The sequence below is a fragment of the Melanotaenia boesemani genome, chromosome 22, assembly GCF_017639745.1.
Source record: "Melanotaenia boesemani isolate fMelBoe1 chromosome 22, fMelBoe1.pri, whole genome shotgun sequence".
Taxonomy (NCBI): Eukaryota; Metazoa; Chordata; class Actinopteri; order Atheriniformes; family Melanotaeniidae; genus Melanotaenia; species Melanotaenia boesemani.
Window position 1 is genome coordinate 28,611,202 of NC_055703.1, and position 127,034 is coordinate 28,738,235.

Genomic DNA, 127,034 nt, shown 5'->3' on the forward strand with positions numbered 1-127,034 from the left:
GTCCTTGAGACCTATTATCCTGCAACTTTTAGATCTAACCCTTCTCCAACACTCCAGATCCTAAGACCAGAAAAGTAGATCCTAGAACTCCAGTCCTCACTAAGACCAGAAAAGTAGATCCTAGAACTCCAGTCCTCACTAAGACCAGGAAAGTAGATCCTAGAACTCCAGTCCTCACTAAGACCAGGAAAGTAGATCCTAGACCTCCAGTCCTCACTAAGACCAGGAAAGTAGATCCTAGAACTCCAGTCCTCACTAAGACCAGGAAGGTAGATCCTAGAACTCCAGTCCTCACTAAGACCAGGAAAGTAGATCCTAGAACTCCAGTCCTCACTAAGACCAGGAAAGTAGATCCTAGAACTCCAGTCCTCACTAAGACCAGGAAAGTAGATCCTAGAACTCCAGTCCTCACTAAGACCAGGAAAGTAGATCCTAGAACTCCAGTCCTCATTAAGACCAGGAAGGTAGATCCTAGAACTCCAGTCCTCATTAAGACCAGGAAGGTAGATCCTAGAACTCCAGTCCTCATTAAGACCAGGAAAGTAGATCCTAGAACTCCAGTCCTCATTAAGACCAGGAAAGTAGATCCTAGAACTCCAGTCCTCATTAAGACCAGGAAGGTAGATCCTAGAACTCCAGTCCTCATTAAGACCAGGAAAGTAGATCCTAGAACTCCAGTCCTCATTAAGACCAGGAAAGTAGATCCTAGAACTCCAGTCCTCACTAAGACCAGGAAAGTAGATCCTAGACCTCCAGTCCTCACTAAGACCAGGAAAGTAGATCCTAGAACTCCAGTCCTCATTAAGACCAGGAAAGTAGATCCTAGAACTCCAGTCCTCATTAAGACCAGGAAAGTAGATCCTAGAACTCCAGTCCTCACTAAGACCAGGAAAGTAGATCCTAGACCTCCAGTCCTCACTAAGACCAGGAAAGTAGATCCTAGAACTCCAGTCCTCATTAAGACCAGGAAAGTAGATCCTAGAACTCCAGTCCTCATTAAGACCAGGAAAGTAGATCCTAGAACTCCAGTCCTCACTAAGACCAGGAAAGTACCTGCAGGTCCCCTGACTCAGCGTCATATCAGCGTTAAAACTTTTCTCTTTACTCCCCGCTGTGATGCTTTAATGTTTTATGTAAATCACTTTGAATCGTCTTGTACATGAAATGTGATGTTCAGATAAACTTGCTGTGGGAGGAGTTCATCACCTGTTCAGACCTTGATAACATGTTTATCCCCCAGGCTGCTTTCAGAAGATCTCTGTAGACCAAATTATTTTAATTCCACATGTCATCTTTCTGAAAGAAATCTGAAATTTACACTGGAGACTTTTCAGAATGAGTTCAGTCTACTAAAATCCAGAAAGCAGCAGCAGAAATGTATAAAAAATACTAATGCCTCCTCCTCATTCTGATTCTTTCCGTGGGACGTATGTCCCTCCAGGGTTACCGTATTGTAGACAGTGGTGGAGCCGTTAGCCCAGTAAACCCAGTTACATCATTATTATTTATCTATTAAATTAGAAGTTTCCACATAATAATGAAGCTACGAAAAGATCCCCCTCTGGAATAAAATACCTTCCCTTTCATGTCACTTCTGTATCCATGTGACCAGCAGTTAATGATCTCCCTCCCACCAGTTAATAACTAGTTAATAATCAGTTAATAACCATGTAATAATCAGCCAGTGTTTATTATGGATTAATCAGTTAATCACTAGTTATTAATAAGTTAATAATATGTTTATAACCCGATCTATTGTATGGAAATAAGACTATTGTCCTCATATTAGATTTAAATTTCTCTAAAATGGGACTCAGTACAGGTTTCAGCCAGAACTCCTACTTCATTTGGTGGATCTGGTACTGACTAGTCCGGACTGGTGATGCTGGATCAGGTCTGTACCGGATGGGACCAATTTGAGGAAATCTACTCGGCATTTAATGGAAACTTTTTCTCTTCTTCTGCTTTCAGTTGCCAGGGGAACGGGACCACCAGGCCGGACCCCCCCACCAGGTCCTGTTCAGCCACCTGCCCCTCCACTCCCAGCTGCAGGTATTCTCCTTCTTTCCTGCTGTTTTTTTTGTCTCCACCTCTGGAACCAACATCCAGGAATAAAAGATCTTTCTCTTCCTGCACAGCTTATGACATTAGCACAAATCATCAGTCACATGTTTGTTTTTAACCGGCGGTAGAAAAACGTAACCAGGACGTGGTTGGAAGTCAGAGGAAAAGCAGGTGGTGTTCCAGAGAAACTTTCAGATTTGCCTCTGACGTCTGATTTCTTCCTTTCTTCCTTCCAGGTGCGTTCACCTTTCCCAATGATCCCCATCGGAGGGATCCAGATGGTACACTCCGTCCCCCTAGCTGTCGCCTCGCCACTGGTCCAGCAGGGGGCGGAGCCTATAGCCTCCCGCCTGTCGCTGCAGAAGAGCGTGTCGGAGGACTCCACCAGCAGCGAGGCTGCCTCCTCACATCTCACTGAGCAAAGAGGCGCGGTGAGGGTGGCTCTCCAACACTGTTCAGAGGACAGGGAAGTGGGCGGAGTCCACCAGCATCAGGAGGAGAGCATCCAGACCTGCACCAAGGCCATCGCCTCCCTCTGCATCGACTCAGAGGAGTCCATCGTTAGGCCAGGAGGACACAGAGAGGTGGAGGAGAAAGGAGAAGGCGGAGCCTCATCTTCACCCCCCGACCCCACCACCATGTCGTCAACGCCACGTCCCCACCCCTCCCCGTCTCCCCCTCAAGGTCCTGGGATTCAGCACTTTAGTGGCCTGGAGCTCGGGCCTCCCCTCCTCCCCTCCCCCTCCTTCCCCCTTCAGCCCCCCAGCTCCAGATCTGACTCCCTCCCTCCTCCATCGGCGTCCAAACCCGTCCATCAAGACAGCGAGTGGGAGGACAAAAGCTCACAGACACGTAAAGACTCGTCCTAAAACTAGAAACATGGACGTCCTCTAGTCTGGACGAAAGGGAGTGATGAATGGGGAGGGAGGGATGACGAGAGAAAGAAAGAAAGACTTGTACTCCTCCATTTTCTCTCATTCAGCTCAAACTTTTAAACATTTAAAATCAAACTGAGAAGAAATTCTGTAGTTTCGTGCACTTGCACGTGCACAGCATGCCTGTCTCAGCCAGACTTCTTATTTAAAGACGGATCTGCGTGCATGTGTTGCTGAGCGTGCACGTGTTGCTGAGCGCTCAGAGACGATGCATTCAATGGTACGTAGGAAAAAGGGACTTCTACGTGTGCCTTTTTCCGTTTTGTTGTTTTTTGTTTATTATAAACAAACAAAGCAGGAAGGTCAATGTAAATATGACATCATCACATTTCTGCGTATCAGCTTTGTAATACCCCCCCATCACCTTAACGTGGATGTGAAGTTCTGGACATTAATATTACGTACGGTTGCACTAAAACATATTTTTCTATGAGTGAAAAGGCTTTGTGTACAGCAGCGATTCTATAAACTATTTATTATTATTATTATTGGTTTAATGTTTCATAAATTGTACTTTTTTTCTTAAATGTGGTGGATGCCTTTTTCTATGTGAAGCATGGGGGGTTTGCTTACATTAGGGGAGGATGTACACTGTAATATGGCTTTATATGTTAGACCTATTTATATACGTCTAAGTAAGCCCCGCCCCCTTGCCACCCCCTATATACACTTAGATTTACTAGCATATCTAGCCAGTATCTAGCATCAAGCCGTCTCTCTGCGCTCATCCCTCAGCAGGACGTTTTCAGACATTGACTTGTACTTTCATGGTGTTACTTCCTGGTTTTTGCCTTTTACAGGAGCAGGTCTGCTCTCAGCATTATGTGAATGAACACACCCCCCACCCCCCTGAGTAAATGTAGCTCCCCCTTCTTGAATGAATCAATGTGGGGAGGGGGGGAACATTCCAGTCGCCACCCAAACCTCAAATTTTACACATCCACCTTTCTAGAAGTTTCTGTTCCAACTGTCTGAAAATGCACCTTAAAGTCTCCTCAGATTTCTGCAGACTTGAGCTGGAGCATTTGGGATGGTTTAAATGGGAATAATTCTTACTCTGGGCTGCATTTCCCTTTTATAGCTAAGCAATATTTAGCCAAACTCTGCTCACCAGCAGGGGGGGATTCTGTTGCAAGGCAACAACTTACAACTCTTCAAATCAGGAGCAGAAGGGAGCAGCTCTGGGTTGAGTCGGGCAGGCTGCAATGTGAGTGTGTGTATTCTATATCGGTGTCTATTCCACCAGTATATCCTCTTATGATGTTTTTCTATTTTCATCCTCCCTCTGTTATATACCCTTTTCATGACGACGATGATGTCTTTAAAAATCTTTCTCTCTTATCAAAGCACAAGTCATTACATAGAGATGACAGTAAAAGCAGAAAAAGGTAACCGTTGGTAGAAAGGGTAACTTTGTGATGGTGTCCTGTGGAATTAATACAAATATCATGTGTAACTCAAGCTGCAACGAGGAAGTAGAAGTGAAAGAAATGGATTGTTGTTTCCAAATAAAGATGAATACAAACATCGAAGTCTCTGCAGTTTTTTCCCACAGTTTAAATCATTCAGGATTTTCTCTCTGGGAGCAAAAGAAAATGATGAATCTGCAACTTAAACGTTGAAACTTAAAACCCTTAAAGAGAACCTGTTATCCTGTGGTGTTCTAGTTGTGAAGTGAGCGGCACCATTTTTCATCACATAAACGCATGTTTGAGTTTTTCAGTGTGTTTTGACCTTCAGTTTCCATGGCGATTTTAGAGGGGGGCGGGGTCAGTGATTGGTCATCTTTTCTGGTGGAGCATGTTCATGAGCAGAAAGGCCCGCCCACTTTCACTTCCAGCTTCGGCTGTGATTTGTTCAAGTTCCTGAAGGAAGCAACGGTCAGACCGCCGTGGACGCAGGTTTTTCTGGGAGCCAGACTCAGAGTTGCACCAGCGTTTGTATCTGTGACCGGCGCTTCACCGAAGATGCTGGATGAATGAGGGCCGGGACAGCCGGGGATCTGCCACCAGGCTGTAGCTGATAGGAGGATCTGTTCCCACAACCATGGACCCAACTTGGGAAGAGTTCTCATGGACTCCAGCCAAGCATCCACATCAGGAATAGAACCAGCAACCACAATAAGGCGGTCTACTATGGCTACTATGTATATGTGTATATACATACATATATATATATATATATATATATATATATATATATATATATATATACACACATATATACTGGAAACACAAATTTCCCTGAGGAATTCCAAAGGGATTAATATCTGATTCTGATATATACATATATATATATATATATATACATATATATATATATATATATATATATATATATATATATATATATATATATATGGAGAGGGAAGTCTGGGTTTCCCTGCTTAGGCAGCTGCCCCCGCGACCCGACTCCGGATAAGCGGAAGAGAATGGATGGATGGATGGATATATATATATATATATATCTATATATATATATATACATACATACATATATATGTATATATATATAGATATATACATACATACATATGTATGTATATATATATATAGATATATACATACATATATATGTATGCTACGTCTCTGCTCTTTGCAGATGATGTGGCTCTGTTGGCCTCGTCGGGCCGTGATCTTCAGCTCTCACTGGAGTGATTTGCAGGAGAATCAGCACCTCCAAATCCGAGACCATGGTCCTCAGCCGGAAAAGGGTGGAGTGCTCTCTCTGGATCTGCAATAGGGTCCTGCCCAAGGTGGAGCAGTTCATGTATCTCGGGGTCTTGTTCAGGAGTAAGGGAAGGATGGAGGGAGATGGACAGGTGGATCGGTGCGGCGTCTGCAATGATGTGGACTCTGCATCGGTCTGTCGTGGTGAAGAAGGAGCTGAGCCAAAAGGAAAAGCTCTCGATTTATCGGTCGATCTACGTTCCTACCCTCACCTATGGCCATGAGCTGTGGGTAGTGACCGAAAGAACAAGATCATTAATACAAGCGGCCGAAATGAGTTTTCTTTGCAGGGTGGCCGGGCTCTCCCTTAGAGATAGGGTGAGACGCTCGGTGGACGGACGGATGGATGGATGGACGGATGGACGGATGGACTCAAGGATGGACAGATGGACGGATGGACGGATGGATGGACAGATGGACGGATGAACAGATGGACGGATGGATGGCAGATGGATGGCAGATGGATGGATAGATGGACGGACGGATGGATGGTTGGATGGATGGATGGACAGATGGATGGATGGATGGAAGGATGGACGGATGGACAGACGGATGGATGGCAGATGAATGGATAGATGGACGGATGGACGGTTGGATTGATGGATGGATGGACAGATGTATGGACGGACGGGTAGGTGGATGGATGGATGGATAGATTGAAGGACGGATGGATGTATGGACGGATGGACGGTTGGGTGGATGGATGGATGGATGGATTGATTGATGGATGGACGAATGGATGGACGGATGGACGGATGGACAGTTGGGTGGATGGATGGATGGATAGATGGATGGACGGATGGACAGATGGATGGATGGATGGACGGATGGACGGAAGGATGGACAGATGGACGGATGGACGGATGGATGGCAGATGGATGGATAGATGGACGGACGGATGGACGGTTGGATGGATGGATAGATGGATGGATGGACAGATGGATGGATGATGGACAGATGAATAGAAGGATGGACGGATGGATGGCAGATGAATGGATAGATGGACGGATGGACGGTTGGATTGATGGATGTATGGACGGACGGACGGACGGACGGGTGGGTGGGTGGATGGATGGATGGATGGATGGATGGATGGATGGATGGATGGATGGGTGGATGGACAGATGGACGGACAGATGGAGGGATGGATGGATGGATGGATAGATGGATGGACACATGGATGGATGGATGAACGGACGGACAGACGGACGGGTGGATGGATGGATGGATAGATGGATGGACAGATGGACGGACGGATGGATGGATGGGATTACTTTGGCTACTTTCATTTTATTAGGAAATGTTCCAGACTGGAAAGATAAATTACAGATATGTGTGAGTGGTTTTGAGATTCCATTGATAACTTTCATATCAACCTCATCAGTTTACAGAAGTTTATTTTTACATTTTAGAGCTGTTTCAGTTAGAATTTATGTTTCTATCAACCAGACAGGGATTACCTGTCTTACCTGTCCTACGTCAGGGATGCTTTCTGCCAGTTCTGGCCCATATAAGTACAGACCATTTACCATTTACAATAAAACATGTAGGGTAGCTTATCTGACTAGAAGATTTTTTATTACTGTCTTCAGGATTTTCCATGTTTCTCTGACATTGTTCTTGTTATTATCTAATAGATAATTTAGGAATTTTAGGGTTTTTATTAATTTATTCTTATATTTTTTATATTTACTTTCAGCCTCTTTAGTTCTTTGTTTTATAAATTTTTTGTAGATTGAATTCTTATTTTCTGCAAGCTTTACGCAGTCCCTTTGTTATCCAAGGAAGACCTACATGTATTAGTTTTTTATTCACTTTCTTTAAGGGACAGTTTTTGTCATAGAGAAATTTAAATGCTATCATAAATTCATAAATTTAAAAAGTTCTTGATGTTAGTGAAGTTTGGATAAAGACTTCTATGTCAGAGCTGCAATCATGATGATCTCCTACACCTGCCCTGATTGTGATTCCCCTCACCTGCTCCCTGCCCTACTTATACACTCTTCACTCTCTGCTTCCCTGCCAGATGGTCAACAGTACTACCCTTGTTGAGATCCAGCTATTTTCTTGTTCCAGACTTCCTTGTCATCGACCCTGTTATGTCCGTGGATATTCTCTTGCCTGACCCCTGCCGGATCCCTTCAAGTGCCCGCCTGGATTGACCCTTGCCCGTATGACCATGGAGATTGCCTGTCCCTCTGGATAAGTACTGCACTGAGCCTCACTGTGAATGAACATTGCCTGCCCTGACTACGTCTTTTGGATTTGTGGACTGATATTCCTGTTTGAAGTTTGTTTCAGGAGTCCTCACCCACAGATCCGGGATTGCCTGACTCCTCCTGCTAAACACAACTGGTTTCACTCCCTCCATCCCCTGGCCCTAAATAAACCTTATTCTTTTCAAAACCATCTGTTCTACATGTGGCTGAATTTCCAGGTCTTCAGGAGCAAACCTGACATTCTACTGTTTATATGTATATAGAATAAGGTTTTATTGTCCTTGTGTAGTGTCAGTGACAATGAAGTCTTTCCACCCTTTTTTGTAAAAATGTTACAAAAGCAGAAAAATAAAAATATAAAGGTGGTATAAAGAACGGGTTAAAATACTGAGGACAACGAAGGATAATGTTTAAAGTGTGGAGTTTATGTGAAATGAAAGTGGAAGGCGTCTTAATGCTGTTTTTCTTTTTTTTTTCTTTTTTCTTTTTTTCTCTGCACATGCTAATTTAATAGAATTTCTGGGTGGTGGAGGGGCTGCCACTGAAACAAAAAGTGTGTGTGGGGGGTGGGGGGGGGGCTTGATCTGAAAATACTATGAGATCAGTTAACATGACTGTTTCTTCTACCTCCGCTCTCTCTCATCTCCTCATGTTTCTAATTTTAATGCCATCCCTGTCATTAGCCATGTCCCACATATGTCTACCTGTCTACGTCTTTCTTCTTAGTGCTGACACAACTGGGTTGGTGTCAGCTTCCATTTGTTCTGTCAGCCTGTCCACATGTCGGTGAGTACCTGATCTTGGATAGGAGATGATCAAACGAGTTATTCTGGTCCTGACTAGTGTTTGGAGGAATCTCTTTCATCACTGGTTTGTAGGGGGTGGGTCTGACTGGTTTTCATGGTTAAGTACTGCAAGCATATAGAAGCATCCCCTGAGACATGAATGAGTTTCATAGCATGAAGAGATCTCAGTTCTTTGTATCTGCATGTCTCCACGATATCTGAATATCTACATGATATGTCTCTTCATGTTTACATGATATCATCATGATGTCTTCGTGATGCCTGTATGTCTACATAAAGTCTCCATGTCTCCCAGTGATGTCTTGCTGATAGTGCCATGATGACTGTATAATGCCTCTATGATATATCCATGATGTCTTCGATCAACATGTCTGCCTAATGTCTCCATGATGTCTACATCATATAGTCTGTCTCCATGATTTTTGCATTATGTCTTCATGACATCTACAGGATGTCTACATGTTGTTTATGTGCTACCTACATGACGTTTACACAATGTTTACAGGATGTTTACAGGATGTTTACGTGTTTTTTACGTGCTATCTACATGACGTTTACACAATGTTTACAGGATGTCTACATGTTTTTTTTACGTGCTATCTACATGACGTTTACACAATGTTTACAGCATGTCTACGTGTTTTTTTTTACGTGCTACCTACATGACGTTTACACAATGTTTACAGGATGTTTACGTGTTTTTTACGTGCTATCTACATGACGTTTACACAATGTTTACAGGATGTCTACGTGTTTTTTTATGTGCTATCTACATGACGTTTACACAATGTTTACAGGATGTTTACGTGTTTTTTACGTGCTATCTACATGACGTTTACACAATGTTTACAGAATGTCTAGATGTTGTTTGTGTGCTATTTACATGACGTGTACGCGATGTTTACATGATGTCTGCGTGTTGTTTGCTTGCTATTTACATGACGTGTACGCGATGTTTACATGATGTCTGCGTGTTGTTTGCTTGCTATTTACATGATGTGTACGCAATGTGTACATGATGTCTGCGTGTTGTTTGCTTGCTATTTACATGACGTGTACGCAATGTGTACATGATGTCTACCTGTTGTTTGCTTGCTATTTACATGACGTGTACGCGATGTTTACATGATGTCTATGTGTTTGCGTGCTATTTACATGACGTGTACGCGATGTTTACATGTCTGCGTGTTGTTTGCTTGCTATTTAAATGATGTGTACGCAATGTGTACATGATGTCTACGTGTTGTTTGCTTGCTTGCTATTTACATGACGTGTACGCGATGTTTACATGATGTCTATGTGTTGTTTGCATGCTATTTACATGACGTGTAGGCGATGTTTACATGATGTCTGCGTGTTGTTTGCGTGCTATTTACATGACGTGCACGTGATGTGTACAGGATGCCTGCATGTTGTTTACGTGCTATCTACATGACGTTTACACACTGTTTACATGATGTCTACGTGTTTTTTTTACGTGCTATCTACATGACGTTTACACAATGTTTACAGGATGTTTACATGTTTTTTACGTGCTATCTACATGACGTTTACACAATGTTTACAGAATGTCTAGATGTTTGTGTGCTATTTACATGACGTGTACGCGATGTTTACATGATGTCTGCGTGTTGTTTGCTTGCTATTTACATGACGTGTACGTGATGTTTACATGATGTCTGCGTGTTGTTTGCTTGCTATTTACATGATGTGTACGCAATGTGTACATGATGTCTACGTGTTGTTTGCGTGCTATTTACATGACGTGCACGTGATGTGTACAGGATGCCTGCATGTTGTTTACGTGCTACCTACATGACGTTTACACAATGTTTACAGGATGTCAACAGGTTTTTTACGTGCTATCTACATGACGTTTACACACTGTTTACATGATGTCTACGTGTTTTTTTTTACGTGCTATCTACATGACGTTTACACAATGTTTACAGGATGTTTACATGTTTTTTACGTGCTATCTACATGACGTTTACACAATGTTTACAGAATGTCTAGATGTTGTTTGTGTGCTATTTACATGACATCTACGCAATGTTTACAGGGTGTATGTGTGTTGTTTACGTGCTATCTACATGACGTGTACGCGATGATTACATGATGTCTACGTGTTGTTTGCGTGCTATTTACATGACCTGCACGCAATGTGTACAGGATGTCTGCATGTTGTGTGCGTGCTATCTAGATAACATGTATGCAATGTTTACATGATGTCTACGTGTTGTTTGCGTGCTATTTACATGACATGTACGCGATGATTACATAATGTCTGCTTGTTGTTTGCTTGCTATTTACATGACGTGTACGCGATGTTTACATGATGTCTACGTGTTGTTTGCGTGCTATTTACATGACGTGCATGCAATGTGTACAGGATGTCTGCATGTTGTGTGCGTGCTATCTAGATAACATGTATGCAATGTTTACATGATGTCTACGTGTTGTTTGCGTGCTATTTACATGACGTGTACGTGATGTTTACATGATATCTACGTGTTATTTGCGTGCTATTTACATGACGTGCATGCGATGTGTACAGGATGTCTGCATGTTGTGTGCGTGCTATCTAGATGACTTGTATGCAATGTTTACATGATGTCTGCATGTTGTTTGTGTGCTGTTTACATGACGTGTACATGATGTTTACATGATATCTACGTGTTATTTGCGTGCTATTTACATGACCTGCATGCGATGTGTACAGGATGTCTGCATGTTGTGTGCGTGCTATCTACATGACATGTATGCAATGTTTACATGATGTCTACGTGTTGTTTGCTTGCTATTTACATGACGTGTACGCGATGTTTACATGATGTCTACGTGTTGTTTGCTTGCTATTTACATGACGTGTACGCGATGTTTACATGATGTCTACGTGTTGTTTGCGTGCTATTTACATGACGTGTACGTGATGTTTACATGATATCTACGTGTTATTTGCGTGCTATTTACATGACGTGCATGCGATGTGTACAGGATGTCTGCATGTTGTGTGCGTGCTATCTAGATGACTTGTACGCGATGTTTACATGATGTCTGCATATTGTTTGCGTGCTATTTACATGACGTGTACGTGATGTTTACATGATATCTACGTGTTATTTGCGTGCTATTTACATGACCTGCATGCGATGTGTACAGGATGTCTGCATGTTGTGTGCGTGCTATCTACATGACATGTATGCAATGTTTACATGATGTCTACGTGTTGTTTGCTTGCTATTTACATGACGTGTACGCGATGTTTACATGATGTCTGCGTGTTGTTTGCTTGCTATTTACATGACGTGTACGCGATGTTTACATGATGTCTGCGTGTTGTTTGCTTGCTATTTTCATGACGTGTACGCGATGTTTACATGATGTCTACGTGTTGTTTGCGTGCTATTTACATGACGTGCATGCAATGTGTACAGGATGTCTGCATGTTGTGTGCGTGCTATCTAGATAACATGTATGCAATGTTTACATGATGTCTACGTGTTGTTTGCGTGCTATTTACATGACGTGTACGTGATGTTTACATGATATCTACGTGTTATTTGCGTGCTATTTACATGACGTGCATGCGATGTGTACAGGATGTCTGCATGTTGTGTGCGTGCTATCTAGATGACATGTATGCAATTTTTACATGATGTCTGCATGTTGTTTGCTTGCTATTTACATGACGTGTACGCGATGTTTACATGATGTCTACGTGTTGTTTGCTTGCTATTTACATGACGTGTACGCGATGTCTACATGATGTCTCCATGATATATCCATGATGTCTCCATGATATATCCATGATGTCTACATGATGTCTACATGATATATCCATGATGTCTACATGATGTCTACATGATATATCCATGATGTCTCCATGATATATCCATGATGTCTCCATGATGTCTCCATGATATATCCATGATGTCTACATGATATATCCATGATGTCTCCATGATATATCCATGATATATCCATGATGTCTCCATGATGTCTCCATGATATATCCATGATGTCTACATGATGTCTCCATGATATATCCATGATGTCTCCATGATATATCCATGATGTCTACATGATGTCTACATGATATATCCATGATGTCTCCATGATATATCCATGATGTCTCCATGATGTCTCCATGATATATCCATGATGTCTCCATGATATATCCATGATGTCTCCATGATATATCCATGATGTCTCCATGATGTCTCCATGATGTCTCTATGATGTCTCCATGATATATCCATGATGTCTACATGATATATCCATGATGTCTACATGATGTCTCCATGATGTCTCCATGATGTCTCCATGATGTCTCCATGATGTCTACATGATGTCTCCATGATGTCTACATGATATCTCCATGATGTCTACATGATATATCCATGATGTCTACATGATATATCCATGATGTCTCCATGATATATCCATGATGTCTACATGATATATCCATGATGTCTACATGATGTCTCCATGATGTATAGATGATGTATTCAAGATGTTTAGATGATGTGTCCGTGTTGTATCCATGATGTATACATAATGTTTACATCATGTATCTATTAGGTTTCCATGATGTATCCATGATGTCATGGCTCAAGCTCCCTCACATCTCCTGCTTCCTGTTGACCTTATTTGGAACGCGAAGTGACACTTCTATTAGGACGGCGCATCTGGAAGTCATCTGACGGATTACTCTTCACGCATAACCTTGTCCTTGCGCAGCTGCTTCGTCAGCCTCCTTTTTTTTTCGTTTTTTCCTTTTTTCTGTCCCAGATAATTCCTCTTCATAATGCCCATAAACCACTCACTGAAACAACCTTCTTCTATAGGGGGTCCCCTAGTGGTGCAGGGCCCTAATCGGTCACTTAGTCTCCTTAGTGGCTCTGCGCTGGTCACCGCTGAAGTCTGCCTGGATACCCAACATCCACCACAGGTGATTGACAGGTCATCAGAGGAGGACAGAAAAGTCATTCCTAGCATGCATGGTTCACCAGTATCACTACACAGTTTCAAGTAAATTTTAATTTCCTAACTAGTCATTCTTTTAAAATATTGACATCTAGCTGCACATTTCTACAAGAGATTTTGTCCCTGTTCAAGAACAACTACTAATGTTTTTTTACAATGTGGGGAAACATGTCATATTTAGATTTCAGGGTATTTACACATCGTTTCCGTTAATCTCGGTTTTTTTATTTATTTGTTTGCTTAAAATGAGATGCTCCTCAACATTTTGCTGTGCTTGCATAATGACAATATAGATCTTGAATTTTGAACTTTAAATCTTAAAAAAATAGTTTTCATATTGGAGCTTTTCAGCGTTCGAGGAAGGTGGATGCTTTTTCTTTCTCTCCCTCCCCACACTCTGTCCTGCTTCTTGTTCTGTCTTATCTGAGCCTTTCTCCACAATTCTGTTCTAAATCTTGAACCGTGGATCTGATCAGCTGATCTCTCAATGCAAGATTTAAGTTTTTGTGTTGATGTTTAAACAACAGGAGTTCCCTACAATATTAAAACTGGGGCTTCCTGTTTAGTTCAGATGTGCAGTAATAAATATCAACCACTCATTACTTACAGCTGCTGTTATTCATGATCTATCTGTTGAGCCTGAAAAAAGACTTTCTTGATCAATAAGTTATGCCTACAGAGACTGGGGGCAGGGACGTTGCCAGACATAGGGCTCTACAGGGGCCCAGACCCCTCATTACTCATTTTTATGAGCGTTGTAGAATTAACAGTGTTATGTTCCATCTGCTTCCCTTTGCTAATCTGACTGTTACTGTTGCTTCCAAACCACTGAAACAATAAACAACAACAACGTTGAAATAGACTTTCTGGAAAAAAAAAATCCTCCTTTTGTGAGTTGTCAAACCAAAGTAAAACATACAAATAGAGATTTATAATCTAATCAAAGGTAAGTCAGCTGACATCATTTTGAGCTCTTACATGAATTTGGAGGTTTGCATTAAAAAAATCCAGCATAAGCTTTATATAGTCTGACTTTACTCATATTTATTTATTTTTACAGAAAGACATTATAAGTGATTGTTGTAAATGTGCTCCAACAAAATTTTTATATTGAAATTTATTATCCAATATATGTCACAGAGTCTGGGAACTGTCTGGCTGGGAACTGTCTGACTCGGTACTGTGTGACTGGGAACTGTCTGGCTGGGAACTGTCTGGCTTGGAACTGTCTGGCTGGGAACTGTCTGATTGGGAACTGTCTGGCTGGGAACTGTCTGACTCGGTATTGTGTGACTGGGAACTGTCTGGCTGAGAACTGTCTGACTCGGTACTGTGTGACTGGGAACTGTCTGGCTGGGAACTGTCTGGCTGGGAACTGTCTGATTGGGAACTGTCTGGCTGGGAACTGTCTGACTCGGTACTGTGTGGCTGGGAACTGTCTGACAGGGAACTGTCTGGCTGTGAACTGTCTGACTCGGTACTGTGTGACTGGGAACTGTCTGGCTGGGAACTGTCTGGCTGGGAACTGTCTGATTGGGAACTGTCTGGCTGAGAACTGTCTGACTCGGTACTGTGTGACTGGGAACTGTCTGGCTGAGAACTGTCTGACTCGGTACTGTGTGACTGGGAACTGTCTGGCTGGGAACTGTCTGGCTGGGAACTGTCTGGCTGGGAACTGTCTGACTCGGTACTGTGTGGCTGGGAACTGTCTGGCTGGGAAAGGGATAAAATATCAACACAAAGCTGAACTGGTTTTGCTGCGACGCCTCAGTGTCAAATGATTAGTGGTAACAGCTTTAGTTTAGTATAACACACATACTTTTTGCTGTTGTGGTTGTTGTTTATGTTCATGATTTTCCCAGTGTGTCTTTCTGCAGGTGCTCCTGATGATTGTCTGCTATGTTTTCATATAGAGGCTGTAGGATATTTTCTGTTTCTCTACAGGTGTTGAAGCTGGTTGTCCTGTTGTTTGTTTTTTTCTATTTTTGTGTCCTCTCTCCACTTTTTACTGTCCTTTTCTCTTCTGTTTAATTCAGTTCATCTTTATTTGCATAGCAACGCTTTGAAACATTGTCGTCTCAGGGCTCTGGTTTCTTTCATGAGTCAGGGCCAGCTTTTAAATCTATATTCAACAAAAACTACTTTAAACAAATTTAATAATACTTAAGTATCACGAGGAGCCTTATATGTCATGGTCATAGGTTATGTTCTCGGTTTTGTCATGTTTAGTTTTGTTTGCAGTTTTGTTCATTCCCTTGTGTGTTCTGTGTTTTCTGTGTCTGGCTCGTTAGTTCACCTGGTCTGATTCACCTGTTCCCTGTTAGTCACCCTCTGTATATATAAACCCCTTTGTTTCTCTTACTCGGTGCCAGATCATTGTTGTTGTTTCCTTGTGTTCAGTCTGTATCGGCTACCTTGTTCCTTGATATTAAATCCTGGATAGTCACATTCGTCTGTCTCTTCAGTCTGTGTTTGGTCCTCACCTCTGCTGTCCTGTGACCTTATATCCATAACGCTCTCCTCAAGGCAGGAGAGAACTTGTTTTATCTTTTATATATTTCTTACTTAATAAATCTGACTTCTGTATGTATTATAAGGTGAGTCAGTTTAGGTGGTGAGGATTACTACACACATGTGGAAGTGTACACGTATGTTAATTTAAGGGTAACTCTTAGCTCGTGACAATTTAATCATAACGTGAAATACTGGATTTTTCATTTCCAGATATCAGCTAATAAAGGTTTTGTGATTTTGTAGATCCATTGTGATCCGTAAACTAATGTATGGAGAGCAGTTTAATTTATAATTAAATAAATATATAAATGCCGAAAATTAATCTATTTCATTCAATAAACAAATGTGCCAATGAAATGCTTTAAAAAGAAATGAATAAAATGTAAAAATAATAATGTAGTTGCAAGTCGTGACGATGTTTACGGTACAATGTTTATGGGATAGTGAAAAAAAGTGAATCTGGAAAATTTAAAATATTATGCATAGCAAAAAAGTACAACTTTCAATGGTACTTTTATTTATTGATTGACACTTCTATATATCGTTTTATGTATTTACAATTTTATTTATACATGAACCATGAAAGGACGGCTCAATCTGAAGTCTGTCTGGGCTGCTCAGCTGTTAAGACGACAGGTTTTCGTTGCTGAAGATGTGATCAAAGCTCTGAAGTCAGCTCCTGAATTAAAGAGTCAAACCTGCTCAGAAACTCTGAGGATCCTGTGACCGGGCAGCTCAGGATGTTGGTTGCAGTTGAAATCTTCTAAATGTTGTAGAAAGATCATTGTTAGTTTTTTTGAGGCCAACAGAAAAATATACAGAGAGTGAAACGCCTGAGGTTTGTCAGTGTGTCTGGCAGAAAGGCTCCTTCAGATGGATGAAACCCTGGATTATCAGAAGAACTGTGTTTGAACCCTCTGATGGACTTTTTAAAATCTTTTTTAAACCCTTTGGATGCCAAATGAAAAGACTTAGAAAAACTGACAAACATGTAAGTGTGTTTAAGAGGATAGCTCAGTGGCACGGAGACCTGGCTGCTGTTCAGTAAGCTGTGGGTTTGAATCCTGCAGGTGCAGAATTATGCTTCAAAACACAATTTAAAGCTTCTTAATTCCTGTAAGAGTCCAGTCTAAAGTAAAGAGTGAAAAGCTTCAATGTAGAACTTCCACATATGTGGAAGAATAGCTGAGGCTGGTAAGAGAACACTCTGGAGATACGAGGACCTGGGATCGAACCTCTTAATTCACCACATCAATTTTCACGGCCAATGGCCAAAATGAAAAGATAAAAGCACCACGAGAACAAGTCTGAGTGTGAAGGGCCTCGGTGGCGTGGTGGGGTTGGCAGAGAACCGTAAGTCGCCAGTGGTGCAGCGTCTAGTTCGAATCCTGCCCGTTGCCGGTACCTGGATCATAAAACCATCCTGCTCCGGTGGGTTGGGGAGGGGGCCGTGTCCCCTCCCTGTACTCTGGGGAGGTAACAAGTAGGGGTTATAAATCAGAAAACTAGAACAGGCTAATATTTTACTGGGTACATGAAACACCAGATGTCCCGCTACTTAAATAGCAGGATGCAGGATGTAATCTTACATCTTCACACACAATTTTAGACAGTTGCTGACCATTGAAGTTTGGAAAGATGATTTATTAGAAACAGCACAACATGACAACAAACTATTTTAGATATTTACAGAAAGGAAGAACAACATCATGACTGACTTCTCTAAGACAACAAAACTGTTTAAGACAGATGGGAATAGGTTTGTCAGCTACTGAAGTAAAACAGAAGGAAGGTGAAAGAACTTTAATGATTACAGTCAATGAAAACTTCTTTCTGCCCACTGAACTTCTATTGTAACAGAATCTTTCTACTAGAGCATACTTCACTACATGTTAGAGGTACTATTAGCCCTACTACTAAAGTATACGGTATGGAAGTAAAAGTAAAAGAGAGTCATGTAGAATTCAACTACTGAACACAGAAATTCCCTCACCAGTAAACTGTATTTGGCTGCTACTTTGGCCAGCCCTCTCTTGTAAAAGATATTCTGAATCACAATGGAACTTCTATTGGTTGGTAAAGTTAAAGTAAATTAAAAAAACCAAGCCACTCCATAACAGGATATATCAACGTATAGATGACACCTGTGGTGCAACCCTTTTAAGCACGCACATACATACCCTACAGAACTGACCTATCAACCCATTACACTCCAGGCCTGTATGTGTATTCAACATTCATCATTCAGATACATCATTCCAGACCTGGGGGCGTATCTCTATCCTATCCTTCCTTCTATACATACGGCACATACATACATCAACATCTCATAGTGTCACAGGTGTCATCTGTGTTGATATATCCCTACTATCTACTATAAAACAACCTATTTCAAGGGGGGAAGTTAACTCCCCCTTGTGTTCTGGCGTCCTGGCTCCCCCTTGCCGTAGCATTTAGTGGCCTCACACCCAGAGTTGAACTCAGGTCTCCCAAGTGGGAGGCGGAAACCCCACCAGCTGAGCTAGTCAGTGGCTCGATGTGAAACGTTTGATCTGTGTACAAATCATCTACGGATAGATGTGTTGCTATAAATGTTTGCAAGTACGATAGTGAAAAGTGTGACCGTTCTGTGTTTGGTACAAACAGTTAGGATTTACAGGTGTTTCTGAGCAATTCAACTCAGATAGGATAGGTTACTGGGGACTTGAACCTGGTACTCCTGGACTATAAAGCAGTGAAGTTACCACTACACTAGCTCACTGCTTCAAAGATGGTTGGAATTATTGACTTTTCCCTGCACTCTCTCCTCCTTGGACCCTTACACCAGCCCTGACACATGATGTCTACATGATGTGTATATGACTTTTCTATGACGTCTACATAATGTATCCATGTCGTATCCATGATGTATTCATGTTGACTTCATGGTGAATGTATAATGTCTACATCAGTGTTTCTCAGACCTGAGGGGTATTGCACGAAACCAGAATAAAGAAATCCAGGATAATTAAACAAGCCCAGCTTGACCTAGCTTGCGCGGCCTATCCTGGCTTAATTGGTTGCACGTTTGCTGAGCCAGGATGAGAAGGTGCGGCTAGGTTAAGCCAGGTGAAGATAGTTGGGATAAGTGCGTGTGCGCGGCATACTGAAGCAGACCTCGTGATCGCTCACAGAATCACCGATGGGGAAATGGATAAAAGTCGCGCGTCCTACGTCACGGCCGCTGAACAACAGCTCCTGACGGAGTTCTCTGACGAAGTTAAGGATATTATAAGGAAAAAAGGCAATACCAATGCCATAAGTAAAGAACGCGAGAGAGCCTGGCAGACAATAGCCGACCGGCTCAATGCGTAAGTAGTCAAAAACTGTACAATTAATAAACAGTGCTCCACTGGAACTGTCATAATTAGGCTACAATTAAAGGAGTTACTTTTCAAATCCACTAACTGTTGTATACTTTAAGAGTGACAAGCAGGTGCATGTTACTCAGGAAATGTAGAGTATGATTAGGTGCAAACAATTATCCACAATGTGCCATTTAATCTATTTTCCTCATGTAACGTTTTTATCTATTTTATCTTTCTGTCCTTCATAAAGGACAAACCTGTCTGGCCATAAAAGGACCAGGCAGCAAGTAAAAATTAAATATAAGAACATTTTGCAGGCTGGTAAGTGACTCCAAAGTAGATAACCGTGAACAAATGAGGTGAATAGATGAGGTGTCTGCTGACATGTTCAATGTCTGTATGATTGTAGCAGTTAAAAAAAGGCCTATAGAACTGGCACAGGGGGCGGCCCACCAAGCCAGGATGTGACTCCAGCAGAGGAACTGGCCTCCATTTAAATAAAGGGAGGCCAGTGATGGAGGGGATCCAGGGAGGGACAATAACTGACTCTGTCCCAGCCACAGAAACTGTCCGCTTCATACAAGGTACACAAAGTACTGCAATTCTACTGCACATGGAACACAATCACATATAATATAGTGTCTGACTTTGGATAACCTTGCAGTGTCTGGGAACACAATTACACTTTTGGAGCCACCAGAAGATGATCCGGTTAGTACAGTGTCTCCAAATCACAGGCTTGGTATGTTCTGTGAAATCTTAATCCGAGTCCTCTCGCTGCATGTATACGGCAGGGGGAAGGCACATCTGCAGCTGCAGAATGCACGTCTGCAGATGAGGAGACTGTGTCAGTGGAGTCCAGAAGGTTTGAGACATGTCAGTTTTATGGGATTGGCCTGCTTATTTATTCCATGAAGGATATGAAGTCAGTGATGTGGTGCTAATAGAAAATGTGTAACAGGACCCGGATGCTGCACAGTCTCCTAAGCGGCCTGGTAACATTGTGAGTATTGGCTAAAGTAAATCTACGTTATGCACAAATCCTGCTGTGCTAACTGACATTTCCTTTACAGACCTCACAAACTGTCAGAACGCTTTATTCAGGGCACCTGGAGAGAGAGAGAGAGCTGGCAGATGTTAAAAGCTGACTCAAAAAGAGCAAGCTCCAAGAAATAGAGCTGGATCTTGAGATTAAACGCCAGACACTCAGAAAACTGGACCTGGAAATCCAGTAACCGAAAATCTGTATCTCTCAATGACATAGTCATCTCCAAAGGCCAGGGGATGTGAGCTGTCCCTGAAGACTCGTTCACGTCTGAATGCTCTTCTGAGGATGCGGGCTTCCTCGTCCAGCACATCCTCCGATAAAGGGCAAGCCATTATGAAGAGGGAACAGGTGAAGGGGAGTTGGACCAGAATATTCTACATTGCCCTCGTCACGGATTTCTTTGAATACACCTTTGTAACCTCATCCGCTGTGTTTTGTAATCTCAATTAATGCAATAAAACACATATTTATAAAACCTCTGACAGCAATTTGACGAGCAGTCTTCATTAGCATAGCAATATAACACTTGGCCTGAGTAATAATACTACAACTCGAATCCATATAAAAAGGCTGCTGCGATTACGAACAGATTTGGATTAAATGTACAGTGACTGTATATGTAATATTTTAATACTGGATGATTAAAATGACGCGCCATACTTAGGAAGACCATGGACATGCTGTAAAACACATTAATTCCTCACAGAATTGACGTTGGACATGCAGGTGACTCGCTAGGATTAATCTTCCGGCAGTTAGCCTGGTCTGGAGCAGGCTAGCTGCAGCGGATAAATCACCACAGTAACTTGGCCGGGTTTAGTTTGAGCTGCTTTCATGCAACCGACTTAGGGCTAAATTCAGCCAGGATAACCAACATATCCCGGCTTAATCGCTTATCTTGGTTTCGTGCAATAACCCCTCCAGTCCTCAGTTTTAGTTCCTTCCAACTCCAGTACACCTGATTCAGATTACTTAAACTTAAGCCTGCTAACAAGCCATTCAATGGAGTCAGGTGTGTTAAAGATGGACACCTCTAAAACATCCAGGGCAGTGGTCCCCGAGGACCAGGATTGTGAAACACCGATCTACATGCTGTAACCATGATGTTTTCATTACGTGTCCATGATCTATTCATGATATATCCATGATGTATCTATGATGTTTACATGATGTCTCCATGAAGTATCTGTGGGGGGGACAGTGGAAGAAGCAAACAGGCTGAACATCTTCTTTAACCGCTTTGACCAGCCCACGGTCCCCCCTCCCCCACTGCAGTACACATCCTCCCTGACTTCATCCCCTGTGCAGCCCCCCTGTCAACCTTTACCCCTCCCCCATCTCAACACCCTCCACACATAACAGCAGAACAGGTGAGTGGAGAACTGAGGAAGCTCCACCCATGGAAAGCAGCAGGCCCTGATGGAGTGCCTCCTCGTCTGCTTAGGACCTGCGCTGCTGAACTGGGGAAACCACTCCAGCATGTCTTCAACCACAGCCTACAGCTGGGGAAAGTGCCTACCCTGTGGAAAACATCCTGTATTGTTCCAGTTCCAAAGAAAAAACGTCCTGGTGAGCTGAACGATTACAGACCGGTGGCACTTACATCCCAGCTGATGAAGACGATGGAGCGGTTCATCCTCAATCTCCTCAAGCCCCAAGTGCAACAGGCCCAGGACCCCCTACAGGTTGTCTATCGCGCAGGTGTGGGTGTGGAGGATGCTATTCTCTACCTCCTACACCGTGTCCAAGTTAATCTGGATAAGGGGAGGGGCACAGTGAGGATCCTCTTCTTGGATTTTTCAAGTGCCTCCAACACAATCCAGCCCCTGATACTTCTGGACAAACTGAGGGAGATGCAGGTGGACCCCTGCTTGGTGTCCTGGATTGGTAACTACCTCACAGAGAGACCGCAGTACGTCAGGCTAAAGGACATCACATCTGACACTGTTATTAGCAGCACAGGAGCATCCCAGGGGACGGTGCTGGTCCCCTCCTCTTCACACTCTACACCTCAGACTTCTGTTACAACTCTGAGCTGTGTCACATCCAGAAGTTTGCAGATGACACAGCCATCGTGGGGTGTGTCAGGGATGATGGAGAGGACGAGTACAGGAATCTGGTCAGTGACTTTGTCACCTGGAGTCAGAGGAACCATCTCCAGCTTAACACCTCAAAGACTAAGGAGCTGGTTATTGACTTCAGGAAGTCCAGCCCACAACCACGTCCAGTGACCATCAGGGAGGAAAAGGTGGAGATTGTAGACAACTACAGGTACCTCGGGTTGTGGCTGGATAACAAGCTGGACTGGACATGCTGTACAGATCACCTGTACAAGAAGGGCCAAAGCCGTCTGTACTTCCTGCGAAGACTGAGATCTTTTAACATCTGCAGGAAACTCCTGTGTATGTTCTATCAGTCTGTGGTGGCTAGTACGCTTTTTTTATACTGTTGTCTGCTGGGGGGGTAACATGACAAAAAGGTGCTAACAGGCTGGAAAAACTCATCAGGCGGGCGGGCTCTGTGGTTGGCATGAAGCTGGACTCCCTGGTGACAGTGGCAAAAAGGAGAACACTAAAAAAACTACTGGCTATTGTGAATGATGCCAGTCACCCTCTGCACACTGTCATCAGTGCACAGAGAAGCCTGACCAGTAACAGGCTGCTCCTCCCCAAGAGTAGGACCAACCGGCTCAGAGACTCCTTTGTCCCCCGAGCCATCAAACTGTACAACTCTGCATTAGGCAGGAGGGGGAGAAGGAGGGGGGAGAGGGAGGGGGGGAGAGGGAGGGGGAGAAGGAGGGGGGAGAGGGAGGGGGGAGAGGGAGGGGGGAGAGGGAGGTGTGCAGTCCGCCTGATACAACACATGCACAATAACCCATACAAACAGTTGCTATAACTTATACGTGCAATAGTAAACGGGGTTCTGTACCACCTCTACTGTGTGCAATGCTTGTTTATATTGTTTTATTTAACTTATCTTATTGTTATTATTGTTATATTTATTGCATTCTATTTGCCTCTATTTTGCTTTGTACTTGTATATATTATGTCTTGTGCTTGTCCTGCTTTACTGTTGGTGTTGTATTGCTGCTGGTACCCACATTTCCCTGAGGACTCTCCAAAGGGATTAATAAAGTATTTCTATTCTATTCTATTCTATTCTATTCTATTCTATTCTATTCTATTCTTATGTCTACATGATATATCTATGATAGCTCCCTGAGGCTCTGTGGAAGACCCAGGAAATTCTGGATGGACTATATCTCTTGGTTGGCCTGCGAAGTCAGCTCATCAGGGATCCTCCTACATACCTCCTACAGTTAGTCCAGAACGCTGCTGCTCTAGTCCTCACTAAGACCAGGATAGTAGATCCTAGAACTCCAGTCCTCACTAAGACCAGGATAGTAGATCCTAGAACTCCAGTCCTCACTAAGACCAGGAAGATAAATCCTAGAACTCCAGTCCTCACTAAGACCAGGAAAGTAGATCCTAGAAGTCCAGTTTACGACCAGAATTCATTCAGGATCTTCTGGTTTTTTATGAACCAGATCCCTCAGGTCATCAGGGTCAGGTCTACTTTCTGTTCCCAGAGTCAGAAGTGAACGTGGAGAGGCAGCGTTCAGCTTTATGCTCCTCATATGTGGAACAAACTCCCAGAAACCTGCAAACCTGCTGCAGTTTTACATCAAGGTTAAAACTTTTCTATTTGATGCCTTTTATCAGAACAGCTTTTTGTTCCCACACTGGAGCTTTATTCCTATTTTATTTTAGCTTTTTTCTTTGTTTTAATGCTCGTGTTAGTGCTTGCTGCTCCCTGCCGTGATGCTTTTAATGTTTTATGTAAAGCACTTTGAACTGTGTTGTACATGAAAAGCGACGTTCAGATAAACTTATATGACGTCTACGTTACATCTGAACTATCTCAGCAGATTATGTTATTAACAGTTAAATTTTTCAGTCTAGCTCAGCAAACCGCCTTCATACTAATCTGACATGTCAAATCATGTCTGATTCAACCTTATTGGGTTTTTAATTGGAAAACTTTGGTCCGAACAAGGAGATCCCCTGTTTTCAACTGAACCAAGGTTGGTTTACAGGGACTAAACAGCTCCAGCACAAAATGCTTCCTGTCTGCGCGTCATGTTAAGTAAAAGCAGGACTGGGACCTTGATGCAGCCATTGTGGGTAAAAACAACCAAATCAGATGCGCGTACGTAACGATAGCTGGTGGACATTGCAGAACGCAGTAAAATGATGTTTTTCTACTTATTTTTGTAAATTTATTTCTACCCACATTTTTACTATGTTTTCTACCTTTTCTCTTTGTGCTGGAACCTTTGTTCCGCCTCTGCGTGGTGAATAAAGTTTCTTGGACGGAAACATCTTCAAGTTGCAGCTTCATCACAGATGCTTTTCTCTTCATTCCTACACGCAGCAAAATTTCAGGAAGAGTTTCTGCAGATGCACGTCAGCTGATTTATAAATCACTCCTTCAAATGTATTCAAGTTTCCCAAAATGCTGGAAAACTAAACAGATGGAAAACCAGCAATTTTCTGCTGTGGGGGGTGACCACCTCCATGTATATAATTTTACATTCCTCATCACACACGGACCACAATGATTTATCATGAAGCATTTTGCAGGCGATAATCACACCGAGCACGTTGCCGAGCATATCATTTAACAACTGGGAGTTATTTAGGAAAGTCACGCCATCATGGCCGCTCCATCAGAACCACCAGCAACGGGCTCGGGAGGGACCCTGGGAACGCTCCGAGCTCTGGTCGGATGTCACCCAAAGCACTTGTTTACATGCCGTAATGGTTAGCAGCAAACAGCCTGTGGTGGGCTGGCCGCATGCATGTGTGTGTGTGTGTGTGTTTCTCAGCTGTAATTAGCTGTAAAGCAGCTGGAATTTTTGAGTTTTGGGAAGATTTCTATGCAAATCTTTCAGATGTTTTACAAGCAGCACAAATTCAGAAAGTTTTTTATTATATTTTTATTTTCTTTCATCTATTTTTTTATGTTCTTTTACAAATATAAAGGTTTCATACTTTTTAACTGTGGTTTTGTTTTCATTTTCTTAATTTTATTTCAAATCCTCTCGTCTTTAAAAGCGTCATCAGTTAGAGAATAAAACCGATGAAAAATAAGACTGAAACATAGCAGCCTGAACTAGAACCAGCGTTGGTTTACAATCAGTCTGAAATCTGAACATCAGGAACAGACGTACCTGCAGCACTTTCATAGACCTGGTAGGTCACCAGGTCGCCGTCGTAGGGCGCTGTTGCACCACCACATCTGAGTTTATCACAAAAAAGTATTTTCTTCTCTACTTCTCATAAACATAAAAAGGAAACGGACCTTAGAGTTTTCTCCTCTAAAAACAAGCTACAGCTGAAGGCCGATGGTTTGAGGCCACATCTGTTATCATTTAACAAGGAACACTTGCACATCTGGATTTTTTTAATCTAAACTCTCTTCACTTGTGGTTGGAAAGGTTCGAATAGAAGTGTACCAGCAGAACAAGCCTTTAAAATTCAATCTATAGATAAATCCACCCATCTCTGTTTGTATGATAAATAAATATGTTTGTATAGGAATAAATTTAAGCAATTTCATGTTTTTGTACATTTAAAAGCAAAAAATGACTGAATTTGGAGATTAATGTGTTTTACACAAAGACCTGAAAATGTAACCAAGTCCTCTTCACCTCCCCCTGTTTAAATTCCTGTTTCTACTAATATCCAACCAGCCAATCACACGGCAGCATGTAGGCACGTAGACGTGGTGAAGAGGACCGGCCGAAGGTCAACCTGAGCATCAGAACAAGGAGGAAAGGGGATTTAAGAGACTTTGAACGTAGCATGGTTGTTGGTATTTTAGGAAGAGTCCTCTAGAAGTAGTTCAGTAAAATAGTATTTTATCCTTTTTAGGATGAAAATAATAATAATAAAAAAAAGTTTGTACCACCACAGCCGACAGAGTCCATCCCAAACCTGGAGAAAACCTCTGAGGAAGGTTTCCACCACCTGCTTCATCTATCACACCAGGATTAAAAAGGTCCGACCCGGTACTAGAAGGTGGACCCGATGAAGAGGACGACCCGGTACTAGAAGGTGGACCCGATGAAGAGGACGACCCGGTACTAGAAGGTGGACCCGATGAAGAGGACGACACGGTACTAGAAGGTAAACCTGATGAAGAGGACGACCCGGTACTAGAAGGTGGACCCGATGAAGAGGACGACCCGGTACTAGAAGGTGGACCCGATGAAGAGGACGACACGGTACTAGAAGGTGGACCCGATGAAGAGGACGACACGGTACTAGAAGGTAAACCTGATGAAGAGGACGACCCGGTACTAGAAGGTGGACCCGATGAAGAGGACGACCCGGTACTAGAAGGTGGACCCGATGAAGAGGACGACACGGTACTAGAAGGTGGACCCGATGAAGAGGACGACCCGGTACTAGAAGGTGGACCCGATGAAGAGGACGACCCGGTACTAGAAGGTGGACCCGATGAAGAGGACGACCCGGTACTAGAAGGCGGACCCGATGAAGAGGACGACCCGGTACTAGAAGGCGGACACGATGAAGAGGACGACCCGGTACTAGAAGGCGGACCCGATGAAGAGGACGACCCGGTACTAGAAGGCAGACCCGATGAAGAGGACGACCCGGTACTAGAAGGTGGACCTGATGAAGAGGACGACCCGGTACTAGAAGGCGGACACGATGAAAAGGACGACCCGGTACTAGAAGGCGGACACGATGAAAAGGACGACCCGGTACTAGAAGGCGGACCTGATGAAGAGGACGACCCGGTACTAGAAGGTGGACCCGATGAAGAGGACGACCCGGTACTAGAAGGTGGACCTGATGAAGAGGACGACCCGGTACTAGAAGGCGGACACGATGAAGAGGACGACCCGGTACTAGAAGGCGGACACGATGAAAAGGACGACCCGGTACTAGAAGGTGGACCCGATGAAGAGGACGACCCGGTACTAGAAGGTGGACCTGATGAAGAGGACGACCCGGTACTAGAAGGCGGACACGATGAAAAGGACGACCCGGTACTAGAAGGCGGACCCGATGAAGAGGACGACCCGGTACTAGAAGGTGGACCTGATGAAGAGGACGACCCGGTACTAGAAGGCGGACCCGATGAAGAGGACGACCCGGTACTAGAAGGCGGACCCGATGAAGAGGACGACCCGGTACTAGAAGGCGGACACGATGAAAAGGACGACCCGGTACTAGAAGGCGGACCCGATGAAGAGGACGACCCGGTACTAGAAGGTGGACCCGATGAAGAGGACGACCCGGTACTAGAAGGTGGACCCGATGAAGAGGACGACCCGGTACTAGAAGGTGGACCAGATGAAAAGGACGACCCGGTACTAGAAGGTGGACCCGATGAAGAGGACGACCCGGTACTAGAAGGCGGACCCGATGAAGAGGACGACCCGGTACTAGAAGGCGGACACGATGAAAAGGACGACCCGGTACTAGAAGGTGGACCCGATGAAGAGGACGACCCGGTACTAGAAGGCGGACACGATGAAAAGGACGACCCGGTACTAGAAGGCGGACACGATGAAAAGGACGACCCGGTACTAGAAGGCGGACACGATGAAAAGGACGACCCGGTACTAGAAGGCGGACCCGATGAAGAGGACGACCCGGTACTAGAAGGCGGACCCGATGAAGAGGACGACCCGGTACTAGAAGGCGGACCCGATGAAGAGGACGACCCGGTACTAGAAGGTGGTCCTGATGAAGAGGACGACCCGGTACTAGAAGGTGGACACGATGAAGAGGACGACCCGGTACTAGAAGGCGGACACGATGAAAAGGACGACCCGGTACTAGAAGGCGGACACGATGAAGAGGACGACCCGGTACTAGAAGGCGGACCCGATGAAGAGGACGACCCGGTACTAGAAGGCGGACACGATGAAAAGGACGACCCGGTACTAGAAGGCGGACACGATGAAAAGGACGACCCGGTACTAGAAGGCGGACACGATGAAAAGGACGACCCGGTACTAGAAGGCGGACACGATGAAGAGGACGACCCGGTACTAGAAGGCGGACCCGATGAAGAGGACGACCCGGTACTAGAAGGTGGACCCGATGAAGAGGACGACCCGGTACTAGAAGGTGGACCTGATGAAGAGGACGACCCGGTACTAGAAGGCGGACACGATGAAAAGGACGACCCGGTACTAGAAGGCGGACACGATGAAGAGGACGACCCGGTACTAGAAGGCGGACCCGATGAAGAGGACGACCCGGTACTAGAAGGCGGACCCGATGAAGAGGACGACCCGGTACTAGAAGGCGGACCCGATGAAGAGGACGACCCGGTACTAGAAGGTGGACCTGATGAAGAGGACGACCCGGTACTAGAAGGCGGACACGATGAAAAGGACGACCCGGTACTAGAAGGTGGACCCGATGAAGAGGACGACCCGGTACTAGAAGGCGGACCCGATGAAGAGGACGACCCGGTACTAGAAGGTGGACCTGATGAAGAGGACGACCCGGTACTAGAAGGCGGACACGATGAAAAGGACGACCCGGTACTAGAAGGCGGACCCGATGAAGAGGACGACCCGGTACTAGAAGGTGGACCCGATGAAGAGGACGACCCGGTACTAGAAGGTGGACCCGATGAAGAGGACGACCCGGTACTAGAAGGTCTGGGGAACACACGTACTTGGGTGTTTGTGCACGTCTGCAGGATCCCACAGCAGTGTGTGTGCGTGCGCTCCTTAAGTGGTCCGTGCACATGTGTGGAAGTTTGTTTCTTCTGTTCGGAGTAAACTTTCTATTTTTAACTGGAGGAAAGACTGAAATAAATCATCAGTCGTTTCTAAAATTAAATCTTCTGTTTTGAAGCGAAGGTCAAAGCAAGCGAGAAAAAACTCCTTAAGGAAGAAAGAGAAGTAGAAATGAAAGAGGGCAGAACTGCTCTGGTAAAGAAAAAGTGACAGAGGAGAGGAGGATGGGCGGAGGAAAAGCTGCAGAAGGTCAAAGATGAAATGATGAAAAGATAAATTAAGGAATGACAGGAACATCTCTGCTGGAGACCTGATAGACGACATGTCTGAGGGGAGGTGGAGAAATCTGGAGGAGGGAAAAAAGAGGATAAACGGGGTTGAGAGGAAGATGGAGAAACAACCACAAAGGAACCGGTTGAGGTAGAAGAGACGATGAAGCCAAGGACACCTCAAATGTGTCCTCCAGAGACATGGACGTTTCCAGGAAGGAGGAGGAAAGAAAGAGGAGAGTAAACTAAAAGCTTCCTGGTTATTAATGTCCCAAATAAAAAGATGTAAACAAAGCAAAGAGGAAAGAAAAGGATGTAAAGATGAGAAAACAGACACAGGTAAAGATGGACAGATGAAGATAAACTGAGATTTCCATTCCCCCCGAGGGAAATCCAACCTAAATGATGTTTTATAGAAAATGAAAGTGTGAGAGGAAAAGAAATGTTGTTTTCTAGCCTGTAAAAGAAGAAAAAAGTGGACAAACAGGAAATGAGTGGATTGCAGGAGCACAGTGACCCCTGCTGGCCGATCGGTGAACTGCAGGTAGGGACGAACGAGGACAAATGTTTTCCGTTCATTTCTTGGAAGAAATTTATATCTGAATTTATTTGCAGTTTGTTTTCAAATGAAAGTGATGAAAAATTTAACAGAAAGGAGCTTGATTTGCATAAAAACAACAACAACCAAAGAGTCATCATCTGAATCTGTTTGTTGTTTACAAGCAAAGCTGACGGTGCCTCCCGACCATCTGGATGTCCTCCAGGTGGACACTGGCAGCTCCATGTTGTCCAGATTGTTCCTCACAGCTGATGTAATGTGGACAGTATCACAGTTGCGCTGCCACAGATTTTGGGCCCCATGAAAAGAAACTGAAGTGCTCTGTTTCTACTGCAAAGCAGGAGGACGAGTCCCAAACTACTGACCTGGCCTACATTACAGAGAAAGCTGAGAAACATTCAAATCAGTCTAAAATAAATACAAACTAGTTTTATTTACACAACTTTCTATCAGACGAACTCGACTTTGAAAGAACTGGTGACGTACTGTCCACCCCTCTGTCTCTCTCCAGTCACGTTTTTTTTTCATTTCTTTTTAAACTTCTGGGCCCCTAAAATCCTTCACCTTTACGCCCCTTTTCGGAGCCCCAGCGGTATCAAAGACCCACCACAAACAGCAGCTGGCCTCTGAAAGGAGGTTTCTTATCAGAGTCCAGCAGAGCCAACACGCCTCTCCAACACGTTTTCAGGCTTTTATGACCAAACTCAGCAGGTAAAACAAGGGGGATTGCTGCAATTCATCTTAGGAAAAAAAAACCAAAACAACGAGCTGAAAATATGGGGTAAGACGTCCGGAGGCCTCCAACGTCTGGCCATGATGTGAGTTCATCGTACGTCAAACACAAAGCTGGAGGTGGCTTCAGCTCAGCTGGAGGGACAAAATGTCCTGTTCTGAGACAGACTAGGGACATGCTCAGAAACACAAACTCTGTCCAGTTTAACAGCTTCAGGAAGAAAAACTTCCAATTAGTCCAGTTTTCATAAGTAATTGATTCATGAACATGTAAGAGAGCAGGAATCTAGATCTCAGAAAAAAGTGAAATAAGGAAACATAATCCTAAGAATGAATAAAGTAATCCTAGAATGAGTAAAGTAATCCTAGAATGAGTAAAGTAATCCTAGAATGAGTAAAGTAATCCTAGAATGAGTAAAGTAATCCTAGGAATGAGTAAAGTAATCCTAGAATGAGTAAAGTAATCCTAGAATGAGTAAAGTAATCCTAGGAATGAGTAAAGTAATCCTAGAATGAGTAAAGTAATCCTAGGAATGAGTAAAGTAATCCCAGGAATGAGTAAAGTAGTCCTAGGAATGAGTAAAGTAATCCTAGGAATGAGTAAAGTAGTCCTAGGAATGAGTAAAGTAGTCCTAGGAATGAGTAAAGTAGTCCTAGGAATGAGTAAAGTAATCCTAGGAATGAGTAAAGTAGTCCCAGGAATGAGTAAAGTAATCCTAGAATGAGTAAAGTAATCCTAGGAATGAGTAAAGTAATTCTAGAATGAGTAAAGTAATCCTAGAATGAGTAAAGTAATCCTAGGAATGAGTAAAGTAATCCCAGGAATGAGTAAAGTAATCCTAGGAATGAGTAAAGTAATCCTAGGAATGAGTAAAGTAGTCCTAGGAATGAGTAAAGTAATCCTAGGAATGAGTAAAGTAGTCCCAGGAATGAGTAAAGTCATCCTAGGAATGAGTAAAGTAATCCTAGAATGAGTAAAGTAATCCTAGGAATGAGTAAAGTAGTCCCAGGAATGAGTAACGTAATCCTAGGAATGAGTAAAGTAATCCTAGGAATGAGTAAAGTAGTCCCAGGAATGAGTAACGTAATCCTAGGAATGAGTAAAGTAATCCTAGGAATGAGTAAAGTAATCCTAGAATGAGTAAAGTAATCCTAGGAATGAGTAAAGTAGTCCCAGGAATGAGTAACGTAATCCTAGGAATGAGTAAAGTAATCCTAGGAATGAGTAAAGTAGTCCCAGGAATGAGTAATGTAATCCTAGGAATGAGTAAAGTAATCCTAGGAATGAGTAAAGTAGTCCTAGGAATGAGTAAAGTAGTCCTAGGAATGAGTAAAGTAATCCTAGGAATGAGTAACGTAGTCCTAGGAATGAGTAAAGTAATCCTAGGAATGAGTAAAGTAATCCCAGGAATGAGTAAAGTAATCCTAGAATGAGTAAAGTAGTCCTAGGAATGAGTAAAGTAATCCTAGGAATGAGTAAAGTAGTCCCAGGAATGAGTAACGTAATCCTAGGAATGAGTAACGTAGTCCTAGGAATGAGTAAAGTAATCCTAGAATGAGTAAAGTAATCCTAGAATGAGTAAAGTAGTCCTAGGAATGAGTAAAGTAATCCTAGGAATGAGTAAAGTAGTCCTAGGAATGAGTAAAGTAATCCTAGGAATGAGTAAAGTAATCCTAGGAATGAGTAAAGTAGTCCCAGGAATGAGTAACGTAATCCTAGGAATGAGTAAAGTAATCCTAGGGATGAGCAAAGTAATCCTAGGAATGAGTAAAGTAGTACTAGGAATGAGTAAAGTAGTCCCAGGAATGAGTAAAGTAATCCTAGGAATGAGTAAAGTAATCCTAGGAATGAGTAATACCTGAGGATGAACTGTGCTACAGTAGAAGGTAAAAGTGAACCTGAGCAGGTTTCCAGGTGTTTAGTAGAGGTGTTACACAGGTAAATACTCAGGAAGCTATCGGCCAATGATGATGATGATGGACGGAGGATGCCGATGCTTGGTGGAGTCTTTTAGCTGAGTTTCCCCGGTCATGTTGCTATGCTACATGCTAACCATCAGCACACTACATGGATGCAACCCAGACATCCCATAAACACAAATTAGTTTAAACTCAGAATTCTCAGTAGACTGATGAAAGCAGGTCTACTGGTTGACATTTCATATATTACATTTAAAATATACGTTTGGATTGTAAAAACAATTAGATGATGTCAGAAAATAACGTTTTTTCTTCATTGAGGGGATCAAGGAGGGGAAATGATGAAATAAAGTAAAACCAGTTCCATCCAAACAGCTGCAGTAACCCTGCAGATCAGTGCACATCGGCACGGCCTCCAGACACGACGACGTCGTGGTCAAAAGTCAAACTGTGAATAAAATTTTTCAGGTATGACGTTGGTTAATCAATGAGTCTATTCATTGATTAACTGATGATAACATTTTAAATAATTACATAGAATTTCTATGAAAATAACCCAAATATACCAAATTAAAGTAAAACTTGGCAGGTTGAAGTAGGTGGGGAGTGGGGGGAGGGGGCTGCTGATAGCACCCTGGTTCCCGGGGTGTGCGGCTGTAACATCGGGGTGTGTGCTGGCCTACGCCGGGTGGCTGTCTGGGGGGGCCTGGTCCTCCTGGGCATGTTGCGGGCCCTCTGCCTTTGGGGGGTGGGGCGGCCGCCTCTGGGCTCCTGGGGCCCTGGGCCCTTCGCTTGGGCTGCCCTGGGTGGCCGGTCCCTGGCGGGGCCGGCGGCTGCTGATCTTGGCCCACTGGGGCCTGTGCCCCGGGACCGTGGGGGGCTCTTGCTGGGGCTCTCCTCTGCCGCCCTTCGGGTGGGGCTGGAGTCGTCTTTGTGGTGGGGTGGCTTGGGTTAGTGCTCCGGGTCTGCTGCTGAGGGCCAGGGTCTCTGGCCCTGGTCTGCCTCTGGCCTCCGTGGAGGCGTGGTCGCATTTGCATGATCTCACTCACCACTCTTCATCACTGATCACTCCTCTTTCTCATGCTCTGCATGCTGACACAGTCACTGAGTTGTCCAGTGTGTTTTTATACTAAGAGATAATTATTAAAAAATAAAAAAAATAAAAAAAAAAATTTGTATTTTTCCTGTGAGTTAGTATCTGGTCGCTGTTATGTCTTTTTGATTTGATTTGGTTATTATTTAAAAACTCTTAATGACTAGCAGCCCTGTTTTTTCTGTGTGTGTGTTTCTGCTTTTGTAAAAGTTGTAGGAAACTTTCTGGTGTGTTCATGTACAGGTGTAACAGTTTGTTGTCTGGTGATGGTGTGGATTGAAGGGTTGTTTTCCTTCTGTCTGTGATCTTTTTGTCTCCTTTCTTCTTTCCCTTTTGCTCTTTTTGCTATTTTCCATCTTTTTCTGTCCCCTCCGGTCAGGTCCAGTAACATTACATAGATTCCGTGATTCAAAGTAAATAAATAAATAAATGAATCACATTATCAAGAGGAGCCTTACCCATAGGCCTCCCCTTGGCAGAGCAAATTTGTTCAGCACGATACAGAAACCAGATTATCATTTTGCTGCTATGATGCTGGACAGGACAAGTTAAAAAAAAAAAAGAGTAAAACTTGTCTTTTATATTGAGAAAGAATATTTTATATTGAAACATCTATTGATTTGGTTTCAAAAAACACAAAGAAACTGATCAGTACCCCTAAATATTCAATATTCAGTTCAGTTCAGCTTTATTTGTACGGACTGGTTCACAGCGAGGTCATCTTCGTCCTTCCAGGCATGTTTGTCCCAGACAGACTCCACGAGTTTCACAAACCGTCCACAGAAAAGCTGCAGAGGAAACGAAAAATTCTGCCTCAGACTCTGAAATGAAGAGATTCTGTTTTTTTTATTCCGGAAGAATCATCCTGGAAACCAAACAACTTATATTCACAGATTTATTTAACCAGGTAAAAACAAAGATCAGAGACGGCGAACTGAAGTCATGTGAAGTCATTTTATTTGTTTTAAATAAAGACTTTTCTCCGTGTTGTACATTTTCTATTGTTATTTCTGTGATTTGATCTGACCTGTGAATTTACTTTACTTTATTTACTGAGTGTTTACATGCAGAAGTTTCCAGTTCGGATCAATAAGTTGGTGCAACAGACGCCACATCAGAAGCTCTGGTGAAGGAAGCTTTATTTCCTGATGAGTCATCAGCTGCCAGTTTTCTGCTTTTATTCGTTCCCATAATAAAATATTATATAAACACGTTATTTAGAAAAAGGAAAACAAAAACAGATCTTAGTTAAAATGCTGTAATTTTCTTTCCATTTCATGAAAACAGAGCAGAAATGAAGCCGGACCGGCTGCCAAACCAACATGAAGCCATCTGTCTCAACGTTACATGCAGACCAGTTATTTTCCATCGCGAGAGCCAGAAATCTGGATGCCAACTGTCTCAACATGTTTTCAGCGTGTCCACTGAGCATCAAAAACGTCCCTGCAGGACCTCCCACCAGCCCCAGACCCTCATTAAACCAAAAAGAGCCCCTGCTCTGAGTTCAGAGAGGACTCGATGGGCTGGAACTGCAGGAACACACGAGGAAGCACAACGTCCCCGAGAGTGAACCCATGTTCAGCCACGCTGCTTAACCCGCTCAGAAACGCTCCGGAACAAGCCAGTCTCCCAAAAAGGACATGGTTTCCACACTATCTCCATCAGAATGAAAAAAGAAAGAAACCTGAACAGATAAAAAATAACAGCTTATTTTCTAGTGTTCAGTTATTTAAATCCTAGAGTAACAGCGACAGATTATAATGCTGGAAGAACCAGGTTACCGTGGTAACACATCCAGCTCATCAGTGGCTTTTTCACACAATCAGAGATGATTTCATCACAGAGGAAGCTGCTGATCCGTCCTCCCGGCAGCGTTTTAGTCTGGATGACAAGATGTTTCCAGCAAAGTTGTATATGATGACAAGGATGATTACGATAATAACAAGGATGATTACGATGATGAGGATGATTACGATGATAACGAGGATGATTACGATGATGAGGATGATTACGATGATAACGAGGATGATTATGATAACGAGGATGATTATGATGATTACAATGAGGAGGATAATGAGGATGATTATGATAATGAGGATGATGATGAGTACGATGAGGAGGATGATTATGATTACGATGATGAGGATGATTATGATGATAACGAGGATGAGGATGATTACGATGATAACGAGGATGATTACGATGATGAGGATGATTACGATGATGAGGATGATTACGATGATAACGAGGATGATTATGATGATAACGAGGATGATAATGATGATGAGTACGATGAGAAGGATGATTATGATTACGATGAGGATGATTACGATGATAACGATGATGAGGATGATTACGATGATGAAGATGATTACGATGATAACGAGGATGAGGATGATTACGATGATAACGAGGATGATTATGATGATGAGGATGATTACGATAACGAGGATGATTACGATGATGACGAGGATGATTATGATAATGAGGATGATTACGATGATGAGGATGATTACGATGATAACGAGGATGATAATGATGATGAGTACGATGATGAGGATGATTATGATGATGATAATTATGATGAGGATGATTACGATAATGAGGATGACTACGATGATGAGGATGATTACGATGAGGATGATGATGAGGATGATTATGATGATGATGATTACGATGAGGAGGATGATGAGGATGATTATGATGATGACGTACCATATGTACGTATCACTTTCTGTTTCAGCTTGTTCTTTTTTTATTTGATCACTTTTATTCCTTTTCTTTAGTTTTATTCTTCTTTGAATGCTTTAAGTTCTTCTACATGCTTTGTCGGCTGTATAGTACGTTAACATATTGAGAGATTTTAAGAAATACTTCGAAGATATTCCCAACATCAGCAACACTGGGTTGGTTGCCATTGTGATATTTCCTCTGCTGTTTTCAGGTTTGCAGTGGTAGAGGAGACTCTTTCTTACAGCTCACAGAAAGATGCAAATGAGTCTAGTCCCAGTCCAAATCCAACATAGAGGGGTGGAGCTAATGTGTCGTGGAAGGTGTAGAGCGAAAAGAGCTTGCCATGATCGACCTGGTAGAAGGAAATGGTGCCGACAGAATAATCCACGTACACTGCGACTCTGTCAGAGAAGGCAGCGAATGGAAGCCTCTCTTCTTTCTTCTCTTTCCAGACACAGTAACCGGTGACACTGCACTCCAGCGTCCAGGATGGAACATCTGCTTCAAACCAATGGTCTTCCTCAAGGATACTTGATGGTGCCATTGTTTTATACCGCGCCCTACCATTCTTTATGACTGGTCTAATGGTCACTCCTATGAACACACGTCCTTTCCACTCAACTTCCCAGTAGCAGCGAGCAGCCACCGGATTTATACTGAGAATCTGACTGTAGTTACTGGAAACTGCAAGTCTCGTTCTCAGTATTCTTCCTACATGAATCACTTTAGTGTTGTTGTCAAACGTCTGGAGGTCTGGAGAAGCCGTCGGAGGGTCCAGTTTGAATTCAGAAGCATCTGAAGAAGAAGAAGAAATGGATTTGTGTGAAACACCCATTAATGGATTGTTTTTTTTAACTTTATGGATAACGAGTAGTTTTATATGTAAGACTGAAGACACTTACACTTTCTCAGACCAGGTTTCAGTCTCTGCTCTCCACCAGAGTCCAAGCTGTAGGAATAAAAACACGTCAGAACCTTCATGTGCAGGAACAAAAAGTTCAGTAGATAAAGGAAGAACGTTTCTTATTTCTCATTAAACACGTCGCCTTGATGAGGTTGAGTTAAAAAATATATCAGGTCATCAACGTGAAGAAGAATCCAGACGAGTAGGCGTACTTGACTGAGTCCAGTTTACAGTTTGGATCTTTTTGCTTGTCAGAAAGCATCTTCGCTCCTGAGTCTCTGGGGTGGTTGTAGCTCAGGTCCAGGTCTCTCAGGTGGCCTGGGTTGGACGTCAGAGCTGAGACCAGAGATGCACAACCTTCCTCGGAGACCTGGCAACCGGATAAACTACACACACACACAGACACGTGCACACACATGCACAAAAACAAAACTAATTCATTAAAAATATGAAAAGTGTGAATGTGTTAAAAGGTAAATGCTGAGTAAACTGGTACCAAACACGGAGTAACGATGAAACCAGATTTAACTTTGAGAGAAATAAACTTAAGTAAAAAGCTAAATAGAAAACTAAAGTGATGTTCAATTAAGTTTACTTTAAAATAGTACCAGCTGGGAATGTTGTGTACACGCTCTGTCATTCATGATGTTTAGTGACCGGGGATGTAGGGCGCATCAAACCAGCCTTTCTGACTTAAATCCAAGTCATATTTTATACAATATAAATGCTATTTGAGTTGACGTGTGCATCCTGCATGAGACACAGCAGACCAGGTTTCTAACCAGACTTCACAGAGTACATGTAGGAGGTGTGTTAGTAAGACTCAAGCCCCCCAGTGGAGGGCAGATACCTTACCTGTTCTCTACAGAAGCCAATGATCTAGTTAACACTGGAGCCTTGCTGTGCATGACAGCAACACTGAAACTTCCTCAGATGCAGGTAGGACAGGAAGGTAAACTCAGCATCCCTGAAAACCGGCGAATCCCTCACCTGAGAGTTTCCAGTCCACAGTGCAAACTCTCCAGTCCTGAAGAAAGCAGCTTCACCCCTGAGTCCTGCAGGTCATTATTACTCAGATCCAGTTGTTTCAGACATGAAGACTGGGATCTGAGAACTGAAGCCAGGACTTCACAGCTTCTGTCCGACAGCTTGCAACCTCTCAGCCTACAAACAAGGACGGAAAACGTGGTTATTTACGAGTATTTGTTTAACTTGTTAGCTCGTAGTAAATTATTATCGCTCATTCTCTGTACCGCTTTGTCCATTACGGGTCACAGGTAAGCTGGAGCCGATCCCAGCATTTACCCGGTAAGAGGCATTTGTCTAAACTGGTTTCCAGTCCTGGAACCTGACCAGCTCCAGTCCTGGTACCTGACCAGCTCCAGTCCTGAAACCGAATAAGTTCCAGTCCAGGAACCTGACCAGCACCAGTCCTGATAAAACATATAAAGCTTTCTGTTCACATTAAAAGATCTGCGTTTCCTCAGAAAAAGAGTTGTGTGTGAGCCTTCTTGGAGACCACCTCCGGATTCTTTTTAAAATGTAATTTACCATCTAGAGCAACACCAGGGTACGTGTAGGATTCAACCACCTCAAGTTCGATGACCTTTAATGACAGTTAATGAGGGGGCCTCGTTCTTCGTCCTAAAATCTGTATTATACCAAGGCCTGGGTGAATACTCGATTCTGATTGGCTGTAGGTTAAAAAGTGTTATAGGAGACCTATAAAAAAAGTTCAGGTCAAATAGCCTTATTGTTGTAAAGTATTGTGCTGGCTAGTTGGTAACCGTGGCAACAGAAACTCAGAACATACCCTAACATAACGTTACATCTCCCTTCCCTCCACTGATCAGGTCTAACACAACAGCTGCTCTGTGTCAGAGCCGGTTACCTTGGCAACGCCCAGGGGTGTTTCCTGGACCTGGGAACACTGGGGGCTGAGCCCACACCCTCGTAAAGAAATCTCAGTAAACCAACACAGTAAAAACGACTTTTTATTTAAGCTTTCTTGAGAATTGTGTCACCTTGTTTAAAGCCAAATACTACAACATGCACTTCGATATGTATTTATTTTCAATCTTAAACGTGACAATCTAAAGAAGATCTCTAAAATCAGTATTAAACTTTTACTTTTCCAGACATCTGCTGTTTATCTCCACAACCTGCTCTTTACTGCACATCTTCTGCAACAAAAGGATGAACGTGAACTGTTTTCAGTCACTTATAATTTCCAGAATAAAGATGATGCTGTAGTATTTACTGTACCTCTATCATCTCATTCCTTCTTTCCCTACAAGCTTCATCACTTGTTTTCCTTCCATCATTTTCCTTCTTTCCTTCTTTCACTTGCTGTTTTCCATCTTTACCATTACTACTTTTTCAGTAGTATAGCCGAGTTTAAACTAGTGGTAAACTCTGATTTCTCCTCCCAGTCTCGAACACGCCTGTCCTGGAGCAACACACACATACAAGAACCACCAACCTCATTAATACATAAAGTAAACACACACACAAAGGTGAGACCATGAAAGACTGGTTTTTATTCCAAATATAAATGTATTGTGAGCAACATAAAATGTAAAACACTCTTTAAAACTCTTTAACTACTGACCAGCCAGGACCTGGAGGTAAACAAAAACATCAGTAAATAAATTTATAATAAAGCTGTTCTTCATTTATCAATCAATCAATCAATCAATCCTTATTTATAGAGCACTTTTCATACAAGAATGCAGCACAAAGTGCTTTCCATGGTTAAAACACCCCCCCCCCCCGCACACACACACACATAACCCCCTCCCTCCCCGCTTGTGTACAAGCAAGCATACACATACACACACACATACTTGCACATATTAAAAGACTAATGTGAGGTTGAGCACAGATGAGCCTGGTAAGGAAACACTATCACAGGGAGCCGTCTGCACCGGGAGCCGCCCACCGGCCACGACCGTCAGGACACCGACCCAGGGCACACGGCCAATTGAGAGGCAGAGGAGCCACCCAACCAGACCGAAAACCCACAGGACAGAGCCGCAGCAGCCACAGCCGATGAAAGCCCCCGGTGCAGAGAGCCCCCTCCGAGGAAACACTGGGGAAATAACCTAAAAATAATATAAATAGAATAAAAGCATAAAATAAATAAAAATGGGTTAACATAGAAAAATAAATAGGCTGGGGGAATAAAATAAATAAAATAAAATGAATAAATATCAAGTAAAAGCTAAATTAAAAAGGTGGGTCTTGAGCCTGCTCTTAAAAACATTAACATTCTCTGCAGCCCTGAGCTCCTCCGGCAGGCTGTTCCACAGACGAGGACCATACCACTGGAAAGCTGCCTCTCCATGAGTATGTGTCCTGACTTTAGGTACAGTCAGGAGGCCAGTACCGGAAGACCTCAGGGGCAGCGAGGGTTCATAAGGTAAAAGCAAAACTGAAAGATAAGAAGGCCCAAGACCATTAAGACATTTAAAAACCAATAAGAGAACCTTAAAATTGATCCTGAAACACACGGGGAGCCAATGCAGTGATTCTAAAACCGGTGTAATGTGGGCCTGCCCTCTGGTCTTCGTCAGCACACGAGCAGCTGAGTTCTGTAGGAGTTGTAGAGGTGCAATACTCTTTTTGGGAAGACCAGAGAGCAGGGCATTACAGTAGTCAATACGACTGGTGATAAAAGCATGCATCAGCATCTCCGTGTTGGCCCGAGAGAGAATGGGACGGACTCTGGCTATGTTTTTTAGGTGATAAAATCCTATTTTAGTAATATGTTTAATATGTGGAATAAAACCAAGCTCAGAGTCAAAAATAACGCCCAGGTTTTTTACTTGTGATGATGGGTTTAATGCGGATGCCTGTAATTTAGCTAAGAGTTTCTCTCTCTGAGCCTCAGGACCAATGATTAAAACTTCAGTTTTGTCCTGGTTAAGCTGTAAAAAGTTTTCTGCCATCCAGGATTTGATATCTAAAATACAGTTGAAAAGGGCATCCATTGGTCTAGTGTCATCAGGAGACATGGAGATGTACAGCTGAGTATCATCAGCATAACTGTGGAAGTTTACTCCATGCCTCTTGATGACGCTGCCAAGAGGGAGCATATACAAATTAAAAAGAACAGGGCCTAAAACTGACCCTTGGGGCACACCACATGTCATTTTATGGATCTTAGAGGAGCATGTATCCAAACTTACCATGTAAGTTCTGTCTGTGAGACAGGAAGTGAACCAGTTGTGAACAGCACCAGAGAGGCCCACCGGGTGTTTCAGTCTGTTTAAAAGAATAGTGTGGTCTACTGTGTCAAAGGCTGCGCTAAGATCCAGTAGCACCAAGACTGAGAGGTTCTGTGAGTCACAGTTAATCCTAAAATCATTTAAAACCTTCAGGAGAGCAGTCTCTGTGCTGTGGTTCACCCTAAATCCAGACTGATATATCTCAAGGATATTTCTACTATTTAAAAAATCATTAAGCTGAATAAAAACCATTTTTTCTAAAATTTTACTTAAAAATGGTAAGTTGAATACAGGTCTATAGTTATTATTTATTTATTATCTATATTTAAACTAAAACAGCATCTAGAAACCAAACATCCAACACTGGGAAAGCCATTTCCATCTACTACAACACACGCGTGCACACATACTCACAGCAGCAGGTAAACCAGCGAAATACGTAGACATGTAAATGTGTAGAACAGAAAAGGGCAGGGCTAACAATTTAGTACAGCTAGCTTAACCTTGGAAGTACCAAGTACTGTCACCAATGATCTGCCTAATGTTCATTTAATTTTAAGACAAACAGGGTTTGAATTATCTGTGGTTTACCTGTTTTGTGTGTTGGCCAGAGTCTTGCTGCCCATCGGCAGCGACCACAACTGAAGAGTTTCTCTCTTCTTTAAATAAAAAAAACCGTCTGATGTCCATTTTTGACCGCTAATAATGGGTGTGTCCCGAACCGCGCACTTCTATACTTCGAACACTACATTTAAGTGCTTAGTGCGCTGACACAGAAACCTCAGTAAAAACACTGAAAGTACCCGGATGCTGCCCTAAACTCGGCCAACAATCTAGTGCGAAACGATGGACCCTACACGCACTAAACGGACGCCATCTTGCTGACGTAGCGGAAGGGGAGGGACTTTCAGCCAGTTTTTCAGAGCTGGCAGCCACCGACTCAGCGGTACCGATGCAGGCGGAGGCTGTTTTCTACTGTTGTAAGTATGAAGATATTTGATTGTAATTCTAATATAAACTGCAGCATGCTTCTTATCTCTTCTATCCCTGATGACAGTTATGGATCTGATCATTTGTTGGAGGCTGCAGTAGAGTTAGCAACGTAAATGTTAGCAGTTTTATAGCCGATTTTGCGGATGTAGATGGGCTATAAGTGTTAAAAATGATTAATGCTATAGGTTCCGTATGTTTATTCATGATTGTTGAACCTCCAGATGAAGCACTGCGGGGTCTCTGGCGTAAACGAAATGGTCCTTGATTTGAAAACTGATTAGGAATCTAAAGTGATGTACAAAGTACCCATAAAGTACATAATAATGTTTGCTTTTATATAAACTGCCATTCTGTGTTCACCGTAGGTCACTGTGGCATCAAACTACCGAGCCAGCAGTGGCACTGAGGCATTTACCACCTGCGGGCTAGGACGCTGCTGTGGAGAAGAGGCGGCAAGAGAGAAATGTTTTAATAAAAAGTTTAAATGTTTTCTGCATCGCTGTTTTAGCGTCTTTATTACTGCATTTCATATTTTAAATGATGGTTTCTAGTAAAATCGGTTTCCTGTTGCAGACGTGAAGGTATCAGTGTAAACACCAATAAAAACACATGTATAATGTAAAATACTTTAATACAGTTAAGATATCTTTGCTTATTTAAAAGCTGTTTTAGCATAAAAGTATGACATGCAAACACGTATGTTGACGGTCATTTTGGATTTTGAAAGAAAAAAAGTATATTAACGCGGCGCTGCTAAGCTGGTACGTCACTACCGGTAAGTTCAAAACATTAGTGCTCAATTTGGATCAGGACTTACCCACGATGGTGTCACTACAGAAGGTAGAGCTTAGTGCGCACTACACACCACCTTCCAGTGCACTCATGTAAGTGCGCGGTTTGAGACACACTCCATGACTCTCATAACACCAGAGTTCAGATCAGGGATAAAACGCCGGGCAGTTAGCCAACACGGAGGATTCCCGCTTCCATGAAAGTCCTCTGTGATTGGTCATATTGTACCTGTGTTGCATTCACATAAGCCAGGAAATTACAAAACTACCATCTTCGTTAATGCCATAAGACGGCTGATAGAATGTAAACTTATTCCTTCTGGGATGAAAAACATTCGGGGCTTGATGTGAAATGTTCGGGGCTAGAGCCGGGAATGCCCAGGCCAGGGCACGCCCCTGGCAACGCCTCACAACGAGAGATATTAAATAGTCCACGCAGCCGCTTCCTGTGAAAAACGTATGATTTTAACGGTAAAAAACAACGTGTGTCGTAAGTGACCATGATATAAGCGAGATAATGCCCTTCGAGGTGTCCATTATCAGAAACCGTCCAGCCTCGAAGGGCATTATCCCTTACTTAAGCTCTTTTGCCTTCTCATTTTTTTTTTTTTGCATCACACCAGCTGACAGATGTTTTGACATCTCTTGTAGGCGTGGTCGTTGCCTCGGGTCAGATGGCCCTCCGGCTGTGTACAGAGTGAATAAAGAAGGGGATGAAACTGTTCCCTGTGGAGCTCCCGGTTGTGTTAAAATAGTATCAGACTGCTGACGACCAAGTCTGACACACTGAGGACGGGACAGATCATTTCAAATCCAAGCTGCAGTTTTGTTATGGAGTTTAAAGTTAATTAGCTTATTGGCTAAAATATGTGGCTGAATGGTGTTAAAAGCAGGAGAAAAATCATAAACCAGCATCCTCTCTGAGCCAGCAGAGGTTTCTAGATGCTTGCAGATGTTGTGAAGCATTTATAGAAGAGTGAAGATCTGCCTGAAGAGATCTCAGAGTACAGGTCGGATGAAGATGATGCTGGATTAGCCATTGTTAGGAAGTTCTTCAAGGAGATGACAGAAAGCTTCTGTGAGAGGCTTCCGACTGGGGAGAAAGATTCTGACTGACGCTAACAGCTGGAGAAAGGAGGGGTGGTGGAGTGTATGGGTGTTTACTTACAGAGCTCTTTTGGAGGCTTTGATGACGGGCAGCATCTTGAGAAGCACCTCCTCTGAAGCACCATATGTCTTCAGGTCCAACTGGTCCAGATCCTGTCCTGATGACAGTAGCATGAAGACCAGAGCAGACCACTGGGCCGGGGAGAGATCCTGGCTGCTGAGTTTTCCTGTATGGAGGATCTGCTGGATCTCCTCTATGAGAGAAAGGTCCTTTAGCTCAGCTATTCTCAAAGTGGGGTCCCCGGACCCCCGGGGGTCCGCGAACCTAAGCTTAGGGGTCCGTGAAAAATAAATAAATGAATAATAGCCTAGAAATAAATTCATTGCTTATCTTTGAGTAAGTGAATAGGATATTGGGACCACTATGCCAATTAAACGGGCGACTCTACTGAACCAATGACACCCCCTTTTACAAGATTTGGACCAATAAAGTAATATCATACTGACAGGTTACAGATTTGTCACCCTTGCCACACTGCTCTGGCCCAGTTCCGCGCCGCTCCAGCTAGCTTGCCACAATGGATAAGTTTTTAAATCCATCTACATCAAACTGTGCCGTAAGAGTTAAGTCAACTAAAATAAGAAAATATAACAATAGCTATCTTGAGTTTGGATTTATTGAGAGCAGCGACGGAAGGCCAACATGCGTCTTATGTCTTAAAACGCTAGCAAACGAAGCCATGAAGCCGGCTAAGTTAATGAGGCACCTGACGACAACTGCTGCAACTGGAAATCATCTCACAGGGAAAGCAGAAGAGCAGCTGTTGGAGCTGTCCAGTGACAGGACACAGAGAGTCCGATTTCAGCAGGTTAGTCATGCAAGTTTTTGGCCTTCTCTCTGTCATGAGTATCCCGAACTCACTGCTGAGGCCATGCAAATATTGCTCCCCTTTCCAACCACTTACCTCTGTGAATCGTCATTTTCCACTCTGACTGGCATGAAAAATAAATACAGGGCTCGTTTACAAGTGGAGGATGATCTTCGAGTTTGTTTGTCATCTATCGCTCCAAGAATAGATCAACTGTGTTGTGAAAGACAGGCTCATCCTTCTCATTAAGTGAGTTATTGGTGACGGATAGGTGATTTATGAGCAAGAGATCTTTGATAACAACCTGATGGAAATATTGTTGGCAAAGCTTATTTCATTTTCTTTATTTTTGTTATATTTCTTGCCAATAATCTCTAAAATGAGCCATAAACTCAAAATGCATTTTAGTTTTTTCCCCCCAATAATTTGTACAGGGAGCCATAATCTTAAAGTTTAATGATTTTTGTGAGCTTTACAATGTTCTGACTTTTCTGTTTTTGTTGAACTGGGCCCATTTGGAAGTAGCTAGTCCTACTACTGTTAATTTCTTTTAAGAACTTTAAGATCTTTTACATAAAAATGAAATGCTGTGAGTTCAAATTTAAACTCAAATAAAAACTCTATTCAAATGTTAATTGTACACATTTATTTGTAGTTCTGTTAAATTAATCTGAAATGTTAAAAATGCAATAGTTCCTTTGACTAATTAGTGGTACATATGGCAGGAAATATATTTTGACTGATGTCAGGATTATGATGAGGGTCCTTGAGAAATTTTCTAAGCTGAAAGGGGTCCTTGGCCTCAAAAAGTTTGAGAACCCCTGCTTTAGCTCATTCAGACAGTGGAAGAGATTCATGCAGCTCTCTGGAGGAAGATCGCTGCTGATCTTCTTCTTGATATGCTTCACGACTTTGCTGTTGTTGGACATGTTGACTTTCTTTCCTCTCTCTGTCATCAGGGGGTGCAGCAGACTCTGGGGCTGGTGTGGAAGACCCAGGAGGAAGCGCAGGAACATGTCCAGATGCCCACTGGGACTCTGCAAGGCCTTGTTCACAGCACGTTGGTGGAGATGCTCCAGATTCTCGTGTGGACACCACAGGGAGGATTTCTGTGTCTCTGCCAGCAAGTCGAGTCCAGACTTGATGAAGGTCAGATGGACGTGAAGAGCAGCCAGAAACTCCTGAACACTCAGATGGACGAAGCTGAACACCTTCTCCTGGTACAGTCCTCTCTCCTCTTTAAAGATCTGTGTGAACACTCCTGAGTAAACTGAGGCTGCTGTGATATCGATGCCACACTCTGTCAGGTCTGATTCATAGAAGATCAGGTTTCCTTTCTGCAGCTGATCAAAAGCCAGTTTTGCCAGATCGTCAATCATCTTCCTGTTCTCTGGACTCCAGTGTGGATCTGTCTCAGCTCCTCCATCATACTTGACCTTCTTGACTTTGGTCTGGACCACCAGGAAGTGGATGTACATCTCAGTCAGGGTCTTGGGCAGCTCTCCTCCCTCTCTGGTTTCCAGCACATCCTCCAGAACTGTAGCAGTGATCCAGCAGAAGACTGGGATGTGGCACATGATGTGGAGGCTTCGTGATGTCTTCATGTGGGAGATGATCCTGCTGGCCTGCTCCTCATCTCTAAACCTCTTCCTGAAGTACTCCTCCTTCTGTGGGTCAGTGAACCCTCTGACCTCTGTCACCATGCCAACACAGTTAGGAGGGATCTGATTGGCTGCTGCAGGTCGTGTGGTTATCCAGAGGCGAGCAGAGGGAAGCAGTTTCCCCCTGATGAGGTTAGTCAGCAGCACATCCAGAGAGGTGGACTCTGTAACATCAGTCAGGGTCTCATTGTTGTGGAAGTCCAGAGGAAGTCGACTCTCATCCAGACCGTCCAAGATGAAGACAACCTGGAACTCTTCAAAGCTGCAGATTCCTTTGGTTTCAGTAAAGAAGTGATGAACAAGTTCCACCAAGCTGAACTTTCTCTCTTTCAGCACATTCAGCTCTCTGAAAGTCAGTGGAAACAAGAACTGGATGTCCTGGTTGGCTTTGTCTTCAGCCCAGTCCAGAGTGAACTTCTGAGTCAGGACGGTTTTCCCGACTCCAGCCACTCCTGCTGTCAGCACGGTTCTGACTGGCTGGACTCTGTGGGCTGAGGGTCTAAAGATGCGTTCACATTGGATGGTTTTTTGGAGCTCAGCTGGTTTCCTGGATGCTGCTTCAATCTGTCTGACTTCATGCTGCTCGCTGAGCACTCCACCTCCTCCCTCCGTCATGTGGAGCTCCCTGTAGATCTGGTTCAGTAATGAGGGCTTTCCTGCTTTAGCGATGCCTTCAAACACACACTGGAACCGCTCCTTCAGGGCTGATTTCAGTTTCCGTTGGTACAAACTGGACTGACCTCCTAAAGGAAGAAACGTCAGATTAAATGAAAGTGGAAAGACGGACGATGAGTCCCTGCTGCCGCCGGATCCTTACTGCTCTGCAGACGCTCGGCCAGCTTCTCTTGCTTCAGTCTTCTCATGTGATGCAGGGTGATCGTCAACAACGATTCTCTGATCCTCCAGTCCGGTTCCACCCACTCATCCTGGACCTGGCCCGCTGAAGATCTCTGGTCTGAGCTCAAACAGGTGTGGAACACCTTCAGCTCAGCCTTCACGGAAAGCAGAATGTTCTTCTCCAGCAGCTGGAAAAACAAAAAAACATCTGTGTTCAGAAAAACTCATCGTCCAGATCCATTCCTCAGAACCAGGTCTGGGCAGGAAACATCTAAACACTGCTGGGCAGTGGACCTCGAAGACCAGATCTGAGGTTAAATGTACTCACCATGAAGATGGAGTCCAGGTCTGAGGCTTGATCCCGAGCAGACTCACCTTCTTTAGCTCTGCAGAGGAAACATGGCTGAGAACAGGAAACACCACCACCACCCCCACCACCACCACCCAAACCCAGTCCGAACACGACTGCATTACGCTGACTTACGTTGTTTCTGAAGAAAGCTGTCCTTTAAAGTTGATTGGTTCGTACATGGACCGATCAGTCTTCATGGACACACAGCTGGGTCCAGGATCTGGACCCTCCTGGATCTCTGGGCTTCAACACATACAGAGAATAATGGAGTCATTTCAGTTCGAAGTCTGACATGAAGAACAAGCCTGGACTGAGATGTCCTCACCTCTGAACTTTGTTCTGGTCCTCATCTTGTCCACATGGCGCTGTTTTAAAGGAAGCAAGTCCTCCCTCCATCCCCTCAGACTCGTCCATACCAGAACCCTGACACAGTCAAATATTAGTCAAGCCTGAAATTAGCCTCATGAACTTCTTCATGTTTTACATCCACCAGCTGGGAAGAGAGGGTCTACCATCTCCCCTGTAGGGACAACCTAGAATGAAACAGCTTGTAGGAAAGATCTGGTTGGAGGAAAGGTCAGGTTGGAGGAAAGATCAGGTTGTAGGAAAGGTCAGGTTGGAGGAAAGATCAGGGTTGGAGGAAAGATCTGGTTGGAGGAAAGATCTGGTTGGAGTAAAGATCAGGTTGGAGGAAAGATCAGGTTGTAGGAAAGATCAGGTTGGAGGAAAGATCAGGGTTGGAGGAAAGCTCTGGTTGGAGGAAAGCTCTGGGTTGGAGGAAAGATCTGGGTTGGAGGAAAGATCAGGTTGGAGGAAAGATCAGGTTGAAGGAAAGATCAGGTTGGAGGAAAGATCAGGTTGGAGGAAAGATCAGGTTGGAGGAAAGATCAGGTTGGAGGAAAGATCAGGGTTGGAGGAAAGATCAGGTTGGAGGAAAGATCAGGTTGGAGGAAAGATCTGGTTGGGGGAAAGATCTGGTTGGAGGAAAGATCATGTTGGAGGAAAGATCTGGGTTGGAGGAAAGATCAGGTTGGAGGAAAGATCAGGTTGCAGGAAAGATAAGGTTGGAGGAAAGATCTGGTTGGAGGAAAGATCTGGGTTGGAGGAAAGATCAGGTTGGAGGAAAGCTCTGGTTGGAGGAAAGATCTGGGTTGGAGGAAAGATCTGGGTTGGAGGAAAGATCAGGTTAAAGGAAAGATCAGGTTGGAGGAAAGATCTGGTTGGAGGAAAGATCTGGTTGGAGGAAAGATCAGGTTGGAGGAAAGATCTGGTTGGAGGCAAGATCTGGTTGGAGAAAAGATCTGGGTTGGAGGAAAGATCAGGTTGGAGGAAAGCTCTGGTTGGAGGAAATATCTGGTTGGAGGAAAGATCTGGTTGGAGGAAAGATCAGGTTGTAGGAAAGATCAGGTTGGAGGAACGATCAGGGTTGGAGGAAAGACCTGGTTGGAGGAAAGATCAGGTTGGAGGAAAGATCAGGCTGGAGGAAAGATCAGGTTGGAGGAAAGATCTGGGTTGGAGGAAAGCTTTGGTTGGAGGAAATATCTGGTTGGAGGAAAGATCAGGTTGGAGAAAAGATCTGGGTTGGAGGAAAGATCAGGTTGGAGGAAAGCTCTGGTTGGAGGAAATATCTGGTTGGAGGAAAGATCTGGTTGGAGGAAAGATCAGGTTGGAGAAAAGATCTGGGTTGGAGGAAAGATCAGGTTGGAGGAAAGCTCTGGTTGGAGGAAAGATCAGGTTGGAGGAAAGATCAGGTTGGAGGAAAGATCTGGTTGGAGGAAAGATCTGGTTGGGGGAAAGATCTGGTTGGAGGAAAGATCATGCTGGAGGAAAGATCTGGGTTGGAGGAAAGATCGGGTTGGAGGAAAGCTCTGGTTGGAGGAAAGATCTGGTTGGAGGAAAGATCTGGTTGGAGGAAAGATCAGGTTGGAGGAAAGATCTGGGTTGGAGGAAAGATCAGGTTGGAGGAAAGATCAGGTTGGAGGAAAGCTCTGGTTGGAGGAAAGATCTGGGTTGGAGGAAAGATCTGGGTTGGAGGAAAGATCAGGTTGGAGGAAAGATCAGGTTGAAGGAAAGATCAGGTTGGAGGAAAGATCAGGTTGTAGGAAAGATCAGGTTGGAGGAACGATCAGGGTTGGAGGAAAGATCAGGTTGGAGGAAAGATCTGGTTGGAGGAAAGATCAGGTTGGAGGAAAGATCAGGTTGGAGGAAAGATCTGGTTGGAGGAAAGCTTTGGTTGGAGGAAATATCTGGTTGGAGGAAAGCTTTGGTTGGAGGAAAGATCAGGTTGGAGAAAAGATCTGGGTTGGAGGAAAGATGAGGTTGGAGGAAAGCTCTGGTTGGAGGAAATATCTGGTTGGAGGAAAGATCTGGTTGGAGGAAAGATCTGGTTGGAGGAAAGATCAGGTTGGAGAAAAGATCTGGGTTGGAGGAAAGATCAGGTTGGAGGAAAGCTCTGGTTGGAGGAAATATCTGGTTGGAGGAAAGATCTGGTTGGAGGAAAGATCTGGTTGGAGGAAAGATCAGGTTGGAGAAAAGATCTGGGTTGGAGAAAAGATCAGGTTGGAGGAAAGCTCTGGTTGGAGGAAAGATCAGGTTGGAGGAAAGATCAGGTTGGAGGAAAGATCTGGTTGGAGGAAAGATCTGGTTGGAGGAAAGATCTGGTTGGAGGAAAGATCTGGGTTGGAGGAAAGATCAGGTTGGAGGAAAGATCTGGGTTGGAGGAAAGATCTGGGTTGGAGGAAAGATCAGGTTGGAGGAAAGCTCTGGTTGGAGGAAAGATCTGGTTGGAGGAAAGATCAGGAGAAAAATGGGTTTTTGAGGTGGACGCTGATTCAGTAGTTGCAGTTTTCAGACAGTTTTATCTGGAAACTGAAACTTGGTCTGGAGGACCTGCTGGTTGCAGTTTTCAGTCTTCCAGCAGATGGCACTGTCGCAGGTCTAGCGGTGTGGCTCCAGATCTGCTGGTCTTCTCAGGTGGAGTTTGTTCTCAGAATTAGTGCTACATACCTATCTACCCTACCCTACAACACACCCTACCTACCAACCTTACCCACCCTACCTACCCCACCCACCCTGCCCACCCTGCCTTGCCCACCCTACCTACCTACCCTCCTACCCTACCCACCCTACCTACCCTACACACCCTGCCTTGCCCACCCTACCTACCTACCCTCCTACCCTACCTACCTACCCTACACACCCTGCCTTGCCCACCCTACCTACCTACCCTACACACCCTGCCTTGCCCACCCTACCTACCCTCCTACCCTACACACCCTGCCCACCTACCCTACGCACCCTGCCTACTAGAGGCTTTAAAGAAATTGGGATAAGTGAACTAATGGGTGTTAAATTTTAATGTTTGGCCATGTTGATGCAGCTCGACATGTTTCAGCGTTTGTAAAAACTAGAAGGGTTTAAGGGAACTCGTTTCCATGAAACTTTCAGGTAAGCTTTGACTTTCACAACGTCAAATCACATAAAGCAGTGTTGGCAACTGGCGGCCTGCAGGCTGCCAATAATATCTAGCCTACCAGATTACACTGATTAAATAAAAAAACAATAAAAAATATTAATATATAATATAAAGAAGTTAACTTACCTGCACTTTGATCACAGATTAGTTGAGCTTACTAGAAGAGAAAGTGTCTGGTGAGGGAAAGAGAGCAGAGTTTTAAAAGGAAGAACAATTTGAAAACAAGCCGGACTTTGAGTGTGAGAGCAGAGTTTTCAGAGAGAGAAAGAAGATATTTGAGCAAGTAAACCAGAAATTCTGCTCTCAAAGCAAACAGTCACGCTCCTGATTAAAGACAGAAAATAGCCTCATATTCAGTCAGGATTCCTGTTCCTGTTTTTGTCAGAGCTCATCTGTTGGTCACTGCGACTTGTTTGGTATCGTCGCAGATCCCAGAGAAACAGCCAGATTAGCGGGATGACGGCGCGCGCTGACTCCAGGAAAAAAGAATTCCGTTTTTACTCTGCGATCGTTAAAACCGTTTGGTGTGAGCCCAGCATTAGTCAGCTTGTTCAGAAACCAGCTCATCCCTGTCGGAAAGGCTGGAACGAGCTGGTCTGAACGGTGTCCTGGAAAACCGGGATGGAGGTTTAAGATCCCAGATCAGATCTGGTACTGACCTGTGGAGGAAAACCTGCTCCTCGGCTCGACACGACTTATTTCCTGTTTTCTGAGTCCAGGAGGAAGACAGATTTTTTTTAAATAAACCTGACAGTGGTTGTCAACTGGCGGCCCGCGGCCCAAAACTGGCCCGCCAGATTACACTGATGAAGATGTGCAGAGACATGGTGATGTTTACAGCCACATTTATCTATAATCCAGGCTGGATAACTCACTTTATTTTCTTATATTAGTAATATTTAAAACACATTGTAATACATTTATAATCCATTATTCTCGTTATTCAGATCAATCTCTAACTTCTTGGACATAAAAGTGACATTTATTTGAAAAACAAAAAAGATTTACACGTTTACATGAAGAAGAGCAGCTTGATGAACCCCCACCCTGCTCTGGGAACTATAGAAATTTGTTTGGGAGATCCCTCACCTTCCCTCAGGTACCTCAGATCTGCCTGAGGCAAGATGGCTGCCGGTGAGGAACCGCCCCCATTAAGCGTCCAGCATTGTTCTGTGTCTGTGGTGCAGCCACTCAGCAGAGATGATGCTGTAAGCTTCATCGTGCCGGAGTTTGGTCTGGTCTGCGGGTTTACAGCCTCCGTCTAATGGACGTATGACGGTATGATGGGTGGATACGCAGAAAGAACAGCTTACAGAGCTGCTGTTATAACAGGTTACATTTAGTTTAGCTGTTTAACACCATACGTTCAATCTCACGGCATTTTGGGAGAAGGTCGTCCATGCTGGCAGTTTCACTTGCAAAATGATTAACAGGAGAACTGTAAGCACAGTTTTATACACTTTATTTTGGTTTTAAAGCTAATTACTCCTCTAGCTTTACTCATACAAGTTAATATGCAAATAAATCCACAAAACTAACTGCCAGCAACTTCAGGCGGCTGCAGGGGCCTCGTCTGGCTGCTGTCAGTGAAGTGTGCTTCCATACCAACCTGCACCGCTAGTTTCTTCCTATTTTCTAAAGAAAGCTCAGTCAGTGGACCTCAGAGGAGCTGCAGACCCGGCTTCTAGTGTGGAGGAGTACCATGTAGCTGAGGGAGGGGCAGCAGGACGGCATGAAGAGACCCAGACCACGGCCACATCTCCACAAGGACCAAGCAGGAAACAGATCCTTTCCACGACAGCGAGCAGCAGGGAGATCAGAGTACTGGAGCTAGAGCTAGGCCGGCCGCTCCACCGGCACCTGGACCAGCAGGTGGATTTACCTGTGGGTGGGGTTAGGGATGGCTACAGGATAAACCCATCTTAATAAACGTGTGGTTACAACATGTTCAGAGTAGTCTGAATAATAAAGTTTAAAGGCCAGAATTACAAAGTAATTACAATAAAAACACTTCATTTGTCGCTGTTTGGATTTTTATTTTAAAACGAAGTTTAAAATGATTTCATCTTTTGTTTCCTAAATCTCAGTCCAGAGCAGAGGAGCCCAACAGTCTGGGAGACCAGAAGACCTCCTGGTAACGGCCAGTTAAGCTGCTGACAATAAACGTTCCAAGAATAACTGAAATCTGGCTTGAAATGTCTTTTTCTGAAACATGTGTTTCTCAAACTGTAAATGTGTTGGATCCAGTCTTTAATGAAGAGTGAAGGAGCTCAGCCACAGGCTGGACTTTACCACGAGGACCAGGTTGGTGTGCCACCCCAACGTTTCCACTGGCCACATCAGGGCATGTGCTGAGTCCAGGGGGGCGGGGCCTCCAGGCAGGTGCACCCACTCTTTACGTCCGTGGTCGTCCACCGGTCAGCACGCCATCTTGCTGGAAGTGGGAGAAGGCTTAGAGGTCTGAGTCCAGGAAAATAATCCTAAAAATTGGAGAACTAATGAAACATGAAGAGTTGTGTTTACATCTTTTTTTTCTCTGCTTTTCTTATAAAAACACGGGAGCACTCCAGTTTTTTCTTTAATTTCAGATTTCTGAAAGTTTTTTTCTACAAAAGTTCAGAAACGAATAACAAGTTAATCCAGAAAAAGGAAGACAAAGAAGACAAACGGTTTCCAGTAAATCAAAAGTCATGGTCATAACGTAACGGCTGCCGCTCCTCATCCTCGTCTTCATCAGCAGGGATATGAAAAACTGATCCGGAATCTTTCCTGTTTCCAGCTGATCGTCTCCCTCCCAGACAGCCAGCAGTTTGCAGCTTTTCCACATTCAAACGTTTTGTGCAAAATCCAGCATTTTTTTTTCTTTTTGTAGTTTTTCTGTCCAAACCCTGCAAACGGCAGCTGGCACCCCCTGCTGGTCACCTGCTGGCTACGCGCTCTGGAGGGACTCTGCAACAACAAGAACATCAGTTTGTATCGCTGATGGGTTGATCCTGGAGTTTCTGTTGGTTTCTACAGAACAATAAAACATTCGTATTATTAGATCTGATAAAATTACTGCATGAAACGGGCCGTTACCCGGGCCAAGCGGGGTCGATTTATACGCCGCTACCCGGGCCAAGCGGGGGAGGTTTATACGCCGTTACCCGGGCCAAGCGGGGTCGATTTATACGCCGCTACCCGGGCAAAGCGGGGGAGGTTTATACGCCGTTACCCGGGCCAAGCGGGGTCGATTTATACGCCGCTACCCGGGCCAAGCGGGGGAGGTTTATACGCCGCTACCCGGGCCAAGCGGGGGCGGTTTATACGCCGCTACCCGGGCCAAGCGGGATCGGTTTATACGCCGCTACCTGGGCCAAGCGGGGTCGGTTTATACGACGCTACCCGGGCCAAGCGGTGTCGGTTTATACGCTGTTACCCGGGCCAAGCGGGGTCGGTTTATAAACCGCTACCCGGGCCAAGCGGGGACGGTTTATACGACGTTACCTGGGCGAAGTGGTGTTGTCTTTATCCGACTTTCCTCCAATGACACGAAGCAGCTGCTCTTCTCGCCCATCACTTCCTTTCTACCAACGTCACACGTCATGACCAGGATGGGGCCCTTCCCCCCCTTCAGATGGACCTGGATGCTGTCCTGCATCAACACACAAACAGCAACTGACTCAACACTGTTTACTCTCATCAACCCTGAAGGCATACGGGATTATACGACAACTGATTATTTTAGACACCCAAAACTTTGGTTTTTACCTCTTTAGGTGCAGGAACCTCCAGTCTGGTTTCCTCCGGAGCTTTAACAGCAATGACGGTCTGTTCCTGGAAGGATTTCAGTCGACTGATGTCGTCATGGGTCACGTAAGCCAGGGTGCAGGAGATGTTAAAGAAAATAACCAGTTTCATTTTGTATTTAGGAAAAGAAAGACCAAAACCTCCCAAAGATTCTTCCCGTGGCAGCAGAAAAAGTTATTTGTTATTTTATGCTTGAGACCAACCGATGGATGGAGACCAAATCTCAATGAAAAAACTCATATCTGCTTAAAGTTTTGTGAAGAACTACAGGAAAAAAAAGGTCCCAAATAATTTGATTCCTGAAAAAATGAGTTGATTTAAATAAAATAAAAATATATTAAAGTTAAGTAAATTATGCCCAACATAGCGATTTATTTACGGTCCATGTAACTGTTACATGCTGTGAACAATAATAACTGGCAGCATAAAGAACAAACTGAGTCACTCATGTTTAAAGAGATAAAAAGGAACTAAATAAGAAAGTCCTGATGCTGAACATGCTGGTCTCCAGCTGGTTTGGTTAGTTATATTTGACCCTGGATTCACAGACTCAGGACTGGGCGAAGCGGAGGCGGTTTACAGGGCGTTACCTGGGCGAAGCGGAGTAGGTTTACGGGGCGTTACCTGGGCGAAGCGGAGTTGGTTTACAGGGCGTTACCTGGGCGAAGCGGAGTAGGTTTACGGGGCGTTACCTGGGCGAAGCGGAGTAGGTTTACAGGGCGTTACCTGGGCGAAGCGGAGTAGGTTTACAGGGCGTTACCTGGGCGAAGCGGAGTAGGTTTACGGGGCGTTACCTGGGCGAAGCGGAGTAGGTTTACAGGGCGTTACCTGGGCGAAGCGGAGTCGGTTTACGGGGCGTTACCTGGGCGAAGCGGAGTAGGTTTACGGGGCGTTACCTGGGCGAAGCGGAGTAGGTTTACGGGGCGTTACCTGGGCGAAGCGGAGTAGGTTTACGGGGCGTTACCTGGGCGAAGCGGAGTCGGTTTACAGGGCGTTACCTGGGCGAAGCGGAGTAGGTTTACGGGGCGTTACCTGGGCGAAGCGGAGTCGTTTTACAGGGCGTTACCTGGGCGAAGCGGAGTAGGTTTACGGGGCGTTACCTGGGCGAAGCGGAGTCGGTTTACAGGGCGTTACCTGGGCGAAGCGGAGTAGGTTTACGGGGCGTTATCTGGGCGAAGCGGAGTAGGTTTACGGGGCGTTACCTGGGCGAAGCGGAGTAGGTTTACGGGGCGTTACCTGGGCGAAGCGGAGTCGTTTTACAGGGCGTTACCTGGGCGAAGCGGAGTCGTTTTACAGGGCGTTACCTGGGCGAAGCGGAGTTGGTTTACGGTAAGGTAATTGGAAACTACATGTTCACAATCTTAGCAGCTTATTCAGTTTTTGTTTTTATACTTGTTCATAAAGAAGACGGATATTTGCCTCTGGCTCATAATTACTCCCCAGCTGTTAATAATTATTGTTATTAACATTATTCCATCAGATTTTTATTCTCTTATTCAGACTTTTGCCTTTTTGGGAAAAATGTCACCAAATAATAAATGAGTATAGTAATGAAAGTAATAAATTTATAGTTGCAATGTAATGATGCTCTGAAATTTAGTTCCAGGTTTGCAGGTGAGACATTCTAAACCAGGTGTGTTGGTTCCAGCGTCGTAGGTGAGCCTGAGCCCAGTTGGAAGTGAAGGATATGCAGCATTCTGGAGGTTATCTGTCATGTCAAACAGCTTCTGGGCGCAGCTTTTTATGAGGCTATCCAACGTGTCTTCCACCAGCTTCAGGTTGTCCATCTCCCCCTGAGACTCGTTCTTCTCCAGGAAGCTGGACGCTGGACAGCGTCCTCTGGACAGAGCACAGACACCGAGGTCACCTGGCAGCCATTTTTTCTTTGATGTCAAACATGAAAGCAAAAGGCTACAAATCAGCTCATTTCCTCCTGCACGAAAACCAGTTTCCTTACACACACGACAGAAACACGTTCATTTGTATATTTATTTATTATTTTCTATCTTTAGAATTTTATTTTATTAATTCAAGTCAATGTTTGCATGGCAACTAGCCTGGCTGGCAACTAGCCTCGTCTGGCTGGCAAGTAGCCTCGTCTGGCTCGCAACTAGCCTCGCCTAGCCTCGTCTGGCTGGCAATTAGTCTCATATGAGCAGGGTAACCAGTCACTAAAAGACAGGTAAATGAATAATAGAATAAATAGAATCTGTATTTCTGGGCGACGTGGACGGGGAGCTCGGTGTGAGACCAACAGGTGAATGAACTTGTAGTGAACTGAGTAAAAGGAGGAAACGAGCTCGTTCTTCATCAGCTGTTCACTCACATCCACTGGACCACATTGGCCGACTTCTTGTCCAGGAGTCTGATGCCCTCCAGCACGTTGGTGATGTCGTAGAGTCGCCGCCGGCGCGTCTGCAGGCTGGCGATGGCCGTCCTGACGTCCAGCGAGCCGTCCGGCGTCTTCAGGAATAAACCCAGGAAACGCCGTGTCAGCACCCCCAGGGACACGTCTGCGGATCGGTTGCGGGACAAAAATTAATAACCTCCTGGTTTTTTAGGCTTGTTGTTGTTGGAAAAGGCACGAACCTTCTCTGGCTCGCATGCTGGCCGGAGGCTCCGCTCTCCATTGATGTTTGCTGCAATGGCAAAGAAACCACGTCGCTGAACAGAAGCAAGACGAGAAGATTCTGTCCGACTACGTTTTTATTTTCTATCTCCTCACCATAGGTCCACATACATGCAGCTGCCACCATTTTACTATGGTGTCTCTGAATGGACAAACATCTCAGTGTGTGAAGCTTTAAACTTGCAGCAGCAGCTTTGATTTTGAGTTTGGCCTCTACTTCACTGCTGTGCTATACTCATCTTTACCACTAGATGGCAGTAAACTGTCCACCTCATCTTCATGACGAGGTGGAAAGGAGGCGTTTTGCTGCTCCGTCCCTCCTCCAGATAACCGGGTTTTCCTCAGGATTACAAGTTACCTGCAAACATGATAAAAGCAGATTTTTCTTCTTACCGGGTCTTATCTCCCAAAGCCGGACCGGCAGCTGGAACCTGGATTTCAAACATGAGAACAGTGTGTCAAAGCCGATGTGGGGACAAGAAAGCAGAAGTAAAAGGAATTAATGATGAAGATGGAGTCAACAGAAGACAGTGACACACTCCTCAGGAAATCTTTCAGATCCTTTCATTTCTCTTAGTTTTTACTTTTTTTTTTTTTTTAGAATATTTCAGATAAATTTCGTGCTTCTGGATTGCAGATTATCTGGGTGTGCAGCACATATGTTTCATCTTTTCGGTCCAACCGGGTGTGCAACACATCAGAAGTCACCATGGCAACCGTGTCCTGACCTGCTCTGGAGGATCCAGCGAAGGAATTTCTGGTACAGAAAGTTTTGTGTTAAAAGGAATTCTGCCTCCACTTTCATCCTCAAAGTCCTCCCTGCCACCCGTGGCGGCCCACTGATCCTCGTCCCCGGAGGACTCGGCCTCCCAGGAGCAGATCGCGTCCATTGGCCCGTCCAGGCAGGGGGGCATGAGGGGAATGGCGTCACCGTTGACCCCATTCGTGGAGATGTCCTCTGGCAGGAAGTGGTCCTCACAGATTAAATGCTGCTCCGAGGTGTCCTGCTTGTCCGTCTCCCTCAGAGCCGCCAGCCAGACCTGGACAAAGACTCAGAGTTACTGCTGGTCCTCCCTGATCCAGCCAGAACCAGACCTCAGTGTCAGCAGTTAAATCCATCAGAAAGGTCTCATATCTATATCTTCCTCATCAACTCCTCTTCAATCTGACCAACACAGCAGGAAATGAATCTATAAGACGTAAAGCTGAATCATTTCCAGGTGGGGACGCCAACATGGTCTAACGTCTGAATTAATCATGGTGCTATTACACGCTTTCGTCATCAGAAAGATCCTGAACATCCTGACTTGCCATGTGGACTCACGTGTGAACCATCTCACCAGAAAAACAAACTCGTTGCAGCCGTTTCTCACTGAAGGCTGTTGGTTCTGGCGACACCAGTTAACTAAACTATTCTCACTTCAAGTCCTGGATTCACAACTTTAAACTATTTTCAGGGCGTTTTTGAAACGTTAACTAAAGCAAGATTTTATTTCTTCCAGCAGGTTTGAACAGAGCTCCAGCTCTTTATTTAGCCGCTAACAGACGTTCTGCTCCCCTCTTCAGCCCAGTTGTTCACAGAACGTCCAAATTAGCTGCTGGTTTGTCGACTCAAACTAGCCTCAATACGAGAAAAAGACACGAACACCAACGAAGAAGACGACAGCCAATGTGTGTGAGCGGACGAACGAGCTCTGTGATCCTGCTGGTTTACCGTCACAGTAACGTCTGTTAATGAAGAGTGTGGAGGAAATATTTAAACATGCTCCAGACTCTAATTAAAAAACAAAATACACTTAAAAAACTGAACTAAAAATAAAGAAAATATTGATAGAATAATTATTTTATTTATTATGTATTTTATTATTTATTTAGCTGTTCTAAACATTTTTAAGTTGTCTTTTTTCAGCTTTTGCCTTTCATCCCTCTTTATGGCAGCATCCATTACAGCTACATGTACCAGGCTGATGACGCTAATTAGCGACTTGTAGGACAGCCAATAGCTGCTGTTCTTACTGAGGAGTGGGAACAGCGGCTGGAGGAGCATCAGGCCCTGAAGCTGTTTATTACCAGGAACTACATGGACCAGTCCTACCAGGTCCTGTGGGGGAAGACGGGGACAAAGATGTCGTTCTGCTTCGACTACAAAGTGAAAATCAAATCTGATTTGATTTGATTTAATTTAATAACTTCTATGTTCTACTGGTTTTATATTCGGCCAGTAAATGTTTTTATGTCACACAAAAACAATGTGAATGTAAACGTTGTAATTTCTGAATTTATTCTTCAGGTTTTTATCACTAACACAGTGAAAATGAGAGGAAATGTGAATATTTGCTTTGCAAGGTGATTTCAGTGTCTGCCCCTAAATTTTCTGCTTGTGCTTCTAAAAATTAAAGTTAGAGGTTAAATCCACCAGAAAGCCGCTGTTCTCCTGGTAAAACACGTTAGTCCGGAGCCCTGCTGCACCGTTTGAACCACAGCTGGGTAGTTAGCTAGTGGCTAACACGTTAGCATCCTGATTTAAGCTTAGACTTAACTTTATTAATCCCTTTGGGATGACTCCCTCAGGAAATTTAAAATTCCAGCAGCACATAAGGAAAAGCAGGTAAATAAATACACATGTAAAAAAAAGACACCGAGATAAATAAAGATAAAATAAAGACAAAATTATCTAATTTCTTACATGTGACGAATGGCGTTGTTAGCTGTACATTTACCAGAAGCTGTGGGATTTAATGGGGACAGAAACTGGCTTTAACTGGGAGACGTGCACGCTCCTACCTTAACACGCGCTGGGTCTTTGGGAAAGTTGAAAAACCTCTTCGGGGCTCTGTTGAAGGTTCCCCGGTTAACGGTGGCCACGCGGTTCGGACACCCAGAGACGACACACTTCACCATGGTAAGCAGATCCTGTCCGCCCGAACAGGGACGAACCGCTCATCTGAACCGTTCCGTTCCAGGTAGACCCGCCACGATGCAGCAGAACGGTTTGTTTATGTCATACCGGAAATACACACAAAGACCCGGAAGTGAAACAATGGAGGGAAACGTAACGCTTTGACGTCCCACTTACGTATCTACCGTCGAAATATTTGTCTTTTGTACGTTTATTAACGCTTTTGCAGAATTCCGTTATATAATTTGACAGTAAATAATTAATAAATGCAATTACAAATTGTGAAAACTAAATTAGAACAAAAATGATTGCCATTGCACATTAAACCGTCAGTTTGACACGAGCTCCATCTGCTGCTGATGTGAATACCCCAGCTATTATTCATCCTTCTTTACTGGACGCACAGTGAATCCACCTTTGCAAACGGGATTAAATATGTTGAAACTGTCCTCAATAATAAGTAGTAAAAAGGGGACAATTCTGTTTTATAAGAAAAGGTTATAAACAGGTTAAAAAACAGAGAGAAAAACTTACTCTGCTCGTCTCCCGTTTCCGATGGGCGGCCCGCAGCTTCCCCGGTGAAGGCAGACGTGATGGGGCACCTGCTGCTGCTAGCATGCTAGCCGTAGCATGAACAGTGGGAACTGCATCAGACCTTAAACGCACTGACCTCATGGTCTTGTACCCCATCTTAAACGCAGTTAGGTCACTAGGCATATAGTCCGTTTCCACAAAGTGTGCGCTGCAAATGACGGAGTTTTTGGGATGAACGGACTTGAAAGTGAAGTCTTGGCGCCTAGCCTGGACAAACCTGACCCAGGAGCGAAAGGTGGGGCTCTTCTTGTTAGGGAAACTGTGGACACGATGTCCAGAGAGACTTGAATTTGTGCAGGATGCACAAACACAAGTATTCACCATGGTGATGTTCCAGAAATCTTTAGTTTTACTATTAGAAGTCTGGAGTAAAAAACACAGCCGATGCCTACGATAAACTGAGCTGATAGCCGCTGGCGTATGGGCTCGTTTACCTTACATGACGTCACGTGTCACGTGACAGGAAAAGTTATGTTTTTTAAAGCACTGGATCGCAGACGAGCTGAATTAAGTGCAATTACAAAAAATGAAATTTTAAGAAGCTTTTATTTATGCCACAGTGTCTCTCGGACTTTTTCAAAACGTCATATTGTGGAAAATTCAACCTGAAAGATGCTCTTTAAGGCACTAAGGCAACTTTTGAAATATTTACAGGAAGTAGAACCAAGACAAACGATAAATAATCCACTCATTTTTCTGTCTATTTTCTCTTTATGTAGTTTGATCCAAGTATGTGTTAACAAGGCTAATATTTAATTCGGTTACGTTACTTTGGGGCAAAAGCAGACTGATGTACTTTGTTTACAGTTTTATTCAGCTCCTTTTTCAGTGACAGATTATCTGTCAATTTTCAAACTGATACTGGCTGTCACTCATGAATAATAATAGCCAATAATACTTAGAAAATTTGTTTTAAAGCTAAAACGCTGCTTTGATTTGAATAAAATTATTAAACCAATACTTAACTAAAACTTTACTTAACTTTCAAATAAACATCTTCTCATCAGTGTTGCAACACAAAATTTATTTAGAGCAAGAGATGCCAACACCAGCATGATTAAAAATTGTACAAACTTCACAATTTAAATCAAAATTTCACGTAGGAACTCGTGACCTTTAACATACAGCAGAAATATCAACTGAAACTCATGCTGTGGGGAAAAAAACTGGAACAGAGAAAAAAAAGAGCAAAATGAAAGTTGTATAAAAACCCTCATCAGTTCAGAAAAGCAACAATTTCATAAAATCATGATTTTACAAATATTCATATGATCTCTTTTGCATTCAAGCTTGTTACATGTTACATGTTAGTGTTGAGATTTTTTATGTAAATACTTACAGTTTATATTTTACATCTGATCTTATATTTAAGCTATTGGCTGTCTTTAAGTGGCAGAATTGTGCTTTAACTCTCCTCTGGTATGAGAATAACAGACTAAATCAGAAATACAAGCAGTCAGTTTATCTAGTGCTTTAGTTTACTGGCAGGAGGCTGCAGACAGAAGCTGAACAGATGTGAGCTGGAAAGGAAAAGTCCCTCTGTTCAGTCTTTCTCCTCTCTGGAAAGACTCAAGCAGCAGCTTTTCATGCCTTCTTCTTTCTGTTCATTTGGGATAATTTTTTAAAGTCTCTTGTTCCTATATGTTCATGGAGGTAACGCCGCAACATGGTGGCAACGCAGTAACATGGTGGTAACGCAGTAACATGGTGGCAATGCAGTAACATGGTGGTAACGCCACAACATGGTGGTAACGCCGCAACATGGTGGTAATGCCGCAACATGATGGTAATGCCACAACATGGTGGTAACGCAGTATCATGGTGGTAATGCAGTAAAATGGTGGCAACGCAGTATCAAGGTGGTAACGCAGTAACATGGTGGTAACGCCGCAACATGGTGATAACGCCGCAACATGATGGTAATGCCACAACAAGGTGGTAACGCAGTAACATGGTGGTAACGCCGCAACATGGTGGTAACGCAGTAACATGGTGGTAACGCAGTAACATGGTGGTAACGCCGAAACATGGTGGTAACGCCGCAACATGATGGTAACGCCACAACATGGTGGTAACGCCGCAACATGATGGTAATGCCGCAACAAGGTGGTAACGCAGTATCAAGGTGGTAACGCAGTAACATGGTGGTAACGCAGTAACACGGTAGTAACGCAGTAACACGGTGGTAACGCAGTAACATGGTGGTAACGCCGCAACATGGTGGTAACGCCGCAACATGATGGTAATGCCACAACATGATGGTAATGCCACAACAAGGTGGTAACGCAGTATCAAGGTGGTAACGCAATAACACGGTGGTAACTCTGCAACATGGTGGTAACGCAGTAACACGGTAGTAACGCAGTAACATGGTGGTAACGCCGCAACATGGTGGTAACGCAGTAACATGGTGGTAACGCAGTAACATGGTGGTAACGCCGCAACATGATGGTAATGCCACAACATGGTGGTAACGCAGTAACATGGTGGTAACGCCGCAACATGGTGGTAACGCCGCAACATGGTGGTAACGCTGCAACATGGTGGTAACGCCGCAACATGATGGTAATGCCACAACAAGGTGGTAACGCAGTATCAAGGTGGTAACGCAGTAACATGGTGGTAACGCAGTAACACGGTAGTAACGCAGTAACATGGTGGTAACGCAGTATCAAGGTGGTAACGCAGTAACACGGTAGTAACGCAGTAACATGGTGGTAACGCAGTAACATGGTGGTAACGCCGCAACATGGTGGTAACGCCGCAACATGATGGTAATGCCACAACATGATGGTAATGCCACAACAAGGTGGTAACGCAGTATCAAGGTGGTAACGCAGTAACACGGTGGTAACTCTGCAACATGGTGGTAACGCAGTAACACGGTAGTAACGCAGTAACATGGTGGTAACGCAGTAACATGGTGGTAACGCCGCAACATGGTGGTAACGCCGCAACATGATGGTAATGCCACAACATGGTGGTAACGCAGTAACATGGTAGTAACGCCGCAACATGGTGGTAACGCCGCAACATGATGGTAATGCCACAACAAGATGGTAACGCAGTATCAAGGTGGTAACGCAGTAACATGGTGGTAACGCAGTAACACGGTAGTAACGCAGTAACATGGTGGTAACGCCGCAACATGGTGATAACGCCGCAACATGATGGTAATGCCACAACAAGGTGGTAACGCAGTAACATGGTGGTAACGCAGTAACACGGTGGTAACTCTGCAACATGGTGGTAACGCAGTAACACGGTGGTAACGAAGTAACATGGTGGTAACGCCGCAACATGGTGGTAACGCAGTAACATCGTGGTAACGCAGTAACATGGTGGTAACGCCGCAACATGGTGGTAACGCAGTAACACGGTAGTAACGCAGTAACACGGTGGTAACGCAGTAACACGGTGGTAACGCCGCAACATGGTGGTAACGCAGTAACATGGTGGCAACGCAGTAACACGGTGGCAACGCCTCAACATGGTGGTAACGCAGTAACATGGTGGTAACGCAGTAACACGGTAGTAACGCAGTAACATTGTGGTAACGCAGTAACACGGTGGTAACGCCGCAACATGGTGGTAACGCAGTAACATGGTGGTAACCCCGAAACATGGTGGTAACGCCGCAACATGGTGGTAACGCAGTAACATGGTGGTAATGCTGCAACATGGTGGTAACGCAGTAACATGGTGGTAATGCTGCAACATGGTGGCAACGCCACAACATGGTGGTAACGCAGTAACATGGTGGTAACGCAGTAACATGGTGGTAATGCTGCAACATGGTGGTAACGCAGTAACATGGTGGTAACGCTGCAACATGGTGGTAACGCCGCAACATGGTGGCAACGCAGTAACATGGAGGTAACGCCGCAACATGGTGGTAACGCCGCAACATGGTGGCAACGCAGTAACATGGTGGTAATGCTGCAACATGGTGGTAACGCCACAACATGGCGGTAACGCAGTAACATTGTGGTAATGCAGCAACATGATGGTAATGCAGGAACATGGCGGTAACGCAGTAACATGGTGGTAACCCTGCAACATGGTGGTAACGCCACAACATGGTGGTAACGCAGTAACATGGTGATAACGCCGTAACATTGCGGTAATGCAGTAACATGGCGGTAACTCTGCAACATGGTGGTAATGCTGCAATAATAATAATTCTAATTTGATTAGATTCCTTATTGGGATATTAGTTTGTATCATTCATCTTTAGATTTACTAGCGAGCAGGGAGCGGCCATGTTTTGTCGACCGGGCAGCAGTTTCGGGTTTAAGGGCCTTGCTTGAGGCCATGGTGTTTCACCAGGGAAAAGGGATTAGGGTGTAATAGAAACCTAAAGAGATCAGAGAGGGTGTTTTCTTTTAACTTAGACATGAGCTCCATTTCCTCCAAAATAACACAACAAAATCAGCTCCAACAAACTGACCGTACACGTTTTGCTTCATTTCCCATACGGTGATAGTTACACGTAGTCCAGTAAAGTGCATGCATGATTGAGAGTTGTGTGATTTCAGAGTGAATGTCCTGAAAGGCCGATTCAGACATTGCTTCACGGATGCTGTCGCTCCTTTTCTGTTTTTTCTTAACAACTAAAGTCTTTTTTATAATGAAGAGGTGCTCGGCTCGGGCTCAGTGATGACTGAAAAGACATTTTCCAGAGAATGAGCGCAATTTACAAAGAGAGTCTGACCCTGTAAGTCCAGAGAAGCTGTCAGAGAGGAAACATTTCTACAGATGCGTTAGCCTGCTGAGCCCCTTTCTCCAACATAAAACATCAAAACATGGAAACAAAGCATCCCTGTGCAAAGGCGTACATGACAGAACCAAAGTCCTCCAACCCAAAAACACGACCGTAGTAAAAGGTTTCTACAAAACACGATGCATGAACAGTAAAAAGATCTCAGCTTCCTGCTAGTTTAATTCATAAGAAATTGCATATACTCAAACGTTCCTCGTGTAGGTTGCATCCCATATCTAACAAATGACTCATGTTATGGTAGAGATATTGCTGAGACGCTGTCCCGCGAGCTCGAGGACAAAGTAAATTCAGGATGGAAGATTGTCTCCTACGATGTCTGCAGAGTCGGCGGGACAGTCCGAGGGGGATGGTGAGATCTGCACCACAAAGTTTCCGTGTCATGATGTTTAAAAGCCTCATAAAGTTCATCTAAAGATTTACAGCAATGTTAGTTCGGACATTAAAAAGGAAAACTTTACAGCTTGGCTCCTAGTTAAACCCACTTTTTTCTAAATGTTTGTAAATCACATTAAATAAGACATGAGTCCAGTTTACAATAAATAAATAAATACATCCATTTCCACCAGAATGTGCAGACGTCAGCAGCTAGAAACAGTACATCACATTATATCAGGTCATATGAAAATGTAGAAAACGTGAATGTTCCTTTAAAAGGTTGGTTTCTCAAAGCAAGGCAATGACAAGCAACATGGTAAAAAAGAGACACGCATGGAGCTGAGAGCGCAACAAATATTTATGCTAGATTACAGCAGCAAACAAGCCTCCGTGGCTGCTTTCTGCTGCGCATTCGGCTACACCTGGATGCCCTGGACGGCCTGTTTAATGTTCTCCAGCAGGGCCTTGTTCTCCGGGCTCTGGTACTGGTCCTGGTGGGTGTACATGTCTGTCAACGTGCTCACATACGTGTCAAAGTTCTGTTCATTCATCGGCTCCTGTGCAAAAAAAAAGCATTAAAACCACAGTTAGAGGAGGCGTGTACACAAATAAATCCAGATTTAAGTCCAGGTTCTGGTGGAAGAAATGAGAGTAAAACGAACAGAAACTAAAGCATTTTTATTGGTTCCTGTGGTCTTCCCTCCTTTTTTAAAGTGTTGCATCATGTAAAGCGATGCATTCAGGAAACGCAGGTTAAAACTGCTGCAATAGAGGGTTTTTAACTAAAGAAACGCACCTGATAAATCAGATTATTCGTGAAAGTTTGTGCTTGATGGAGGAGCTGCTTCCAGAAACATCCGTCTCCTTCCTCAGACCCAATCTAACAGCTCAGATCAGTGGATAATAGTTCAAGTTTTAAGGATTTTATCTTCATTAACAGGTTCTTTCTGCAGGTTCTGAGGTTGGTGTGTGCAGAAAGACGCTGACTTTTTTCTCATACGTGTGGTGCTGCAGGTGCTCACCAGGTGAGGAAGCTGGATGTTGGCCAGGCTGGTGATGAGCGACTGGCTGAGGTTGGCCAGCTCATGCAGCAGAGAGTCGTTCTGCTGCTCCATCACCTTGTTCTCCTCCTCCATGGACTTCAGGCTGGTCTCCATGGTGGTGATCTGCCAGGCAACAAGACAAGGATCAGTTCCGTGACAACGCTCCAGGTCTGACAGGAATCTGCTCCAGCTTCATCACCTGTGACCGACAGGTGAGATCTGATCATCAGCAATCTGAACTCTAAGCTGTGAGGTCATCATCAGGCATATGATCTGATCTATGACATCACAGATTCTGCTTCCCAAACAAATCCCGACAGAAATCTGATGGGATTTGTCTTCCACGGTTAAACTAACTAATATTCCAGTTTTCTCATTTTCATTCAACATCAGAAAGGAATTGAACAGGAAAGATTCTACAGTAATGCTGGGAATGATGCTGGAATAATGCTGGGAATGATGCTGGAAATGATGCTTGAATAATGCTGGGAATGATGCTGGAATGATGATGGAATGATGCTGGAATAATGCTGGGAATAATGCTGGAAATGATGCTGGAAATATGCTGGAAATGATGCTGGAATGATGCTGGAATAATGCTGGGAATGATGCTGGAATAATGCTGGGAATAATGCTGGAAATATGCTGGAAATGATGCTGGAATGATGCTGGAATGATGCTGGAAATGATGCTGGAATGATGCTGGAATAATGCTGGGAATGATGCTGGAACAATGCTGGGAATAATGCTGGAAATGATGCTGGAAAAATGCTGGAAATGATGCTGGAATGATGCTGGAATGATGCTGGAAATGATGCTGGAATGATGCTGGAAATGATGCTGGAATGATGCTGGAATGATGCTGGGAATGATGCTGGAATGATGCTGGGAATGATGCTGGAATAATGCTTGGAGTGATGCTGGAAATGATGCTGGAATGATGCTGGAATGATGTTGGAATGATGGTGGAATGATCCTGGAAATTATGCTGGAATGATGCTGGAATGATGCTGGGAATGATGCTGGGAATGATGCTGGAATGACGCTGGGAATGATGCTGGAAATGATGCTGGAAATGATGCTGGAATGATGCTGGAAATGATGCTGGGAATGATGCTGGAAATGATGCTGGAAATGATGCTGGGAATGATGTTGGAATGATGCTGGAATGATGTTGAAAATGATGCTGGGAATGATGCTGGGAATGATGCTGGGAATGATGCTGGAAATGATGCTGGAATGATGCTGGAATGATGCTGGAATAATGCTGGGAATGATGCTGGAACAATGCTGGGAATAATGCTGGAAATGATGCTGGAAATATGCTGGAAATGATGCTGGAATGATGCTGGAATGATGCTGGAAATGATGCTGGAATGATGCTGAAAATGATGCTGGAATGATGCTGGAAATGATGCTGAGAATGATGCTGGAATGATGCTGGAAATGATGCTGGAAATGATGCTGGAATGATGCTCGAAAAGATGCTGGGAATGATGCTGGAAATGATGCTGGGAATGATGCTGGGAATGATGCTGGGAATGATGCTGGAATGATGTTGAAAATGATGCTGGGAATGATGCTGGGAATGATGCTGGAAATTATGCTGGAATGTAATGGAATGATGCTTGGAATGATGCTGGAAATGATGCTGGGAATGATGCTGAAATGATGCTGGAAATGATGCTGGGAATGATGCTGGAATGATGCTGGAATGATGCTGGAATAATGCTGGGAATGATGCTGGAACAATGCTGGGAATAATGCTGGAAATGATGCTGGAATGATGCTGGGAATGATGCTGGAATGATGCTGTGAATGATGCTGGAAATGATGCTGGAAATGATGCTGGAATGATGCTGAAAATGATGCTGGAATGATGCTGGAATAATGCTGGGAATGATGCTGGAACAATGCTGGGAATAATGCTGGAAATGATGCTGGAAAAATGCTGGAAATGATGCTGGAATGATGCTGGAAATGATGCTGGAATGATGCTGGAATGATGCTGGGAATGATGCTGGAATGATGCTGGGAATGATGCTGGGAATGATGCTGGAATAATGCTTGGAGTGATGCTGGAAATGATGCTGGAATGATGCTCGAATGATGTTGGAATGATGGTGGAATGATGCTGGAATGATCCTGGAAATTATGCTGGAATGATGCTGGAATGATGCTGGAATGACGCTGGGAATGATGCTGGAAATGATGCTGGAAATGATGCTGGGAATGATGCTGGAAATGATGCTGGAAATGATGCTGGAATGATGCTGGAATGATGTTGAAAATGATGCTGGGAATGATGCTGGGAATGATGCTGGAAATTATGCTGGGAATGATGCTGGGAATGATGCTGGAAATGATGCTGGAAATGATGCTGGAATGATGCTGGAATGATGCTGGAATAATGCTGGGAATGATGCTGGAACAATGCTGGGAATAATGCTGGAAATGATGCTGGAAATATGCTGGAAATGATGCTGGAATGATGCTGGAATGATGCTGGAAATGATGCTGGAATGATGCTGGAATGATGCTGGGAATGATGCTGGAATGATGCTGGAAATGATGCTGAGAATGATGCTGGAATGATGCTGGGAATGATGCTGGAAATGATGCTGGAATGATGCTGGAAATGATGCTGGAATAATGCTTGGAGTGATGCTGGAAATGATGCTGGAATAATGCTTGGAGTGATGCTGGAAATGATGCTGGAATGATGCTGGGAATGATGCTGGAATGATGCTGGGAATGATGCTGGAAATGATGCTGGAATGATGCTGGAAATGATGCTGGAATGATGCTGGGAATGATGCTGGAAATTATGCTGGGAATAATGCTGGGAATAATGCTGGAATGATGCTGGAAATGATGTTGGAATGATGCTGGAAATGATGCTGGAATGATGCTGGAAATGATGCTGGAATGATGCTGGAATGATGCTGGAAATGATGCTGGAATGATGCTGAAAATGATGCTGGAATGATGCTGGAATGATGCTGGGAATGATGCTGGAATGATGCTGGAATGATGCTGGAAATGATGCTGAGAATGATGCTGGAATGATGCTGGGAATGATGCTGGAAATGATGCTGGAATGATGCTGGAAATGATGCTGGAATAATGCTTGGAGTGATGCTGGAAATGATGCTGGAATAATGCTTGGAATGATGTTGGAATGATGGTGGAATGATCCTGGAAATTATGCTGGAATGATGCTGGAATGATGCTGGGAATGATGCTGGGAATGATGCTGGAATGATGCTGGAATGACGCTGGGAATGATGCTGGAAATGATGCTGGAAATGATGCTGGAATGATGCTGGAAATGATGCTGGGAATGATGCTGGAAATGATGCTGGGAATGATGCTGGAATGATGCTGGAATGATGTTGAAAATGATGCTGGGAATGATGCTGGGAATGATGCTGGAAATTATGCTGGAATGATGCTGGAATGATGCTGGGAATGATGCTGGGAATGATGCTGGAAATGATGCTGGAAATGATGCTGGGAATGATGCTGGAATGATGCTGGAATGATGCTGGAATAATGCTGGGAATGATGCTGGAACAATGCTGGGAATGATGCTGGAAATATGCTGGAAATGATGCTGGAATGATGCTGGAATGATGCTGGAATAATGCTGGAAATGATGCTGGAATGATGCTGGAATGATGCTGGGAATGATGCTGGGAATAATGCTGGGAATAATGCTGGAATGATGCTAGAAATGATGTTGGAATGATGCTGGAAATGATGCTGGAATGATGCTGGAAATGATGCTGGGAATGATGCTGGAATGATGCTGGAATGATGCTGGAATGATGCTGAAAATGATGCTGGAATGATGCTGGAAATGATGCTGGAATAATGCTGGAATGATGCTGGAATGATGCTGGGAATGATGCTGGAAATGATGCTGGAATGATGCTGGAAATGATGCTGGAATAATGCTTGGAGTGATGCTGGAAATGATGCTGGAATAATGCTTGGAGTGATGCTGGAATGATGCTGGAATGATGCTGGAATGATGCTGGGAATGATGCTGGAATGATGCTGGGAATGATGCTGGAAATGATGCTGAATGATGCTGGGAATGATGCTGGAATAATGCTGGGAATGATGTTGGAAATGATGCTGGGAATGATGCTGGAATGATGCTGGAATGATGCTGGAATGATGTTGAAAATGATGCTGGAATGATGCTGGAAATGATGCTGGAATAATGCTTGGAGTGATGCTGGAAATGATGCTGGAATAATGCTTGGAGTGATGCTGGAAATGATGCTGGAATGATGCTGGAATGATGCTGGAATGATGCTGGGAATGATGCTGGAAATGATGCTGGAATGATGCTGGAAATGATGCTGGAATGATGCTGGGAATGATGCTGGGAATGATGCTGGAAATTATGCTGGGAATAATGCTGGGAATAATGCTGGAATGATGCTGGAAATGATGTTGGAATGATGCTGGAAATGATGCTGGAATGATGCTGGAAATGATGCTGGAATGATGCTGGAAATGATGCTGGAATGATGCTGAAAATGATGCTGGAATGATGCTGGAATGATGCTGGGAATGATGCTGGAATGATGCTGGAATGATGCTGGAAATGATGCTGAGAATGATGCTGGAATGATGCTGGGAATGATGCTGGAAATGATGCTGGAATGATGCTGGAAATGATGCTGGAATAATTGCTTGGAGTGATGCTGGGAATGATGCTGGAAATGATGCTGGAATGATGCTGGAAATGATGCTGGAATAATGCTTGGAGTGATGCTGGAAATGATGCTGGAATAATGCTTGGAATGATGTTGGAATGATGGTGGAATGATGCTGGAATGATCCTGGAAATTATGCTGGAATGATGCTGGAATGATGCTGGGAATGATGCTGGGAATGATGCTGGGAATGATGCTGGAAATGATGCTGGAATGATGCTGGAAATGATGCTTGGAGTGATGCTGGAAATGATGCTGGAATAATGCTTGGAATGATGTTGGAATGATGCTGGAATGATCCTGGAAATTATGCTGGAATGATGCTGGAATGATGCTGGGAATGATGCTGGGAATGATGCTGGAATGATGCTGGAATGACGCTGGGAATGATGCTGGAAATGATGCTGGAAATGATGCTGGAATGATGCTGGAAATGATGCTGGGAATGATGCTGGAAATGATGCTGGGAATGATGCTGGAATGATGCTGGAATGATGTTGAAAATGATGCTGGGAATGATGCTGGGAATGATGCTGGAAATTATGCTGGAATGATGCTGGAATGATGCTGGGAATGATGCTGGGAATGATGCTGGAAATGATGCTGGGAATGATGCTGGAAATGATGCTGGAAATGATGCTGGGAATGATGCTGGAATGATGCTGGAATGATGCTGGAATAATGCTGGGAATGATGCTGGAACAATGCTGGGAATAATGCTGGAAATGATGCTGGAAATATGCTGGAAATGATGCTGGAATGATGCTGGAATGATGCTGGAATAATGCTGGAAATGATGCTGGAATGATGCTGGAATGATGCTGGGAATGATGCTGGAAATTATGCTGGGAATAATGCTGGGAATAATGCTGGAATGATGCTAGAAATGATGTTGGAATGATGCTGGAAATGATGCTGGAATGATGCTGGAAATGATGCTGGGAATGATGCTGGAATGATGCTGGAATGATGCTGGAATGATGCTGAAAATGATGCTGGAATGATGCTGGAAATGATGCTGGAATAATGCTGGAATGATGCTGGAATGATGCTGGGAATGATGCTGGAAATGATGCTGGAATGATGCTGGAAATGATGCTGGAATAATGCTTGGAGTGATGCTGGAAATGATGCTGGAATAATGCTTGGAGTGATGCTGGAATGATGCTGGAATGATGCTGGAATGATGCTGGGAATGATGCTGGAATGATGCTGGGAATGATGCTGGAAATGATGCTGGAATGATGCTGGGAATGATGCTGGAATAATGCTGGGAATGATGCTGGAAATGATGCTGGGAATGATGCTGGAATGATGCTGGAATGATGCTGGAATGATGTTGAAAATGATGCTGGAATGATGCTGGGAATGATGCTGGAAATGATGCTGGGAATGATGCTGGAATAATGCTGGGAATGATGCTGGAAATGATGCTGGGAATGATGCTGGAATGATGCTGGAATGATGCTGGAATGATGTTGAAAATGATGCTGGAATGATGCTGGGAATGATGCTGGAATAATGCTGGGAATGATGCTGGAAATGATGCTGGGAATGATGCTGGAAATGATGCTGGAATGATGCTGGAATGATGCTGGAATGATGTTGAAAATGATGCTGAATGATGCTGGGAATGATGATGGAAATAATGCTGGAACGATAGTGAAAGTATGCTGTGAATGATGCAGTTTTTGCTTGTTTTTTGTTATTGTTTTTTCCTCTCTCTCTCTCTCTAACTTGTCCTGTCCAGCACGGTGGCGGCAGAATGATGGTCTGGCTGCTGTGTGTGCCAAGAGAAGCTTTATGGGTACAAGGCTCCTCTTGATAATCTGATTAATTAAGTAATTAATTTATTTATTTTTAATTATAGAATTTATGTAATCTTGCTCGACCTGGCCGTAGGGGACAGAAAAAGAAGTACAGCGAAAAGAAGCAAAAAGGAAAGCATAAAAAAGAGAGAGGAGACAAAGATCCAGCAGATAGAAGCAACGAGCTTCAATCCAACTGTAGTGACTTCCACAGTCACTACTGAAGCAAAAGGATGGGTTCTGTCTATTTGTTTGACGCGCCGTCCATGTCCACAATGAAAACGCTCTTCAACCTGATGCGTTGTTTCCTTTATTGATAATCTTTCGTGTTTGCAGGATGCAGCAATCAACTTGTTTAACTTAACACGTGATCGTTTATATAGATTTTACATATACTCTGGTCTATCCAGCTCAGCTTGTTAGCGTACAAGTTTACCAAATAAGTTCAGTGGTCAACAAAAATTAAGGCTACCCAGCCCTCCTCTCTCTGACTGACAACTCCTTCTTAACAGTTCCTCCCATCACCTACCGCATCCACGTGACCCCACGCTGCAAATCACCATGACAACCAAAATAAAACAAATCATCCACCCAGTGATCATCACTTCAACATGTTTTATGGCTCCTAAACACCAGCACCTTATTATTGAGATGTCTCATAATAATGACCTGTATTAAACCAAGTTGGAGACATAAAATACATGCAAAAGACAAAGGTGTTCAACAAACCATCATGCAATAGCTCACAATACCCCCGGTAATATTCTAATTAACCTTAGAATCCATCTTCAAATCAAAGAAAAAAAGAGAAAAGAAAACTTGTAAAGAGTCCAAAAATCTGTCAACAAAATCTGAACATTTCAAGTGCACTAAGAAATGGATCGATGTTCTCACCTGTTGTGTTTAGCTGTGATTTATATAATGTTTTATAGAATTCTCTAAAAGTGTCATTTATCTCGACAGGTTTGGCAATAATGCTGTTAACGATGCAGGAAATGATGCTGGGAATGATGGTTAGAATGTGTGTTCAGGTTCCCTCCATTTCTCCAGAACGTAAAAATAAAACTTTCACCTAAAAGCTACACATGATAAAATAGCATATCTGGAAGTTGATGTTTGTGTTGGTTTCTATCCCTCAGCTTTTCAGCAACTCTACTCTGAGCCTCTCCCAGATCATTGAGCTTCTCACCGTATTCCTGCGGAGAAAACTCATTTCGGCCGCTTGTATCTTGTTATTTCGGTCACTACCCACAGCTCGTGACCATAGGTGAGGGTAGGAATGTAGATCGACCGGTAAATCAAGAGCTTTGCCTTTTGGCTCAGCTCCTTCTTCACCATGGCAGCCTGATGCAGAGTCTGTATCACTGCAGACGCCGCACCGATCCACCTGTCCATCTCCTGCTCCATCCTTCCCTCACTCGTGAACAAGACCCCGAGATACGTGAACTCCTCCACTTGGGGCAGGACCCTATTGCAGACCCGGAGAGCACTCCACTCTTTTCCGGCTGAGGACCATGGTCTCGGATTTGGAGGTGCTGATTCTCATCCCAGCCGCTTCACACTCGGCTGTGAATCGCTCCAGTGAGAGCTGAAGATCACGACCTGATGAAGCCAACAGAACCACATCATCCGCAAAGAACAGATACCCAATCCTGAGACCACCGAACCGGATCCCCTCAACACCTCGGCTGCACCTAGAAATTCTGTCCATAAAGGTTATGAACAGAATCGGTGACAAAGGGCAGCCTTGGCGGAGTCCAACCCTCACTGGAAACAATTCTGATTTACTGCCGTTGATGTGGACCAAGCTCTGGCACTGGTCGTACAGGGACCGGACTGCTCGTACAAGCGGGTCCGGCACTCCATACTCCCGGAGTACCCCCCACAGGAATTCCCAGGGGAACACGGTCAAATGCCTTCTCCAAGTCCACAAAGCACATGTAGACTGGTTGAGCAAACTCCCATGCCCCCTCAAAGACCCTGAAGAGGGTGTAGAGCTGGTTCACTGTTCCACGACCAGGACGAAAACCACACTGCTCCTCCTCAATCCGAGGTTCGATTGAGGATTGAGGATGTTTGATCTGAGTTTCGAGGCTGAGGAGTGTGATCCCCTGTAGTTGGAACACACCCTGCCGTCCCCCTTTTTGAAGAGGGGGACCACCACCCCAGTCTGCCAGTCCAGGGGAACTGTCCCCGATGTCCATGCAATGCTGCAGAGGTGCGTCAGCCAAGACAGCCCTACAGCATCCAGAGCCTTAAGGAACTCTGGGTGGACCTCATCCACCCCTGGGGCCTTGCCACCGAGGAGCTTTTTAACCACCTCAGTGACCTCAGCTCCAGAGATGGGACAGCCCAGGCCAGGGTCCCCCAACTCTGCTTCCTCATCAGCCAAGCCAACTTTATTTATAAAGCACTTTACGACAGCAGCTACTGAACAAAGTGCTGGACATAATATAGTAAAAGCAGCAAAACATTAAATAAAAGACAAAACACTAAAATCATTAAAAATCATTAAAACAGAGGAGTCCCGTGGGACTGCAAGGAAGATGGCAGCGCAGTAGGAGAGTTCCTCACGACCATCAGTTAATTATGTAAATTTGGAGACATACACTTCGTTCTTAGTCCGAAGATTGAGTTTCTGTGTTAAAAGTAATCATCAACACAGATTTCTGACCATCCGACCAAAAATCTACAGCTCCCCGGCGAAATGTCGAACAACAACAAAGCTAACTTTTTCAAAGGTGCAGCGACGAGAAGTAAGCTAACCTCAAAGACCAGTCCAGTACCTGAGACCACCTTGCCGATGACGGCATGTGAAGACGACCCGAAACATGGAGGAGTGTTTGATGACAAAACACTGTTTGAGGAAATACGGAAAATGAGTGCCACTCTTCATGTAGTGGCAACGGATGTCGTCTCAATCAAGGAGACAACAAAGGAGCTTAAAGATACAGTGGAGAGCATAAAAGTGAGGCTTGGAGAGGCAGAACAAGGCCTATCGGACGTGGAAGACGTAAACACACGAATGGAGAAAAGCATGGAGAAGTATGATAAGATGCCGGAAACACTGGAAACGCGTGGAAGACCTGGAAAACCGCGGCAGGCGAAATAATGTAAGAGTGGTCGGACTGAAGGAGGGTAAGGAGGAGACAGGCAAAGTTATTCAGTATGTGAAAAAGATCATCTCTCAGGGGTTTGGACTGTCTGGCAATGAGTTTGAAATTGAACGTGCCCACCGTGCTTTTACACCCATACCGGGCCCGAACCAACCACCAAGGACCATACTGGTGCGCTTTCTACGTTCATCGGCACGAGACAAGGTGCTGCAGGTGGCTAAAGAAAGACTTGGGATCGACTGGGAGGATGGTAAGCTGTCCTTTTACGAGGACGTGTCCAGAAATCTGGTGGAAAAAAGAAAAGCATTCATCCCAGTGAAGAGACGTCTGCATGAGCTGAATGTGAGACACAGGTTGGTCTACCCTGCGACGCTCATCTTCACATGGAAAGGGCAGAAGAAAACTTTCCGAGACCACCATGACACAGAGAAGTTTGTACGAGATGCTGAATAGAAGATTGTTGGACATTATGGAAACCAGACGAAGTGTGTGTGATTCTGTATTACTAAGGTAACTTTGAAGATGGTTTGTGGGAGGCAGGAAGAGCTGTGCTGTCATGAGATGACAGGATGCACCTCACGGACACAGCTGATTTAGTTCAGGTTAAATGGGGGGCGGGGTCGGGGTTTGTTAGAAGCACCAGGTTCTGGATGTCTTTAACCGGGGTTATGTTTGTTGTGTTTTTCGTGTGTTATCTTGGCACTAAGACAGTATGTATGAGAAGGCCTAACGTTTTGAACAACCTCTTGAATATGTGTTTAGATACTATTGAAACCATGGTGAGAGAACTGAGGTCAAACACTATTACCATAACTGGGAGGGATGACTAATAAATATATTAACATGATATCGTGGAACATAAATGGATGTGGGAACCCCATAAAAAGGAGGAAGGTTTTGACATATCTGAAATCTAAAAATACAGACATAATATTTATTCAGGAATCGCATATAATGGGGGATGAAGAGGCAGGGAAATTTAAACGAGGCAGGGTAGGGAAGGTTTATCATAGCTCATCCTCTAGCAAACAGAATGGGGTGGTGATTCTCATTAATAAAAATCTAAATTTTATCATGCTGAAACAACACAATGATAAGGATGGTAGAATTATTTGTATTGAAGCCCTGATCAATGGAACCAGAACAGTACTATGTAATATATATGCTCCAAATAAGGAGGAACCTGATTTCTTTCATGAGGTTAATAGGATGATAGGAAACACGCAGGGCCAGGTCGTATCTTATTGATAAGAGTAAGCCCAGTGGGAAATCATCACCCAGGGATAGAGCTGCAATTCATATGCTGATAGAGGACTTGAGTCTAGTGGACATATGGAGACTGGTGAACCCACGTGAGAGGGAATACACTTTTTACTCCCATTGTCACAAATCCCATTCGAGGATTGATTTTTGTCTTTTGTCTAGCTCGTTGATAGACTCGGTAGTGGATTGTCAGATTGGGGCTATTGCCCTCAGTGACCATGCTGCAGTGGAGTTACATATTGACCTGAGCACAGACAATGTGAAAAGAGGACGTTGGAGGCTTAACACCGCGTGGATACAAGACGAGTCATTTAGCAACATGTTATCAGAGGATCTTAAATCCTTTTTTGAAATTAATATTGGCTCCACAGAAACAATCTCCTCAGTCTGGGAAGCATCTAAGGCTTATATAAGAGGAAAAATATTGCTCATGCCTCAAAAATGAAAAAGGAGAGGGTGAAGAAAGAAAACACACTAGACAAGGAGATTCGTAAATTAGAGAAAGAATTGGCAAGTTGCTACTCAGATAATCTATACAAAACACTCTGTAATATGAAATATCAACTACATGATATATATAATAAAAAGGCTGAGTATGCTCTATTTAGGCTAAAAACCACTTTCTATGAAGGGGGTGAAAAAAGTGGCAGATTATTAGCAAGACAATTAAGACAACAGGAAAATTCTAACAACATTCCAATAATTAAAAAGGATAGTGGGGTAGTAACCTCATCGAAAGAAATTAATCAGGTTTTTAAAAAATTTTATGAAAATCTCTACACATCCTCTTGTGCTTCTAACACAGAAGACACAGAGGCATTCTTCTCTAGTATTCGTCTGCCGGGTTTATCTAACGAGCAAAAAGACATGCTAGATGCTCCAATAACAGAGGAAGAGATTAGGGCTACTATTTCATCCATGAAAACCGGGAGGTCACCTGGTTTGGATGGCTTCCCGGTTGAATATTACAAGAAATATATTGATATCTTGACCCCCATACTGCATAAAGTGTACATGGAGGCATTTGAGAGGGGCTCACTACCTGATACATTTAATGAAGCTTTAATCTCTCTTATTCCTAAAAAGGACAGAGATACCTCTATTCCACCCAATTTCAGACCCGTGAGCCTTATTGGAGTGGATTGTAAAATTTTGACAAAGACCCTGGCGTCACGTTTAGAAAAAATACTTCCAGATGTCATACATGGAGATCAAGTAGGTTTTATTAAAAAAAGATCCTCGGTTGATAACATGAGAAGGCTTGTACATTTGATCTATATGAACTGCTCTAACCCAGTACCAGTGGCAGCTTTGTCTCTAGAAGCTGAGAAGGCCTTTGACCGGGTGGAGTGGGGGTTCCTCTTGTCAACTCTTTCAAAATTTGGGTTGGGTCCTGGCTTCTGTAAATGAGTGACGATACTTTATTCTAGCCCAAGAGCAGCTGTTCTAACAAACGGGCTGATATCTGATTTTTTCTGTCTCTCCAGGGGGAGAAGACAGGGATGTGCTCTCTCCCCACTGCTCTTTACTATGGTTCCTGAACCATTAGCTGTAGCGATCAGAGCTGATATGAGGATTAAAGGTGTGCAAGCGGGGGGCAGAGAGCACAAGTTACTTATGTATGCTGATGATATCTTTGCAGTGTTGGAAGACCCAGGGAACTCCCTGCCGGGGTTGCTTGAATGTATAGAATCATATTCTAAATTATCAGGGTATAAAATAAACTGGCATAAGTCAGAGTGTATGCCAATATCACATACATGTCACTCTGGGGTTATCACTTCATATGGCTTCAAGTTCCTATCTTCTGGTATGAAATATCTAGGTATTCAACTAAATCCAAATCTGGCTGACATAATGATCTCAAATGTGGAACCACTCCTCCAGAAAATTAAAATGAACCTGGATAAGTGGGGAAAATTGAAGCTAACATTATGGGGGAAAATTAATATAATTAAAATGGTGGTTGCACCACAATTCAATTATGTCTCCATGATGTTACCAGTCAATATAGCACCACAATTATTTAAACATTATGATAAAACTGTTAAAGACTTTTTATGGGATAAAAAAAGACCAAAGATTAATATTAAAAAGATGTGGGCACTGAAGGAAATAGGAGGTATGGGTCTACCTAATGTAAGATTATATAATCTGTCATTTGAAATGTCTAGATTAATTAAACATTGGAAGGGGTTAGACCAAGAGCTGAGTTGGATCAAATTGAAAGAGAACTGACTAGCCCGTTTGAACCTCTGGAAGTTCTCTCACATGGTGTAACAACTCCTGGACATAATTATTTTTCAAATCCAGTGCTGTCTTACTCCAAAACAGTCTGGAGATAAGATATATAATATCTCACACTTAAGACAACCTTATGCCTCTTTATGGCACAATCCAGCCATGCGTATTGGGAAGAAACCTGTCTACTGGAGACAATGGCTTGTAAGGGGGATACGTAAACTGAGCTACTTGAATGTAGGTGGAGTGTTCATGTCCTTTGCTGATATCATGCAAAAATATGCTCTGGAATATAAAGGTAATTTTTGGAAATACTTACAAATAAGAGACAGTATCACAAAGGGGAAATTTTGTCACAGTAAGAATACATTGATGGAAGTTCTGGACCTACCCAGTATAACACACAGAGCAGCCATATTTTACAGAATATTTAATGGTATACGAGAAAATATGTGTAACAATTTGAGGATCATCTGGCAGAAAGACCTAGGGTGTGATCTGAGTGAGGAGGACTGGTTACATGAGAGAGGCAAAGGGGAAATTTATTCAGTATAAGAAACTCATAGATTCTATTTCACCCCCTCAAAATTACATAGAATGGGCTTAATAGGAAATAACCTATGTTGGAAATGTCAGAGTGAAACAGGGACATTCATACATGTGATCTGGGGATGTAAGCTAGTGTACCCATTTTGGGAGAAAGTACTGGAACGTATGAGTACATGGCTGGGTGTGACAGTACCTGTATCACCAAGACTGTGTTTATTAGGGGACCACACAGAAATGCCAAACATATCTAAATATGACCGAGGGGCTCTAAAAGTTGGGATAATCACAGCTGCTAGAACAATTTTAAGAGTATGGAAGAGTACAACCACCCCAGATGTTAAAAAATGGATGGGATTGATGTCAGAAGTTGCATCATATGAATGCATGTTGGCCAGAATTAACAATGAAGAGAAACATTTTAAGAGGACCTGAGAACGTTTCTTTTTGTGAACAGGGTGTATGTGTATATATGAAAAATTGTAGAGGTGAGATTGATTAATGTATGTTTTGGTGGTTTCAAGAGGAAAATAAGGAAATGTCGATCTACAGGAGGCCTTTATATATATATATGGTGGTATGCTGGATACATTGTTATGGTGTCAGTATTTGTGTTCGAGTTTGATTGGAGGTTTATGTGTGTTCGAATAAAAACTTCAATAACAAAAAAAAATCATTAAAACAATTAAAACAATACAAAAATGAAAACAATACAAGCAATAAAAGCAAACTCATACTGGATGAAATGCCAATGAAAAGAGGCGTGTCTTTAGAAGGGATTTCAAACTGAACAGTGATGAAGCCGGTCTGACCTGCAGCTCTGGTCCCGCCACAGAAAGACCCGGCCCCCTCCGAGCTTCCTCTGGCCCTCGGCACCTCCAGGAGCAGCTGATCTGCTGACTGGAGGGACCGGGAGGGGGGGTACATGTGAAGCAGCTCAGAGAGGAAGTGGGTGGGGGGGGGGGGCAAGGTCATTTAAAGACTTAAAAACAAATAAAAGAATTTTAAAATGAACTCTAAAAAGAACAGGCAACCAGTGCAGTGTGGTTAAAACACGATAAATGTGTGCAGCATTTTGCACCAGCTGCAGATGGTACAGAGATTTCTGAGAGACACCAAAGTATACGGCATCGCAGCAATCCGGCCGTGTTGTTATGAAAGCATGAATTACTGTTTCAAAGGCCTGCTTTGAAAGAATGTGTTTGCCCTTTGCCTCTTACCTAAGCTGGAAGAAGCTAGCTTTCACCGCTGCACTGATCTACCTGTATAGGTTAAAATCACCGTCCAGTTTAAGAGGAACATAGACCTGACTATCATCAGCATACAGATGGAAAGCTTCCTAATAACTGACTCGAGGGGTAGGAGGTATAATGAAAAGAGCAAAGGCCCAAGAATGGACCCCTGAGGCACACCACAGGATAGAGGAGCAGGGGATGAATGGAAATGGTCCAATTGAACAGAGAATGTCCTCTCAGACAGGTAGGACCTGAACCATTTCAGGGCAAGACCATGAATGCCAACACAGAGCTCCAGACGAGTCATTAAAATCCACTGTGTCAAAGGCTGCTGTTAAATCCAATAAAACCAAGATTGCATGGTCACTAGAATCTGTAGCTAATAAAAGATCGTTAAAAACCCTCAGTAGAGCCGACTCAGTGCTATGAAGAGGTTTAAAACCAGGCTGAAAAACCTCAAAAACATTATTTACCTCTAAAACTCTTTTATCTGTGTATAAACAATCCTCTCTAGAATTTTAGAAATGAAAGGAAGTTTGGAAATTGGTGGGAAATTACACAGAATGGTGGGATCCAGGTTGGGTTTTTTGAGCAGAGGTTGGACTATAACATGCTTATATTCTTTAAGAACCAGATCAGACAGAGGACTTCCGGCTGCGACATGTAGGGAGAGGACGTACATGCGAAGGCTCCCGGTTCACCTTTTGCCACCCGTTTTAAAAAAACAATTTACTTGGAAATACCTCGACAGAACTCGTTACTATATCCACACTAGCTTATCTTGGATAAAATGAGCAATTCTAAAAACACAAAAGCTGCCAGTAACATGCAAACGCCAGGAAAACGTGCTGCTGGGAAGCTAGCATCTTTCGCTGCTAACAACCCAACGCCTGAAACACCCGCTGCGTCGGCGATGGTGGCTATGGATCAACTTTCTGCCGAACTCGCTAAACAGAGAGCCTCGTTTAGGGAAGATGTCTCTTCTCTAATTCAAGATGCCATCAGACCGATACAAGCTTCTCTGGACTCTCTACAGGCCACAATCAACTCGTTCCAGAACCGCCTTGCCTCAGTCGAGTCTGTGGCTGGCGATAACTTTGAACGGCTCACCGTTGCAGAGTCCACTATTAAAACGCTGCAGAGCCAAAACCGGTTGCTTCTGGACCGGTGTGATGACCTCGAGAACCGCTCACGGAGATCTAATCTCCGTATACTAAACACCCCGGAAGGCAGTGAAGATGGCAAGGATCTAATAAAGTTCATGTCAGATCTTCTCACTCAAGTTATGGGACCCGACGTTTTCTCCACACCGCCTGAGCTGGAGCGAGCCCACCGGACCCCGACCTCCAAACCTGGCCCAAGATCATCCCCTCGCACATTCCTGGTCTGTTTCTCCAGATTCCAGCAGAAAGAAGCTGCGCTGCGCTGGGCTCAGAGTCATGAGCTCAGATATCAAGACGCCACATTGAGAATTTACCAGGATGTCAGCACAACGCTTGCTAAAAGGAGAGCTGCTTTCAACGATATAAAGCGAGCCCTGTATCAGAAGAACGTCACATTCCACCGGCTCTACCCAGCCCGGCTGCGAGTGACGTATGGAAACGACATATTTACTTTCGACTCACCTGATGAAGCTCAGAAGTCCTTCGACCAAAGATTTGGCAGAGAGTAGGACTTTTTACAGCACAGTACAGACTGGCTAAGGCTAATCATCGGGGCTCAAGCTCATGTAAGTTTATCTCTCCATCTCAAGCCAAGCAGCAGTCACCAAACTGGAGGTACGGTCGCTCCACCATGTTTCTGCTAGACTAATGGATATCTTGCTGTTCACGAGTATATATACCTTGAACTCTGTCATTAATCTAACCACCATTTAGTTCAAGAGTAATATTGACACGTTATACTTGCAGAATGTGTTCTTGCCTGATTGCGACCCCCCCCCCCCCCTTTTTTTTTCTCTCTCACTGTTTCTTTCCTCCTTGAATTGTCTGATTTTATTTTTATTTACCCCCCTCCTTTTTTTTTTTTTTTTTTTTTATCTAATGTTGAGAGGTCTCAGCAGAGCATATCACAAGAACTGGGAGTCTCTCGGGTATAAATGTTAAAGAGGATGTTTTGCAGGAAGTCTTTGGAAATAGTGTTTAGCCTGCAGCTTGCCTCAGCGAGAGGGACAAGTATAGGCTTAGTTCTGGTTTTGAGTTCAGATAGGGTTAAGAGTAGGGATAGGGTAAGGGACACCAACACATCTCTGCAGTACGGGCTTTCTTTCTTTATTTCTATTTTCTTTATTTATTTTTTGGATGTTTTTTTTATTTAAGAGAAGAAATTCCTTTCCTTATTTTGTTTACTCCAAGTACACATGATGTCTGATAATGACGCAGAAGGTGCCGCAGTACGCTTCATTCGCTGGAATGTGAAAGGTTTAAATGGGCCAGTGAAAAGAGCCAGGATATTCAATCATCTTAAACATTTAAAATGTGATGTGGCATTTCTTCAGGAAACCCACCTATTGGTTAAAGATCAAATTAGACTAAAAAAAAGGTTGGGTGGGTAACATATTTCATTCCAATCTTAATTCCAAAACCTGTGGAACGGCCATCCTGATACATAAAAAGATTCATTTTAATGTGACCACTATTAATACGGACCCTCATGGCCGATTTGTGATGGTTTCTGGACTACTCTTTCACAAACCAGTGGTTTTGGTAAACATCTATACTCCAGTCTGGGATGATGACAAGTTTATAGGTAAAATTATCTCACTGATTCCAGATCTGGATTCACACCAATTGACTCTTGGGGGCGATTTAAACTGTGTTGTGAATCCGTTGCTTGACCGATCAAATCCTAAGTATGTAAACCTCTCCAAAAAGCTAAACTTCTGTTAGATTTTATGGATGAGACAGGACATGTTGAACCTTGGCGTTTTCTGTTCCCACAGAGCAAATCCTTTTCTTTCTTCTCCCCTGTGCATCACTAATATTGTCGAATACAGTATATGACGAACCCAGCTCAAAAACATGAAGTTCAAAGCTAGAAAAAGATGATAAAGAAAGCTGTTTACATTTGTAAATTTTCCTGTACACATTCGCTGTTCCCCCTCCTCGACCAGAAGTCCGTGGAGAATTAAAAAAACAGCAATCAGTTGGTAAGAGTTCAGAGAAGATGCCAGACTCGCCAGCATTCACCCAGGTCTCAGTCACAGCCATCTAATCCAGTTCGTTAGAGGTAAAGAAAAGATGAACGTTTTGTTTGACAGTGACCTGGCGTTCACCAGACCACACCTGACAACAGCAGGAGGAGCCGGAGGCTTGAAAGTCGAAGTCAGCATCCTCCCATCCCCACTATACATAGTGTTGATGGAGTACTGCTTTCCACTCCTGAGCTGTTGGTTGAATCTTCTCAAAGCCATCCGGAAGTCATTCTCCATGGCCTCTCCAAACTCCTCCCATGCCTGAGTTTTTGTCTTAGCGACTGCCGAAGCTGCGCTCCGCTTAACCCGCTGATACCCATCAGCTGCCTCTGGAGTCCCACAGGCCAAAAAGGCCCGATAGGACTCCTTCTTCAACTTGACGGCATCTCTTACTGCCGGTGTCCACCAACGAGTTCGGGGGTTACCGCCACGACAGGCACCGACGACCTTACGGTCACAGCTACAGCTGGCCGCCTCAACAAGAGAGGCACGGAACACAGCCCATTCGGACTCAATGTCCCCCGCCTCACCCGGGACATGGTTGAATCTCTGCTGGAGATGGGAGTTGAAACTCTTTCTGACAGGGGAGTCTGCCAGATGTTCCCAGCAGACCCTCACAACACGCTTGGGTCTGCCAGGCCTGACCGGCATCCTCCTCCATCATCTGAGCCAACTCACCACCAGGTGGTGATCAGCTGACGTCCGATGACACGACTACAAAGTCGGTCATCAAACTGCAGCCTAGAGTGTCCTGGTGCCAAGTCCACATGTGGACACTCTTATGTCTGAACAAGGTGTTCGTTATGGACAATCCATGACGAGCACAGAAGTCCAACAACAAAACACCACTCGGATTCAGATTAGGAGGGCCGTTCCTCCCAATCACGCCCCTCCAAGTCTCGCTGTCATTGCCCACGTGGGCATCGAAGTCCCCCAGCAGAACAATGGAGTCCCCGGAAGGAGTGCTCTCCAACACCCCCTCCAAGGACTCCAAAAAGGGTGGGTACTCTGAACTGCTGTTTGGTGCATAAGCACAAACAACAGTCAGGACCCGTCCCCCCACCTGAAGGCAGAGGGGTAAACTCCAACGTACAGGCACCAAATCGGGGTGCAATGAGCATGCTCACACCTGCTCGGCGCCCCTCACCTGGAGCAACTCCAGAATGGAAGAGGGTCCAGCCCCTCTTGAGGATAGTGGTTCCAGCGCCCAAGTCGTGCGTCGAGATAAGTCCAACTATATCTAGCCATGAACCAGGTGGATGTAAAGGCTGGTCGGTGATGCGACACTTAGGAAACACGTAGGGGAGCTTTTATTTCTCCACAAAGCTTTTTAGCGTCCCAGTTTCCCTCCAGCCTTCATTTCCTGCAGCTCCTTGTCCACCTGGTTAATCGCGGTGATGGTTCCCTCTGCACCTGCAGGACTTCCTCTGAGGACACGGCTGCTCCAGTGCTGGGTGGAGTCTCTGGCCTCACCCTCTCCAACCACAGCTGCAGCCCCACCCACTCAGCTGCAGCACCGCCCACCCTGAATACCAGCTGCTACCAGTCTCAGGTGTATATGTACATGTACATTTTCTACATGAAAACAACGAACTTAATGAGCTGATCCTCCTCTCTGGCGTCTTCCCTCTGACACGGCGTTGACAGCTTCTCCACCTGCTGCCCTCCTCCATCTTTCTGACCTGGTGATGACCACGCCGTCCCCACCACATAAAACCTGTTCTAGTTTTCCATCGTGGTCCATCAGGATCTCAGTCTGTCATTCCGGAGAATTCCTCTTCTTCCCTCTTCTTCCCTCCTGAGCCGTCATGGAAATGATGTGATGAATATGTGTCACAGGCGTCCACCTGACCTTTTACAGCCACCATGTGGGCGGGGCAAGGCGCTCCCTCATGTGGACAAATTCAGATTTATATGAAACAGGCCTAGAAAGTGCGTGTGCACTTTTTTTAAGAAGATTTTGTGCGCCCCTTTTTTTTTTCCCCCCATGTATGCCTCCTGTAGTGTGCTTTGCTACACTCAGGTTTAGACACGAGGCTCCTGGAATTTTTAAAGGTTTGGACGCCGATCCAGTCTAAAAAGTTTTTATTTATCTGATTGAGGAGAATCTATCATTGATTATTTTACTGAAGCTAAGAAACCATTGTCGTCAAATAGACACAAATCAGAAACCAAAGAAAATTTAATCTGTCAAACGAGAATTTTCTGTTTTTTAAACTTTTGTTTCCATGAAATAAGCTTCTCTCAGTCTTTTCTGTTAGACGGTTTTCTTACTTGTGTCCTCAGTTTGATCATGTCCGACTCTACTTGACTGTTGGACTCATTCAGATCTTTGATTTCTTCATCCAGCTGTTTTATTTCTTCATCGTTTTCGATTCCTGAAATAAATATAAAGAAAAATCTCTGGTGTCTCATTCTTCTCCTCAGACTGAAGTCAGATTTGTATAGTTTCTGTTACGGACCTTTACTCGCTCTCTGCTTGATTGTCAGCATCTCCACGCCGCTCATCCTGGCCTTCTTCATGGCTGAGGTGGCGCGAGGACAACCAGACAGACTAAAACAGAACAAACAAAGTCTAGATGGAAGTTCAGATTCCAACACCAACAGTCATCCCATCTAGAAACCAGACATGGGACGTTCTTGTTGATAAGTCTGGAAACAGTCTGAGGACAGCATCTGGAGACAGTGTGGAGACGCTGTCTGGAGACGCTGTCTGGAGATGGTGTCTCCACATGCTGTCTGTAGACGGCATGTGGAGACAGCTTGGGTTACCTGCGGTGGGTCAGGAAGCTCCCGCTGACGTGTCCCGAGCCGTCGCAGCCTGGAGTCGGACATGTCATGCCATCGGTTTTCCCAGATTTCCAGACAAACTGGGAACCGTTGACGTAGCTGTCCTTCTGCCTCTTGGCCGCCAGGGGACAGCCTGATGCACTGCGATGTGAGGCGTACTTCCCTGTCACATGACCCTGTCCATCACAGCCTGGGACCGGACACCTGACAGGTGGAGAAAGACAGAGGTGGTCAGCTCCTGAACAGCTGGTTAAGATGTGGTTAAGAATAGATGTGAAATAATTAAACTTCCATCTGATCGAAAAACCCGATTAAGTCCTCAGATCTGAGAACCAGAATATGTTTGCAACACATGAGGCATGCCAAAATTTTATAGTTATTACAGTAAGCCTGGAGGACACATTCGATAGAACTCTGTTAATAAATCAGATAATAAATCCATTAATAAATCCTCCCTGAGTCGCAACCTTACTGCGGTGGAGGTTGGCACGTACTGAAGACCCTAGGAGCTATGTTATCTGGGACTTTATGCCCCTAATAGGGTCACCCATGGCAAACAGGTCTCTAGGGGAGGGACCAGACTGGGCGCGGTTCAAATACCCCTACGATGCAGTACCACAGTGGCTCAGCATTTCCCTTGTCCAAACCAGGTTACAGGACCTCCCTCTGGAGCCAGGCCTCAAGGTGTGGTACAGAGGCAAGCGGCTGGTGGCCAGGCCTTTATGCATTGTGGCCCGGTCGGGTTTAACCAGAAAGTGTAAGATGATAAAACTCTTACTTGATTGGCTCCTGGTCGTCCTTGTCCTCTTTGCTGTGGAGGATTTTAATGCCACTTTTCTTAGCTCGTGGACAGCCGGACAGACTGGGAGAGAGGAGACACATCTTAACAACTGGCCTACTACTTTATGTCCTACGAGTTAATGTCTAACTACTTTATGTCCTACAAGTTAATGTCTCTATACTTTGTTCTACGAGTTAATGTCTAACTACTTTGTCCTACGAGTTAATGTCTAACTACTTTATGTCCTACAAGTTAATGTCTCTATACTTTGTCCTACGAGTTAATGTCTAACTACTTTATGTCCTACAAGTTAATGTCTCTATACTTTGCCCTACAAGTTAATGTCTTTATACTTTGTCCTACGAGTTAATGTCTAACTACTTTGTCCTACGAGTTAATGTCTAACTACTTTGTCCTACGAGTTAATGTCTAACTACTTTATGTCCTACGAGTTAATGTCTAACTACTTTGTCCTACGAGTTAATGTCTAACTACTTTATGTCCTACAAGTTAATGTCTCTATACTTTGTCCTACGAGTTAATGTCTAACTACTTTATGTCCTAGAAGTTAATGTCTCTATACTTTGTCCTACGAGATAATGTCTAACTACTTTGTCCTACGAGTTAATGTCTAACTACTTTATTACCTACGAGTTAATGTCTCTATACTTTGTCCTACGAGTTAATGTCTAACTACTTAATGTCCTACAAATTAATGTCTCTATACTTTGTCCTGCAAGTTAATGTCTCTATACTTTGTCCTACGAGTTAATGTCTAACTACTTTGTCCTACGAGTTAATGTCTAACTACTTTGTCCTACGAGTTAATGTCTAACTACTTTGTCCTACGAGTTAATGTCTTACTACTTTATGTCCTACGAGTTTATGTCTAACTACTTTGTCCTACGAGTTAATGTCTAACTACTTTATGTCCTACGAGTTAATGTCTAACTACTTTGTCCTATGAGTTAATGTCTAACTACTTTGTCCTACGAGTTAATGTCTAACTACTTTGTCCTACGAGTTAATGTCTAACTATTTTATTTCCCAGGTTAATGAGTATGGGTGGTTAATCCGTCTGTACCTCCTGTGGGAGGCGTAGTTTCCAGTGATGTGTCCGGATCCATCACAGCCAGGGGTTGGACACCTGAGGGACAAATGGGGACAAACAGTTGGACATCAGGCCAAAGACACCTGAGTGGACACGACAGGTTTTCTGGAATGTTAATTTCACTCACTTTTGTTCCTGTGGGTTGGTCGTCATCAGGCTGCGGATGCTCTTATCGGCCAGCTGACAACTGGACAACCTGCAGAGGGACAGAACCAGAACCACGATTCATAGGCCATGCTACCAGGACCAGAACCATAATGCCAAGACCAGAAACATGGAACCATGACAATGACACGAGGCCCAAGACCATGATACCAGGACCAGAACCACAATACCAGAACCAGGACCATGATATCAGGACCAGAACCATAATACCAAGACCGGAAACATGATACCAGGACCAGAACCATGATATCAAATCCATGCTACCACGACCAGAGCCATGGTACCAGGACCAGAACCATGATACCAGGACCAGAAACATGATACATAGGACAATGATATGAGGACCAGGACCATGATACCAGGACCAGAACCATGATATCAAGACCATGATACCGTGACCAGAGCCACGATACCAGAACCATGATACCAGGATCAGGACCATGATACCAGAACCAGGAACATGATACTAGAACCAGGAACATGATAGCAGAACCAGGACCATGTTACCAGGACAATGATATGTAGACCAGGGCCATGACACCAGGATCAGAACCTTGATATCAAGACCATGATACCACAACCAGAGTCATGATACCAGAACCATCTGATTTATTTTGGTCCAAGGAATAAAACTCCTTGAAAAAGGTAGGACGAGTTAAACTGAACCACTTTCAGATTAGATTTAAAACTTTTTTCATCCAAATAAGCAGATTTAAGTTGTTGGTTAAAGTTTTCACAGCTTCAAACAGAAGATTTCAACAGAGAGACCAGATGTAGGCGCTGAGGAGGAGGAGGATACTGATGATGATGATGGTGATGAGGAGGAGGAGGATAATGCTAAAGATGATGATGATGAGGAGGAGGATACCGATGATGATGATAGTGATGAGGAGGAGGAGGATACCACTAAAGATGATGATGTAGCTGGAGAGGATAAAAAAAAGGCATCTCCACGCTGGGCCTAAGGGCCCATTATTGAGATACAAAAAACACTCCTCAGTACATAAATCACATAACTCAGACAATCACAACATCAGAAACATGTAGATACTGATAAAGATAATGATGAGGAGGAGGAGGATACTGATGAAGATGAAAAGAAGGAGGATGAAGAGTAGGATTCTGATGCTGATGATGATGAGGAGGAGGATACTGATGATGATGATGATGAGGAGGAGGATACTGATGATGATGATGATGAGGAGGAGGAGGATACTGATAAAGCTGAGGAGGAGGATACTGATGATGATGATGAGGAGGAAGAGAAGTAGGAGGATACTGATGATGAGGAGGAGGAGGGGGATACTGATGCTGCTGCTGATGCAGACGAAGATGATGACAACAATGATGGTGATGATGATCATGATCATGAGAATGATGATGATGATGCAGAGGATGAGGATGAGGATGATGATCATGAGGATGGCGATGATGATTATGAGGATGATGATGATGAGGAGCAGGATGATGATGATGTTGAAGCAGTGAGTGGAGGGTTTCCGGGACGATGGCTCTTACGTGATGAGCTCCTTCTTGCCCTCCTTGCAGGGGGGGTATTTGTGGTGCTTGGGGCTGGGCATGGTGACCTCGGCCGGGTAGCACTGCTCGTCCAGCAGCTCCTGGAAGGGGTCCAGCTCGTCGCTCTGGTGCAGGGACGAGAAATAAACAGACTGCAACACGTCACTAAAACCGTCATGTCCTCGACAAGTTTTTCACTGTCTCTGAAGGACACCATCACATACTTAAGCCTTGTGAGGCCCTCTGGTCTTTCCAGGTCATGACCCCCCAGTTTTAACCCATTTAAGATCATTTTTATGTGAGAAAATATTTCTATTGAAAACTTTTAATTTGTCCTTTGGTTCAACTGGATGGATGAGGACAAATGCCCGACCTCTTTCAGGACAAAAATGTCCTCTCCTAAAAACTGCTGTAAAAACATCACAGGTTCATATATTTTCTACTTTTTTGTTTAAATCACCTTCATTCCTTATTAAAAGATGCCAAATGTGTAAATATTAAAATAGTTTTAAGCCTTTAAATTCCAGTTTGATGACATAATGTCCATTGTTATGAAAACAAAATCTACAAAAATAATTTGATTTCCATAAACGAGAAGGTTCTATTTAAAGATATAAATCAGTGGACGGGAGCCTTGGCCTTCGTTCTGCAAGTTTTCCATGTGTCCCTGCTCCAACACACCTGATCAAAGTTAATGAGTAACCATGCTGTTAGGTCTATTTTTTATTTGAATCAGGTGTGTTGGAGAAGGGACATATGGAAAACCTGCAGAACTGCGGCCATGAGGACCAGGGTTTACAGCCACTGATCTATATTACAATGTGTGCAGGATTATTAGGCAAATGAGTATTTTGATCACATCATTCTCTTTATGCATGTTGTTCCACTCCAACCGGTACAGGCTTGAAAGCCTTCTACCAATTAAGCATATCAGGTGATGTGCAGCTCTGTAATGAGAAGGGGTGTGGTCTAATGACATCAACACCCTATATCAGGTGTGCATAATTATTAGGCAACTTCCATTCCTTTGGCAAAATGGGTCAGAAGAGAGATTTGACGGACTCTGAAAAGTCAAAAATAGTGAAATGTCTTGCAGAGGGATGCAGCACTCTTAAAATTGCCAAGCTTTTGAGGAGTGATCATCGAACAATCAAGCGTTTCATTCAAAACAGTCAACAGGGTCGCAAGAAGCGTGTTGAAAAAACAAGGCGCAAAATAACTGCCCATGAACTGAGGAAAATCAAGCGTGAAGCTGCCAAGATGCCATTGGCCACCAGTTCTGCCATATTTCAGAGCTGCAACATCACTGGAGTGCCAAGAAGCACAAGGTGTGCAATACTCAGGGACATGGCCAAGGTAAGGAAGGCTGAAAAACGACCACCACTGAACAAGACACACAAGATAAAACGTCAAGACTGGGCCAAGAAATATCATAAGACTGATTTTTCTAAGGTTTTATGGACTGATGAAATGAGAGTGAGTCTTGATGGGCCAGATGGATGGGCCCGTGGCTGGATCAGTACAGGGCAGAGAGCTCCACTCCGACTCAGACGCCAGCAAGGTGGAGGTGGGATACTGGTATGGGCTGGTATCATCAAAGATGAGCTTGTGGGACCTTTTCGGGTTGAGGATGGAGTCAAGCTCAACTCCCAGTCTTACTGCCAGTTTCTGGAAGACACCTTCTTCAAGCAGTGGTACAGGAAGAAGTCAGCATCGTTCAAGAAAAACATGATTTTCATGCAGGACAATGCTCCATCACACGCATCCAAGTACTCCACTGCGTGGCTGGCCAGAAAAGGTCTAAAAGAAGAAAAAATAATGACATGGCCTCCTTGTTCACCTGATCTTAACCCCATAGAGAACCTGTGGTCCCTCATCAAATGTGAGATCTACAGGGAGGGAAAACAGTACACCTCTCTGAACAGGGTCTGGGAGGCTGTGGTTGCTGCTGCACGCAATGTTGATCGTGAACAGATCAAGACACTGACAGAATCTATGGATGGCAGGCTTTTGAGTGTCCTCGCAAAGAAAGGTGGTTATATTGGTCACTGATTTGTTTTTGTTTTGTTTTTGAATGCCAGAAATGTATATTTGTAAATTTTGAGTTGTTATATTGGTTTCCCAGGTGAAAATAAATAAGTGAAATGGGTATATATTTGGTTTTTGTTAAGTTGCCTAATAATTATGCACAGTAATAGTCACCTGCACACACAGATATCCTCCTAAGATACTAAAACTAAAAAAGCCCCACTCCAACTTCCAAAAATATTCAGCTTTGATATTTATGAGTCTTTTGTGTTCATTGCGAACATAGTTGTTGTTCTATAATAAAATTTATCCTCAAAAATACAACTTGCCTAATAATTCTGCACACCCTGTAGTGGTGTTACTTGTTTGTAGCAGAAAACCAATACAAAAAACAGAGAATAATAGTCTCCCTCTAGACCTGCTGCAGGTCTTCAGGTCTGGAGAAAATCCCATCAGCCACAAGGCTTGAGCAACTCGTCTGCTACATGGAGCTTTATTAACAAACGTAATTAAAATCTGTGTCTCCGTCGTTTTAAATCCAGCGAAACAAACGTGGTCATTTGCTGCGTGTCATAAAACCTGCAAATCATAGACCATGCTGGGGTTGGAATTCAGTATTTTAATGTTCCTTGCTGGAACAGTGCAGCCTGAGTCTACATGGGGGCGCCCCGATCCTGCAGGAGAACTGGTCTACATCCACCCCAACAGCCAGGGTCACTCACCATCCTCCACGCCTCAGTACGACCCGGGTATGAAATGTAAGCCGACTGGACGTCATTCTACCACTACTATGATACTACTACCACACTACTGCCATACTACTACCGTACTACTACCACAATACTACCATACTACTACCACATTAGTACCATACTACTACCATACTACTACCACATTACTATCATACTAGTACCACAATACTGTCATACTACTACCACATTACTACCACACTACTACCATACTCCTACCGTACTACTACCACAATACTACCACACTACTACCACATTAGTACCATACTACTACCACATTACTATCATACTACTACCACAATACTGTCATACTACTACCACATTACTACCACTCTACTACCATACTGCTACCGTACTACTACCACACTACTACCACATTACTACCACACTACTACCGTACTACTACCACAATACTACTGTACTACTACCATACTGCTACCATACTACTACCACACTACTACCATACTCCTACCACTCTACTACCATACTGCTACCATACTACTACCACACTACTACCATACTACTACCACTCTACTACCATACTGCTACCATACTACTACCACACTAGTACCACACTACTACCATACTCCTACCGTACTACTACCACAATACTACTGTACTACTACCACACTACTACCATACTGCTACCATACTACTACCACACTACTACCATACTACTACCATACTGCTACCATACTACTACCACACTACTACCACTCTACTACCATACTGCTACCATACTACTACCACACTACTACCACATTACTACCACACTACTACCATACTCCTACCGTACTACTACCACAATACTACTGTACTACTACCACACTACTACCATACTGCTACCATACTACTACCACACTACTACCATACTACTACCACTCTACTACCATACTGCTACCATACTACTACCACACTACTACCATCCTACTACCACTCTACTACCATACTGCTACCATACTACTACCACATTACTACCAAACTACTACCATACTCCTACCGTACTACTACCACAATACTACTGTACTACTACCACACTACTACCATACTGCTACCATACTACTAACACACTACTACCACTCTACTACCATACTGCTACCATACTACTACCACACTACTACCACATTACTACCACACTACTACCATACTCCTACCGTACTACTACCACAATACTACTGTACTACTACCACACTACTACCATATTGCTACCATACTACTACCACACTACTACCATACTACTACCACTCTACTACCATACTGCTACCATACTACTACCACACTACTACCACATTACTACCACACTACTACCATACTACTACCACACTACTACCACACTACTACCATACTACTACCACTCTACTACCATACTGCTACCATACTACTACCACACTACTACCACATTACTACCACACTACTACCATACTCCTACCGTACTACTACCACAATACTACTGTACTACTACCACACTACTACCATACTGCTACCATACTACTACCACACTACTACCATTCTACTACCATACTGCTACCATACTACTACCACACTACTACCATACTGCTACCATACTACTACCACACTACTACCATACTACTACCACATTACTACCATACTACTACTATACTACTACCACATTACTACCATACTACTACCACACTACTACCACATTACTATCATACTACTACCATACTACTACCGCATAACTACCATACTACTACCATACTACTATCATACTACTACCACAATACTACCACCACACTACTACCATACTACTACCACATTACTATCATACTACTACCACATTACTGTCATACTACTACCACATTACTACCACACTACTACCATACTGCTACCATACTACTACCACATTACTACCACACTACTACCATACTACTACCACATTACAACCATACTACTACCATGCTACTACCACATTACTATCATACTACTACCACATTACTGTCATACTACTACCACATTACTGTCATATTACTACCACATTACTACCACACTACTACCATACTGCTACCTCACTACTACCATACTACTACCATACTCCTACCACATTACTATCATACTTCTACCACATTACTACCATACTACTACCATACTACTATCATACTACTACCACAATACTACCATACTACTACCATACTACTACCACTCTACTACCATTGTACTACCACATTACTACAATACTACTACCATACTACTGCATTACTACCATACTACTACCACACTGCTACCATCCATCCATCCCTGTAAAGCGTTGCCATGGTGCTTCTTATTACCTCCTTGTGGTCCTGTTCATCACTGAGCTGTTTCATCTTGGTGTAGTCCACCGGCAGGTCCCAGCAGTCGGTGTCGGTCAGCTGGTAGCAGCGGCTGCTCAGCAAGGCCTGACGTTGGGGCGACATCGGCTGCAGGGGGGTCAACACTGTCCCGCTGCCCTCTGGACCGCCGGGCTGACTTGCAACGTCCACCGCACTGCTGTCGTCCAGGTCACCTTCTGGACTCTGGTGGACACATCAGATCCATGTAATTTCTATAAACCATAATCCACCCTTTTCAGGTGGCGTTCCACAGGGTTTTAACCTTTACCTACTGGTTTTTATGGTCAGACTTCTGGTCTTCATCTGGTTTTAGTTTTAGTTTCTCTCATAGTTCAGTTTTCTGCTGAATTCTGGAAAGACGCTAGCCAATCAGGACAGACAGAGGAAAAGAAAACCAGAATTCCCTAAAGGCAAATCGAAGCTGAACATTCGGATTATTATTGATCTGCTGTTCATCATCTGGAATAATTTCATCTGATTTCAGGCGTAAATCTTTTGTTATGAAATACTGATTTACTGCTTCTCGTTAATATCTCTGTTAAAAATTGAAAAGATTTCTTCATTCAAACTGAGTCCTGAAATATTCAGGTCACCAGAAAACCAGATTCCCAGATCCAGGAATTTAAATTTTTCTACCTGTGTGTCGATCAGACAACAGTTCTATGAAGAGACGTGAACTTTTCAGCCATGATTGGCTAGATTCCAACACTGACCCCTAACCCTAAACCTAAGACTAGAGTCCATCAGTCCCCAATCATGGTGGACCCTCAGGTCTCCGTTCCAGAGGTCACATAAAAGCTGTGGGGGGTTACCTGTGTCAGCAGGTCCTGGGGTTTCCCCCCCAGAGCATGAGGGAGCTCCCGACACCGGGTTGACAGGTTGAGGATGGCCGTGGCCGCCATGTGCGCCGCCTCCATGTCATGGGTGTAGTCGAAGCTGCTCTTACTGCAGGTGCTGCTGGCGCTGCTTCCTCCTTCTCTTCCTCCTCCTCTTCCTCCTCCTCCACAGCTCAGGCTGCTGCTGCTGGGAGCGTAGCTGCTGGTGGTGCTGCTGGCCGGACTGGACGTCTTACAGTAGCGTTTCACTGCAGGGATGAAGAACGCTCACAGCTGATTGGTGGGCTGATGCTAGTCCAGCAAATGCTTATTGTTTATAACACACAAAAAAACAATAAATAAACAGAAAATAAACATCAAACACATGGAAAATAAACTAGTGAATAGAGATCCAAACCAACAGCGAGGTGACCAAAACAAGACTTCACCGAAAACAACCTCAAGACCACCGGGACCCTCCAGACCCCTAAGACCCTCCAGACCACCTGGAACTTGCAGACCCCTCAGAGCCTCTAGACCCCCTGCATCAGTTTTAATTTGAGCTGTCAGTTCGGTGTCAGGGACGAGGAGATAAGACGAAGAGAAGACAGGATTTCCTTTTTTTGGTATTTGTGTTAATGAATATCACTTTCTTTTCTTTCCCCGTAAATGATAAACCAGAAGTAGGAGAAAGAAAAACCGTCGCCGAGGCGACCAAAAGTGTGATGGAGAGTCAGAGCGGGAGGTGGAGGGAGGGAGATGTGATGATGGAAGAGGATGAAACCTTGTCTGAAAACATCCTACCTACAGCTCACTAATGGCTCCCAGCCAAAGAAGCAGACATCCATCCATCCCTCCACCCATCCATCCCTACCTCCATCCATCCATCCATCCATCCCTACCTCCATCCATCCCTCCATCCCTCCACCCATCCACCCATCCATCCCTACCTCCATCCATCCATCCATCCATCCCTACCTCCATCCATCCATCCATCATCCATCCCTACCTCCATCCATCCATCCATCATCCATCCCTACCTCCATCCATCCATCCATCCATCCATCCCTCCACCCATCCATCCATCCATCCCTACCTCCATCCATCCATCCATCCATCCATCCATCCCTACCTCCATCCATCCATCCATCATCCATCCCTCCACCCATCCATCCATCCATCCCTACCTCCATCCATCCATCCATCCCTACCTCCATCCATCCATCCATCCCTCCACCCATCCATCCATCCATCCCTACCTCCATCCATCCATCCATCCCTCCACCCATCCATCCCTCCATCCATCCCTCCACCCATCCATCCATCCATCCCTACCTCCATCCATCCATCCATCCCTCCACCCATCCATCCCTCCATCCATACCTTCATCCATTCATCCATCCATCCCTCCATTCCTCTGCTCTGCTTTTTCTCCATCCATGTCTAGAATCTGGACACAGAGTTTTCAGAGGCGTGACGTAGGAAAACAAGTCATACCAAAATACCAGCTCAGACCTTCCTCAGGACTAGACCGGGACCAGGACCAGGGCTGGGGGACCTCATGTTGGGAACCAATGATTTAGGGTGATGTGTGCTTTTATTTGTATTTTTTATTTTATTTTATTTGTATTTTATTTTATATGTATTTTTACCCTCGTATCCTTTCGGGGATGTGTCCCGCCCGTGGTGGGTCTTGGTGTTCAGGCCTCTCTTCCCGTAGCCGGCATGTTGGCCGTCGTAGCCACCGTAGTCGTAGCTGGTCTTGGAATATTTTTCCAGCTCCTTCGTCAGGTTGGACCGCGGCGTACTGGTGGGAACGTTGTTTTTGTAACCATACTGAGGAATCTCCAGCTGCTTGACGAAACACATCGGCCTGAAAGGAACAAAGATGACAAATGTTTAGATTTCCAGACAGAATAATTCTCGTAGAACATTCAGTGGTTGACAAAGAAAACTCAGAGCAGGAAGTAGGCCCATGGCCAGATAGATGCAGGAAATGGAGAAAAACAAAATTAGTTATTCATTTAGGAATTTTTAAAGAACTTAAATCCCATCTTAAAACAGACAGACAGGCCGGAACGCTTCATTTTCCAGTCTTGTTACAGAAAACAAGAATAACCCCAAATTCCTTTTAAAAGCCTCTGATGTTTTAATAAACACAGATTTGAACAAGTCCTCCAGGCCTGACTCAGACGCTGATTGGAGGACTTTCAGACCACTTCAGAAGTAAAATCAATGCTTTCAGATCCAGTTAATCTTAACAGACTTGGAGCTTTGCTTTTACAGAGGAAACACTGGAGAGTTTGTCCTGGTTGATGTCCAGTTTTCCCCCAACTAAACCCACAACCTGCCTTTTAGACTCTGTTCCCACATCACATTTTAACATTTCATGGATTCTTTGAGCCTGAGCTTTTAGACACGTGAACTAGTCCCTTCAGCGTCTTCCCATCTGCCTGTAAAACGGTGGTGAGGCCCCTTCTGAAGAAAAGTCATTTACACCCCACTGCTTTAATAATTACCGACCCGCATCCAAGTTACTGTTACTGGACAGAAACTGGTTTCGGATCCTCGGAGTGGGCGGTACCTGAGGACACGATCTGACGTCTGACTGGTCTTGCTGGTGCTGTCCGTGGAGTGGGTCTTTTCGTGGACTTTGGCCATCTTCTCTGCAGCAGCGATGGGACACCCGGACAGACTAGAGGGAGGCAGGACTGGGTTAGATTCTGGACTCAGATTTTGGACTCAGCGGTTAGAACCATCAGATATCTTTACGACCACTCATTTAAAGGCTGAAGATTAAACTGGTTTTAGTGGAACTGAACCTAAAACTCTGCTTGACAGGGATGTTGCCCCTTCTCATCCAGCCAGTTAACCAGTACGCTGAGGGTTACTGGGACCACTAGATGACCACCAAGCCTGAACTTCAAGAAGGGGGGGGGATGACAAACTGCGGAGCATCCCAACTCATTTCAAAGCTCCTCAAGGAAAATGATGAAATAGACTTTTTACAAATAACATAAATGGCTGAAATCAGCAGATGTGAACAGAAGCAGCTGATTGGCTGTCAGTGTTCACACTTCTACTTCAGACATGGAACAAATGAACGCTCTGACCAGATGGCTGGAGTGTGTGATGGACAGCAGTCAGTCGCCATGGAAACCGTTTCCATGGCGACTGCCTGTCATGAAACTGCCGAGCTGAAAAGAAAGCTACACTAGTGTGCTAGCATTTAGCTTGTGTGCTGGGTGTGTGTTGCTAATCTATGTCTGACTGGGAAAATGTGCGTGTGCCCAGAAAGCCACAAAAACAGTATGTCTCAATTATTACATGAGAGAACTTAAACAACACGTTTATAACGTAATTTATAAATATGCTGGTTGTTGCATGTGTTAGCATGCTAACAGCTGATGAATCAGACACACCTTCACTTCCAACTTTTAGCTCCTTTCACTTCAACTTCATGTTTTGTGGGTAAAATTAAGACATTTTCTGCAGAACAAAAGCATTTTTTTTCTTTCAGAGTCAAAAGAAAGCTTAAAAATCTTCTGCAAAATTACGTTTTAGTTTGTTTATATTTTCTGGGATTTTTTTCTGTTGTATTATTTAAGTATTTATTGTGTTTATTTATTTGTTCCAGAAAATAAATCAAATCCAGTATTTTTAAATATTATCCAATATCTCAGATAAATATTGGATAAATGTCGACTAAATCTCAGATAAGTGTAGGTTAAATGTTGGTTAAATTTAACATACATGTTGAATAAATCTTGGACAAATGTCAACAATACTTTAGATAAATGTCGGGTAAATCTTGGATTATTATCTGAAAAATGTCTGGAAACTTCATCGATAACAATGCGGTAGATGTCTAATAAAAAAGCTAAATTGTAGATAAATTTAGACAAATCTTGGATAAAGATTTGATAAATTTAGGATAAATTTTAAATGTTGACTAAATATCAGCAAAATTTCAGATAGATGTTGGATAAATCTCAGATAATTGTCAGATAAATGTAAATAACACTCCATATAAACATTGGATAAATGTCTGATTAAACTTGGTTCAATTTTGGATAAATCTTAGATAAATGTCAACATCCTTGGATGTTAAATCTTGGATGTATGTCGGATAAATGTCAGCTAAATTTTAGATAAATTTTGAAAAATCTTGGATAAATATTTGATAAATTTAGGATAAATCCTAAATATCGACTAAATGTTAGCAAAATTTCAGATAAATTTCAGTGAATCTTGGATAAATTTCAACTAAATCTCGGATAAATGTAGGTTAAATGTTGGTTAAATTTCACATAAATGTTGAATAAATCCTGCACAAACCAGCCACTCTGGCTCAGGTGACAGCAGCCGGCTGAAGGCCGCTCACTCACCTGCGGTGGGAGTTCCTGTTGCTATTGACATGACCCCGTCCAGAACAGCCAGGAGTCGGGCACTTTAAAACATTTTCATACATGGCGAGGACTTTGCCAGACAGGAGAAGGTGAGAAAGACAGCGAAGGTTAGGAGCAGACAGGAGAGTTAACGGGCTCGACGGTTAGTCATGCTCAGATTACAGCTGCAGGACAAAACGTCTCCACAAAACACTGAATCTTTCCACTAAGAGGACTGTGTGTCTTCACCAGGAGATAAACTGATGTTTACATGTCTGTTTCTATGAACCTTTTCATTTAAAAAACACATCCTGAAGTTTTTCATTAGATTTCACAGGTCGTATATGCATCGATAATGTGGATGTTTTCCTGAACGTGTGTGTCCTGCAGAAGGACACCTGGCAAGGTGGAGCGGTACTTCACAGTCCTGATAGTGAATGGACAGCTTGTCTCATCCTGCTGTGGGACACACATTCCTCTTTACCCATGTAAACACAGAGGACGCTGAAGATGGACAGATATTCATGCAGTGTTTCAGTCTGCTGCTGGGAAATATCAATCGGGTTTTTTGTGCGACGCGTTGTTGTGGTAAAATGAAACCCATAAACCTGTCTGTCCATGGTCTGCTGCAGGTTTACGTTCCTTTCAGACTGTCTGCTACGTCGCTTTCCTCAGTTGTTTCTGTGCCTTTGCAGATTGGAATTTATCAAAACATTTTTCATATTATTTCAAAAGATCCTTTATTATATTAAATATATATTAAAAAAGTTTTGTTTAAATAAAAACTGCTCCTGACATCTACAAAGCTGCAGCTATAAAATAAATGATGAGGACTTCCAGCCTGGTGTTTATGAAACAGTTGGACCAGCTGGAATCGTGTCATCAGATCTACAGTCGGCATAAAACTGGTTTGTGTCGTCACAGAGACTCATACATGCTGGTTTGGGAGGTTTAGTGGGCGGATTTATTCTATCGTTTCATATCAGAAACTGAACATTTGCTGGTAGTTCTATTTATTTCCAGCCATTTATTTACCGTGCTGGTAGTTGTAGTTCTTTCAGCTTTTAACATTTCATCTCACTTGGTATTAACAAGGGTAAAATGGCTCAGCTTCCATCACTGTGTGACTGGTGACGGCCTATAAGAAGCAGCGCTTGTTGGCGTTCAGATCTTCCACAAACCAGAGAACAGCGATGGAGAAGAAGGAAGAAGGAAACCAGCTGGACAGAGGAACCGTGTTTGCTCCTGGATCAGTTGTTCAATGAGCATAAAGTGTTTTGTGAGGTTTATTTCACGAAAAACCACAAATATGATTCCTGCACCATCCAGTCTGTAACGTTTAATTAATTCACTGCCATCAAGTGGAGAATATCTCTCCAGCCTCTTCCGTCCACCATTCTGTCCACTGCTGAGGGAATTCCTGAGCATCTTTAAAGTCCTCTTCCCTGCTCTGTTCAGAGCTAAGATTCTTTAGGAATAGCTTTTATCTTTACTAAGATCTACTCTTCAATTTTGGGGGAAATTCTAAGAAAACATCATGATTCTTACAATTTTCTTAGAGTTTGGCCACTAGGAGAAACTCTTTGCAATAAGAATCTTTAGGAATACGGCCCCTGGTCTTCATCTTGTTCTTCTCACCAAGTTACAGACGACCCGTCCTCACATCTCTATACAAGAAAAGAGAGGTGGAGTCGTGCAGGAAAGATGGAGGGTGGAAGATAGGTACGATGTAGGATGGATGGTTGACGGGTGGAGGATGGATTGTGGAGGGATGGAGGATGGATGGTGGATGGATGGAGGATGGATAAGGATGGGTGGTGGATGAATGGAGGATGGATGACTGATGGACAGGTGGTGCACGAGTGGAGGATGGGTGGTGGACGGGTGGGTGATGGATGGTGAACGGATGGAGGATGGGTGGTGGACAGATGGGGGATGGATGATTAACGGATGGAGGACGGATGGTGGACAGATGGTGGACGGATGGAGCATGGGTGGTGGATGGATGGCAGACCGGTGGCGGACAGATAGTCTAGGATAAGTTGACAGGTGGAGGACGGGTCGTTGATGGATGGTGGACGGGTGGTGGACGGATCGTTGATGGATGGTGGACGGGTGGAGGGCAGATGTAGGATTGGTGGTTGACGGATGGAGGATGGATGGTGGACGGATGGAGGATGGATGAGGATGGGTGGTGGACAGATGAAGGACAGATGGAGGACGGATGGTGGACATAAAGTTGAAGGATGATGGACAGGTGGTGGACGGGTGGAGGATGGGTGGTGGATGGGTGGTGGACGGATGGTGAATGGATGGAAGACTGTTTGTGGACAGATGGGGGACGGATTATTAACAGATGGAGGACGGATGGTGGACGGATGGCGGACGGGTGGTGGATGGGTGGTGGATGGATAGTCTAGGAAAAGTGGACAGGTGGAGGACGGGTCGTTGATGGATGGTGGACGGGTGGTGGACGGATCGTTGATGGATGGTGGACGGGTGGAGGGCAGATGTAGGATTGGTGGTTGACGGATGGAGGATGGATGGTGGACGGATGGAGGATGGATGAGGATGGGTGGTGGACAGATGAAGGACAGATGGAGGACGGATGGTGGACATAAAGTTGAAGGATGATGGACAGGTGGTGGACGGGTGGAGGATGGGTGGAGGACGGGTGGTGGACGGATAATTGAAGGATGGTGGACAGGTGGAGGGCGGATGAAGGACGGGTGGTGGACGGATGGAGGATGGGTGGTGGACGGATCGTGGATGGATGGTGAAGGTGGTGGATGGATGGAGGACGGGTGGTGGACAGGTGGTTGACAGGTAGTGTTTTCTACACATGCTTCATTAACATGCATTAATATGTGACGGGACGGGACGTGACGGGATTAGCAGCAGCTTCCAGTCTGGTCCTGGAGCAGAGGGGACCTCCTGCCCTGGAGCTGGGTGCTGATGGATGGGTGAGGGGCTTGTGGAAGTGGGAGGGACACGAAAAAGGGGAAGGGGCTGAAGCTGCTCATTGGTTTCCAAAAGTCTCCAATAACACCAGAAAAAGTCTCTAGATTTGTTGCTAGTCGCTTCTTTGAAATAGTCACTAGACGGGTCTGAAAACTTACTAAATGTTAGCACCACGTAGCTTAGTTAGCATCACTGATGTAGCTGCCACCGTTGCACCAGACTCTGCTACGCCCACACCTGCTCCTGTCAATCACCGCCGCTCTCCCTCTCCAGAATTGTTAGGTTTTGAGGCTCCCACCCTACGGATTCTCAATCCTTTAAGGAGATCGAACACCAACTTCCTCCAGAGGACTCCCACCAATGACGAACAGACCACACTTCAACTCCAGTCTTCACTGAGCTCAGGGTTTTTTACTTCACAGATCGCCAGTTACAATCAGCCGTATACACCTCCGTTCTCTGACCAACCCTCACAAGGCCAACCACCTTCATATTTACACAGTGCATAAAAACCTACGGTCAGCCCCATTACCATACAGAAATGGGTGTATATACAATTGTAACTCCCAAAACACTACCACAGATTAACATACACCATTTCCCACCAAATACACCATTACAACCCCCTTTAACCCAAATGCTTAACTTAACACAATTACATAAATCAATAAAGCAAATACACAAAAATAAACACTATCATCCCATCCTCCCCCCTTTCTCTGGCCACTTGGTGCGTGCCAAATCAGCCAATTCAGCACACCAGGCCCTGGTTAACACCCTCATGGGCGCGCCTCCATGAAGGTGCTGATCCTCAAACCACCTCAGAGGGAGAGAGAGAGATTAGCAACAAAAACACACACTGAAAATAATCCAAACCCGATGTATTACCCAACCTAATAGGATCCAATATTAGTGGATAGATACATTAACAAAAACTAAAGAAACACAAATAAAAAGGATATTAAAGTGTATGCAGGGCATGTATGTGTGTGGTCTCCTACTGAGCACCTGCTTAGTGAGGAGATGTATGCAGCTTCCTCACAAGAATACTAATGGAATACACCTGCAAGTAATCCCAGCTCCAGTATTTATAAGCGCCAGCTCTCCTGCCAGTCTTCGTCGGACCTTGTTCATACAACCTGAACTCTTCCTCTTCCTCGTGCCGGTCCCGACTGACCCAGCTGATTCCTTGGACTCTGTACGAACTTTGAACTAGTGATATCCTTTCTGAACAGATCATCTTGTGAGCAATAAACCTGTCAATCCTGTCCAGTCTCCGTGAGGTCCTTCATAACAGAAGGTCCGACCTCAACCGAAAACAACACCAGGATGGAACCCCTGAACACCCGGTATTCCGGAGATCCCCAGCTCTGCAATGGTTTCCTTCTTCAGTGTTCTCTTCACCTTCGAAATGAATCCAAGCAAGTATCCCACAGACTGCTCCAAGATCGCTTACATTATCTCCTTGCTTACAGGACCGGCCCTCCAGTGGGCAGATGCGCTTTGGCAACAGGACGGCACCGTTACTCAGTCCTACCCACAGTTCACACAACACTTTAAGGAAGTATTTGGCATACCTCCCGGCGATTTCACCATCCTTCCTTCATAACAGTAGCCAAGCTCTGACGTGTCTAACTTTATTTTGGTGTACTGGAAACCGTGCACTGATGAAGGTTCCGCGTTGTTTAGAACGCAAACTGCAATTAAATGTGTTAATTTTTTTACATGTTTTGGTAATAAATTAATCATAATTAACACATTAAAGTCCCACCCCTAATATAAACAAAATAATCCAGCAAAAATCAGGATAAACTTAAACACAAAATATATAAAAATAAATGGATAATTTTAATTGATAATAAAATTAATTAGTTTGATAAAAACAAATAAATAATAAAAAGGCCAGAATTGGTTTGCAGGTCAGCAGGCATGAAGAGGTTAAACTGATCAATGAGCAGCTGCTTTCAGATGAAATGATTTGTCAGATTTCTCCAGGTCACCAGATTCTCAGATCCCCGGATCACCGGATCACCAGAACCTCAGATCATCAGATCACCGGATCCTCAGATACTTGGGTCAAAGCATCCTCAGGTCACCGGATCACCAGATCATCAGATAACCAATCTGCAGGACCTACTCTCAGGAGGGACGCGGTCTTTATGAGGACATCCAGACAGGCTCCGGTGATGTGGGTACAGACCAGTCACATGACCAGTACCGTCGCAGCCTGGTGTCGGACATTTACTTTCTTTTTTCTCGCCTCTGGAAGAATCTGGAAAAAATGGGACAGTGAAAATGAGACTGGGTTGTCCAGTGTCCACTCATCCAGATCGCCTGTCCTCCAGTCCAGTTTCCGTCCATCAACCGCAGCTTCTTCCTGTTTTCCTTACATGAACCTTCTTTCCAGAGGACAGAGGGTGAAACATCCTATTGTTTATCTAAAATTAATAAAAACTGTGTCCATAATTACTAATTATAGATAAGAAATGACATCACCAAGAGAGACGAATTACATGTATGAATCAGAAAAAGAGAAACCAGACATTCATCATCATCCTCCTCATCCTCTTAAAAAATAACCACAGTTACTGTAGGACCAGGGACAGATTCTTTCCCTAAGCCGGGACAAATCCATCGTCCTCAGTCGGAGGAACAGCTTTCTGTGGACTAAATCCAAGTTGGTGAGGACTAAATCCAGCTTCCTTATAAAAAGTATCAGCTTCATGTGGACTAAAACCAGCTTCCTGAGGGCTAAATTCAGCAGCCTAGTAACAAAAACCACCTTCCTGTGGACGAAATCCAGCTTCCTATTACCAAAAAACAGTTTCCTGTGGACTAAAACCAGCTTCCTGTGGACTAAAAACAGCTTCCTGTGGGTTAAATACAGATTCCTAATAACAAAAACCAGTTTCCTGTGGACTAAAACCAGCTTCCTGTGGATTAAATCGAGCTTCCTATTAACATAAACCAGCTTCCTGTGGACGAAATCCAACTTTCTGTGGTCTAAAAACAGCTTCCTGTGGACTAAAACCAGCTTCCTGTGGGTTAAATACAGATTCCTAATAACAAAAACCACTTTCCTGTGGACTAAAACCAGCTTCCTGTGGACTAAAAACAGCTTCCTGTGGGGTAAATACAGATTCCTAATAACAAAAACCAGTTTCCTGTGGACTAAAACCAGCTTCCTGTGGACTAAAAACAGCTTCCTGTGGGTTAAATACAGATTCCTAATAACAAAAACCAGCATCATGTGGACTAAAACCAGCTAACTGTGGACTAAAAACAGCTTCCTGTGGGTTAAATACAGATTCCTAATAACAAAAATCAGTTTCCTGTGGACTAAAACCAGCTTCCTGTGGACTAAAACCAGCTTCCTGTGGACTAAATCGAGCTTCCTATTAACAAAAACCAGCTTCCTGTGGACGAAATCCAGCTTCCTATTAACGAAAAGCAGTTTCCTGTGGACTAAAAACAGCTTCCTGTGGGTTAAATACAGATTCCTAATAACAAAAACCACTTTCCTGTGGACTAAAACCAGCTGCCTGTGGGCTAAAACCAGCTTCCTGTGGATTAAATCGAGCTTCCTATTAACATAAACCAGCTTCCTGTGGACGAAATCCAACTTTCTGTGGACTAAAAACAGCTTTCTCTGGACTAAAAACAGCTTCCTGTGGGTTAAATACAGATTCCTAATAACAAAAACCAGTTTCCTGTGGACTAAAACCAGCTTCCTGTGGATTAAATCGAGCTTCCTATTAACAAAAACCAGCTTCCTGTGGACGAAATCCATCTTCCTATTAACGAAAAGCAGTTTCCTGTGGACTAAAAACAGCTTCCTGTGGGTTAAATACAGATTCCTAATAACAAAAACCAGTTTCCTGTGGACTAAAACCAGCTTTCTGTGGACTAAAACCAGCTTCCTGTGGGTTAAATACAGATTCCTAATAACAAAAACCAGCTTCCTGTGGACTAAATCCAGCTTTCTGTGGACTAAATCCAGCTTCCTGTGGACTAAAACCAGCTTCCTGTGGACTAAATCCAGCTTTCTGTGGACTAAATCCAGCTTTCTCTGGACTAAAACCAGTTTCCTGTGGACTAAAAACAGCTTCCTGTGGGTTAAATACAGATTCCTAATAACAAAAACCAGTTTCCTGTGGACTAAAACCAGCTTCCTGTGGACTAAATCCAGCTTTCTCTGGACTAAAACCAGCTTCCTGTGGACTAAATCCAGTTTTCTGTTGACTGAGACCAGCTTCCTGTAGACTAAAACAAGCTTGCTGTGGACTAAATCCAGCTTTCTGTGGACTAAAAACAGCTTCCTGTGGGTTAAATACAGATTCCTAATAACAAAAACCAGCTTCCTGTGGACTAAATCCAGCTTTCTGTGGACTAAATCCAGCTTCCTGTGGACTAAATCCAGCTTCCTGTGGACGAAATACAGCTTTCTGTGGACTAAATCCAGCTTTCTCTGGACTAAAACCAGTTTCCTGTGGACTAAAACCAGCTTCCTGTGGGTTAAATACAGATTCCTAATAACAAAAACCAGTTTCCTGTGGACTAAAACCAGCTTCCTGTGGACTAAAACCAGCTTCCTGTGGACTAAATCCAGCTTTCTGTGGACTAAATCCAGTTTTTTGTTGACTAAATCCAGTTTTCTGTGGACTGAGACCAGCTTTCTGTGGACTAAAAACAGCTTCCTGTGGGTTAAATACAGATTCCTAATAACAAAAACCAGTTTCCTGTGGACTAAAACCAGCTTCCTGTGGACTAAAACCAGCTTCCTGTGGACTAAATCCAGCTTTCTGTGGACTAAATCCAGTTTTTTGTTGACTAAATCCAGTTTTCTGTGGACTGAGACCAGCTTTCTGTGGACTACAACCAGCTTCCTGTGGACTAAATCCAGCTTTCTGTGGACTAAGTCTAGCTTTCTCTGGACAAAAACCAGCTTTCTGTGGACTAAAACCAGCTTCCTGTGGACTAAATCCAGCTTTATGTAGACTAAAACAAGCTTGCTGTGGACTAAAATGAGCTTCCTGTGGACTAAATCCAGCTTTCTGTGGACTAAAAACAGCTTCCTGTGGGTTAAATACAGATTCCTAATAACAAAAACCAGTTTCCTGTGGACTAAATCCAGCTTTCTGTGGACTAAAACCAGCTTCCTGTGGACTAAAACAAGCTTCCGGTGGACTAAAACAAGCTTCAAGTGGACTAAAACCAGCTTCATTGTGGACTAAAGCCAGCTTCCTGTGGGATAAAACCAGCTTTCTATGGACTACAACAAGCTTTCTGTGGATTAAAACCAGCTTCATGTGGACTAAAACCAGCTTGCTGTGGACTAAATCCAGCTTTCTGTGGACTAAAAACAGCTTCCTGTGGGTTAAATACAGATTCCTAATAACAAAAACCAGTTTCCTGTGGACTAAAACCAGCTTCCTGTGGACTAAATCTAGCTTTCTGTGGACTAAAACCAGCTTCCTGTGGACTAAAACCAGCTTCCAGTGGGATAAATCCAGCTTTCTATGGACTACAACCAGCTTCCGTGAAGTAAATCCAGTTTTTTGTGGACTAGATTTAGTTTCCTGCAGACTAAAACCAGCTTCGTGTGATCTAAATCCTGCTTTCTGTGGACTAAATCCAGCTTTCTATTAACAAAAACCAGCTTCCTGTGGACTAAAACCAGCTTCCTGTGGACTAAAACCAGCTTCCTGTGGACTAAAACAAGCTTTCTGTGGACTAAATCCAGATTCCTATTAACAAAAACTAGCTTTCTGTGGATAAAAACCAACATCATGTGGACTAAAACCAGCTTTTTGTGGACTAAATCCAGCTTTTTGTGGATTAAAACCAGCTTCCTGTAGACTAAAACCAGCTTCGTGTGATCTAAATCCTGCTTTCTGTGGACTAAATCCAGCTTTCTATTAACAAAAACCAGCTTCATGTGGACTAAAACCAGCTTCCTGTGGACTAAAACCAGCTTCCTGTCGACTAAAACAAGCTTTCTGTGGACTAAATCCAGATTCCTATAAAAAAAAACAGCTTTCTGTGGATAAAAACCAACATCATGTGGACTAAAACCAGCTTTTTGTGGATTAAAACCAGCTTCCTGTAGACTAAAACCAGCTTCGTGTGATCTAAATCCTGCTTTCTGTGGACTAAATCCAGCTTTCTATTAACAAAAACCAGCTTCATGTGGACTAAAACCAGCTTCCTGTGGACTAAAACCAGCTTCCTGTGGACTAAAACAAGCTTTCTGTGGACTAAATCCAGATTCCTATTAAAAAAAAACAGCTTTCTGTGGATAAAAACCAACATCATGTGGACTAAAACCAGCTTTTTGTGGACTAAATCCAGCTTTCTGTGGACTAAAACCAGCTTCCTGTGGACTAAATCCAGCTTTCTGTAGACTAAAACCAGCTTCATGTGGACTAAATCCAGCTTTCTGTAGACTAAAACAAGCTTGCTGTGGACTAAAGTGAGCTTCCTGTGGACTAAATCCAGCTTTCTGTGGACTAAAAACAGCTTCCTGTGGACTAAAACAAGCTTCCGGTGGACTAAAACAAGCTTCAAGTGGACTAAAACCAGCTTCATTGTGGACTAAAGCCAGCTTCCCGTGGGATAAATCCAGCTTTCTATGGACTACAACAAGCTTTCTGTGGATTAAAACCAGCTTCATGTGGACTAAAACCAGCTTCCTGTGGACTAAATCCAGCATCCTGTGGATTAAAACCAGCTTCGTGTGATCTAAATCCTGCTTTCTGTGGACTAAATCCAGCTTTCTATTAACAAAAACCAGCTTCATGTGGACTAAAACCATCTTTCCATGGAGGGTTTACCTTTAGGGTAGTACGCCTTCCTCAGCCCGTCTTGATGCATCCTGGACTTTTGCTCCTCGCCGCTGCCACTCAGCCGCTGGCTGTGGTCACCGTGGCCACGGTGATGATGGTGAACCCGGCGGGGCACTGTGTGCTCGGACACCATTCGGTCCCTCATGACCTTTGCCCTCTCTGATTCCAGGGCGATAGCTTTCTCCAGCAGCGTCAGGTTTCCCTTGGACATGTCAAAGGTCTCATCAGAGCGGTCGGACGCCACTGACGTGGTGTCCTCGTCTCCATCCTGGCTGGTCGGATAACCTCTGGACGCCGGACTCAGCTGCTCCTCCAGCTTCAGTAGGTTTACCATGTCGGAGTAGCTGCGCTCCAGAGACCGGGAATCCTCTGGCGTCCCCTGGGGGCAGCTGTCATACCTGAGACACAAGCAGGAGAAACATCGCATGTCCAAAGCGTTCCAACACTGCCCAGCTCTGTCCAACACTTTCCAAATATTTACAGCTTTTTTCAAATCTGTTCAAAACTGTCCAGATTTGTCTGTCCAACCCCGTCCAATACGTCCAACACTGTCCAACATGGTCCCACATTGTCCAGCTTTGTCTAAATCTCTCCATCTGTCCAACACTGATGGAAATGAAAGTTTTGATTTTATCATCTGATTACACTCGGTGGGTTTGTTCTTTTAAAGATCCAAATAATCTCAAACATGTTAGCTGCATATAACACGTTATGTGCTTGGTAACAAATCCTACTGCTACAAATAATTTATAGAAATGTGTGTATTAACAAAGCATGTGTGTGTATGTGTGGACTAAAATGAGCTTCCTGTGGACTAAATCCAGCTTTCTGTGGACTAAAAACAGCTTCCTGTGGGTTAAATACAGATTCCTAATAACAAAAACCAGTTTCCTGTGGACTAAATCCAGCTTTCTGTGGACTAAAACCAGCTTCCTGTGGACTAAAACAAGCTTCCGGTGGACTAAAACAAGCTTCAAGTGGACTAAAACCAGCTTCATTGTGGACTAAAGCCAGCTTCCTGTGGGATAAAACCAGCTTTCTATGGACTACAACAAGCTTTCTGTGGATTAAAACCAGCTTCATGTGGACTAAAACCAGCTTGCTGTGGACTAAAACCAGCTTTCTGTGGACTAAAACCAGCTTCCTGTGGACTAAAACAAGCTTCCGGTGGACTAAAACAAGCTTCCGGTGGACTAAAACAAGCTTCAAGTGGACTAAAACCAGCTTCATTGTGGACTAAAGCCAGCTTCCTGTGGGATAAAACCAGCTTTCTATGGACTACAACAAGCTTTCTGTGGATTAAAACCAGCTTCATGTGGACTAAAACCAGCTTGCTGTGGATTAAAACCAGCTTCATATGGACTAAATCCAGCTTTCTGTGGACTAAAACAAGCTTCCGGTGGACTAAAACAAGCTTCAAGTGGACTAAAACCAGCTTCATTGTGGACTAAAGCCAGCTTCCTGTGGGATAAAACCAGCTTTCTATGGACTACAACAAGCTTTCTGTGGATTAAAACCAGCTTCATGTGGACTAAAACCAGCTTGCTGTGGACTAAATCCAGCTTTCTGTGGACTAAAAACAGCTTCCTGTGGGTTAAATACAGATTCCTAATAACAAAAACCAGTTTCCTGTGGACTAAAACCAGCTTCCTGTGGACTAAATCGGAGTAGCTGCGCTCCAGAGACCGGGAATCCTCTGGCGTCCCCTGGGGGCAGCTGTCATACCTGAGACACAAGCAGGAGAAACATCGCATGTCCAAAGCGTTCCAACACTGCCCAGCTCTGTCCAACATTTTCCAAATATTTACAGCTTTTTTCAGATCTGTTCAAAACTGTCCAGATTTGTCTGTCCAACCCCGTCCAATACGTCCAACACTGTCCAACATGGTCCCACATTGTCCAGCTTTGTCTAAATCTCTCCATCTGTCCAACACTGATGGAAATGAAAGTTTTGATTTTATCATCTGATTACACTCGGTGGGTTTGTTCTTTTAAAGATCCAAATAATCTCAAACATGTTAGCTGCATATAACACGTTATGTGCTTGGTAACAAATCCTACCGCTACAAATAATATATAGAAATGTGTGTATTAACAAAGCATGTGTGTGTATGTGTCCATTTCAACCACCTGCCACATGAAAATAATTCCTCTAAATGAGCACATCAGTCTGAGCTGCTAATAATTTCATATTAAGTAATTATAGTGTAATTGGGTCATTTTAAATCCAGGGCTTATGTTAATACTGGGATAAACTTCAGTGTAAAGAGCCGTGGCAGCTCTGCTGAAAGTACCGCACCTGTGGTTATCGCTGCTTCCTTCTTCCTGTACAGAAACAAATGATGTGGGAAGAGCTGGACTTTGGCCCCACAGCTGGCCAGACTGATGAGGAAATCTTCGGTGCAGATGGCTGCCAGGGGTCACAACACTGAGCCACGGTCATCATGTAGTGAAATAAAGAGAAAGTTGGGATTGTAAAAGCATCAGTGTATTCGCCCTGAGCCTTCTGCTCCATCTGGAAAGAAATGCATTTCATTACGTTGAACACTAGGGGGCAGAGTCTGCACAGCAGATGGAACTATGGACAAATTATGTTGAGACGAGGTGTTAGCATTAGCTTCTAGAAACTTGAGTTGACTAGGGTCAGGTCCTGGGATTAAATAATCCACATGTGAAAGAAGCCTTTCTGAGTCGCTCATTTTCCAGTGTCCAGACTGGGCTTGTTACACTCAGGCAACGTCCACATGAAGATGGAACTGGTTTAGTTTAACATAAAAACTGAATCATTTCCAGAAATGTGTGAGCCACACAAACCACTAAAACACTGCAGTACATCTGCCATGCCTGTAGGTGTCACTCTAACACTGCCGCAGCAATACAGCAGAAACAGAGAAGAAGACATGGAGCATGCTCAGAAACGTGCTGTTCTCTGTGTCCACTCGTTGCTGATGGTAGAGGACCAGAAGATGCAGTGGTAACGTCTACATGGTGCTCAGCAGCTTCTGCAGCAGCTCTGGAAGCAGCTGTGGGCGGGGCTTGAGCAGGCGGCTTACAGACAGGCTGGAGCTATGGCTTCATCGGTTTGGGTGGTAAACACAGAAACGAAACGGGAGCGTTTTCAGATTCGCTTTGGAGACTGGTTTATAAAATGGGCTATAAAACACTAAGTCCTGAGGACAAAATGTCCCAACAATGGAAATGTTTTTTATTTTAGCTAAACTCGTCTCTGAGTGGACTTGGTCCAGAAACAAAGGAACCACAGACGTGTTAAGTCTATATACAGGTTGCGGACGGATGCAGTGGAAACATCTGATTGCAGCTGTTAATGTGATGTCACCACCTCCTCATCAGGAAGTGTAACAGCAAGTGGTGGTCAACCAGCTGATCCTAGACCAGGTTGGGGTAGAGATTTCTGTTTCTTGTTTTTATCAGATCCTGAAACCAATGGAGGTTTCTTCAGGGTTTCTCATGAGGTCATAAAAAGGAGATGATTGTAGGATTTAATGAAAAGATGCAGAGAAAAGTCTCTTGAAGCTTTGCTTGGATCAGAAGGCTCTGAGTCCGATCGTGCCTGGGTAAAGGTTTGGACTTCAGCCAGTCTGGGTCCCTCTCTGTCAGCTGGCCAGATGTTGGGGATAAATTAAAGATCATGTTTTATCTTCACCCACCAGTGTCCTGCATTTCAGACTGTCCAGACCTGATTCTGGTTCTTTTCTTCTACTCTCTGTTGGTACCTGAGTCTGTGAAGTCATGTGACCGGGTACCTGGCGTTCTCTATCTGTTCTCTTCATTTTTGTATGAAAACATTGATGTAACGTGTAGATTCTCACATCAATCTGGAGAGAGAAGGTTCCACCTGTAGGCCGAGAGGAGGCTACGTACCTGTTCAGGTGGTGCAGCACCTGAGGGTCTGCTGGGTTCTGGAGTTGGTGGTGGAGCGAGTGGAGGACTGGCCGGTCCAACGGCTGCGTCTCGCTCAGCTTCCGGGCCAGATCGAAGCACTGGTTCCTCAGACACTCCAGACTGCTGAGACACGCCTCCTCTCCGCTCTCCCTGCCCTGAGCCCTCACCCCCATACCGGTCGTCCCGTTCACCAAACTGCCTTCTGGGTAGCTGTCTTCGGACAGCATGGTGCCGTGACCCTGGGCCAGGAGCTTCAGGGAGTCCACTGTCTCTCTGACCACGTCACTGTCCAGGTCCACGCTCAGCTCGCCCTTCCTGTCACCCTGTTCGCTGCCGTCCTCCTCGTCCTCGTCCTCCCCGCCGCTGTTGGAGGAATTGCTGTTCATCTCCGACTCAGTCATGGCCTGGTAGGCAGCGTCCTCTGCAATCTTGCCAAGGTTGAGCAGTGACTTGGCAACCAGTTCGTCGTAGTTCTCGTACTCCTCTCTGGGTCCAGTACCGATAGAGACGCCAGTGGTGCAGCTGTTGTTGTTGTTGTCCTTCTGGACTGGGAGGAGCTTAGATTGTCCACTGGTTTTGTACTGGTTCTCTGTCAGAGAAAATCAACAGTTTCACTCTGAAAAGCATAAACAGGAAGTAACTGGATGGATGTGTATATATACATATATATATATCTATATATATATAGATATATGTATAGTACATGTACATGTCTATATGTGTAGTACATGTGTATATATGTAGTACATGTGTATATAAATATAGTACATATGTATAAATGTATTACATGGGTATAAATATAGTACATGTATATATATGTATTACATGTACATGTGTATATATGGAGTACCTCTGTATAAATATAGTACAACTACATGTTTATATATGTAGTACATGTGTATATATGTAGTACATGTACATTTCTATATATGCAGTACATGTGTATATATGTAGTGTATGTATATATCTATATAGGTAGAACATGTGTATATATGTAGTACATGTGTATAAATATAGTGCATGTACATGTGTGTATATGTAGTAAATGTGTATATATGTAGTACATGTACATGTCCATATATGTAGTACATGTGTATATGTAGTACATGTTTATATATGTAGTACATGTAGTTGTGTATATATATATATTGGCGTTGTATATATGTAGTACATGTGAATATGTAGTATATGTAGGGATATGTGTATGTAGTACATTTGTATTTGTATATGTAGTACATGTATATGTTTATATATGTAGTACATGTTTATAGATGTAGTACAGGTGTGTATATGTAGTACATGTTTATAGATGTAGTACAGGTGTGTATATGTAGTACATGTGTGTATATGTAGTACATGTTTATAGATGTAGTACAGGTGTGTATATGTAGTACATGTTTATAGATGTAGTACAGGTGTGTATATGTAGTACATGTTTATAGATGTAGTACAGGTGTGTATATGTAGTACATGTGTGTATATATAGTACAGGTGTGTATATGTAGTACATGTTTATAGATGTAGTACAGGTGTGTATATGTAGTACATGTTTATAGATGTAGAACAGGTGTGTATATGTAGTACATGTGTGTATATGTAGTACATGTTTATAGATGTAGTAAATCTGTGTATATGTAGTACATGTGTGTATATGTAGTACAGGTGTGTATATGTAGTACATGTTTATAGATGTAGTACAGGTGTGTATATGTAGTACATGTTTATAGATGCAGTACATGGTTATAGATGTAGTACAGGTGTGTAAATGTAGAACAGGTGTGTATATGTAGTACATGTGTGTATATGTAGTACAGGTGTGTATATCTAGTACATGTGTGCATATGTAGTACAGGTGTGTATATGTAGTACATGTTTTTAGATGTAGTACAGGTGTGTATATGTAGTACAGGTGTGTATATCTAGTACATGTGTGCATATGTAGTACAGGTGTGTATATGTAGTACATGTTTATAGATGTAGTACAGGTGTGTATATGTAGTACATGTTTATAGATGTAGTACAGGTGTGTATATGTAGTACATGTTTATAGATGTAGTACAGGTGTGTATATGTAGTACATGTTTATAGATGTAGTACAGGTGTGTATATGTAGTACATGTGTGTATATGTAGTACATGTTTATAGATGTAGTACAGGTGTGTATATGTAGTACATGTTTATAGATGTAGTACAGGTGTGTATATGTAGTACATGTGTATAGATGTAGTACAGGTGTGTATATGTAGTACATGTTTATAGATGTAGTACAGGTGTGTATATGTAGTACATGTTTATAGATGTAGTACAGGTGTGTATATGTAGTACATGTTTATAGATGTAGTACAGGTGTGTATATGTAGTACATGTTTATAGATGTAGTACAGGTGTGTATATGTAGTACATGTGTGTATATGTAGTACATGTTTATAGATGTAGTACAGGTGTGTATATGTAGTACATGTTTATAGATGTAGTACAGGTGTGTATATGTAGTACATGTTTATAGATGTAGTACAGGTGTGTATATGTAGTACATGTTTATAGATGTAGTACAGGTGTGTATATGTAGTACATGTGTGTATATGTAGTACATGTTTATAGATGTAGTACAGGTGTGTATATGTAGTACATGTTTATAGATGTAGTACAGGTGTGTATATGTAGTACATGTTTATAGATGTAGTACAGGTGTGTATATGTAGTACATGTTTATAGATGTAGTACAGGTGTGTATATGTAGTACATGTTTATAGATGTAGTACAGGTGTGTATATGTAGTACATGTGTGTATATGTAGTACATGTTTATAGATGTAGTACAGGTGTGTATATGTAGTACATGTTTATAGATGTAGTACAGGTGTGTATATGTAGTACATGTGTGTATATGTAGTACATGTTTATAGATGTAGTACATGTGTGTATATGTAGTACATGTTTATAGATGTAGTACAGGTGTGTATATGTAGTACATGTGTGTATATGTAGTACATGTTTATAGATGTAGTACAGGTGTGTATATGTAGTACATGTTTATAGATGTAGTACAGGTGTGTATATGTAGTACATGTGTGTATATGTAGTACATGTTTATAGATGTAGTACAGGTGTGTATATGTAGTACATGTTTATGGATGTAGTACAGGTGTGTATATGTAGTACATGTTTATAGATGTAGTACAGGTGTGTATATGTAGTACAGGTGTGTATATGTAGTACATGTTTATAGATGTAGTACAGGTGTGTATATGTAGTACATGTTTATAGATGTAGTACAGGTGTGTATATGTAGTACATGTGTGTATATGTAGTACATGTTTATAGATGTAGTACAGGTGTGTATATGTAGTACAGGTGTGTATATGTAGTACATGTTTATAGATGTAGTACAGGTGTGTATATGTAGTACATGTTTATAGATGTAGTACAGGTGTGTATATGTAGTACATGTGTGTATATGTAGTACATGTTTATAGATGTAGTACAGGTGTGTATATGTAGTACATGTTTATAGATGTAGTACAGGTGTGTATATGTAGTACATGTGTGTATATGTAGTACATGTTTATAGATGTAGTACAGGTGTGTATATGTAGTACATGTTTATAGATGTAGTACAGGTGTGTATATGTAGTACATGTGTGTATATATAGTACATGTTTATAGATGTAGTACAGGTGTGTATATGTAGTACATGTGTGTATATGTAGTACATGTTTATAGATGTAGTACAGGTGTGTATATGTAGTACATGTTTATAGATGTAGTACAGGTGTGTATATGTAGTACATGTTTATAGATGTAGTACAGGTGTGTATATGTAGTACAGGTGTGTATATGTAGTACAGGTGTGTATATGTAGTACATGTGTGTATATGTAGTACATGTTTATAGATGTAGTACAGGTGTGTATATGTAGTACATGTTTATAGATGTAGTACAGGTGTGTATATGTAGTACCTGTATGATGATTCTGCACCTCCTGTTCTTCCTCCTCTTCCTGTTCATCTTCCTCTGCCTGCTGGTCTTCGTCTTCTTCAATATCATCCTCTTCCTCATCCATCCCCTCCTCTGGCTGCTCACCTCTTATTCTCATGTCTTCTCTCTCCACCTCTATCTCTTCTTCTTCTTCCTCTTCCTCCTCCTCTTCCTCCACCTGTTCCTCCTCAGAAAACTCCTCCACCTCCCCGTCTTCATCCTCATTTCCATCTCTCTCTCCATGCGCCTCGTCCTCCTCCACAATCTCTCCTCGCTCCTTTGCTTCCTTTCCAGCTTGCAGGACTTCGTTCTGGAAGCTGCCAACAGCTCCGGGATGCTCCTCTTCCTCACCTGGGCAGGAAGTGAGGAAGAGGAGCCTCCTCTTGGCAGCTGGTTCCAGAGGTTGTTTGTCCAGAGCCTTCCTCTTCTTGGCCAACGGACACCCATAGACACTGAGGTGGACAGAAGACACATTCATGATCAGAGACCATCTTAAGTTTTAACTGGAACCAACATGAGGGCTCAGATTTGATCAAACAGAACCAAAAACCGGAGACCTCTTGTACCGGGTCTGTGTCCTGGTATAATCTCGGGATTTAAGGGACAGCTCTGACCATTTTGTAAAGTTGCAAAATGGATCTTTTCACACCTGGACCAACTGTTTGTTCCGAGTCCAGATCTGGTAGACGGCATCCCACAATCCCCTGAGCTGTCCTCACCAGCCGGGCTAAGCTCCTCTGGTCCTGTGCAGCTGCCATACCGTCACTCTGAGACACAGGACGCTCTCCATGGAGGTTCTGTAGAAGTTCACCAGCAGCTGAGAAGAGAGTCCCGTGGGTGGTGGGTGGATGGCAGAGCAGTCCTGTGTGAAGAGGGTGAAGAGGGCGGAGCCGAACACACAACCCTGCGGCGTTCCAGCGGTGAGGATCAGCGGTGAAGATGCTGACTTCCTTTTCCTCACCACCTGGACCTGTTGGTGAGGACGTCCCTGATCCAGGTGCAGAGTGATGCTGGCAGACCCAGGACACTTTCCCACCAGGATAGTCTGGGGGTCTCTGACAAATGTCCCACAGTGGACCAGCTCTACACCCTCTTCAGGGTCTTGGAAGGGGCACAGGAGTCAGGGTACATGACTCAACCAGTCTACATGTTCATTGTAGACTTGGAGAATGCGTTCGACCGTGTCCCCCGGGGACTCTTGTGTGGTGTATGCATGTATGAATGAATTTAAGAGGGTTAGGACTAAATAAGTTTGACTTCTTCCTTTCTTGACATTTTGAATGGATGAGAGTTCTTAGAGACGTTTTGCTTAATAAAACATTCATTCATTCATGGTGTGTTCATGAACAGCCTGACTGGTGGGGAAATTCAGCTTTAAATGTGAACAAAGAAGAAAATCAGTCTGATTTGAATCTGCAGATTGGATTCTGCTGGAGTTTAAAATGCTTCTTAACTGGTTCATTTAACCGAGAGAGGAGCTGCAGCCTCCGAGGTAAAAGCAAGGAGCGTGCGCACGGTGCGTGTGACCTTCGCCACCTTGCCGTCTCCCACCAATTAAAACTCCAGTCGTAATTAAAGCAGATTGGAAACGAGGGAACGCTGCAGACTATGCGTGTAATTAGGTGTTCATCACGTCCTCGTCTCGGCTGGTGCAGTCGTCTCGATGCCCCAGGATTCATTCGATCATTTTCTGATCAATAATTTATTCAGTGTCAACATATGAAATAAGACGTGAGAACGTTTGAATAAAAGAGTGCGATTAGCTTCTAACCCAACTTCATGTCCATGAGGCTCATTTAAGAACGAAACACATTCAGTTATTTACCAGGTCATGTTTGTAAATGAGAACTGGTTCTCAAACATTTTTTTACCTGGTTAAATAAATAAAAAATAAATTTATAATCACAGAAAAACGGAATAAAGGCACGAAAACGTTTCCTGGGTGTTTATGCAAAGTAGAACCAGCTGGTTCCTCAACGTACGAACACCAGTAGAGGAAGATCCAGCAATTACACACCTTCACCAGTCTGACAGAGGGTTTACGTAAAACCTCCCCCTCCAGCCTGTCTGACACTACAGCTGCTTCTCTGAGATCATTCTGATGTCTTTCCTCCTTGGCATCGTGTTATCACACCTGAATCTTTTATGGAGGAGCTCATGCTGATGATGATCAATGAATCAGGTTATTGATCAGCATCTATTGGCTGAAATGTGAAACCAGGTCTGACCATCAACACTGACAGTTTATCTATCTCTGTGAGGACACAAGAGCTGTTTCACTGTTCATGGTGATTTACCGACGTAACAAAGAAATACGGTCGTTACCACCACACCACTGAGCCTGGATGCTGCTGCGGTTGCAGTTTAATATAGCTTTCTTTAATTCTTTAATTAAACAGGAATGTGAGGTTGGCTAACATCAGTGTGTTAGAAGTTATTTTCTGTAGCACTGAGTCATTTAAACATCCATTTTCTGTATATTCGCTGTGCTAAGTTCAGTTGCTGTGGGATAATTACATCCCAGAACATGTGGCACGGCCCCCCATCATGTCATGTGCCAACACACGTCACCATGGCAATGCTTTGGTGCCAAAAGGTGTTCGCAGGTGTGGGAATATATATGAGACTGAGTGGCAGTGGGGGGAGGGGCATGTTGTGGGCGACGTTCACATCCTCTACTAGAGGTTGCCATGGGAGACGGACTGGATCCCTCCTGGTCCTCATACTGCAGCATCCATGCAGTGCTGTCACCATGGTGACATCCTCCAGAGAGAAGCGTTACCAGGGGGTGGGGTAAGGGGGGCTGACGGAAAGAGAGAAACAAAGAAAGGTGGAGAGGAAGGAAGCGGGCATCTCCTCCCAGATTCATTCACCTCTAATGGTCCAGAAGTAAGAAAGGTTCTGGTTCTGGTTGCGAAGCCCAGCAGATTCAAGATCAGATATGATCAGAATTCAGACTAAACCAAAAACCACATCCTGATGCAGGTTTTCCTCTCGGGACTCAGATTCATTCAGTTCTTCAAAAACCAGACCTGAACACGGATTTTCAGTCTCTGAAGCTTAAGCAGTCTAGAAGGAGGAGGTCCGAGGGGAGGAGGTCTGAGGAGGGGAGGTCTGAGAAGAGGAGGTCTGAGGGGAGGAGGTCCGAGGGGAGGAGATCTGGTGAGAGGAGATCTGATGAGATGGAGGTCTGAGGGGAGGAGGTCCGAGGGGAGGAGGTCTGAGGAGAGGAGGTCCAAGGGGAGGAGGTCGGAGGAGAGGAGGTCTGAGGGGAGGAGGTCCGAGGGGAGGAGGTCTGAGGAGGGGAGGTCTGAGGAGAGGAGGTCTGAGGGGAGGAGGTCCGAGGGGAGGAGGTGTGAGGAGAGGAGGTATGAGGGGAAGAGGTCCGAGGGGAGGAGGTCTGAGGGGAGGAGGTCCGAGGAGAGGAGATCTGATGAGAGGAGGTCTGAGGAGAGGAGGTCTGAGGGGAAGAGGTCTGAGGGGAAGAGGTCGGAGGGGAGGAGGTCTGAGGAGAGGAGGTCCGAGGGGAGGAGGTCTGAGGAGAGGAGGTATGAGGGGAAGAGGTCCGAGGGGAGGAAGTCTGAGGAGAGGAGATCTGATGAGAGGAGGTCTGAGGGGAGGAGGTCTGAGGGGAGGATGTCTGAGGAGAGGAGGTCTGAGGGGAGGAGGTCCGAGGGGAGGAGGTCTGAGGGGAGGAGGTCCGAGGGGAGGATGTCTGAGGGGAGGAGGTCTGAGGGGAGCAGGTCTGGGGGGAGGAGGTCTGGGGGAAGAGGTCTGAGGGGAGGAGGTCTGAAGGGGAGGATGTCTGAGGGGAAGAGGTATGAGAGGAGGAGGTCTGAGGGGAAGAGGTCTGAGAGGAAGAGGTCTGAGGGGAGGAGGTCTGGGGGGAGGAGGTCTGGGGGAAGAGGTCTGAGGGGAGGAGGTCTGAAGGGGAGGATGTCTGAGGGGAGGAGGTCTGAGGAGAGGAGGTCTGAGGGCAGGAGGTCTGGGGGGAGGAGGTCTGGGGGAAGAGGTCTGAGAGGAGGAGGTCTGAGGGGAAGAGGTCTGAGAGGAAGAGGTCTGAGGGGAGGAGGTCTGGGGGGAGGAGGTCAGGGGGAAGAGGTCTGAGGGGAGGAGGTCTGAAGGGGAGGATGTCTGAGGGGAGGAGGTCTGAGGAGAGGAGGACTGAGGGGAGGAGGTCTGGGGGGAGGAGGTCTGGGGGAAGAGGTCTGAGGGGAGGAGGTCTGAGGTAAACAGGTCTCAGAGGAAGAGATCTGAAAAAGACTATCCCAAGACTGGTTCATACTGGGATTAAAAGCTGCTACAGACTGGTTTATACTGGGAATAAAAGCTCTTGCAGTCTGGTTTATACTGGGATTAAAAGCTGCTACAGACTGGTTTATACTGGGATTAAAACCTGCTACAGACTGGTTTATACTGGGATTAAAAGCTGCTACAGACTGGTTTATACTGGGATTAAAAGCTCTTACAGTCTGGTTTATACTGGGATTAAAAGCTGCTACAGACTGGTTTATACTGGGATTAAAAACTGCTACAGACTGCTTTACACGGGATTAAAAGCTGTTACAGACTGGTTTATACTGGGATTAAAAGCTGCTACACACTGGTTTATACTGGGAATAAAAACTGCTACAGACTGGTTCATACTGGGATTAAAAGCTGGTACAGACTGGTTCACACTGGGATTAAAAGCTGCTACAGACTGGTTCATACTGGAATTAAAAGCTGTTACAGACTGGTTTATACTGGGATTAAAAGCTGCTACAGACTGGTTTATACTGGGATTAAAAGCTGCTACAGACTGGTTTATACTGGGATTAAAAGCTGCTACAGACTAGTTTATACTGGGATTAAAAGCTGCTACAGACTGGTTTATACTGGGATTAAAAGCTGCTACAGACTGGTTTATACTGGGATTAAAAGCTGGTACAGACTGGTTCATACTGGGATTAAAAGCTCTTACAGTCTGGTTTATACTGGGATTAAAAGCTGCTACAGACTGGTTTAGCTGCTACAGACTGGTTTATACTGGGATTAAAAGCTGCTACAGACTGGTTTATACTGGGATTAAAAACTGGTACAGACTGGTTTATACTGGGATTAAAAGCTGCTACACACTGGTTTATACTGGGATTAAAAACTGCTACAGACTGGTTTATACTGGGATTAAAAGCTGGTACAGACTGGTTCATACTGGGATTAAAAGCTGCTACAGACTGGTTCACACTGGGATTAAAAGCTGCTACAGACTGGTTTATACTGGGATTAAAAGGTGTTACAGACTGGTTTATACTGGGATTAAAAGCTGCTACAGACTGGTTTATACTGGGATTAAAAGCTGCTACAGACTGGTTTATACTGGGATTAAAAGCTGCTACAGACTGGTTTATACTGGGATTAAAAGCTGGTACAGACTGGTTCATACTGGGATTAAAAGCTCTTACAGTCTGGTTTATACTGGGATTAAAAGCTGCTACAGACTGGTTTAGCTGCTACAGACTGGTTTATACTGGGATTAAAAGCTGCTACAGACTGGTTTATACTGGGATTAAAAGCTGCTACAGACTGGTTTATACTGGGATTAAAAGCTGCTACACACTGGTTTATACTGGGATTAAAAACTGCTACAGACTGGTTTATACTGGGATTAAAAGCTGGTACAGACTGGTTCATACTGGGATTAAAAGCTGCTACAGACTGGTTCACACTGGGATTAAAAGCTGCTACAGACTGGTTTATACTGGGATTAAAAGGTGTTACAGACTGGTTTATACTGGGATTAAAAGCTGCTACAGACTGGTTTATACTGGGATTAAAAGCTGCTACAGACTGGTTTATACTGGGATTAAAAGCTGGTACAGACTGGTTTATACTGGGATTAAAAGCTGCTACAGACTGGTTTATACTGGGATTAAAAGCTGCTACAGACTGGTCTATACGGGATTAAAAGCTGTTACAGACTGGTTTATACTGGGATTAAAAGCTGCTACACACTGGTTCATACTGGGATTAAAAACTGCTACAGACTGGTTCATACTGGGATTAAAAGCTGGGACAGACTGGTTCATACTGGGATTAAAAGCTGCTACAGACTGGTTCACACTGGGATTAAAAGCTGCTACAGACTGGTTCATACTGGGAATAAAAATTGTTACAGACTGGTTTATACTGGGATTAAAAGCTGCTACAGACTGGTTTATACTGGGATTAAAAGCTGCTACAGACCTGTTTATACTCGGATTAAAAGCTGCTACAGACTGCTTTATACTGGGATTAAAAGCTGCTACAGACTGGTTCATACTGGGATTAAAAGCTGCTACAGACTGGTTCACACTGGGATTAAAAGCTGCTACAGACTGGTTTAGCTGCTACAGACTAGTTTATACTGGGATTAAAAGCTGCTACAGACTGGTTTATACTGGGATTAAAAGCTGCTACAGACTGGTTTATACTGGGT

The 127,034-nt window shown here is 43.9% G+C and overlaps 4 protein-coding genes and 2 long non-coding RNA genes across 8 annotated transcripts in view; 3 read left to right on the plus strand and 3 right to left on the minus strand.

The window, feature by feature from the left end:
- hivep2a (HIVEP zinc finger 2a) overlaps nt 1-4,526 on the plus strand; it is a 116,540-nt gene extending 112,014 nt beyond the window's left edge. For all 3 annotated transcript variants that reach the window (XM_041975245.1, XM_041975242.1, XM_041975243.1), the window contains 2 exons: nt 1,972-2,052; nt 2,301-4,526. In XM_041975245.1, the coding sequence (XP_041831179.1) occupies nt 1,972-2,052; nt 2,301-2,933 (714 nt within the window). In that variant the 3' untranslated portion in view covers nt 2,934-4,526. The remainder of the gene's footprint in view (nt 1-1,971; nt 2,053-2,300) is intronic.
- Nucleotides 4,527-38,692: 34,166 nt separating this feature from the next.
- On the minus strand, nt 38,693-49,263 carry LOC121633286 (NLR family CARD domain-containing protein 3-like). Its single transcript, XM_041975149.1, has 9 exons — nt 48,820-49,263; nt 48,627-48,737; nt 48,471-48,528; nt 48,123-48,330; nt 46,469-48,048; nt 44,837-45,045; nt 39,073-39,088; nt 39,009-39,026; nt 38,693-38,819 (listed from the first exon to the last, which is right to left on the minus strand). The coding sequence occupies exons 1-9, from the start codon at nt 48,906-48,908 to the stop codon at nt 38,784-38,786; spliced, it is 2,325 nt and encodes a 774-aa protein (XP_041831083.1). The 5' UTR covers nt 48,909-49,263; the 3' UTR covers nt 38,693-38,783.
- Nucleotides 49,264-54,534: 5,271 nt separating this feature from the next.
- Nucleotides 54,535-61,409, minus strand: e2f6 (E2F transcription factor 6). Its single transcript, XM_041975150.1, has 9 exons — nt 61,172-61,409; nt 59,116-59,427; nt 58,781-58,818; nt 58,348-58,397; nt 58,085-58,271; nt 57,448-57,597; nt 55,720-55,834; nt 55,456-55,603; nt 54,535-54,918 (listed from the first exon to the last, which is right to left on the minus strand). The coding sequence occupies exons 1-9, from the start codon at nt 61,286-61,288 to the stop codon at nt 54,899-54,901; spliced, it is 1,137 nt and encodes a 378-aa protein (XP_041831084.1). The 5' UTR covers nt 61,289-61,409; the 3' UTR covers nt 54,535-54,898.
- A 1,955-nt stretch (nt 61,410-63,364) lies between these two features.
- Nucleotides 63,365-63,920, plus strand: LOC121633289. Its single transcript, XR_006009031.1, has 2 exons — nt 63,365-63,587; nt 63,816-63,920. It is a non-coding gene; the product is annotated as an uncharacterized LOC121633289 (long non-coding RNA).
- Nucleotides 63,921-64,743: 823 nt separating this feature from the next.
- Nucleotides 64,744-65,104, plus strand: LOC121633290. Its single transcript, XR_006009032.1, has 3 exons — nt 64,744-64,879; nt 64,956-65,031; nt 65,070-65,104. It is a non-coding gene; the product is annotated as an uncharacterized LOC121633290 (long non-coding RNA).
- A 1,364-nt stretch (nt 65,105-66,468) lies between these two features.
- Nucleotides 66,469-121,188, minus strand: myt1la (myelin transcription factor 1-like, a). Its single transcript, XM_041975151.1, has 19 exons — nt 120,560-121,188; nt 116,576-117,189; nt 116,269-116,285; nt 112,686-113,095; nt 107,990-108,124; nt 102,892-102,982; nt 101,088-101,198; nt 100,156-100,376; nt 98,501-98,772; nt 97,647-97,871; nt 92,582-92,706; nt 91,026-91,094; nt 90,872-90,934; nt 89,785-89,868; nt 88,989-89,210; nt 88,679-88,770; nt 88,491-88,594; nt 68,061-68,204; nt 66,469-67,595 (listed from the first exon to the last, which is right to left on the minus strand). Exons 1-19 carry the CDS (start codon nt 121,053-121,055, stop codon nt 67,455-67,457), a joined length of 3,636 nt encoding a protein of 1,211 aa, XP_041831085.1. The 5' UTR covers nt 121,056-121,188; the 3' UTR covers nt 66,469-67,454.
- Between the last annotated feature and the right edge of the window lie 5,846 nt (nt 121,189-127,034).

Excerpts from the sequence above, each read along its gene's own strand:
- LOC121633286 (XM_041975149.1), bottom strand. The coding sequence starts at position 48,908 with ATGGACGAGTCTGAGGGGATGGAGGGAGGACTTGCTTCCTTTAAAACA. Across the intron at positions 48,331-48,470 it reads ACCTGGACTCCATCTTCATG|CTGCTGGAGAAGAACATTCT; the intron begins GTGAGTACATTT and ends TTGTTTTTCCAG. Across the intron at positions 45,046-46,468 it reads ACTGTCTGAATGAGCTAAAG|GACCTTTCTCTCATAGAGGA; the intron begins CAGGGGTTCTCA and ends GCTGAGCTAAAG.
- e2f6 (XM_041975150.1), bottom strand. The coding sequence starts at position 61,288 with ATGGTGAAGTGTGTCGTCTCTGGGTGTCCGAACCGCGTGGCCACCGTT. Across the intron at positions 58,398-58,780 it reads GCTTTGGGAGATAAGACCCG|CAAACATCAATGGAGAGCGG; the intron begins GTAAGAAGAAAA and ends TTGCCATTGCAG. Across the intron at positions 57,598-58,084 it reads GCCAATGTGGTCCAGTGGAT|AGGACGCTGTCCAGCGTCCA; the intron begins GTGAGTGAACAG and ends TGCTCTGTCCAG.
- myt1la (XM_041975151.1), bottom strand. The coding sequence starts at position 121,055 with ATGAATGTGTCTTCTGTCCACCTCAGTGTCTATGGGTGTCCGTTGGCC. Across the intron at positions 92,707-97,646 it reads ATGAACAGGACCACAAGGAG|AGCGACGAGCTGGACCCCTT; the intron begins GTAATAAGAAGC and ends TCCCTGCACCAG. Across the intron at positions 89,869-90,871 it reads AACTACGCCTCCCACAGGAG|TCTGTCCGGCTGTCCACGAG; the intron begins GTACAGACGGAT and ends CCTCTCTCCCAG.